This window comes from Orcinus orca, chromosome 14, assembly GCF_937001465.1.
Source record: "Orcinus orca chromosome 14, mOrcOrc1.1, whole genome shotgun sequence".
Taxonomy (NCBI): Eukaryota; Metazoa; Chordata; class Mammalia; order Artiodactyla; family Delphinidae; genus Orcinus; species Orcinus orca.
Window position 1 is genome coordinate 63852692 of NC_064572.1, and position 143323 is coordinate 63996014.

Below are 143323 nucleotides of genomic sequence, written 5' to 3' on the forward strand. Positions count from 1 at the left end.
CGGCTTTTGATTCCTTCCCTGGCATGACCCATGCAGGCAAGGCCCCACAGCTTGGACTTCAAGGTTCTGAACTAGAGTTGAGGGGCCCATTCTAAGGTTGCTGGGATCTCCTGAGACCAGGCCAACAAAGGCCAGCTCTGGGACTCTGCAAGTTACCAACAGATGCAGGACTCGGCACCCGCCCCCTCCCTGCCTCACTGCCAGCACACTCAGGTGGAGCCCAACTCTGCAGCCCGGGCTCCTTGGTGCTCCTCCAACGCAGCCACCTTCTCCTGCCTCTGAGCCCGATATTCTTTATATTGTACTTGGTATGCCCAAACCTTCCCAGTGCCCCTCTCCCCTTACCAAATGTTTCCTGTCCTGCAAGGTCCAGTCTACGAAACCATCCTGATGCCACTAGCTGGACCCTCCTAGCTGCTCTATCAAACTAAGCCCCTCAGCTTGACTTTCAGTCCTCTACCAGCCTGGCCTTCTCCCGACACCCAGCACGTAGCATCCCCTCTAAAGCAGGTTCCTTAGTTGTCCCCAAACAGAGCTGCTTACCCCTCTCAAATAGGCTATTTCCTGCCAGGCTGCCCCTCGCCTCCTCCAGGCAGCCATCCCTGACTGCCTCAGCCCTGTCAGTGGCACACAGGTCACCATTTATTTCTTCCTAATGAGCCTTGCCACCTTTGTTCATGTCCTCAGATAACCTGTTCTAGGGCAGGGTCCACAGGATATGCTGATGGGTAGACAGGCGCTCCTAATTCCCGACTCCATGAATTCTCCCTTTTAATGTCCACCCCTGCCCCCTTCTGAGTTGTTCAGGAGCTGACTCAGGCCCGGCCTATTTGGAGAACAGTTAACTGGCCTCTCTGGGTTCCCATTCACCTCCTATCTCTGTCCCCGCCCGGGAGAAGAAAGGCAGGCAGAGGCTGCAGCAGCTCACAGACACACCAGGCAGGTTGAATGTCAAGTGCACTTTACTGGTTCCAATGCTATCCTCATCGCGCCTGGGGTGCCCCTTCCCTACACTGCCAGCTGCACAGGAAGTGAGGTGGGCGGAGGGAGCACACGTGGAGTGGCTCATTCTCCTGCTCTGAAGGGTCTTGGGTGATGTTGGGCCTCAGCTGTGCGCCTCTCCCCTGCAGCCCCCATCCCGTGCTAGACTCTCCTTGGGGTAGAGAAGGGGGATGCCTGGGCCTTCAGCACAGGAAGCTGGCCTCAAACCAGGCACCAGTTCCTGCTTAAAATGGGGCAGGGGACCATGTGCAAAGCTCTCCCAGGGGCAATGGTGAGTAGAAGGGGCAGCACCCTGTTCCTGTCAGGGAGAGGGCTGGGTAGCCCTGGGAGCCAGGCTGGCCTTTTCCATCAGGCCCAGAGGAGCTGGTGGTTGAAAGAGTGAGGTTCAGCCAGCTGAGGCTGGAGGAATGGCCAGGAGGGGCAGCTGGTCCAGCTTGGCACCCCCTCCCCCAGTCGTGGGTCACCAGTCCCGCTCAGCTGGTTCTCGGTAGGGCAGGCCTAAGAGCCTGAAGACATCCTTCTCAGTGGGGGTGGGCAGTACTTGGCCAAGCCCCACCTTGAGGCCTTGGGTGTCCCGGACCACGGCTGTGCTGAGCGCATGCTCCGACAAGCTCATGCCCTTGGTCTTGGCCAGAGCCCGCATGGAGCGGTTGAAGTGGGCAGAGCCAGTGAAATAGAGCAGGGCACAGGCAAACTCGCTGTAGGGAACCACAATGATGTCCAGTCGTCGGTGCCGCCGCCCTGGTCCTGGGAGCTGGCATACACCCAAGTACTTCTGCTGCTGGCCGTTCTCCTCCTGGCTCACCAAGTCATCCGTCAGGAACCCTGGCCCAATACAGGAGGGCTGTTGGGAGGGCAGGGAGCCAGGCCCTGGGCTGCCCAGCCCTGGGCCGCCTAACCTCCCAGGTTTCTCCTGATTATCCTTGGGTCCTCTATTCCCAGCTCATCTACTTATTTGCTGGGCGACCTTGCCCTCTCCAGGTCTGTGTCCTTTTCTGTAAAACATGCATAGTAATTCTTCTCCAAGTCCCCCACAGGGGCACAGAACGATCAGAGGAGGCACTCAAACTGCAGCTATTACTGAGCACCTCTTGGGAGGTAGGGGAAGCTGATTCATCTCTTCCCTGAAGTGGCTCTGGCCACAGGAGAGAGGTGGAATTTTCATGAAGCAGCCTTCCCCTGCTTCCTGCCTAGAGATTGCCACTCTGAGGTTCTCCCTCCTGGGGGCCACTCCTCCCCTGCCCCCCGGCTCACCCAGGGGTGGGGCTTATACCTCGCTGCCGGAGGCTGTCCAGTAGGCGGCTGAAGATGCCCTGGTGAGACCGGCCGTCCGGGTGGGTGACCAGCACATCCACGTCACCGCAGGTTGCCTTCCCCCGTCGGTATGAACCACATGCCACGCACAACAGCCCAGGGTTGAAGGCCTGAGCTGCTTCCCGGACCTGAGAAGGGACAGCGAGGGAGGTGAGGCCTGTGGGCCTCAAGCCCTGCCAGGAATTCATCGCAGCAGCGCAAGGGCCTTCCTTGACTCAGGAGCCCACATGCCCCCTCATGCCCCAGGCCAATCCCTGGATGCATGATCCAGCCTGAGGGAGAGAGCCCCAAGGAACAGAGGCAGAGCTCCACCCTGGAGAGTGGCAGTTCTCCACCTCGGCTAGGACAGAAGAGAAGAAAACGTGGTCACATCACCGGGGGTGGCCTGAGGAGAGAGATGAGAAGATGAGAAGATGTGCTCGGATTCTGAGGGAAGGCACCTCTCTTCAAGAGCAGAGAGACATATCTTCTCTGGGCTTCTGTCCCAACCCATGCACCCAGGTCTGTGAAACTCCACTGAGGACAAAGGGCTGGGTGCCGAGAAGCCCTCAGCCAGGTCTCCACAGCCCCAGGTATCTTTGGATTTGGAGCTAAAGGCAGAGTGTGTGAGTTGGGGCTTGAGGCCTGACAGGTGGCTGGCAGGGTGCCCCAGGCCCAGGCCTCGGGGGAGATGGAGCCTAGAAATACAGCTGCACGTGTAACAAAGGAAAGGAGGGAAAGCAAAAGGGAAGCACTTCTGAGCCAATGCCCACATCCTTACTTGGAGGAATGGGGCTCGGTGGGGAGGGAGCTGAGACAGAGGGAACTGTCAGCTGAAGGATCATCCCTCACTGAGGGGGGATAAGGCCATTAGCCTCCACCCCAGAAACACTGAGGTCTTTCATATGCGGATCTTTCTCTCTCTCTCTCTCTCTCTCTCTCTTTCTCTCTCTCTCACACACACACACACACACACACACACACACACACACACACACGCCCACTTCCTCCCCGGGACACTGAGATTTCTGGGGCCCTGGATACCTCAATTCTCCTGACAGGCAGGGTCTGCTAATCCCCTCAATTCCCTTCTTGAGCCTCCCAAGAGGATGGAGGAGGCCTAGGATGAGTAATCCCATCAAAACCTCCTAAGGCTGGAGACCTTAAATGGGGAGAGTGGGCCAGGTGGGGAGCCACTTCTGTTCCAGTGGGTCAGGGCTGGAGGCTCGCTGGGGCATTCTCTATGCCCAGATACCGTGGCTGAGTGACAGGTCATCACTAGCACCAAGGCCTGGTGATGGGTGGACAAAGGGGCTTGGCTGTCCCTCCCACACTAGCCTCAGAGTCCTGTGGCTGGGAGTAGAGCTGGAGGCTGATTTCAACTAAGCTGGGCCAGAGTCTCCAGGGAGTCCTACTCTATCAGAATCATAGACCAAAGTAGGAGCAAATCAGCCCCTACCCCTAATGCCAACTGAACAAATGTACCCTAGTCTCCCTCTAATTTAGGTTTTATATGAACTGAATCCCTAACCCAGCTCTACACCAAACACTAATCTTGGCTGAACCTTATTTCCAGGACAATCACAAATTTTAACTAAAAGCATCCAACACTAAGAAAACCCTACTCCTAATTCAGGCCTAACCTTAACTCAGCTCTTGATCTAGCTTTCCTCTAACCCCAAACCTAGTCCTATTGGCACTGTGCTTCTACACCAACCCTAACCCAAACCCTGAACCAGCCTTGGGTGACCTGCAGAAGGTGTGTACTTCTGGAGATATAAAATTTTGTACATTTAAAAAAATTGTGGAGAGAAAGAGTCCATGGTTTTCATTAGGTTCTCAAAGAAGTTTGTGAATCAAAAAATGTTAAGAACCTCTGCCCTGATCACCCTAACATAGCCCAGTTCAAATCCCAATATCCTTGAGTAGTTCTGACCGTAATCCATCTCTAATCTAGCCCTAACATTAACCCAGTCCTAACACCATTCTAGCACCTAAACCAGTGCTAACTCTGCCCGATACTGAGAACCCTACTGCAGAGAGCTAATGTTGCAGCCCTTTCCTACCTAAGCCAATTGCTCTTTCCCCACTAGTCCCAACCTCTGGCCCCCCATAGCTTCCTCTGCTTGCTGGGCTCCCCTGCTGAGGGATCCGGAGTTCTTGGCTTTGAGCCAGGCCCTGACGTTGTAGTAGGACCTGGCTCTCCTTACTGGTCTGGGACACCTGCTTACTGTCTGCTCAATTTCTGCAGCCTCCTCCCTGGGCATGCGATCCAGGAAGTCATCGTAATGCTTCAGGCCAATGGCCTGCTGGGTAGTCAGAGAGGCCTGGTTTCGGATGTCTTCTAGGTTCCGGAAACCCTGAGAAAATAGCCAGATGGGAAGGCTATGAGGATCCAGGACCAATGAAGAGGCAGTGAATAAGCACACACACAAGGCTTCCATCACCCCCAGACTCCAAGGAAAGCCTGAGGCAGGACCAACCCCAGGAGCGGTTGGGTCTGTAATCAGTGGGACTTGGGAAAGGCAGGGGGCATGGAAGACACACCTCAGTCCAGCCCTGCCATAATCCTAAAACACTGGTTCATGACTCCATCGATCTGGGGGTGATTCTGGGCATTGCTGGGTTTGGGAACCACTGTTCTGGATACTCAGCCCAGAGGCCTGGTCTCCTCAGGAAGGCCCCTGCTGTTCTAGGGGACAGATCTTGTCTCTGCCTACACCACAGATTAAGCCTCAACGATACCAAGCAACAGGGCAGTTCTGAGAGCCAAGAGAGGGATCTGCATGGGCCCTGGTCCCTTTGAGAAGTGGTCTCTCTATAGTCTGGGTTCATTCTCATCAAAGCACAGCGTAACAGGACTGTGGGACAGGAGCTCTAAGATACAGTAAAACTGAAGTGGGGGCTGGGACAGGGTGTGACCTGATGGTACCACATCTGGGCAGTCTTGGTTCCAGCTCCCCAGATGTTAGAGAAGAGCTCTAAGACAGGCACGCTTTCACTGATGTAGTCCAGCTTCCGCAGATGCCCGCTCTCCAGGATCTCTACGATCTTTTCAGCCATCCGCTTTCCAATTCCGGAGATACTGAAGGCCTCCTAGAGGAAGGGCAGGCAGAGGCAGGAAGGAAACTGACTCCTTTAGCAGATGTCTGAGTAAAAGCCAGTATGGCCGGTGGGCAAATGATAGCTGTATAAAGCTTGGGCAGAGTTGAAGATAAGAAGTTTGGATGGAATGGGCTGGGAAACTTATCTGCTGGTTCCCAGAGGGATGGAGGTCAGCACAGGAAGCAGAGGAAAGGCAATAATGACGATACTAGTCACCACTGCCATCATAACAGTGGAGCTAATATTTATGAGGCTTTACCCTGTATCAGGTCCTGCATTACAGGGGTCATCTCATTAAGTCCTCATGGGAATACTGTGTCTGTTACTATTCTTAGTCCCTTTTTACTTTTGAGGAAACTGATGCTCAGAGGGTTTAAGTAACTTACTTTAGGCAAGTTACAGTTAGTGAATGATGGGAACCAGAATTCAAACTCTGGTCTGTTCAGAGCCTGAACTTTTAAAAAACTTTTTATTATGGAAAAAATTCCTAAGGAGAGAGAACAGTATACTGGACCCCAAGTACCCATCACCCAGCTTTTATAATTATCAAGATTTTGACAAGCCGCTTTCATTAATCTCCCCATTTTTTTTCTTTTGTGCAAGTCCCGAACATCAGAGAATCTTAATCACTCCACCTGATCCCCACTTGTGACTGGTGCTTCCACCGACCTCTGGCCAGTAAAGAAAAGACCCCCCCAGCCCCCCACATACCCTCCCCTGACCCCCAGGTACCTGGTAGGAGGTGACAGGCTTGTGGAAGCTCTTGAGGGCATTAATGGCCTTGGCATAGCCCAGGGCTCTCCACTTGTCCCCCTGAACACTGTAGGCTTTGGCCAGCACTTCCAGCTTCTCTGTGATGTGGCGGTTGTAGTTGGTCGCCTTCTGGCTCGAAGGCTGTGCACAGACCCACTTATCCAGGCCCTCAGGGGCTGGGCTAGGCTCACCATCTCCCTCAAGGGGGGTTGGGTAGCGGCCGCTGATCAGGGCTTCCAGATCAGCTGCGCCAACCTGGGTCTCTTCCCCATCACTGCTTTCACCACCAGAGCCGGGCTTGACATAGGGAAGGAGAAGAGACAATAAGTTCATGCCCCCCATGAGGAGGGCTCCTCAGAGGTGGGGGCTGAGTTTCCTAGTCAGACCCAAGAAGGACGCTAGGTCTTCTGCAGCAGATTTGGGTTCCATGTCGCTCCCCTTAGGGCCCAGCCCTGGGATCCCCAGTGATATGTGGTGGATATGGCCTGGGCAAATGCAGGAGTGATGACTGTTGAGAAGAGTTAAATGGCTTCACAGTAAAGAGAGCCCTCCTCTCTCAGGGGCCTGGGACATTCTGAACAACCATCAGGCTCTCCCTGTTTCTGTGATCTAGTTCCCAGGAGAAGAGAGCTGTGGGGCCTGGGAGGCTCCTCACCTGTGCTTGGAGGCTTGCGACTTCCTCTGCCCTCCAGGAAGGAGATACAGGTCTGGTGCGAGGAGGGGAAGGAGAGAGGGCTGTCCTGAGCTGAGCCTCACTAGCTCCAGGAGGAGTCGAAGAGTCTTGGTCTGCTTTGCTGAGCTGTGCTTGATCCAGGTACCTGCAGGATGGTGATGGGAGGTTAAGACACCAAAGTCTCACGCTATCTCTGTTCCCAATCCTTCTCTACTCTGAAATCATGGTTTTTTAATGTGTCCAATTAAGACGATGAGAGTTTAATAGCTCAAGAAAACATCTGAGGAAAGACTAGGACCAGCCTACCTCTTGGGGATGAAGATGCTGAATCCTGCTGTGTCCACGAGTCTTCTCTCCTGTAGGCACGAGCTCAGCCAGGCTGACTTCACCAGCTGAGCACCTGGGGGCAGCCAGGGCAGTCTAAGGAGGCGGAGGGCTCGCTCACAGTCCATGCCTTCATCCACCACAATGTGAGTGACCCCTGGGGCGTGGGCAGGGCATATATGGCCACCATGCTGGACAATCTGCTTCTCAAAGAGTTCTGCCCGGGCTCGCCCAATGCCAGTGGGTACAACATGCGCCCGCACGGAGCTCAGCCACTCTGTGGAGAGGACATCCAGATACCTACTGTCATACTTTCAGACATGATCCCAATGAACCCTTCACAGTCCCCTCCCCCCAATCGTTTTCCTCCACCCAGACAGCCTGCCTTCTGGGGATTCCATCACAGGCATACAGTTAATTTCCTATGGGCCATCACTTGATGTAAGGGGCAAGGATTCTGATACGTCCTGTTCCCTGATATAACCTAGAACAGTGTCTGGCACCTTGTAGTTACCCTGTAAATCACTTCATTTGATCATTTATTCTTTCAACACATATTAGTAGACACTTACTATGTATCAGGCACAAAGCACATGTTTTGCCATTATAAGCCTCACAGTCTAATAGATTCCCCTCCCCCAACCCAGCCCACCATGTAAGCTTTTGCCATCTATTTGTCAATTTGGCTGCAAAATAACTTGTAAGTCTGGGGACCTAAGAAGGATCCCCTCCCCGCAGCAGCAGGCAACCTCCTAGAGAGCAAATGATTCTGCCAGTCATTTCCTTAGGGACCAGGGAGTATTTTCTGATTTATGGAGGTCTCAGGGTGGGGTAGAAGATAAAACAGCAAGTCGCCTGTCAAAGACTGGGGACCAAGCCTAGGACAAGGCAGGTAAAAACAAACCTGCAGGCTCTGGGCGGACAGAGTCAACTGCAATATCTGATTCTGGGCATGAACGAAGTAAGAAGCCTCAGGCTCAAACACATGAGGGTTCTGAGGCTGGGTCCACTCACCTCCTGCTTCTTCTCCGTCTTCCCTCTTGGGAATCTTTGCAAGTGCTTTTGATGATGGATTGGTATGAATTTTCTTCCGCTTGGGAAATGCCTTCAAGATGCCCCTGGAGTCCATTGAGGTATGGAGCCTGGCCTTTCTGTTGGAGGGTTGATCAGGGCAGCTGTCATGTGGAAACCCAGAACTGAGGCCCCCCAACCCCTTTGACTATGAAGGTGGGGTCTCTACTGACCAGGCCTTGGGGACAGTAGCCAAGTTCCCAGGAGCCTCCCAAAACCCAACTGAACTTGGGTGGTTTAGCCTAGCTCTATACTCACCACTTTCAGAGTACTGGGGAAAATAAGGGGAAGAGTGGAACTATTGGGGGAACTTTTGATGGGTACCAAACGATATCATTCCTCAGGGAGTTGCTCTGAAGATTAAGTGTGCAGTGTCTGCTCCTGCTGCATCCCACTTCCAAAAGGCTTTATCAAAACGAGATGCCAGGCTAGGAATGGAGCTCCATCTTTAGGAAGGACTTGGGCTCCCAAAATGAGTGGGGACTCGGGGGGACCTGTATATAATCTTTCTCTACCCCCATCACACACCCGCAGATGGCAGGTGGAGATTAGGAGGCGGGGTGGGGGAACGCCCTGCACCTGCCCTGGTCTCGGACCTCTCAGCACGGGGGGAGCGCAGGCCCGCAGCTGCAGGGAAATGCACGACTGCAGCAGGTGTGGGGCGCCTTCCCGGATTGGGGGAGTCTCGGCCTCACAGTTGGGGGTGAAGACGCTGGCAGGTGTGAGGCACCCGCCGCGAACGCAGCTGGCGCGCGCCCGGGACTCCCCCAGCTGGGGGCCAGGCGAAGGATGGACTGTCTGGATCCTGCCCTGAAGGCTCCTCCCCACTCCCCAGGTTAGTTGCCGGATGGGGTCAACTTCAGGCCGGACGGGTCACCAGGTGTGGGCAGGAGTAAATTACTTACCAGAGCAGCCAATGAGAGCAGACGAAGGGCGTGAGGGGTTGCGGGGTGGGAACACGCAAATGTCCAGAACTTCTTCCGGGTCATCCGGAAGTGACCCTAGGCGGAAACGGTTGCCATGGCAGCGGCCGGGCACGCGGCTGAGCTGAGGGAAGATGGCGGTGACGGGTTGGCTGGAGAGTCTGCGGGCGGCAGAGAAGACGGCGCTGCTGCAGGACGGTAACTCGAGGCACCCCGCGAGCACCCTCGTCCTTTCCCCCAGCGTCCGGCCCTCCGCTCTGGCGCCTCCGGGAAGGGCCTCAGCCCAGGACGGCAGGGCTGGAAGGTCGCGGCCTCCCTCTAGGGCAGTTACTGCATTTGCAAATGAGGAAACTGAGGCCCAGAGAGATGAGGTGACTGGAACACACGTCTCTGGACACCCTAGTTTCCTGGACACCACCTCACTCCGCTCTGAGTTTTGTTACTAATAAATAATAATTCTTTTCACGTTCACCGTCATTTGCTCCTCACCGCTGTCCCGAGAGGTGGTTTTGACCCCATTTTACAGAAGAGGAAACTGAAATCCAGGATTTTAGATCGGCCCCAGCTCCCCGAGTCAGTCAGTGGTACAACTGAATCTTGACCTGGGATGAACCTCAGTCTGGAGGTTCTGTTGCTGAAAGCAGCCTGGTATCACAGAAAGGCAGGACACCTGGGCTCTAGTTAACGACTCTGCCTTTAATTTACCGTGGGCTTCCCAGTCGGCCTCTTTACTTGTTTGAACCTCATTTTCCTCATCTGTAAAATGAGGTGGATGGATTACCTGTGTTGTCTCTGAGGTCCTTTCCAGCTGTAATGTTATCTTTGTAAGTGAACCTCTAAATGTTCCCTGGGTCTTTAGAGGAGACAAAGCAACCCCCTACCCCCACCTCGTGCTGGTCCTGGAAGAGGTGGGCACAGAGGTATGGATGGAGTTCGGACTTTCTTCCACCCTAGGACTGGCCAGTGCTTCAGGGTCCCTTCCTGGACTCACTTGGCAGCCAGAATGAATTTGGTCTGAATTCCTGTAGCTTTCGGGAAACCAGCAGGGACTGACATCCACAGGCAGAGGCCAGTCAAGAAAGCGTGGAAATTGAAGTCAGCTGGTCATTTGCTCATTTATTCATGCAGTATTTAGGGATGCTTTTTACTGTGTGTCAGGTTGTGTGCTAGAGCAGATAGAAAGAAAAAGACACGTCCCAGGAGTTCACATAGTGGTCAGGAAAAAAATGTAAATAAACAAAAGCATGTGTGTTAAATAGAGGTTGGACTCTTTTATAAAATGCTATGAGAGCACAGAGGTGAAAATGATTATCTCTTTGAAGGAGGACCTGACAGAAGAGGTGATGTTTATGGGTCCTAAAGGATGAATAGGTGTTTGCTAAGTGGAGAAGAGGGGATAGTTATTCCAGGAAGAATGACTCACGTGTAAAGGCACAGAGATGTGAAAGTATATGGCTGATTACTAGGGGCATAACAAAACATTTAGTGAGGCCAAAGCATTCACCCAGTCATAATATCTCCCTACACTGTGTAAGGTACTAGGTGCTAGGATGCAAGAGTGAATAAAAGGACGCTTTTCTCAAGCGATGAGGGGAAATGGTGGAAAATGAAGAGAGATTGCAGATAAATTGAGGTATGTTGTGATCGATCTCCTATGCCAAACCAAAGATTCTGAACATTATCTCATAGGACAGTGGGGTTTGTTTTTATTGTAAGAAGTACTTAACATAAATTTACCATTTTAGCCTTTATTAAGTGTACAGTTTTGTGGCATTAAGTACATTCACATTGTTACGCCACCATCACCACCATCCACCTCCAAAACGTTTTCATCTTCAGCTGAAACTCTATACTCATTAAACACTAACTCCCCAGTCTCCTTATCCTCAGCCCCTGGTAATCACCATTCTACTTTCTGTCTTTATGAATTTGATTACAGCAGGAACCTCATATAAGTGGAGTATACAATATTTGTTCTTTTGTGACTGGCTTATTTCACTTAGCATAATGTCTTCGAAGTTCATCCATGTTGTCGCATGTGGAAATGAGGAAATGTCGCATGTCGCTTGAGGAAACTTTGATTTCCTCCCTTTTTAAGGTCTGAATAACATTTTTCCGTTGTATGTATATACCGTATTTTGTTTATCCACCAGTGTGTCGATGGACACTTGGGTTGCTTCCACTTTTTTTATTGTGAATAATTACTGCTGTGAACATGGGTGTACAAAATATCTATTCTAGTCTCTGCTTTTACTTCCTTTGGTCAAAGGACAGTGTTTAAACAAATATTTCATCAGTCAGGACTTCGTTAAGTTTTTTTGTGAGTAACATCACAAAACAACATTGTTAGTCCCCCCACCAAACCAAAATCAAAAGAAAGAAAACAAACAAAAAAAGCCAAAGGTGTGTATATGCCTTGTCAAACCTCTCCTGTTGATTTATCCTCCTAATGTGTATGTGAGTGGGCGTAGGATGCTACTAACTTCCCACCAAGAATCACTTCTGTTGCTAATGAGAATCCAACACACTTCTTCATAAATAATTTATGTTCATTGTGGAAATAAGAAAAATAAATAAACAAGTCACTGGTAATCCTGCCATGCAGAGATAATCACAATTGACATTTCCATACAGAAACTTCCATATTTTTTCCATGCATACAAACTCATACATATATATATACTTTTTTATCATCTTTATTGGAGTATAATTGCTTTACAATGGTGTGTTAGTTTCTGCTTTACAACAAAATGAATCAGTTATATATATACATATGTTCCCATATCTCTTCCCTCTTGCGTCTCCCTCCCTCCCACCCTCCCTATCCCACCCCTCCAGGCGATCACAAAGCATCGAGCTGATCTCCCTGTGCTATGCGGCTGCTTCTCACTAGCTATCTACCTTACGTTTGGTAGTGTATATATGTCCATGCCTCTCTCTCGCTTTGTCACAGCTTACCCTTCCCCCCTCCCCATATCCTCAAGTCCATTCTCTAGTAGGTCTGTGTCTTTATTCCTGTCTTACCCCTAGGTTCTTCATGACATTTTTTTCCCTTAAATTCCATATATATGTGTTAGCATACGGTATTTGTCTCTCTCTTTCTGACTTCACTCTGTATGACAGAATCTAGGTCTATCCACCTCATTACAAATAGCTCAGTTTCATTTCTTTTTATGGCTGAGTAATATTCCATTGTATATATGTGCCACATCTTCTTTATCCATTCATCCGATGATGGACACTTAGGTTGTTTCCATCTCCGGGCTATTGTAAATAGAGCTGCAATGAACATCTTGGTACATGACTCTTTTTCAATTATGGTTTTCTCAGGGTATATGCCCAGTAGTGGGATTGCTGGGTCATATGGTAGTTCTATTTGTAGTTTTTTAAGGAACCTCCATACTGTTCTCCACAGTGGCTTTATCAATTTACATTCCCACCAACAGTGCAAGAGGGTTCCCTTTTCTCCACACCCTCTCCAGCATTTATTGTTTCTAGATTTTTTGATGATGGCCATTCTGACTGGTGTGAGATGATATCTCATTGTAGTTTTGATTTGCATTTCTCTAATGATTAGTGATGTTGAGCACTCTTTCATGTGTTTGTTGGCAGTCTGTATATCTTCTTTGGAGAAATGTCTATTTAGGTCTTCTGCCCATTTTTGGATTGGGGTGTTTGTTTTCTTGATACTGAGCTGCATGAGCTGCATGTAAATTCTGGAGATTAATCCTTTGTCAGTTGCTTCATTTGCAAATATTTTCTCCCATTCTGAGGGTTGTCTTTTCGTCTTGTTTATGGTTTCCTTTGCTGTACAAAAGCTTTTAGGTCCCATTGTTTATTAGGTCCCATTTGTTTATTTTTGTTTCTATTTCCATTTCTCTAGGAGGTGGGTCAAAAAGGATCTTGCTGTGATTTATGTCATAGAGTGTCCTGCCTATGTTTTCCTCTAAGAGTTTGATAGTTTCTGGCCTTACATTTAGGTCTTTAATCCATTTTGAGCTTATTTTTGTGTATGGTGTTAGGTAGTGATCTAATCTCATACTTTTACATGTACCTGTCCAGTTTTCCCAGTACCACTTATTGAAGAGGCTGTCCTTTCTCCACTGTACATTCCTGCCTCCTTTATCAAAGATAAGGTGACCATATGTGCGTGGGTTTATCTCTGGGCTTTCTATCCTGTTCCATTGATCTATATTTCTGTTTTTGTGCCAGTACCATACTGTTTTGATTACTGTAGCTTTGTAGTATAGTCTGAAGTCAGGGAGCCTGATTCCTCCAGCTCCGTTTTTCATTCTCAAGATTGCTTTGGTTATTTGCGGTCTTTTGTGTTTCCATACAAATTGTGAAATTTTTTGTTCTAGTTCTGTGAAAAATGCCAGTGGTAGTTTGATAGGGATTGCATTGAATCTGTAGGTTGCTTAGGGTAGTAGAGTCATTTTCACAATATTGATTCTTCCAATCCAAGAACATGGTATATCTCTCCATCTATTTGTATCATCTTTAATTTCTTTCATCAGTGTCTTATAATTTTCTGCATACAGGGCTTTTGTCTCCTTAGGTAGGTTTATTCCTAGATATTTTATTCTTTTTGTTGCAGTGGTAAATGGGAGTGTTTTCTTGATTTCACTTTCAGATTTTTCATCATTAGTGTATAGGCATGCCAGAGATTTCTGTGCATTAATTTTGTATCCTGCTACTTTTCCAAATTCATTGATGAGCTTTAGTAGTTTTCTGGTAGCATCTTTAGGATTCTCTATGTATAGTATCATGTCATCTGCAAACAGTGACAGCTTTACTTCTTCTTTTCCGATTTGGATTCCTTTTATTTGCTTTTCTTCTCTGATTGCTGTGGCTAAAACTTCCAAAACTATGTTGAATAAGAGTGGTGAGAGTGGGCAACCTTGTCTTGTTCCTGATCTTAGTGGAAATGGTTTCAGTTTTTCACCATTGAGGACGATGTTGGCTGTGGGTTTGTCATATATGGCCTTTATTATGTTGAGGAAAGTTCCCTCTATGCCTACTTTCTGCAGGGTTTTTATCATAAATGGGTGTTGAATTTTGTCAAAAGCTTTCTCTGCATCTATTGAGATGATCATATGGTTTTTCTCCTTCAGTTTGTTAATATGGTGTATCACGTTGATTGATTTGTGTATATTGAAGAATCCTTGCATTCCTGGAATAAACCCCACTTGATCATGGTGTATGATCTGTTTAATGTGCTGTTGGATTCTGTTTGCTAGTATTTTGTTGAGGATATTTGCATCTGTGTTCATCAGTGATATTGGCCTGTAGTTTTCTTTGTTTGTGACATGTTTGTCTGGTTTTGGTATCAGGGTGATGGTGGCCTCATAGAATGAGTTTGGGAGTGTTCCTCACTCTGATATATTTTGGAAGAGTTTGAGAAGGATAGGTGTTAGCTCTTCTCTAAATGTTTGATAAAATTCGCTTGTGAAGCCATCTGGTCCTGGGCTTTTGTTTGTTGGAAGATTTTTAAACAGAGTCTCAATTTCAGTGCTTGTGATTGGTCTGTTCATATTTTCTATTTCTTCCTGATTCAGTCTTGGCAGGTTGTGCATTTCTAAGAATTTATCCATTTCTTCCAGGTTGTCCATTTTATTGGCATAGAGTTGCTTGTAGTAATCTCTCATGATCTTTTGTATTTCTGCAGTGTCATTTGTTACTTCTCCTTTTTCATTTCTAATTCTATTGATTTGAGTCTTCTTCCTTTTTTTCTTGATGAGTCTGGCTAATGGTTTATCAATTTTGTTTATCTTCTCAAAGAACCAGCTTTTAGTTTTATTGATCTTTGCTATCGTTTCCTTCATTTCTTTTTCATTTATTTCTGATCTGATCTTTATGATTTCTTTCTTTCTGCTAACTTTGGGGTCTTTTTGTTCTTCTTTCTCTAATTCCTCTAGGTGCAAGGTTAGGTTGTTTATTCGAGATGTTTCCTGTTTCTTAAGGTAGGATTGTATTGCTATAAACTTCCCTGTTAGAAATGCTTTTGCTGCATCCCATAGATTTTGGGTCGTCGTGTCTCCATTGTCATTTGTTTCTAGGTATTTTTTTATTTCCTCTTTGATTTCTTCAGTGATCACTTCGTTATTAAGTAGTGTATTGTTTAGCCTCCATGTGTTTGTATTTTTTACAGATCTTTTCCTGTAATTGATATCTAGTCTCATAGCGTTGTGGTCGGAAAAGATACTTGATACAATTTCAATTTTCTTAAATTTGCCAAGGCTTGATTTGTGACCCAAGATATCTATCCTGGAGAATGTTCCATGAGCACTAGAGAAAAATGTGTATTCTGTTGTTTTTGGATGGAATGTCCTATAAATATCAATTAAGTCCATCTTGTTTAAAGTAGAATTTAAAGGTTGTGTTTCCTTATTTATTTTCATTTTGGAGGATCTGTCCATTGGTGAAAGTGGGGTGTTAAAGTCCCCTACTATGAATGGGTTACTGTCGATTTCCCCTTTTATGGCTGTTAGTATTTGCCTTATGTATTGAGGTGTTCCTATTATATTTTTTTCTTTCACCAAAATATCATAGTAATAAACTTAAAATTTTTTATATTCACATACATATATACACATAGATTATGTACATATTCTATGTGTACATATGTACACATATGTACACATAGAATCTTGGGTACGGGAAGATATTCTAAGCACAACTTCTGGATAATAACCACAAAGGAAAAAACAATTGACTATATAAAAATTAAACACTTGTTTGGGAAAACCCACCTTAAACAAAGTTAAAAGGCAATTAAAACAGAACATTTGCAACATATATGACACGTGCTTAATATATACAAAGTTCAATCAGATTAGTAAGAAAAAGATGAATACCCAAATAAAATAGGCTAAGGCCTAAACAGGTAATTCACTAGAAACATGAACAATAAACCCTTGGAACATTGTTCATCCTTATAACCTTAAAGCCATACAGATATCCTAGTATGGTTATTACAGGATCAACTTTGGCCTCAAGTGGGTTTAAGCCTGGGCTGTCATTTCCTAGCTTTATGACCTTGGACAAGTTACATGACCTTTAATCCTCAATTTTCCTTACTTGTGAAATACAAGTACTGGAGGCACATAGGATTATTTTGAGAATAAATGCAATAAAACATGTAAAGTGCCTGGCCCATAGTAAGCACTGCATCCTGCCTGCACTTAAGACTGGACTCCAGGGGAGAAGAGAGTCAGGCCAGATACCCTCAGCTACTCACAGGGAGCACCTTATACCCCACTCCTGACAGGACAACCTCTTATAGCTCTATGAGCCAAACAAATGAGTAAGGGTGGTGTAATCTAGGCGCCTACTGAGAGGCCCTGCAAATTTGGGGGTGAGTTTCCCCAGAATACAAATTCGGAATGACTCAAGGGAACTATGTCTCAGAGGAGTGAATGGACAGTGAAAAGGCTTGGTAGATCAGATAACAGTTGCAAGTTTTGGCTAGTGACTGCTTTAGCTGGTTAAGGGCCTTGGGGCTCTATTCATCAAGCATTCGTTAGGTACCTGTATACCGGGCATTGGTACTGTTATTAGTCTCACTGAGGAGCCTACCTATATCTACTTACCTATCTGTAAAAATAGGGGAAATTATATAGCCACTTTTAAGAAAATGCTTAGTATTATATTACATAGGTGGAAGAGCTGGTCTAAGAGACGCCATTGGGTTCTTCTGTGCTTTCAATGAAAGATGAAGCAATGTTCATTAACTCTCTCAATCAGTATTTAGGTGAGCTCCTAAAATATGCCAAATACTATACTAAGTGATAGGGAAACCATAGGTGGGGGGATAAAACCCCTCTTACCTTAGTAGAAGAGACAGGCAATAATCCAAAAATCACACAAATACATGTAAAAATCATACCAAGGTAAATGCTGTAAGGAGAACACACGGGGACTAACATCGTATGGATGTGTGATAGAGATGGCCTAGAGATGTACAGAAGAAGGCAGAGCGAGGGCACGGCTGGAGGGAGGCCTTTGTCGGGAAACCCAGTTCAATATCCTGAGCACATGGGCTTGGTTTTAGGAACTGGGGAGAGAAAGATAAATATGATATCATTCTTGAAACAGATGCTTTTAAAAGTATAGTATGTGATAAATGCTCCACTGTGGATATGAATAAAGCACCAGAGAGGCATAAACAAACAAGTGATGAATTTTGCCAAGGTGGTTAGGGGTGATAGTTTAGGAAGATTTCACAGTGGAAGTGACATTTGAGCTGGATTTTGAAGGGCAAGGAGGAGTTCAGCATTTGGGAAGAAGTTTGGAGCTGTTGCTGGTAGAAGAATCAGCAGAGTAAAGACATGTTCAGAGAAAGCTTAGAAAGGAAGTGAGTCCCAGGACATGTCCTAGAGTAGTGGTGGGCAATGGTTGGCAAGGAGTTCGTGGGAGGATCTGGGAAGGTTTTTTTAACATGCCCAAGGCTGTTAGTGTTTCCCAGGTAGATCTCTTGACCTGCAAGGCCCAAGGCAAGAGGAGGCTCAGGGGTAAGGCACTCTCTGTTTTGTGCCTAGGGAGAAGGAAGGTGCACTATTTGTTCCCAGATGGGAAGGAAATGGCCGAAGAATATGATGAGAAGACAAGTGAACTACTTGGTAAGTGACGGGACCCCCAGCGGGCCCTTAGGAACACTTGGGGTGACCTAAGCACAGGTAAACACGCATAGCTGAGGCTTCAGGGAGGATCCCAGCACCACATGTGGAAGCTCAGGGAGACTGAAGCCCTTGAGGCAGGATTGTTCCTGAAAATAATCTGAGGTCAGGGCTGGACACCAGAGGTGGAGTGGGCGTCCGCTTGACCAGTAAACCTCACTCCACCCCCAGACAAATGAGAGAGTGAGTAATTCTTCTAAGGTGGGAATGGGCATGTAAAGAAACCGTTGGGAAAAAGCTTTACAGAGAAGGTGGAATTGGAAGTAAGCCTTGAAGGCTGAGTAGTGGTAAGGGCAGGATTTCACTGCAGTTTTTTTGGTCTGTTTTTTGTTTTGTTTTCTGAAGTCATATCGGGAACAAACAAGTATCAGAGGCGCAGCTTTTGACCTTGCCTCAGGAGTGACTCTATTAAATATGCCCCTCATTTTGGAGAAGGTCTGAATCAAAGGGAGTAGGAGGTAGAAACGGTGATTTTGCAGCATTGTCATTTTCATTCCTGCAGCCCTTTTCCTCTAAGAATACGCTCATGAATAGGGGCCGTAGCTCAGATTTCTGGGAATTATTCGATTTGTTCATTCTCTGTTCTCAGGTATGCACATCAGCATTAACCGACTTCCCAGAGCTAGGTGGCTGGTTCTTTGACCCAGGGCCTGAGGCTGTCAGCAGTGGGAGTTGGTCTCTTTATTAAATTTCACCTGAAATGCTAAGACCAATGATGGAATCATGGGCTGGGTTATTTTCTTGTCATTATTCTTGACTTTAATTTCTTCCTGGGCCTGATCGACAGGTAGTATTGGCGGGGGAATTTCTTTTTCCCTTTTTCTGACAGCTCATAAATGTCTAGAACCGACAACACGGATTACACTGGTTTGCATTCTCTTAGTCTCCAGTCTTAAAATATGTGTCCTGTGCATGTTCAGCCGCAGAGTGAAGTGTTGATCCCTTCTTATTATGAGCTGCTTGGGTTCCAGTCCCAATTGGTTTAGTCTGGTACTATTAAAAATCTTGATGTGTTTAGCATATGACACTGATTTGGTGGAAACCAGTACAGTAGTAATATTCTCACAAACCATTGTAATTTATAGCGCTCCCAGGGGGTGAGCTTATGAAAGCAGAGGTCACGTGGGCTGACCACCACCATCACCAGGCCGGGGACTAGCGGCAGCTCTTCTCCCCCAGCCCCCAGCGTCACCTCTCTTCTCCACACAGAGCAAATAATACAGCTGTCGGGGTTGTGGCTGTAAAAACAAACAAACAAATAAAACCCAAGGCATCTTAGTTGTGCTTGGACATGAAATTAAAATGAAAAAAAGTCCAGGTCCCTTCATTTGTAGCATCCCACATGAACTGTCATTTTCCCTCTTGGCAGGTGGAGAATAGACAGTGGCCTCCAAACTCCTTTTTCTTAAAAGTAGAAATGGAGGTTCATAGGAGAACGTTTTCTGACTAAAGTTTACCTAATGATAGCAATACCGTAACTTTTATTGGGCGCCATGCTAAGTGGTTTACACGAACCAACCACATTACAGCCCAGTGTGGTAGGTTACTGCTGTCTTCATTTAACAGTTGGGAAAAATGGAAGCTTCAAGAGGATAAGCACCTTGCTCAGAATCACACAGCTGGTTAGTTACGGAGCTAGGATTTAAGCCTAGGTCTATCTGATGAAGAACCCATGCTTTAATCCACAAGAACATTCTGTTGGGAGTTGAGGTTATTTAATCCTGTTTTCTTTTCTTACTAAATCTTGTTCTCCCCAGAATGACCCGGGTAGGGGCTGGAGGGAGCAGGACAGAGATGGGCGGCAAGGAACACCCCACTCAAACCACTGGGCCCTTTGAACAGCTGATCCTTTTCTTACCCGTCTCCAACCACCCCACCCTACCTCCGCCAGCTTGCAAAATACTGTTTGTTTTTCATTTTTAAGTATAAATAATCCCAGGACCTGAACTTTCATTTGTGCATTCTTTGAAGCAAAATATGGATGGGGTTTTTGTGGGTGTAAATGGGAATAGTTTCCGTTTTTTCAGCTAATTATACAAATTGGATAATTGGCCAAACTGGTTTTCTGTCCAAAAAACCCAGAAAGTAATTTACAGAGAGAATTACCGATAGGACATCTGTCTGGGTTGGAGCTCTTCCGGTCGGTGTTAATAAGCATAGTAGTGTCATATTTTTTTTCTGCCCTCTCAATGCTATTCATTCCCACCCCCCACAGTGAATGCTGTATGTGTATTCATAGAGGAAAAAACTGAAGGGCCCCATAACAATGATCGGAACATCAAACCAGCCCTAGAAGAACACAGCATGTCCAGGGGGGCAGAGGCTGAAGGGCAGGCCGTCCCCCAGCGATTACATTCGGATTACCGGCTTAATCTGCTTTGGTATTTGACCGCCAGCCTAACCACCCCAGGCTGCATTTGGAGGATATTGAGCACTTTCATCCCCAAGCACTTCACCGGCTTTATAAATGACCCACTCGATTCCCTTCAGCCTCCTCAGGGATGGGACGTGGCAGCTGTTTAATAGCCACATAGCAATGTTGCAGTGTTTTAGGGCAGAAAAGAAGAATCCTGCATCCAGTTTAAGCTGCAGGGAGTACTTAGGAAAGGGGAATGTAATTATCCACATTGGAAGTGGGCCAGGGCTTGGAGCTCTGGGGAAAGAGGCCTTTTAGGACCTCCACTTTCTAGCCCACCTGAAAGATGGGGCCTCCTTTCAGCAGTCTGGGACATCAGCCTGCTTCCTGCTGACTTAGGAAAAAGGCCCCAGGCGCTGCCTCCCTCATATATTCCCCATCAGACCCTTTACAGGGTCATTGAAAGTCTCCTTTCCAAGGACTGGCCCTGGCTCAGCCAGGAAGATATGACAGCGTCCCAGGGAGCTGCCTTGCACACACCAGTTTGGGTTTAACATATAATCAAATCAGAGTGACAGCAGGTGCAAACAGTCTTCTGTTGCCGCAGGAGCTGTCCTTGAGTTCAGGAACAAAGACAGGACAAGAAAGACAAGACAAAATGTATTTGCATGTGTGCATTCATGCCCACGTCCATGGGAGAAATAACAAGGACTTCACCCATTCATTTGTTGGATCTTATCTCACAAGGGAATGAATACGGAGGCTTTCTTCATATTCTAACAAAGAATTTAATTCCAAGGTGTTAAAAAAAAAAAAAAGACAAAACAGCCAAGGGTCCAAATTTCTGTGACCTGAGTGGCTTTCAAGGTCAGCAGTAAGGAAACCAGTAGCTGACTTTCCTCCTCCTTAGGGTACTCCTTGGGAAGGTTTCTGTTCCAAACCCAGTATTCCATGGATAAAAGAGTAGACAGGAAATCCTGGTATTGGAATTGCCTCTCCTGGCCACACTGGCATCGTGCCTCAGGACAAATGATTTAACAGGGTCCATGATTACAGGACGCCTCACTTATCAAGCCCCAGATAGTTAGGTTTTCATAACTTATCAATACATTTTCAAATAATTGAAGCTTTTCCTTTAAATGCTAAAATATAAAAAAGAAATAGAGCTTCATTTTTTTTTAAGTGAACCTTTTAAAATATCATGTATGCTTATTGAATGTTTATAGAATACAAGTTAGCCTTTTACTAATGATTCAAATTCTGGTCTTGAAGTTAGGAGACCTGAATTTTAGCTGTGTTTTTTGCAAGTTAGTGTATCTTTCTGAGCCTTGGTAATTCTTCATACTCTCCCCTGAAGAGTGGTGGCAAGGGTTGAAGGAGAGCAGGCAGGGAAGAAATGCTGTTTCCCATTTGAAAAATACAGGTATTGGACTAGATGCTTTCTAAAGGAACCTCCACCTTTAAACTCTGTGATGACTGTGTTCTATTATATCGTGATCCTGTCAGGGTCTAAGGATGTTTGTTTGTCCTCACACCAAATGGTCCCACATCCTTTTTAGTTCTGTCGCTGCCCTTGATGTGAGCTATCCCGTCATGCTGTTGTCAGTATGCCTGGGAAAAAATTAATTTCCTGCCTTATTCTACACATAGCATTTTATACATGTCTGAGAATCTGGGAGTGATCTTTCCTACAATAAAGAGTGAGATACATGGGTCTTGTCACAGGAAACCTCCACTTAGAGGCATTTGTTGCTTCTGAATTTGCAACTGTGAACACTGCAACCCAGAAGGCTGGCTTCCAGTTAAATAAGCAAAGTATTACATGAATAGATTTGGATATACTTCTGGTCACAGTCCATTCACTTAAGAGAGAAGAAGTATTTGTGAGAAAAAGAAAAAAGTTGCCTTTAAAGTATATTTCCAAGTTTTACTCTTCCTTATTTATTTGCATTGTAAACTTGGAAATGTGTTTCTAGGGAGAGTTTTTGGCCCTGAGACGTAATAAAATCACACTGCAGAAGGCACCAGACCTTATAAAAGCACATATTAAAGGGAAAATTCGAATTGTGCAGCATACTTTTGTGTTCAGCTTGTGTGCCTTACTTAGAGCAGTGAGGGTGTTTGGGTTTGGCACAGCTGCCCAGAAGGTCTCAAAGAAACCCATCCTGAGAATCGCATTGCAGCTCTCACCACCCCGGCCCAGAAAAAGGAGCAACTGCGACAGGACACCAGGCACTTTCTGAGTTGTTTAGCTCCTCACAGCAGCTTCAGGAAGGCTGCTGGCCTGGAGCAACGCTGGGACTGCCACCTGGAAGACCCCCATTGCTGCGGGCAGGGAAGGAACAGAGGGGTCGCACTCGCGAAAGCCCCCTGTGGCCATGGGCGTGCTGACAGCAGTCACTGTGACAGGGCTGAGCAGGGTTCCTGAGCATCCCAGCAGGGGCTTTCAGTTAGTGTTTACTGAATTAGTCTTTTCACTTAGAATTTCCATAAAGTATGTGGCTTAATTGAAAAAAAAAAATCTTATGCAAACATCTGGGTTGTAAAATAGAGATGATTATTTGCATTATAAAAGGATGATTCCACTCTACAAAAAATGTACATTAGATCTTTTATAAATAATGCATTTAAAATATGGTGTGTGCCTAAAATTTCCTGTAAATACAACTCTGGGACTTTTGTTTTAAGCCATGTGCACCTGAGATGAGTGAATTTCTATATTTGGACTTTCTGAATCATGAGACAAATCTGCCTATCAGCTTTCGCCCTCTTACTTCATTTTTCCTCTACCCATTTTTAGAGGGAAAAATGCATGTCACATTTTTGGGGATCCACATTTTCTCTGTTACTGGTAGCTACCCTTTTCCTAACATTCACGTCTTCCCTTTGCATGAAGTCACACCTGGGGTTTTCTAAACTCCACTTGGCGCCTTTCAGAGCTTTGTTCTAATTCCTTTTGTCTGGGCACCCATGATATGGGCTTTACACGTTGTCTAATATTGAAATACTCTCCTGAGATTTCAGAGGTTGTGAGGTCCCTGCTCAGATGGATAAAGCCAGTGTAAAAGCCTGTAGCTCCCACTTTTATCCTGTTCCAGTTACCTAATGTGATATTGATGATTCAGCAGAAAGAAGCAGAGTACCTTTCTTCCCCATAATCCCACTGCTTCCTTCTCTCCTCAGTGAGGAAGTGGCGTGTGAAGAGTGCCCTGGGCGCCTTGGGCCAGTGGCAGATTGAGGTGGGAGAGCCAGCACTCCCAGGAGCAGGGAGCCTGGGGCCTGAACTCATCACGGAAAGCAATTCCAATGTATGTCTGTCTGTCAGGTGTCTTGGGGAGGCTGGGGGAGTGGGCTGCTGGCCCTTGGGGGCAGGCGCCATGTCTTGTTCACCTCCTCATCTCCAGTGTACCCACCTGGACACAGTGCTCTAGAAATGTTTGCTTGAATGAGTACCCAAAGGGTTTTGGCTTAGTCATCCCAGGGCGAGGGCTCCAGGCCTAGAATGTCACAGCAATGGCAGTATCAGAGGGGAGCTGTAGGGAAGAGCTGAGGGTCTCCCATTGTGCCCCTTGATAGAGCTTTGTGGAGGGGGGAGCCATCCTTTCCCACCCCCCTCCAAGAATAGTCCTCAAGTTGGCTTTGCCTTCTGCAGCCCATCTTCATGCGCAAGGACACCAAGATGAGTTTCCAGTGGCGAATTCGAAACCTCCCGTACCCTAAGGATGTCTACAGTGTCTGTGTGGACCAGAAGGAGCGCTGTGTTGTCGTCAGAACAACCAATAAAAAGTAAGTGGCATGGTGGGCACCTGCCTGCTTGTGTATGAGCAAGGCGGGGGTGGGGTTTGACCTGAGGTTAGGGCTCAGATGGCTCCCCACCTCAGAGGGCAGAGAAGCCTGCTGTCCAGCTCTGAGGGAGGTAGGAGGGCTTCACTAAAGCCCTGTAGTAGGTGCTAAAAGCTGAAGGGCTTTCTCTCTGCAGGACCAGCTTGAATATTGTAATCAGTTCCACCGGGGCAGGGAAATTTGAACAATGAGTATCTGGCCCAGTACTTGGCACAGACTGGGGCTCAATAAATATTTGCTGGATGAATGAGAGGTTGAGGGAATCACCCGGCCATTGCCTTGTGATCTTAAGTGGTTCTGCTGTAAGGTTATTGTGCCTTGACCTCTGGCTGGATCCAGTCCATGATGAACTTGGCCTGGTAACATCACTGTTGGAGCTGGCAGGGAGCCATGGCCTGGAAGGTGCACCTGTCTGAGGTGGCAGTTATCGAACTTTAAAGTACTGGTCTGGGAGCAGCAAACCTATCCCTCCCTGAACTGAGGGACAGTGAGCTGGTGCTTTGGCCTCTTGGAAGTCTCTTGCATGAAGTCACTTGCATTATGTTTCAAAGGGATTACTAGACTTCCTTTTGCTCCTCTTCTCATGGTCTGCTAGGGGAAGGCAAAATGTGGGGTTGAGGGGACAGAAGGTGACCAAAGTGGAGATCTAATCCTGGCAGGGCTGCTTCTGGGCTGATCATCTTGGAAATGCATTGATCTCGTTTGGGTTTCTGGAGCTCTGACTGATCACAGGAGAAGAGAAGAGCCCTGTGATGACTCGGTTGTGACCTGAGTCAGGGATTGCAGAATAGGACCAACTCCCATGAAATAGATTTGGTGCATTGAGATGGGAGGTTTTATGAGTTACTGGTCCACAGACTGTGAAGCCACCCAACATGTCTCATGGGGTGCTAAGCTTAGGCCAGAGGTGTCCCCATCATCCACTGATTTACAAGCAGTAAGGAAGACCCAGCTATTTGTCCATCTTCTCAGGTGGTGTGGTGCCAGCCTCCCGTCCCATCTCCCTCAAGGTCCGTGCCTCCCAGGCTCCCCTGGTGCAGCCCTGGGTTCTGCCCTCCTCTATGACCCCCATACCCTCTCACTTTGGCAGGGTTAAGTGGTGGGGAAGGGGTAGAGATGAATGAATTAATTTCAGGATTATTGCTGTACACGCAGCCAGCAGCCCCTGAAGTGGGCCTTGTCTATAAATACAAAGTCATAATAATAAGGATTTGCGTTTATAAAGCACTTTGAAGCTCTCAGATAAAAGGCAGTTTATTCCTGTTATTGTTCTCATCATTAACAGGAGTCAGTGCCTAAAGTGGAATTTAGCAATTTCAGGCAACAGAGAAATTGCCTTTAGGAAAACAAACTCCGTGCTTCAGCAAACATTCCCTGGCGTAAGAGGCCCTGGGCCCAAATTAGGAACAAAAGTGCTTCTGATAGCACTTGAATCTGCAGCCTAGCAGTTTGTGGAGCTGGCTGCTGCCTCCCTTTTGTCCCCCAGAGGTCACTGTCGAATACAGATATCCAGCAGAAATGTGATTACCAGGGAGTGAGAAAAGAGAGGCTAGCTAGCTCACCAAAAAATTCATCTGCAGGCAGATCCTCTGGGTCCCATCTCCTGTGCGTATTCAGCCATAGGTGGCGCTCTTGACCAGGCGCTCCGTGGCCAGAGGCCCACTCCGGCGCCCAAGGCAGGGGGAGACATTTTTGAATTGATGGGTAAGGCCAGGTGGGATGCGAGTAGTGCCCCAGAGTGAGCAGGGCCGGGATTGGATTCCCAAAGAGAGGAGAGGAGTATGTGAGTGCCCACTTCAGAGCCTACAATGAGATCTCAGGTTCAGCGGCCCAGCCTGGCTCAGCACAGCCTTCCTCAGGATCCTCTGCTGGGAGGAAGGTGAGAGAGGCTGCTAAACCCCTAACAGGCTCTTCTGAGCCTAGTGGCATTTTCATCTTCTACCTGGAGTAGAAGATGTCCTATACCTTTACTACCCCGAAATATACAGAACTCAATAGCTATTCCTTTGAGCAGTGTTTAGCTTTTTCAAGATACTTTAAAAATCTGTTTTCTGATCATCACACCATCCAGTGGTGGACAGGGTATGTATTTTTATTGTTGTGCTATATATGAATGATTATCTATAAAGTCAGCATGATGAACAGACTTACTGAAGGGATAGTTAGTGATGGTTTCAGTGCCCAGGCCTCTTCAGTTTCCATCACACTGTGGCTTTTCTGATTTGACTTCCTTCACCTGGAGGTTCCATGCCTGCCCCGATTCTGATATTCTGGATTATGGTTACCAGTAAAAGCCAGAGTTCCTTTGTCTATACCTGCCTTGTCTCTGAATAACTGGGTTGGCCATTTCTCTTGAAGGAATTGATTCCAGTGTATTATGTCCTTGGCCCCAGGTAATAGCAAGGGATGAATCAGGGAAGGAAGAAAGTGCTTTCCCAGGATCCCATTGTGGCACCATCTATTCCCAGTAAGAGTGTTTGTGCAGAAAGAAGGTTCCTAGCCTCAGCCTAGAAGCTGGCAGCTATAAGTGGAATGAGCTAGGATGTGGAGTAGGAAGATGTCCGCTTGAATCTGGCCTCTGCCACGTATTACCCGTAGCATTTGGGGCAAGGGTTCCTCATATATCATAGGAGAATACTCATACGTACGTCACAGATTGCTTGGGGAATTATGAAATCGTATATGTACAAACACTCAGCCCCATGCCCGGCCTGAAGCAGGCCCTCAACAATTCTTTGAAAATTAGAACCTGAGGAGAGCTTGGCTGATTTGACATCGGTAATACTAAAACTGTGGGAGTGTTAATAGGCATCTCTAGAAAAGAGGATTCTGTGGTCAAATAACTTTAGGAAACTCACTTTGGTAGGACTTCTGAGTGCCTTTAGTATGTGAATGTGTGCTGTGACTCTCTACGAGGGGCTACTGTAGGCAGGGGTGACCAGTTTGCCTGGAGTGTTGATGTTTAAGAAAGAAGGGGAGATTTGCCGACTGATTCTCTAAGGGACGGACTGGCTAGAGGCTTCTCTCGACCACTCTGGCCAAGCCTGTGTGCAGGTGTGCAGAGCACCCACTGGAGGTGTGTGGGGCGTGGCCCATGTGACTCCACAGCCATCCTGCTTCTACTTTCAGCCTCCTCCAGAGTCTCTCTCTAACGGCCTGGCTTCTTGTGCCCTTTCTCAGTTCACTAAAAGGGAGAATGGGTTGGGAAAGGACTGGGAATTGGGAAGGGGAGACAGCAGAGAGAGAGTGATAGGGTGCAGTGGATCATTTCTGAAATAGCCAAAGTGAAGGAGCTGTCCTTTTGGCACAGTTTGAGAGAGGTACAGAGTTGGCCTGTTCCAGTCCCTTTGACAGCGACTTAAAGTTCATCTAGGGCAGCTCCTTTATTTTTAGAAAGGAATTTGGAGGAAGAAACTGAGGCCCAGAAGTTAAGTGGCCTGTCCAGAGTCACAGGACAGGGCCAGGGAGTCCTCCTAAGAGCCTTTGCTTCCACATACATCTTTTGGACACTTTTACATTCAGAAAGGAAGCCCACTCTGTGTTAGAGGGAGTGTCCAGGAGACCTGCAGGGTGGCTGGGTTCTGGGGGTGACCACCCCCCATATCTGCCCCACCCTTGGACAGACGCAGGGAACCTAGACCAGGTGGTCTGTTACTTTGAGGTGAGAATGTAGAGCGATGGCGGGGGGGGGGTGGTGAGGAGATTGGGGGGATTATCACTGTAATAAGGGTATCTCCCTTTACCAGTTTTACGACTTGGGCAAGATACCTAACTTTCCTGTGCCTCAGTTTACTCTTCTGTAAAAGAGGATAACAGAAGCAACCAACCTGAGAGGGCTGTTTTCAGGATTCAGTGTGTGTTGAACAGGGCCTGGCACAGAGTTAGCATTCATAAATGTCACCTTTCACTGTGTGGCCGAGACCAAGGACAGTGAAGGCAGGTGAGAATGGGGGTTGTTGTGCATCAGCGAAAAGTCCAGGAACCACCACACTATAAAGGCTTAGTTTCAGCAGAAACACAGGGTCTCCTCGGGCAGTGATATGGCCTGTTTCTTCTTCATCCTTAAATCCCCAGCTCATAGTTCAAGGTCTGGGACACAGTTGACGCCTAAGAAATGGTTGCTGCCTACCTAGGGCTTGCCTGAGGCTGAGCATTTGGACTTTTCCAGAAGCACAGTGGGTCCCTCTCCAGTCCAGGTGCTGGTGAGAAAGTGAAGCATGGTTCTTCTCAGGGCAAACCCCAAGGCCAGGGATGGAGATAAGGGAGTGTGGGCTGCTCCCTGAGGAGAGAAAGCAGATGCCCCGTACTCCCTTGAAGACTGCCCATCAGAAGCCCCTGAGGAAAATGGTTTAACCTCAGCCAATAAACTAAATCCATTAGAATACTCATAACAGAGCTGAGCCTCCAGACCTACTCTGCCTCCATCCCCCCACCTCGTGAGAGGTGATGGGAGTAGAACAGGGAAGCTGGGGTAAGTCATGCAACTCAAGTTCCCTTTGATCTTGTCATTGCTGTTGAGACCAAGCCCTGGGACTCTTTCTCCAGTCCTACTACCCCTGCCTGGGGAATGTGCCTTGATGGTGCCCCTCTGAGAGTACACAGGTGTGTCCCTGTCCCCCCTCCCCAGCACACAGCCAGGTAGGCAGAAAGGATGTCCCCACGTTCTGTAAGCAAGGGCTTACACAGGCCCCCTGGGTTCGGCTGAGCTGTGTGTGCCCGGCTGCTTCTCTCCCGGTTCTGCTTCTTGTGTATGTTTGCAGGGAAGATGTTAACACTTCCTAACAAGCCTTTGTGTTCATCTAATCTCTGCTGTTTAACCTTTGACTCCCTCCCTATTATCAGTGTCTGCCACCTTTGCTGGCCAGACCAGAGGCCCCAGAAAGAGCCCTCAGCCTGGGCTGGCTAGGAAGAGGATGAAGCCAACATTCCAGCCCGGTTTGTAGGCAGATGGATCACCTTTCCCTGGGGCAGAGTTTGGAAAATAAAGCAAACTTGTGGTGCCATTAGGATCCCCCAGCCCCCACTCCTTTTGAACTGTCAGCCTTTAAGTAAACATTCTTTTCCTGCCACGGGTCCCAGCACCTTGGCGGGGAGTGAGGAACCTGGAGGATAGGGGCCCTGAGAGCCTTCACTAAACTGAGGGATTTGGGCAGGGAGAGCAGGGCAGAAGTGCTTGCGTTGATGTCAACTCTCCTGAGTCCCCAGGGCATCAGGGCTTTTGAAGTGGACTGGGGGTACCTGCCACAACGACCAGGCCCCCCTGACATATTGAAAGCCCTATCCTCTCCAGGCCCCTCACTTGAGTTTGTCTGTACCTGTCTGCAGCGTTTCCCTGCCCAGCCACATACCCTTGCAGCAGCAGTGATGCCATGCCCAGGTGATAGGTCTGGTAGCCACTGGCCAGAGCCTAGGTCATACTTCCACCAAGGAAAATGCCAAACAGTCCTATTGCTAGAGGTGAGGCGGCCACTGCTTGTGCTCCAGTGTAATAAGCACCAGACCAGGATCAGGGAACTTTAATCCTGACTCTGCTGACAACTGGCTGTGAAGCCAGGCGAGATATTTCACCTCTCTGAGCCTGAGTTTCCTCTTCGGTAAAGGAGGTCAAATTACAGACATTATGGGTTGGATGTTGCTATCTGGGTTTGTTTTGGTTTTGTTTTTTTTTAGTTTTTTGGCTGTGCCGTGCGGCATGTGGGATCTTAGTCTCCTGACCAGGGATTGAACCCTTGCCCCCTGTATCAGAAGTGAGCAGTATAACCACTGGACTGCCAGGGAAGTCCCAGGGTTGTTTTGTTTTTTTACTAAAAGGGATCATTAATCTCTGGACTGTCACCTGCCATTGAGGGAGACCGAGTGTGGTATGTGAAAATGGAGGAGTGGGGTCCAGAGCCCCAGAGATCCAGCTTCCTTGATGAGTCACATGGCTTGTTCTCTTAGGGATATTTCTCCTTGTGGATGTACTCCCCTCTCTGGCCTACAAGTAGAGTCAGGCTAACAAGGCCTTCAAAGACCCCAAAGGAGGAAAAGGTAACTGAGGTCCTCAGTAAAGGGCCATGTAAGTGCCAACTGTCAGTCCCCAGCTTTCAAGGACAGCCCTAGATTTCCTTATTCTGTTTCTTGTTAGCACACATATCCCATTTTCTTCGGGTGCTGAGGAGGTAGGGCTCGCCTGAGCCAATTGTGTATTCCAGGAGGCTTCTTCCACGTGTCTTTGGGAGGACTGAGCTTGAAGTATGAGTCAGTCTGATCCCTGGTCTAATCAAGGAATTATGACTGGCCCTGTTCCATTGCTGGACTGGCCATAAGGCCTTTCTTTTTCTTCCAGGACCACTAAGCTCTAAAGTACTGGTGTTCTAACTGGCTTCCCTTCTTCCTCTTTGGCTGTGTGGGGAGAATTGTATAGAAGTTTGGCGTCAGAGGGCCTGATGCCCAGCTGTTGGGGTCACTTTGTTGGGTGTTCTCATGGCCTCTTGTCCCCACAGGTACTACAAGAAGTTCTCAATACCTGACCTAGACAGGTATCAGCTACCTCTGGATGATTCCTCGCTGAGCTTTGCTCATGCCAACTGCACCCTCATCATCTCCGTAAGAGTCATTCAGACTTCTTGGCCACTATGTCAGGGACAGGCTCCTTCTTCCCCTGCCCAGTTCCCATCCTACTGGAGTCCTCAGTTCCAGCCCCAGCTACTCCTGGGGTGTGCTTGCTAGAGAACAGGCCTGTCTGCCTCAGCATGGTGTGAGCCGGTGAGGGTCAGGAGGCTGATTTTAAAATCATAGCTGAAAGAGGATAGAGGGTGATGGGGAGGGGTAGAATCCACAGAACTGGGGTTCTAGATGGTCCAAAGGCCTACCCCTACCCAGCCATGTGACCTTCAGCAAGTCATTCAACCTTGTAGGCCTCAATTTCCTCATCTTTGAATAAAGGGGGTAGAAGGGGGAGAGAGAGAGGGAGGGGGAGAGAGGGGGAGGGCGGGAGAGGGAGGAAGGGTGAGAGGGAGAGAGGGAGGGAGAGGGTGAGGGAGGAAGGGAGAGGGAGGAAGAGAGGGAGAGGGAGAGAGGGAGGGAGGGTGAGAGGGAGAGGGGAGGGAGGAAGAGAGGGAGGGGGGAGGAAGGGAGGGAGGCAGAGAGAGGGGGAGGGAGAGAGGGGGAGGGAGGGAGAGGGGGTGAGAGGGAGAGGGGAGGAAGGGAGGGAGAGGGAGGGAGAGAAAGGGAGAGGGAGGAAGGGTGAGAGGGAGAGGGAGGGAGAGAAAGGGAGAGGGAGGAAGGGTGAGAGGGAGAGAGAGGGAGGGGGAGAGAGGAAGGGAGGGAGGCAGAGAGAGGGGGAGGGAGGGAGAGGGGGTGAGAGGGAGAGGGGAGGAAGGGAGAGGGAGGAAGGGTGAGGGAGAGAGAGGAAGGGAGGGAGGAAGAAGGAGGGAGAGGGAGGGAAGGGAGAGGGAGGCAGAGAGGGAGGGAGGCAGAGGGGGTGAGAGGGAGGAAGAGAAGGGGAGGAAGAGAGGGGGAGGAAGAGAAGGGGAGGAAGAGAGGGAGAGGAAGAGAGAGGGAGGAAGGGGGAGAGGGAGGGAGGGAGAGGGAGGAAGGGAGAGAGAGGGAGAGAGGGAGGGGAAGAGAGAGGGAGGAAGGGTGAGATGGAGGAAGCGGGAGGGAGAGAGGGAGGAAAGGTGAGAGGGAGAGAGGGAGGGGAAGAGAGGGAGGAAGGGGGAGAGGGAGAGAGGGAGGAAGGGTGAGAGAGAGAGAGAGAGGAAGGGGGAGAGGGAGGAAGGGTGAGAGGGAGAGGAAGAGGGAGGGAGAGGGAGAAGGAGGATGGAGGAAGGGGGGGAGAGGGGGAGGGGAGGGAGGGTGAGAGGGAGAGAGAGGAAGGGGGAGAAGGAGGGAGAGGGAGGGAGGAAGAGAGGGAGAGGGAGGAAAGGTGAGAGGGAGAGGAAGAGAGAGGGAGGAAGGGGGAGAGGGAGAAGGAGGATGGAGGAAGAGAGAGGGAGGAAGGGGAGAGAGAGAGGAAGGGAGAGGGAGGGAGAGAAAGGGAGAGGGGGAGGGAGGGAGAGAGGGGGAGGGAGAGGGGGGAGGAAGAGAGAGGGAGGAAGGGGGAGAGGGAGAGGAAGAGAGAGGGAGGAAGGGGGAGAGGGAGAAGGAGGAGAGAGGGAGAGGAAGAGGGAGGGAGGAAGGGTGACAGGGAGAGGGAGGAAGGGAGAGAGGGAGGGAGGGAGGGGAAGAGAGGGAGGAAGGGGGAGAGGGAGGAAGGGGGAGAGGGAGGGAGGGAGAGGGAGGAAGGGGGAGAGGGAGAGAGGAAGGGTGAGAGGGAGGGAGAGAGGAAGGGAGGGGGAGGGAGAGAGGGGAGGGAGAGAGAGTGTGTGTGTGCGCGTGTGCGTAGAGAGGGGTGATGTGACTGAATCATGTCCTCTCCTTGGCTCCATCCACAGTACCAGAAGCCAAAGGAGGTTCTAGTAGCTGAGTCAAACCTGCAGAAGGAGCTGAAGAAGGTACAGATAGCACACAGCAGTGACGGGGACTGCAAGACTCAGTAGCGGACCCCTGAGGACACCCAGCGCTGAGTGTGGGTGAGGCTCTTCCTGTAGAGGCCTCTGAGACTTCAAGGCTTGGGCACTCCTAGCCCCTGAGTCGTGGTCTTCTCTCCTGAGTAAAATAATTCTGAGTCACTGTGGGTGCACTGCCCTCTTGTCCACCTCTGATGCTTCTGCCCCCCAGGGAGGGTGCTGGTGATGACATTTCCTTCTCCTCTAGCCTAGGGACCTTCAATATAGAACCTTCCACATAAACACATAAAGGGAGGTATGGGTCTTAGATGGAGAAGAGGATCAGGGAGCCCTGACCCCAGCAGGACAGGGCATCTTCCCCAACCTGTTTGCATAAACTCAGAGGAAAACCAGGCTCGAAGGGCCCCTGTGCTACCTTACCTTGTAAACCCTAAGTGAAGGGTGAGTGAGGAAGATTTTAAACTGCAGAAAACCTGGAAACAGCCCAGGATATTAAGATGCTGTGGGTGTAAAGCCAGCCTAAGGGTTGCAGCATTGTGGAGCGCTGGAGTAGGGTGAAGGAGGTCACTGCAGGCGGACAGCAGCTTAGCAGCCAGGAGCCTTTCCACCGTCCCCCTCCATACCCCACAGACGACACCCACCCTACCACCAGGGCCAAAGTGGTGGAGGGGGTAATGAGAGGTTTTCCTGAAGAAAAGAAACGTTTGTTCTCTGAGACACTGAGCCACGAGATCGTACCCTTCCCTAGCATGCCCAGCCCCAAGTTTAAATCTGCTGTTCCTTCTCCCTGGGGTCTTGCCAGCCAGGGAGGAACCAGATCTGTGAACAGTCAAGCTTTATTTCTACAAAATGAACATTTTAGCATGTCTCCACAGCTAGCCTGAGGTTGGACTGGCTCAGAACTCATTCAAAATTTCAGGGTTCCCTTTGTCCTTTCTTGGTTTCAAAGCAAGACCAGGCCACACAGTACCCCAGGAGTGAGTCCCCAGCCCTAGAGCTTGGTCAAAGGTGGGGTCTGACTGAGGTGGAGGCTGGTGTCACAGAGTATTGGCAGCCTCCCCTCTCCTTCCAGGGAAGGGGCAGGAAGGGCCCAACTGGGAAGGCTGGAGCATCTCACCTCACTCTTGTGGTGAGCTGGCCCGGCTCTAAGAAGGGGTGGGCCTCTCTCCCCCGGCCAGATCCTTGCTCTGGCCAACAGGGAAGCGAGGCCCGGCTAAGCTCAGCTGAGCAGCAGCAGGTCCCTTCCTTCCACCTGGTTCCTGAGAGGGATTGCACCCCTGGGTAACCCCAGTGCCCAGGAGTCAGCAGCCTTTATCTTACGGTGCCTGATTACCATGGTCACAGGTCTAGGAACACAGGCGGGGCCGGGGAGGAGGTATCACTGCACCCTGCAGACAGCAGAGGTCCCTGAGTAGCTGGCTTCTCTGGCCCACAGGCTGGGGTGGCCCTGTCACGGCGTTTGAAAGTCCAGGCCATGGAGGTTGTAAGACAGCGCAGCGTAGAGATGCCTGGTGGTGAAGCGCAGGCAGTACACAGGACTGCTGAGGGGCGTCGACGTCAGAGGGAAGGCCTGCACGGGAGGGACAGGAGTGGCGAGAGCGTCCCCACCGGGAGCTGGGGGAGCCCAAACCCAGGATTCCCAGGCCTAATGCCAGGGGACAGGGGCCACTGTAGGCTTCCTCCCACCCCCTCCAGGCACACCCGCTCCCAGCACAGCCCCCAATAACAAGTCCCGGCATCCAGGAGGCCTGCAGTGGGCAGGACGCTTACGTGTAGGCAGGCCCTTTGGCGCCGGTCCCACAGTCGCACCACACCGTAGTAGGAGGAGCCAGTGGCCAGCAGGTGGTTCCCGTCTGTCTGCAGGCAGTACAGCGTGCTGTCGTGGGGCTCTTCCCACTCCATGACACACTTCCTGTCCGGGAGGAGGTGATGCAGGGGGAGGTTTGGGGGTGCCCTCCACCTCCACCCCAGCTTCCCCAGAGGCCTTAGGGAGCCACTCTGGCTGGGAGAAAGAGATGCCGAATCACCAAATTCCTTTAAAACCAGACTTAATGGGGGAAAGCCTCCTCAGTAAAGATCTCTTTCTCAGCAAGTCCCTGGCCCCAGGCAGGTTTATGCCTCGTTTGCGCATCACGTGGTTGCTGTGTGTCACCAGACTTAAGAGGCAAGAAAGGCCTCGAGAAAGCTGGACAGAATGCTGAGGGACAGCACCCTGATGGCGCCCAAGGAGGCTCTTACCAGGGCCTCGTGGCTATGGTCTCCTGGGTCACAGGACCAGGGCCGCCAAGGTGGGGAGTCTAAGCTTGATCTGACCTTGTCAGCTGCTCTCTACCAGCCCCTGATACGGAGTCTCCAGTCCCTCTCCTTTGGGCCCGCCAGGACTGGAGGGAGGGCCAGGACTGGCATGGGGTTCTCACCACCTGTCCTGCTGCCCGGCACACTCACCGGACACTGGCTCGGAGGTCCCAGTAGCGAACGTAGGTGTCGTAACCACAGGACAGGAGTGTGGAAGGGGACTCGTACATGACGTCCAGCACCCCCGCCCCTGGGGGAAAGTCACCGCCCAGGTGCGTCATCAGCTGTCCGCTGGGAAGAGAGGCAGGGCAGAGGATGAGAGCTTGTCCCACCCTGGCCCACACACATTCTTTTAACCTTCAAATGGCATCAGTTCCTGGGGAAATGCAGCTCTCCTTCCTGAGCTAGAATTAGATTCCCTTAGGAGGGAGGCCAAAGGAGGAGATGCCCTAGACTCCCACCCCTCTCCCCACTTCCCAGTCCCTGCCTCTCCCCCAGCTGAAGGCCTCAGTCAGCCACCAGCAGCCCCTCCATCACACCTGCACGCTGGCTGCCTGTCGCCCAGCCACTCCTCCTCGGGACGATGAATGGGCCGTGCTGAAGGGGTCGGCCCCCCTCACACACACACACTTGGTTACTTTATACGCCTTGATCCCGCAGGTCATGCGGTTCTGCGCTGCCTGAGTCCAATGCCTTAATTCCTGCCTGTAATCTGGGGCTCAAACCTCACTGGGGATAAAGACCACACAAAGGGAGAAGGGGAGTCCCAGGAGATGTTAAAACAAGTAAACACCTTTGTGTCTGGGGAGAGAAATCGCTGAGAAAGCAGCTTAGCAGGCTGGTCCCTGGTGTTCCTGGCCCGGCTGGCCCCCGGCCCGGGGCTAGCACGCCTCTGTGATCACAGCCACCAGCCTGCTGGGCTCCAGCTTGCTCCCCCCACCCTTGCCCCTCTCGGTGGCCGAGAGCAGATTACCGAGAAGAACAATTTCTTTGTGACTGTGTAATTCCCTCCGTGACCGCGGCAGTGGGCAGACCCCTCGCCCCAATGCCAGACCCCTAGCAACCATGTAGGGGGGCCTCCTGGCCCTAGCAACTACCCCTCAACATCAAGTGTACCCGCTAATTCCTGTGGCTAGGGGACGGGTAGAAGCGGTGAGTTTCTGCAGAATGACTGGGGGGAATGAAGAAGAAGGGGACACGCTCCAGGCCAAATTCCTCAGCTTCACCCAAGAGATGCTGGGCTCTCCCCTGTGATGTGACGGGAGAAACTGGGCTGTGGACACTTCACAGGGACACCCAGGTGAGAGGCCCCGGCACGGGTTAGGGAGGACTTTGTGGTCTCACCAGCCCAGCTTCGGCCCAGGCAGGTTTCACCAGAGAGCCTCAGGCAGACGAGGCCACCAGCCACATGTGTGAATGTGGACCTTAGCTCCAGTCCTACCTCACACCGACTCTCTGACCCTCAACCTCCCTTCTCCTCAGTGGAGCTGCCATCTTCCCTCCTTCCCCAAGGAGGAGGCTGTGGGTTCTTTTCTGCCCAACTCTGCCCACGAGTCCTGGGCAGCGTGGTGACCCCCAGCGAGAGCACTGTTGTTCTCCAGTCAGGGTGGGGGGCGGGGGGTAGGCCTTAAGTCAGCACCCGTGTCCCCAGCCTCCTTCCAAGAGAAGCGCTTCTTCCTCTGTGTGCTGAGGGATCAGACAGAAAGCCTTCTCCCCAGCATCTCCTAGAGATCACTACCTCAGCTCCCAAGAAGGCCCACCTTTCCACATGGGCCGCCAGCCATGATTCACCACCCCTGGGCAAGCCAGAGCCCTGAGAGGGCCTGGGGTCATATTCTTTCTGTCTGTCTCCGTCTGTCTCGTCCACTGGGTCAGGGCTATTTTGCTCCACAGTTCTCCCTCCTTCCAGATTTAGGGGCCCTGCCCCCTCCATTAGTGAGGCCTTCAGGAATGACTGAGGAGCTCTCCCCTTTAATCTGTAGAAGTAATTTCATGTTTGTCTGTTTGAAATAGAAGATGAAAGGCAGTGGAGATTGGGGGGCGTGAAGCCCAGCATGGCTCTACCTGCCCACCCCTGGTCCCAGGGCTCAGAAGGAAGGAGAGCTGGGCACCCATGGACTGAGGGACGGCAGCAGAAGGGCCACACCCAGACCGAGTTGCCACCCTGGGCCCCTGCCCAGGCAGGGGGGCATCTGAGCCACCGCTGGAAAGTGTCATGCCAGTGTGTGCAGTAAGAAACACAGAACTCTACCCTCTGGGTAGACCCAAAGGCCGAGCGAGCACCAGCCCCTGGAGACCAGGACAAGTCCCCAGAGCCCCCCGTCTGCCAGCCCAGCCTGGCCGGGGCCTGAGGAGTTTCTGCCATGTTAGTCCTCTGATTCTCTGAAAGGGCCACACACACTTTAAATGGGCCAATAAAAAGATACAGTTTCTTTTGCCTCTGGGCCTGGGACCCTCGAGGCTCTGTTGTGCAGTGCCTGTGAGGTTAAGTTCAGAGCATAAACTGACACACCAGGCTCTGGGAAATGGCCCGTCTCTTCAAATAGCAGCCCAGCGGTGCCATAGGAGCCCCGCTGGGGCTTTGATTGGGGAAAACAAACAGAAATGGCACCGTGGGCCCTCGTGGCCCCACCACAGGACCAATTTAACTAGAAAACTCTAGCTCAACTGCTCTGGTGGAGGAAGCAAGATGAGCTCAACAATAGCCCCAAACTTTGGGGGGAAGGGGGACAAAACAAGCTGTTTGTCTCCTCAGCCCCTCCTCCGGGTTCCTTTTCTTACAGCAAGTGTGTTCTTGTAAAAACGATTAGATTGCAATTTGTATAACGTGGTGACCCCCAAATTCAGACGTTTCACCCCTTTTCTCTGGAAAGAATGTTAAGAATGCCTCTCGGCCTCTCACGGTGGGGGGCGCAAGGGGGGCGTGCAGAGCCTTGGCTGTCGGACAACTTGTGTGGGAAAGGGGCTGCCGCTTAGAGCCTCAGGCCAAGACAGGAGCAAGGGCCAGCTCTGTCACTATAGAGGGCCAGACAAAAAGTCCATTCCCTTCCAACTCCTGCGCACAAAGCCGGGGCCTCCGGGAGCCACTGAGGGCTGAGGGGCCTCCACCCCAGCCTCCCCGCAGCCTGACTCCAGCAATTCTCTCTTGACCCAGGGAAAGATAAAGACAGATGGGGCTGCCCCTGTGAGCCTGATGAATGAGACACAGGCCGGGGAGACCTGGCTGTGTGTGGCTTCCCCCAGGAGTCCCCAGAGTACCTGGGTAGGAAAAGCAAGTGGAGTGTGGCCTCATCCCAGGGACCCTTGAGGAGGGGATCAGGTGAGAGAATCAGATCTCCCTGGCCCATCCCAACCCGCTGCCCAGGCAACTCCACTGAAGCTGGAGGGAAATGGGATGACAGGAACTTCCTGACAGTCAGGGAGGAGGAAATTTAAATAAGATACTTATACCACCCCCCATCACCATCTTTGTGGGGACAGCTAATTAGAGGTAGGCACTGGCCTTGAAGACCCAGACGCCCTGTCTGGGAGAGGCCCTAAGCACCAGGCTGGAGTTAGGCACAGAGGGGCAGTCCCTGGAAGCCCCCCTCCACCCTACCCCCAGTCTGGGTCCTGCAGGCCAGGGAAGCTGGGTGACCTGCGTCACTGCCTTCCTCCCTCTGAGTTCCCTCATCCCGGCCTCCACACGCCTCCCTTGCCTGGCCCGCCTGAGCTCCCAGCACAAGCCGTGGCCCATAGAAAGTCCTCCTGTGCTAAACTGCCCTGAGGTCAGATAACCCTGGCTCTACCTCCTCACCCACATCTAAGAATGCCCATGGCCCTCACACCATTGACAGCCACTGTTAACACACTGGGTTCCTGATGATGCTCCTTGGAGGTTCTATGGGTATTCATTCCTGCATCTGTTTGGGTGTGAGGATACCCCATCTGGCACGTGCAACTGCAAAAATGCAACGATGGCTTTTGGTGAGAGGGTGGAAGGGTGGCAAACACCCCACCTTCCTACATCGTCTCTGCCCCCAGGGGACAGATGGCCTGAAGGTATAAGCTGGACCCAACATGGTCACTAAGAAAATAGGAGGGTTCTGCTCCCTTCTTTCTTTCCACCCTCTCCTTCCCTTTCTTCCTTTCTTTGATCAATAACCATTTCCTGAGCACCTTCTGTATACGAGGCATTGTGCCTAATAGAAACTGCAGGGAGATGTGAGATGAGACTTTGAGGGAGACAGTCCCTTCTTCAAGGAGTTTTCAGTCCAGGGAGGGAGAGAAGTCTGTCATCTATCCAACTAACAATACAAGGGGAGGCTCAGTGGGTACCAGAAGAGAGATGAAAGAGTTTTATAAGGGGACAGATAAAAGAACATCTCTTCAGTGAGTGACAGGATCGTGACAGGCAGTGACAGGAGATGGGGGGCAGCTCAGGTGAAGGGCCAGCAACAACAGAGGTGCAGGGCTGGGGCACCTGGCTTGGCTGGAGGCGTGGGTATGTGTGGGGCACAAGCTGGTGGGATCTGGCTTCCTGACCACGATGGGCCTCCGGGTGCTCACTGCTCAGCTGGCATGAGAGGAGGGAGTGGTTGTCCTCGTCCAGCCCCCTGGTGGGGAGGAGGGAGTCAAGGGGGCAGACAGGTCCCACATATAACCACAGAGTCCGTGGAGACCAGGAGAAGCCCACCGAAGCTTCGCCTACCCCAGTCCCATCAGGTGCACGGGAAGGGCCCTTTCCAAGCCACAGGTGTCTCGCATGCATGCGTGTGCGCGTGCACAGCCCCAGCACCTGCCCATGCACACGTGTTCAGACACTGTGGCTCAAAGGCCAGGCAGCCGGGCAGCCCACTTTGTACTGCTAACAAGAGGACCGTAATTACAGGAAGGGGCAGCCGGGCAGATAAAAGGATACAAAATTTCAACATCTGTTGCCATAAAGGGATAAGGAGAAGTGAAACGCAAAGTATCAGTTTGGTGTCAGCAGGCAGAGAGCCAATTTCAAAGAGTTGGGGTGGGAGGACAGAGGGGACAAGAAAGAAAAAGGGAAGGGGTGGGGGGAGAAAGAAAGAAAGAGAAAGAAATTACAGGGTTCCTCAAAGAGGTAAAGAAAAAAGAAAATGAGAAAAGCTGTCAATAATACTTTCAAAGGAGAAGGCAGGTACTTTAAAGAGGGGCAATTCCCATAATCACCCCGACTGAGGGCCAGGCCCCTTGCCCCAGGTGGAGGTGGAGGGCGGGGGCAGAGACAAAGCCACACCTGGGTGGGATGGGCACTAATGGTGTCCTCAGAGCGGCTCAGCCTGCGCTCAGGACACCAGTTCTTTCTGCAGACAGTTAGAAAGGGTTGCAGCCAGGCGCCCGTTGTCATTCCAAACACCATCAGATGCCGTGACATGTGTCTCCCGTGTTCAGTCCAGGGTTCCAAGATAAGTTCCCAGCCTGAAGGGAAGCTATACCAGGCCACATGGTGGCCATCAAGGGGGCCCTATGAATGCTCTAAGGTCACCAACTCCAGCCACAGGGGTGAGAATCAGGGAGGGCTTCATGGTGGAGGTGCTATTTATGCTGAAGAATGAGCAGGGTTTCAGTAGGCAGAGAGGGGGTATCCCAAGCACAGGGGTCAGCTAGAGCAAAAGCTCAGAGGGGAAAAATATAGGGTGTCTGTCAGAATATGTGAGAAGCTTCTTTGCCCCTACCTTTGCTGAGAAAGAGATTTAAGGGCTAAGGATGGAAATGGAGGAGTCATGGGGAACTGGGGATAATGCGGGCCTGAAGGGGAAGGGGAGATGAGGTGGGATTATGCAGGGGCCATGAATATGGTCACACACATACAGAGCAGTGCAGTACCTAGCCAAGGACTCAAATCCTCAATGCCCTAGGAGTAGCCAAGTCGCCAAAACCCACCCCTACTGACTTCCTTACCCAACAGTCCCCAGGCTGGCTTAGGACCACAGCTGGACCCACTATGACATCTCCAACGCTGAGATCACAGGCCTCTCAATCCTGGTGCCTGCCTCCCCACTGCCACTGGGGTTGCCCGCTGTGCCCTGGTCTCAGGGCACCAATAGTAGATCCAGCTCAAATGTACCCTGGCAGAAAAGGTAAAATCCACAGCAAGGGCAAACCCAGGGGAAGATCACTGGCTTGATGTGTTGTCAAGCCAGTCAGAACCGCCACCCACCACCGGGGTCTTCCAGCAGCAGAGGCGTGCCCCACACAGATAACACCTTTCCTGGGGCTGAGCCAAGGGCCCCGATCAAATGCAGATGGAGAACACAAGATGGGCCTTAATTCCTCCAGACCCAAACTCAGTAACAGGACGGCTTTGGCACAGTTCCTCAGGGCCTAGCTAGGGATACTTTAGTGGTTGGCTATCTGCACAGTCTCTCAGGATAGAGCCCTTGGGGGCCAGGGACTGGGCCTGAATGCCATCTATCCTCGGAAACAGGAACACTCTAGCACGTCCAAATTGGGTGAAGGACTCTATCTTTCTTCCCATCTGATTTAGACAGGTTAGAAATCCCCTGTCCTTTGACCTGGCCGCAGCTCTAGGAGAGAGAAGGGCAGGAAAGGAGGAAGGGAGAGGGCGACAGCCAAGTTCCTTACCATCTAGGCAATGGCTTTGTGCCCACGGGTGCTCTCAGACCTGTGTGCTCCAGCTAGCACCTCCCCATCCCTAGCCCAGAGGGAGAACAGAGTCTCCAGGAATCCTGATGAACAAAGGGCTGAGGGAGCCATGGTGACCTTGAAAGAGGTCTCCAGGCACTGTGAAAAGCAGCCTGAGGACCAGTACCGGGAGAGACACAGATGAGGGTGTGCTGGTGCCCAGCAGGCTGCCTCTGAGCCGTGTCCCAGCCCCCACCATCATCCCGAGGGCAGCCCCTGGAGGGGCGATGATGCTCTGGGCAAAACTGCCCCTCCAGTACTCCTCCCCTGCAAGTTGTAGCGCACACATAAAAGAGAAAATCCCAGAACTCCTCAAGTTTCAGCGGTGACAGGTTAAAAGCAAAGAATCCACCCAGCACGGAACACCGCCCCGCAACTGAGTCCTGCCGACGATGTTGCTCCACCTTCCAGATTGGCCTGTCAGTCAGGCTTTGGCATTATTGAAAGATCAAACTCTGTCCTGCCTGTTCATTACCTTAATCCTATTTTCTACATGGCTTTATTATCTGCTTGGGCTTCTCTGGGAAAGACAGCTACAGACAGTCGTCCTGTCCATCCGTTTCCTCCCACCGAAAGCAGATGCCTCCACCAGGGCATCTTTCCCTCAGTCCCTGCACCACTGGTCGTCCAGGCTTCCCTGGGAATGGAAGAGATGTTTAAGCAAGGCCTGGCTCCTCAGTGGTGAGGAGGGGAGTCTGGGAGCTAGAGAGAAGGGAAAGCCAAGTGATGCCCAGGGCGGCCTTGCCTCAGGCTGGCGTAAGGGTGCAATGGCTATTGTCTGGCTTCAGTGAGAACTGAGGCCATAGCTGTCTTGTGCCCATTTTCATTCGGGTCCTTTCTGGGTTCTGTAAAGACCCAGTGTTTAGGGTTAGTGAGGTCTAGGGATTTCATAAGAGAATGCTGTTGAGGCAGCTGGTGCCTTAGAACGCCATCCTGACCATAAATCTGTGCCCAGAAGCATCCCTACCAAGGCAACCACGGGCAGAAGAGGCCGAAGACGACTCAACCTTCCAGATAAAGCTGGGTCACGGTGGGGTGGTGTACACCCTCCCTGCCCCAGCTTGTCCGCCATCCCAGGCCCAGATCAATATTGATGCCAAGCATAAGGTCCAGCTATGTGACTAAATAAAACTGGCTTTCAGCAGAAATGCCCCTCTGCAACCTCAACGGTGAAAAAGCAAACAATCCAGTTAGAAATGGGCAGAAAACATGAGCAGACATTTCACCAAGGAGAATATACAGAAGGCAAATAAGCACAAGGAAACTTGTTCAACATCACTAGCTATTAGGGAAATTCAAATTAAAACCACAATTAAATAACACATCCATTAAAATAGCTAAAATAAAAAATAGTGACACTACCAGATGCTGTTGAGAATGTGAAGAAACTAGATCTCTCAGACACTGGGGTCAGAATATAAAGTGGTAAAGATACTCAAAATAGTCTGACAGGTAAAAAACTAAACACACACTTACTAATGACTCAGCAATTGTACTCCCCCGCATTAATCCCAGAAAACTGCAAATATATGTCCACACAAAAGCCTATATGCAAATGTTCATAGTAGCTTGATCTGCAATAGTCAGAAAATTGAGAACAACTCAAACATCCTTCAGTGGGTGGATGCTGGTCAATGGGGAAAGAAACTTTGGTACATCCATACCAGGGAATACTACTGAGCAATAAGAAATAAAGCACGACTGACACATGAATCAACTTCTGTGGATCTCAAGGTAATTATGCTCAGTATATTAAAAAAAAAAGCAAATCTCCAAATGTTAGATATATTATTTCATTTATATTACTTTTTAAATGACAGAGATGAAGAACACCTAAGTGGTTGCCAGGGGTTAGGGCAAGAAGGAGTGGAGGAGGGGAGGAGGATGGGTGCAACTATAAAGGGGTACATGAGGGGTCTCTGTGCTGATGGAACAGTTATCTTGACTGTGGTAGCAGTTACATGACTCTACACATGGGATAAAACTGCAAAGAAATACGTACACACACACACACACATACCACACGAATAAGTACAATCAGATAAAGGTCTATGGACTGTACCAATGTCAACTTCCTAGACTTGATATTATGTAAGATGTTACACAGGTACCTTGCCTTCCTACTTTTGTAACTTCCTGTGAATCTATAATTATGTCAAAATGAAAGATTAAAAAAACCCCAACAGAATGGCAGGTAATCAGATGGGAATGTGTCAAGCCTGCCAAGGCAGAGAATTGTGAACAAAAACTGGATATATTTTAACTGTTCTGTATTGTTGTTCTTACGGATCTGTAGGCCACTTCCAAAATTTCTTTATTTTAGAAAAATCATCTCTGAGGATAGATGGGATTTTCTATAGCCACATAGTCAGGCACTCCTTAGAGAAGAAGTATCATGCATCCAGACTTTTGTTGTTGTTATCATAAATTCTACATGAAATTATTTACCCATTATAAATTACTTCAACAGTCTCCTCAAGCTAACAAATGATTCCATGTGTGAAGGTGCCACAGCGGAGGCTGTCAGTGGGTTTTGGGGCAGCATCCTCCTGGACCACTCGGCCAACTGAACCAGGGGCTGGCTCAGCCAGCTTTCCTCTGCTTCCCAACCGCTCCATCCCCGCCCACCCTGGAAGCCATGGTGGGCTCAGGAATCTCTTACCTGTTGAGGTCCCAGATTCTTAGGGGTGAGAAGTGCCCACAACAGGCTGTCCCTGTCACAAAGGAGCTGCCAAACAAAAGGAGAGCAGTTAGGTCTGGCTTGTCAGAACTTGTGGCGGAAATGGCTATACAATTGGAAGTGCTGTGCTCATTCTCCAGGGGATCATGGGGTTAAGCCAGGATGAGAGAAGCAGCCAAGAGAGCCATCAGAGAAGTTGTGGGAAAACCATATGGAAGCACAGTGAGGGCTGTAACCTCCCAGAGCTGCTTGGCCAGAGGACCCATGGATTCAATAGCTGAGTTTGCTGCTTAGACCTGGTTGGGTAGTCTCTGCCCACCATAAAAATGGATCTCTAGATGTACAACTGAGGCCAAGGGAGAGCAAGGCTGTTGGGCTTCGGTTGTATGAACACCAAGTTCACAATGCCACACCACAGAAATGGTCTCCTGGGAATAGGTTGCTGGGTGCCAGAAGGGGATGCCCTGGTCAGAGGTGAGGGAGGCTGGGGGGCTTTACCGAAGGTTTTAAGAGCTGAGGGAATATGGTAACATGGTACAAGCACCAGGCAGGTATAAAGGCACCAAACTGAGAAAAGGCGAACTATGAAAGGTGGGTAACAACGTGAAAAGGTGAGGGTGGGAAAGTAGGGAATGTGAGGGGCCAGGCAGCCAGGACTGCTGTGGAGTGGGATAGGAGTCAGACAGAGTTTAAAGGATAATGACAGACACTGCCAAGAGGCAGGAGAGAAGGAACACTCAGTATTTCCCAGAGTCTCTCTTAAACCCCTAAAAAGTTCAACATATACAATCTGCAGAGTTTCATTTTAAGTGGAGGCCCAAACCCAGTGAGAAGAAATCTGTGCAATGAGCCAGGCTGGCCATAGTGCTAGGACTAGAACTTGAACCCACACGCCAGACCACTCCTTTGTTAGAGGATTTGGAAGGGGTTGGGAGGGGGAGCCTGCAGGAACCCTGGGCTTGAAAATCTAAACTGGAACAAGAGAGCTGAAAGCAGTTATGTCACTCAGGAGCCCTGGGGCAGGGAAGGGCCATGTCCCTACACGTCTGGGCATGGGGGGAGGAACAGGACATACTAATGACATGTTAGCAATGTGGGACAGCAGTCCATTGGCCCTGGCCTTGCCCAGCACCTGTGGCTCTCTGATCCCAAGCACGTCCGTGGGGAGGTGGATTTCCGCAGTCGGGGCTCTGAGAAGCCGATGGCTTTGGCTTGGCGGGGGGTTGGCCTGCTAGTTGCTGATGGGGAGATGTTAGGGCAGGCATTGGCCAAGCCACTGATTTACAATCAAAATTGCAGGGCAGGGATCTATGTTTCAACCCCAGGCTGACAAAAAGGCCACATGAACCACCCTGGAGCATCCATGCCTCAAGTCAAGACTTCTCTAGGGACATGCTCGGTCTTCCCAGCTTCCTCTCAACCCATAGGCATGCCAGCAGCCACTAAACTAGAGTGACATGCTAAAACAGCCATTCCATCATGCCCCAAGTGACTCCCAGCCTGGGAAGCAGCCACTGGACACTGAAGCCCCAAACTACAAAGCCAGCTGTTATCCTCACTTCCCTCCCCCACCAACATTTTTCTCTTGAGGGTAATCCATTAATAACTGGTAAAGCCAATTACTTTGGGTTGGAAACATAATAGCCACTTAGAAATCATTCGAGCGGGCAATTGGGCTCTCCAGACTTTTGAGGAGTAGGGGGCCAGGTGAGGGGCGCCAGCACAGACATACAGACAACTCTTAAGGAGGCCTATGGCAGGCCTCTGACAGGCAACAGGCCTAACTTAGCGCCAAGGTAAGTCAATGGAGAGAGATGGGAGGCACCTGTAAGCTGAATCCCTGCCGCTCCCACAGCTCTGAGCCCCAGCAGGCCGGGCCGGGGATGGGAACACCTGGCCCTGGACTCCTGCCCTCTGTCCCTGCCCACCTGGCCCGGCCCCGGCCCTCTGCCTCCAGGAGGAGGGCCTTTCCTGATTGCCTGGACATGACGGCCATGAACATTTCTTTCCAAAAGCTGCCCTTTTCCCTTGCTTAACCATGTGAAGCAGGGAGGAGGAACAGGAGGGAGGGTAGAGAGTCTCCCTGGCATTTGAGGGCTTAAGGGTTTAATCAAATATAACACTCAGTAAAAAAAAAAAAAAAAACAAAACCATGTATGCAACAGTCAAGCAGATTTGGAGCCAGGTCCTGCTTGGAACGTTCACCAAGTCTCACATCCAAACCACAGGGACTGTCCGGGGACAGGGATGACAAACCTGTGCTGAACAGGCAGAGGCAGGAGCTGCTGGCTGCTTGGTGGCTTGACTGGCCTTCCTCTTAAGTCCTGCCACACCCTGATCTCACCTTCATGAGACAAATGGTATTTGGGGGGTTATCTTCCCATCTTCATTTTGAGATCATGGACTGTCTGGTGGCTCTTGTGTACTCCAGTGCCCAGCACGGTGCCTGGCCCCAAAGAGATGCCCCAAACAAACCTGTGGGCCTCAACTGAAAGGGCCTTCCAGAGCTCACAGCCAACAAGGCTGGGCAAGCTAGTCACACAAGCTGTGAGGCGGGGGGGGGTCCCTCTGCTTCTTAGAGAAGTAATTCCCAAATCACCAGACTCAGACCTGAATGACACATGACACAGTCATACATCGTTGGAACAGTGAAGTCCCTCATAAGCAGTGCAACCAGATAACAGATGAGAAGTACCAGCAATACCTAAAAATGTCAACACACGCATAGACACACATGCTCTCACACAAGTGCATGCACTCTCTCACCCTGAGGGTCTAAAAGTCATTCTGACTCCACAAACTCTACTCTTTTTGGACCAGAAAGCCCTTATCAGAAGCCAGCCTTCTACAATTTCTGGTCTGGGATCCAGTCCCAGACCCTGCCCAGATCCCCAACCTACCGTACTGGCCTCCTGGCCCCAACTCAGGCAAACCTGGCATCACAGAGATCATCATCAGGCCCAAGAAGTAGACGTAGGAGCCCTCACATCAGAGAGACCAGGAGAGTTAGGGGTTCTGGTACTCAAGTTGAGGAATAGAAAATAGCAAGATACAGAACAGAGGAGAGGAAAGTACGAAGGAAAATTAGTTGGGTGTGGGCACGGTGAATAGAAGGTTGACCCTGCTGCCTCTGCCTTAGTTTAGACCCTCTTAAGTACATTAGGAATTGACTGAGCACTTGCTGCATGCCAGGTTCTTTTTTTTTTTTTTTTTTGCGGTACGCGGGCCTCTCACTGTTGTGGCGTCTCCCGTTGCGGAGCGCAGGCTCCGGACGCGCAGGCTCAGCGCCCATGGCTCACGGGCCCAGCCGCTCTGCGGCATGTGGGTTCTTCCCAGACCGGGGCACGAACCTGTGTCCCCTGCATCAGCAGGTGGACTCTCAACCACTGCACCACCAGGTAAGCCCCTCCCTTTTTTTTTTTAATAGGCTCTCAGCCATTTTACTTAAAAAAAATTTTTTTTAACTTATTTAGTTTTGGCTGCGCTGGGTCTTCGTTGCTGCGCACGGGCTTTCTCTAATTGCGGCGAGTGGGGACTACTCTTCCTGGCGGTGAGCAGGCTTCTCACTGCGGTGGCTTCTCTTGTCGCGAAGCATGGGGTCTAGGCACGCGGGCTTCAGTAGCTGTGGCACGCGGGCTCAGTAGTTGTGGCTCGCGGGCTCTAGAGCACAGGCTCAGTAGTTGTGGCGCACGGACTTAGTTGCTCCTCGGCATGTAGGATCTTCCTGGACCAGGGCTCGAACCCATGTCCCCTGCATTGGCAGGTGGATTCTTAACCACTGAGCCACCAGGGAAGCCCTCGTGCCAGGTTCTGAGCAAGTGTTTCAAAAGCATTTCCCTGTCTAATCCTTGTAACTCTATGTAGCAGGTACCACTTTCCCTATTTGACAGACGAGGACACTGAGACACAGAAAGGTAACGTAGCTTGCTCTAGCTCACATAGCGAGCAACTAGTAGGACTAGAATTTGAACCCAGTTAGTCTTAATTCCAGAGCCCAGGTGATTTTACACCCCGTGCCCCATAAGTTCTCTCCCTAGCACCTAGTATCATGCCTGACACATATTGAAAACTCAAATGCTTACTGAATGAACAAATGGACAAGTGAACAAACGACTCCACCTGGAAGAAGAAAGGAGTGACTGTGGGGCTCTGAGGAGGGGCAGCAGAAGGGGCGTGCTCGGCAGCTGTGCCCCGTGGCTGGCCTGGAGCTGCCCAGCTGGCCCAGGCCCCAGCCGCCTCTGAGCTGGGGCTGACACACTTTGGCAAGAGAGGCCACCAGAGCTGTCACATCATTCACCAACATGCCCATCAAGGGTATTCAGTTCTCTTCAACCCGCATTGGCATTTTAATTACTGTTGGGTAAACTAATTTGTACAAATGAAGGCCGGGCTGCCTAATAGAATATGCAAGCTCTCTGACCTCTGACAGGCACTGACACGAGATACAAAGGCCGCCGAGGAAGGCTTTTTATCTGAGCCTTATTACTCTCTATTACTCCAATTAGTCAGGCTCCAGTGCTCCTAATTGGAGGAAAAATTGCAATTAAATCAATTTTTGATGGGCTGCAAGTGGGCTCCCGAACCGCCCTGCTTGTGAAACACTGATATTATAGCAGCAAAGGTCACAGGCTTCATCGGCACCTGGGGACCCCCGAATTCCCTCGGCCCCCTCCTAAAATGCCTCAAGGAAACCTCTGCCCCTCCATCGGCTCGGCCAGCAAGGGTGGGAAGGAGAGAGTCATTAGAACATGTCAGGTCTCATCGCTGTTGCCGCCATCTGCTAACCTGCGCCATTGACATCATTATAGCGGCTAAGTCCCAAAGCATGAATGCAGTGCGAAGGTCACACAAACTCACTGGGTGAGGAGAGGCCAGTAGCAGAAGTGCAAGTGACAGCACTGTGAGGGAGGGACCAGTGGAGTGGGAACAGGAGGTCAACAGAAGTCAGGAAGAGGAGAGACATAGTCCAGGGCAGGTGAAGGGTGAGGCAGCCAGTTCCTAAGATCCAGCCAACAGGGCACCCCAAGCCACCCAAGGGGAAGGAAAATAGATGTACTTGGGGAGGAAAAAAAAGAAAGACAAAGGAATCTTGTTCTTACTAGCAAACATCCCACCTCGCAGTGGGGAAATATACACCTGAATGCTGTCCACAGACCAGAAGGCTGAGAGTCACATCCGTGATGGGGGCAGGAGCACACTGTGGGGCCTACCATCTATATAGCAGTGCCTGCCTGTGACGGCTGGGGAGGGAGTGCACAGAACTAAAGCTTAAGAGCAGGGAGGGGAAGGTAAACACAACTTCGTTCATCAAACTAAAGGATAACAAGACCAAGAAGCCTATCTGAAGCTTGAATGAGTAAAGTTTAAGGCAAATGAAAAGAAGTTCCATTTCACATAGCAACTGGCATACCACTACCTCAAAGAGATGGTGCAGACAGAAAATATAAATTCAAAAGAAGGTTAGCCAACTTCATGGGTGATTGAATCAAAATGGATTAAAAGGGAAAGAATGATGTGCCTTGTCTTCAAGGGGTCAAGACCAAAAACATGTTGAATAAATGATGGTCCATCTACTTAATGGAATATTACACAAACATTTAAAATGATGTTCCCAAAGAATATAGACAAGATGTTTATGATACTATTATAAGAAAAAAAAGTAGGGTACAAACAGCATCAACAGAACTATTTTAAGAATAGCTTGTGAGGGGAAGGTAAACACAACTTTGTTCATAAAACTAAAGAATAATAAGACCAATTTTTTTTAATTACAAAGGAGGCAAGAATATAAAATGGGGGAAAGGACAGTCTCTTCAATAAATAGTGTTGAGAAAACTGGACAGCTACTTGCAAAAGAATGAAACTAGACTATCCTATACTATACACAAAAATTAACTCAAAATGGATTAAAGACTTGAATGTGAGATCTGAAACCATAAAACTCCTAGAAGAAAACATAGGCCATAAGCTCCTTGACACCAGTCTTAGCAATAAATTTTTGGATCTGACTCCAAAACAAAAGCAACAAAAGCAAAAATAAACAAGTGGGACCACATCAAACTAACAAGCTTCTACACAGCAAAGGAAATCATCAACAAAATGAGAAGGCAACCTACTGAATAGGAGAAAATATTTGCAAAGCATACAACCAATAAGGGGTTAATATCCCAAATATATAATTTTGGATATATATTTATATTATATATATTACATATATATAAAGTTGCAATTTTGGAGATATATATATATATAGAGAGAGAGAGAGAGAGAGAGTTGTAATTTTACAACTCAATTGCAAAAACCAAAGAATCTGATTAGAAAATGGGCAGAGGACCTGAACAGACATTTTTCCAAAGCAGACATAGAGATGGCCAACAGGCACATGAAAAGATGCTAAACATCGCTAATCATCAGGGAAACGCAAATCCAAACCACAATGAGATATCACTTCACACCTGTTAGGATGGCTATTATCAAAAAGACAAGAGATAACCAGTGCTGGTGAGGGTATGGAGAAAAGGGAACCCTCGTGCACTGTTTGTGGGAATGTAAATTGGTGCAGCCACTATGGAAAACAGTGTGGAGTTTTCTCAAAACAATGAAAAATAGAACTACTATATGATCAAGTAATTCCCTTCTGAGTATTTATTTTTTAAAAACACAAAAATACTAATTTGAAAAGATATATGCACCCCCATGTTCACTGAAGCCTTATTTACAATAGCCAAGACATAGAAACAACCTAAGCATGCCTTGGTGCATAAATGGATAAAGAAGATGTGGTATCCATATATACAACGGAACACTACTCAGCCATAAAAAAAATATGGAATCTTGCCATTTGTGACATGGATGGGTCTTGAGGTATTATGCTAAGTGACATAAGTCAGGCAGAGAAAGACAAATACTATATGATTTCACTTATATGTGGAATGTATAAAAAACAAGTGAACAAACAAATCAAATCAAAACAAAACAAAATGAAAAACCAAGTTCATAGATACAAGGAACAGACTGGTAGTTGCCAAAGGGGAGGAGGTAGGGGATGGGAGAAATGGGTGAAGGGGGCCAAAAGGTACAAACTTCCAGTTATAAAATAAGTCATGGGGAGGTAATGTGCAGCATGGTGACCATAGTTAATAACACTGTGTTGCACATCTGAAAGTTGCTAAGAGAGTAAACCTTAAAAGTTCTCATCAAGAAAAAAATTCTTGTAACTATGTGAGATGACGGATGGTAACTAGACTTATTGTAGTGATCATTTTGCACTGTATACTAATATCAAATCATTGTGTTGTACATGTGAAACTAATATAATGTTACACCTCAATTAAAAAAACAGCCTGGGTGTAGAAAAGGAAAGAGTGGAAGGAAACACACTAAAAAGCTTTAAGTGACTGTGTTTGGGCAACAGAGTGATTAGCAATTCTTTCTTCTTTTAAATTTTATTTTCCAAATCTTCTTTAATGAGCATGTGCTACTTTTTAAAGGGAAAAGCATATTATTTACATCTTGTGAGAGAAAACACAACATAACCAGACATTCCCGCCCGCTGACTCACGGCCAAGAACAAGTGGACCCGATAATGAGCTGCCTGCTGGAGCAGGTGTCAGCAATAGTGGTCCTGGCATACCTTGGGCTGAAGCTTTGGGATGGACCAGTAGCCTAAGGTTAGGACAGGAAGCGCCAGATCAGAAGGGAGGGATCTTTCTCCCAATTAGGTGCCGGCCAGTAGAGAGCAAGACTGACTCCTGATTCCCACAGCGGGCAGAGGCCTGGAACACCTGTCCCAGTGTCCGTCTGTCTGCCTGCCTGTTTTGTCTGTCTGTCTGACACACACACACACACACACACACACACACACACACACACACACACACACACACCCCCACACACACACACCCCCCCCCCCCCCACACACACACCCAGGCCCCTCTCAGGGGATGGCCCCTCATCAGGACAGGATGGTGCAAGTAAGCCACCTAAAACGTCAGGCTCTGGAAAGAATGTCCAGAGGCTGGGCCTCCCAAGGCTCACCCTCCTACTGCAACTCTAACAAACAAGGGCAACAAAGCAGGCTTTCTGCTGCCCCACAGAGGAGTACAGTTCAACAGCTGGGAAATTCCTCTATAGAAACACAAAATGTTCATTTTCCATTTCAACCAGTGGTAAAAGGGCAGCCTGGCCAAGCATATAAGACCCTGGCCCAGGCTAAACAGGTGGAGGCTTGATGTAGCGGCTGCTCTTCCCAAATAAACCAATTCCACTCAAGAAGCAGAAACTTAAGGACCTCCCTGCTGGTTCAGTGGTTAAGAATCTGCCTTCCAATGCAGGGGATGCAGGTTCGATCCCTGGTTGAGGAAATAAGATCCCACATGCCGCGGGGCAACTAAGCCCACATGCCACAACTAGAGAAGCCGACGCACTGCAACTAGAGAAGCTCGCATGCCACAACAAAGACCCAGCACAGCCAAAAATAAATAAATCATTAAAAAAATAGAAACTTAGAAACTTGAGCAATGGAAGGGCAGAGTTAATAAAGAGAAAAAATTAACTACATTAAAAACAAAGTCTCACAGTACAATGCAGTAACATATGTTCATTCAATCTATTGAATTTAACAAGATATGCTGGAGAAGAGTTTCTACACTCTATTTTCCATCTATATGGCCTCTAAACACAAGCTTCATCCACTCCCAAGAAGAAGAAATGGCAATATGTTCCAGTGCTAAAGGAAAAACTGACCGGGTCAGACTTCCTGAGAAATGATGAACATTGATTCACAAAACTATGTACCTAACAAGAGGCATGGAAAAAGAAGAAATACATATGGTCTTTATTTGCAGACACTATAACTGTCTACCTAGAAAATCCAAAAGACTCAACTAAAACTATTGCAACAAATTCCAGAGTAGGATGAGGTGGAGGGCATGCTGTGGATGATAGTGGAAAGGAGTGCGGCCTCAGGACTGCTGTCTCTGCCACCCAGTAACTATGTGATGTTGCATGAGCAATTTAACTGGGCTCTAAAGCCCAGTTTCTTTATCTATAAAACAGAAATAATATTAGGATCTAGGCACAGGCTTACTGTGAAACTTATATGAGATAAGATGCTTAAAGCAGTGTATGGCACACAGCAAATACCCACAGATGTGAGCTGCTATACACAGCAATCACCAACCAAAATGAAATCAGAAATCCATTCACAAAAAAGAATTACTTCAGGCTTCCCTGGTGGTGCAGTGGTTGAGAGTCCACCTGCCGATGCAGGGGACACAGGTTCGTGCCCTGGTCCGGGAAGATCCCACATGCCGCGGAGCGGCTGGGCCCGTGAGCCATGGCCGCTGAGCCTGCGCGTCCAGAGCCTGTGCTCCGCAACGGGAGAGGCCACAACAGTGAGAGGCCCGCGTACCGCAAAAAAAAAAAAAAGAATTACTTCTTTACAATTTCTTTGTAAAATAGCCAAGAATAAATCTAACGAAAAAAAACAAAAACAAACAAAAAACCAAGACAGCCCCATATGAAAATACTCTGCTATATCCTTTACTAATGGACACAGAATTGCTGCATAAGTGGAAAGATATATCATGTTCCTGGATGGGAAGCCTCAAGATTATAACTGTCAGTTCTCCCCTAATTAATCTATAAATTCAATACAGTCCCAACCAAACAAGATTTTTTACTTAATCAGTTGATTCTAAAATTCATCTGGAAGAGAAAGTGCACAGAAGAGCCAAGAAATATTTTTACAAGAACAATGAGAATCAAGTCACTTGACCATGTTATCAATACTAGAATAGACAAATAGATCACTGGATCAGAATAAAGAATCCAGAGTCATACCCATATATTTGTAGGGTATCAGCAGATCCTAAATGTGGCATTTAAAGACAGTGGATGAAGGGACTTCCCTGGTGGTCCAGTGGTTAAGACTCCATGCTCCCAATGCAGAGGGTGGGGGTTCGATCCCTGGTCAGAGAACTAGATCCCTCATGCCACGACGAAGAGCCCACACGCCGCAACTAAAGATCCCACATGCTGCAACTAAGACCCGGTGCAGCCAAATAAATAAATATCTATTAAAAAAAATAATAAAGACAGTGGATGAAAGATGAACTAATCAATAAATGGTATAGAAACCATAGGACACACATTTGGAAAAAATAAAATTAGAGCCCTACCTCAGAGCAGACATCAATTCCAGATGGATTAAGGACATAAACATTTTTTAAAACTACACAGAAAACCCATAAACGTGTTAGAAGAAAATACAGGAAAATAGTTTTACAATCTTGAAGTAGGATAGACATTCATAAGACAAAACAAAACTCTGAAGCCATAGGGCAAAGATGACAGAACTAACCTCCAAATTACAAAAACTTCTACACAACAGCAGACACTGTAAACAACAGGCTGAAAGGAATCACCAAATATATGTAGTAGTCAAAAGATTAATACCCAGAACATATAAAGATATCCTATAAATCGCAGGGGAAAAAGTAGATGAATGAGCAAAAATTTTCAGTAAGTAATTTATAGAAAAAAATATATACCTGGCCAAAAAAAACACATGAAGTAATGTTAAACCTCCTAGTAATCAAAAAACTGCAAATCAGAAAACAATGAAAAATAACTGCAAACACACAGAGCATTTACCACATACCAGGTACTGTTCTAATCACTTTATATAATTAGTTCATTTAACCCTCAAAACATTCCTACAGGGACTTCCCTGGTGGTCCCGTGGTTAAGACGCCATGCTTCCACTGCAGGGGGCATGGGTTCAATCCCTGGTCTGGTAACTAAGATCCTGCATGCCATGCAGGGTGGCAAAAAAAAAAAAAAATCCTACATATTTGATGATATTTTTCTAGGTATGATAATGGTATTATAATTCCATTTTAAAAGCATCACTATCTTTTAGAATATACACTGAAATATTTATTTATATGCCTGATATCTGCTACAACATAATATGGGAAGGGAGTGTGTGGGCAGTATTGATGAAGCAAAATTGGCCAAGAGTTGATAATTATTCTCCTTTTGCATATTTTGAATTTTTCCATAATAAAAAAAAAAATTTTTAAGTCACTATGAGGTATGTACTACCACTATCATCCCCCTTTTACAGATGAGGAAATTGAGGAATAGAGAGGTTAAGTAACTCTCTAAGGTCACACAACTAGCATGTGGGAAGACTCATGATTTGACCTCAGCCAGTTGGGCTCTAGAGTCCAGTTCTTAATCACTATTCTTTACTCACTCCCAAAGTTAGATATCATTTTTTACCCTCTAGAGAAACAAAAAAATTTATTTTTAAAAACCTGATATTATCCAGTACTGATAAGTGTAAGAGGAAATAGGTATTTATATACTTTGTTTGTGGGGTATATAATCTGATATAATCCAACTGGAGGGCAATTTGGCAGCATCTAAAAACTTTTAAATGTACCTACCCCTCAATCCAGCAAGTTTTTTCTAAGTATCTTTCCTAGAAAAATATCTGACTATATGTACAAATAGGCAAGTACACAGATGCTTCCTGAGGCACTGTTGGTAATAGCAAACCACTGAAAACAGCCTAAGTGTCCATCAACAGCAGGATGGCTAAGTAAATGATGGTGCATCTATATTATTCTGAATTAGAATGCAGCAGTAAAAAGAATGTGTTCTGACAGCAAAGGACCTCTAAGCCACATGGGTCCCATAGGAAGAATTCAAGTTGCAGAACGAATGCATATTGTGAGCCTAAAACAAAGCAAAACCATGTATTTGTGTGTGTATACAGATACACATACACACTCATGAAATTATATGATGTCTGATGTTCGCTTCAAATTAAAAGATCTGGAGTGACATATACAGACTTCCTACAAAAAAGGGGTAGGATGGGGGGAGGGGCCACAGGAAGCTGGAGAGAATTTTAATTTTATATTCTCATATATATTTATATAATTCTATATAATTTATATATTTTTAAACTGAACTTTTTACAATTGGAACATATTTATATATTACTTATCTAAAAAATAAAACAAAATAGAAAATGAGAAATTAAAAGGAGGATGGTAATAAGAATTTCATTTTTAAGTTGCCTGAAAGAAGAGTTGGGGACTTCCCTGGTGGCGCAGTGGTTAAGAATCCGCCTGCCAATGCAGGGGACATGGGTTCGAGCCCTGGTCCGGGAAGATCCCACATGCCGCAGAGCAGCTAAGCCCGTGCGCCACAACTACTGAAGCCTGCGTGCTTAGAGCCCGTGCTCCATAACGAGAGAAGCCACTGCAATGAGAAGCCCGCGCACCGCAACCAAGAGTAGCCCTCACTCAACACAACTAGAGAAAGCCCGCGCACAGCAACGAAGACCCAACGCAGCCATAAATAAATAAAATAAAATAAAAAGAAAGAAGGGTTGCATATCACTGGCACCTGAATTCAACATGATTCCGAATCTCACACAAACCACAGTCTCATGGCTCCCTCCTGAACCTGGCTGATGCCCTTTGACAGAGACCCTTCACCTGGAGGGCTTCTGAGTGATTAAGGTCTAGAAACAGTTGCCTATGAGAACTCCAGTTTCATCCCTGCTCTTGTAGTATGTACTCCCTAAACTTCTGCTTCACAATCACTCTCTCTGTAAAGAGGTTAACAACCAGCTTCTTCAAACAGGTGAGCTACTGAGCTCTGATGGGAGCCCATCAGGGGTCGAAGGCACGGCTTACCCCACAACGGTGCCCTGTACTAGGTACTCAAATGACTGCTGCTGCTCTGGCTAGCTAAGCACAAAATGTATTTCCAACTTCAAGACGAATCCACTTTTTCCTTTTAGACAGTCCATTTTGTCATCATAGTAGTGGTCACGCCCAAGGCCTGGGTCATCAGGCTGCTAATGTCTTCTCCTGGGCATGGGTGGCCCACATGGTCTGGTGTTACTGGGGAGACTGAGGCCAGACAAGCTCTGGTGTTTTTTCAGGTTTCTTGATGAACATCAGTGGCTGGCATTTGAATAGGGGCATGAGATGGAAGGAAGACAAGAACCACTAGAACCAACTGTGGCCCTATAAACAGAAAGGAAAGTAGAGCTCAACTGGACAGATGCACAGATAACCCAGATGCCAACTCAACAATTAATTTTAAAATCTGATTCTTCCTAAACATGCCCACATTAACAAACCACAGAGGGACCCTGAGATTCAGACCTGATCCAGATTTGGGCAAGGGCATTAAGTGTTTATAACACAAATAGAGAAGAGAGATGAGGACATGTCAAAGAGGACTCTGTGTGACCTACGATCCTGAGGTCCTATGTCCCTGACCCACTGTCACATTTAAGCCCAGCAATGGAGTTCCCTAGAGATTGACTGGCCTGGCTCTTATTTTTATTCTCAACATTACATAAGCACCAATGTAGGGTATTTTCATGTGGCAAGCATCAAAGTATAATCAAGACCTTCTAGAATGAGGTTCTCTCTGAGGAATCAAAGGGCAGGAGAGCCCACCCACACTACCCACTCCCTGACTGCATGGCCTTCCTCATCCACTGGCCTCATAACTCTGACAGGGTTTAAAGGGAAAGAGGCCCTGATGACTTTCCAAAAAGAAGCCCACGGTGACATCAAGCAAGCTGAAAAAAGGGAGGCAGAGGGTGTGAGTGTTGACCTATGGATTCACCACCACTATGTGCATCCCTGGATCACTTCTCTTCCATCAAAACAGGGGGAGGAGAAGGGGAGATGAAGCTCTGTACTCCTCAACCTGGTCTGCTTGCTGTGGCATTTTCCACCATTACCCTGAAGGCTATTAGTGGTAGAGGAGTGGTCAAGGAGAGGGAAGGGGGTGCCATGGAAGCTGATAGGCCAGGAGGGCCTGCTATGCATCATAAATTATACACAACAGGGCTATAAAAGTGGGATCCATGAAAAGAAGAAAGGAAAAGAGAAGAAAGGAGAGGACTATGTCTATGTACACAGTAGGAAAAACTGAGCCCTCAAGAAAGAAGGTCTCTATCGTAGAGGAGGACCACCAGCTTGGTGTGAAAATTCAACAAATAACTCTCGTGTCAACTCCTTCCCTGTCACGATAGACACCAAAGGCCCCAGAGTCCTCATGCTGGCACAGACTGAGGCTTACTGTACAAGGGGAAGTGGAAAAATCATACAGCTGAAGATAGTAGAAAAGTAAGAATACTGAGGTCCTTTCCTGCAAGACTTCCATTACAGGGCTTCTCAGGAAGGCGAAGTTCCAAGAAACTTCCTTGTTTCCAGATTAGTTGGCAGCACCAGGAATCCTGAACTTGAACTTTGTTCCTCCCCAAGATTTCCTGCCCTCTCGATAAGGGCACTGAGGAGGAGAGAGGCAGGAGTCTCTGTGTTCCATCCTGTTCTGCTGGAGTCCTGGAGCCTAATGCAGGCCACCTGCTAGTCATTTTCCTCTGGAGGAGGCCCAGCCAGGTCAGGTCTGTGCCATCCCAGGACTTGGCTCCAGTCTCTCTCTGCCCCACTGGGAGGGTCCTGGGCCACTGCTCATTTGTCCAACTTCCAGTGTCTACAGTCAGGTTCTTTCCCCTATGCATGTCACATGAGGAAAGTGGCAGGTTTTTCTAAGGACACCATCAACAGCTTACAGAGGCGGAATGTCTAACCAGCAGAGCAGTAATGAAGTGAGAAAGGAGGTAAAAGGCTGCAGTGCCACGGTTCCCTCCAGACTGACTGACTTTGAGAGCTGGCGGCCAAGGCTCTGAGCTCAGTTACCATCCACATACTAGTGCCATCCACCTAGACACTTTAGGACTGGATGTCAAGGAGTAATTTGCCCTTTATGAAAATACTAGACACTGTTGTCTGCACTATACACTCTCTCCATACAGGTGATTCCTGAGAGACTTCCCATGTTCTTACATACTCTCCCTCCCTGGCCACAGTTAACTGGTCAAGGGGTGGGCAGGTGACCCAAGCAGGGCCAGTGAGTCTCTGCCCTAGGGTTTTTGGATGCCAGTCACTCTCCATGACCTAATCTACAAGCTGCCAAACTCAGAAGCTCTTGGCAAGAGAGAAAGGAAGGAGCTGAGATCAAAGAAGAAACAGAAAAAAAAAAAAAGAAGAAACAGAGATGAGCACCCCAGAAGGGTAAGTCCTGGCAGCACTGTGGTCTCTGGGTCCAGATATTCCTGAGCCCCGCTGCATTTGTGCTCTTCCTTTGGCTTGGTTGCTCAGCTCTGCCCTTGGATTTATGAGCTAAACATTCCCAGTTTTATTCAAGTTAATGTGAATTTGGTTTCTGTCACTTCCAACCAGTTTGTCCTGACCACTACAGAACCTCTATTCAGTAGTCACTGGGCTTCTCACCCACCTGAATGCCCTCACTGACAGATGACCAAAGGGTCTTGCCAGGCACCTATGGGACACCTTGAGGCCTGGCTAAGAAAAGACACCTCGACCATGAAATCAACAGCTGGTGGGTCTGCTAGGAGAGCAGATAAACAGGGCAACACGGTCTGGCCTGGAACTTCAGATGGGGAATGAGGTGTTCTCTTATACTTAGGCCCAAGGAGAGCGCCAGGGAAAAAATCTACTCTCCCACACAGAAGTGGGTGGGGAAGACAGTCTATACAAGAGCAGATAACAAGGATGCTGCTTGAGGGATGGGATTACAGTTTCTAAGGAAGAAAGCCCTGATCTTCAGAGATCTGGCCCCTGGGATTCCTTTTTACAGACTGATGAGAGTGAAAGTTCTGCCTGAAACCACAAGGCTCACTCTGACAGGACAGAGTTTGGTCCACTCTCAGACCCTTCCATTTTCAACAACTAGGGTGCGAGGCATCGGAGAAATAGGCAGTTTAATGATACTTTCCAGGCACTTACCTGACTTGAATAAAGACACACAAAATAATTAAAATAGTGATGAAAACACAGGAGTTAACTTTACTACAAAATTAAAAGTTTAAAAATACACACACCCAAAATTAAAACTTTGTAACCCCAAGCAATTCCTTTGTTACAACTTCTTTTATCTCTTTCCTATCTTGATCCAGTACCAATGGTACCAAAACCAAGGGAAAAATAAATCTGACTCTATGAGCAATCTCAAATATTCCACTGCTGAATCCCTCTGAGTGACAAATACCAAAAAATGAAGAAGGAACCAAGCAGAAAGTTCACACATAGGATATAAAATTTTGTTTTTCTTAAAAAACAAAAAATAAAACCAAAAAACCCACATTCTGTCATACAGAGTGAAGTAAGCCAGAAAGAGAAAAACAGGGACTTCCCTGGTGGCACAGTGGTTAAGAATCCACCTACCAATGCAGAGGACAGGGGTTCGATCCCTCGTCTGGGAAGATCCCACATGCCGAGAAGCAACTAAGCCCGCGCGCCACAACTACTGAAGCCCGCACACCCTATAGCCTGTGTGCTGCAACTACTGAGCCCGCATGCTGCAACTACTGAAGCCCACACGCCTAGAGCCTGTGCTCCACAACAATAGAAGCCACCACAATGAGAGGCCTGTACATCACAACAAAGAGTAGCCCCCCACTCGCTGCAACTAGAGAAAGCCCATGTGCAGCAACGGAGACCCAATGCAGCCAAAAAACAAACAAAACAAAACAAAAACACAGACACACACACAAACACAAATGACAAGCCAGAGAAAAATTCTAAAAAAAAGAAAGAAAAACAAATACCGTGTGCTAACGCATATATATGGAATCTATAAAAACAGTACTGATGAACCTAGTGGCTGGGGCAGGAATAAAGACAAAGACATAGAGAACGGACTTGAGGACAAGGTGGGCAGGGAAAGGGAAGCTGGGACGAAGTGAGAGAGTAGTATTGACATATATACACTACCAAATGTAAAATGAATGGCTAGTGGGAAGCAGCCGCATAGCACAGGGAGATCAACTCGATGCTTTGTGACCACCTAGAGGGGTGGGATAGGGAGGGTGGGAGGGAGACACAAGAGGGAGGGGATATGGGGATATATGCATACATATAGCCAATTCACTTTGTTGTACAGCAGAAACTAACACAACATTGTAAAGCAATTGTACTCCAATAAAGATGTGAAAAAAAAACCCACATATACCTAAAGCAGTCCCCCCCAAAAACTCTCTCTCTTTTTTCTTTCTGGCCGCACAGTGTGGCATGTGGGATCTTAGTTCTCCAGCCAGGAATCGAACCTGTGTTCCCTACAGTGGAAGGACCGAGTCCTAACCAGTGGACTGCCAGGGAATTCCCCTCTCTTACTCTTTTTTTTTTTTTTTTTAACTGAAGCTGGCCCTATGTCAGAAGGACATTTGAAGTCATAAATCAGAAATTAAGTATGAGGAAAACAGGGCCCATTCATGGACAACCACATTCTGGAGCATAAAATAATAAATGCTATCAGATGTTATATAAAAACGCTATAAACATATCACTATATATTGCATGAATAGACACAGGTGTACATGTGTTTATGTGTATCTATCTATATACACCTATAAAAATTTTGAATCAAAACATGACAAGCATTTGAGCTTCAGGTTCCTCCAAAGACCCATCTCCTTACAGGTAGTTACTGTGTGGAGCCAGACACAGTGAGCAGCTCCCCGTTCCTGCTTTTCTCCGAGCTATTCCACACCCACCCAAGACCCTGAAATTCCACCCAGTCCTTGCTCTACGTAAAACTTCACCTCCATGCTCCTACTCAGAACTTTGTCAGCAGCCCTCATCTCCCCACGGGCAGCCTGAAGGCACGAAATTCTACCTCCTAACGCCCCTTACTAGGCAAATAACTTGGCATATTTGTTTTCTGGGAAAAGTCAACCCCTCAATGTTTCATTTCACCTCTTTGGAACACTGGAATAAAGGCCAAACACATCAGGAGCCACAGGGAAGCGCTGGGGCCAGGGCAGTACCTGACTCAACGTCATGCCCACCATCAGCGCCACCAGAACCTCCCTTAAAGTACCAACATGTGGGGTACGGTACCTACCTACCTATGCCACCTGTGATCTGTGGGGACACGTGTACATACACACCTATAAATTACCAAATTACAGACTTTTGACGTGTAAGTCTACTGCCCTCCCCAGATAAGATAAAATAAGATCACCTTATCTTTCCAAATTGTGCTTCTCCTTGGGAAGAAGAAATTTGAGGGCAGGGGTTTTGCCAACTGGAGAGTCCCACCATAAGCCGTATCAGCCACGCCAGATACCAAGAAAGCACATGCCAGCCCAGGCCACTGATCCCTTTCCTGCTGAGTCACCATACCTCACCCCCACCCAAGCAACGTGAAGAACACTGAGGAGATTAGCAGGTCCATCCTTCACCTCCCCCCAGACCATTCTTAGCCCAGGGCCAGTAGGTGGCTGCCAGCCACTCAGCCCTCAGGTGCTGACTATCCGAGGTGGAAAGCTATGCTGTGGCTCAACTCCCAGATGTAGGTATTTGGCTCCTGGGAGGACAGAGAACATGGGCCCAGTCACAGCCTTGGGAAGAGGTGCATATGCCCAGCTGGGTTGTCTTGGCCTTGCCCTCCTTTGCCGAGAAGGCACACACAAGTAGACACACACATACAGCCTGTGTTTGCTCCTTTCGGTAAGGGGGCACCCAAGATGCTGCACACATAATCACACAGCTGCACCCACTGCTTGGTGTTTCCACTCCTGATGAGGAGAGGAGAGCAGTCCGTGGGCACACGCATGCCCCCCACATATAAACCCCTATGTACCCACTGTGCCCTGCAGGAGGAGTCTCTCTCCTCAGTCTTCCTGGGTACTGGTGATTTTTAGTCAGCCCAGGTGTTAAGCCCCGGCCATTTTCTACCCACTTTGGCCTGTCTCTGTCCCTCCCTCTGCCCGCCCACGGTAAGTGCTTTCAGGCCACACAATGAGTGGGAGGAGGAGAAACACTTCTATTGAGGAAGGCGTTTTGTTGTTTCATCACTAAGGGGGGGCTGGGGTAGGGGAGGAGGGGGGACCCACAAAATTTCTAATAAGCAGTTTCTCTCCTCAAAGCTAAAATGATTTTCTTTAATTGCTCAGTGGGCCAGTTTATTGCGGGGGGGTCTCTGCCCCCCCCCAGCCTAATTGACTTACTGAAGTTTAACAGGGGCTTTCACCTGGAGAGACTGCAATTATTCCCCCCATCCCACATTCGTACCTGGGCTCTCCCCGCAGGGGGCCTTTGTTCCCCCTAAATACAGCAGTGACACAAATGTCCTCAGCAGCAGGGGAACGCAGGGAAGTGGTAATTTTCAGCCCAACGCAATTAGCTGAGGGCTTTTCAGCCTTCCCCTTGAATGGTGGGGAAACTTCGGCATGTGGGAACGGTGAGCTGGGGCTGCTCGGTGCAAGTCAAACAAAAGAGGCCTCTGAATTGGGCCCTGTGGTGAGCCAGACCAGGGCTGGTGGGGGCAGCTGGGACTGGGGGCTGGACAAGGGACCTACATCATCACCCACCCAATCTGTGTCTTCCAATCAGGGCCAGTGGCCCCAAACAGCTTTCTGGGAGGCAGAGGCACGCAAGACGGTTGACTTGTACCTGGCACCACAGATCTGCATTTATGAAGCAAAGAAGAAGGAAAAGGTGGTGGATTGAGCTGGGGCGGGACAAGGCGGGCCAGAGGACCACAGTGCTGTGTCTGTCCGGCTCTCTCCAGAGGTCCTGGGGCTGGAGCTCACATTACGTTTAGGCCTTCACGGACAGCCCTAAATCAGGAAGCTTTAGGGAAAGAGACGGGCTCCCCTGGGAGTGCAGAGACGGGAGACCCAGGGCTCCTCTAACACTTAGGTCTACTGTTGCCGTCCCAGCAGTCCCTACTGCCCAGCTAAGCAGAGGAAAGCGAGTCCTCTGCTTAGGGGTGGCCCTGAGGCTAGGGAGGCACAGGGTGAAAGCAACTTGTGGCTTACTTGAGGTCAGCGCCAAGGTATCCAAATATGGGCTCCAGCACTGGAAGTAACCACTGAGCCGGCAGCAAGCAGGCCTGCCAGCCTCTCACTACCAGCCCTAGGAGAGCCCTGACCCCAGACCCAGGAGAGAGAGAAGCAGTTCTCCTTGAAAGAATGAAAAAATGAAAACTAGAAACAGAAGGGCTGGGTGACAGATGAGCTGTGCATGGGTGAGGGAGAGAATGAGAAGCTGAGATCCGTGCCAGGCAAGAACACAGGCCCGGGCAGGCAGCAAGGCAGGCAGCACTGTGGGCACTGGAAAGGGCCCGGAGCTGGGACCCAGCAGGCGAGCTTTCAGTGCCAGATCGGCTGCTCACAAGCTGTTTGACCTTGGGCAAGCCTGTAACCTCCCAGGGCCTCACATTTCTTGTCTGTACAATGGGAAACAGTTGTACCAGAGCATTGTCTTTAACTTTTTATAAAAGCAACAGAAAACTTTTGTGAGTTAGCATCTCTAATAGATTTATAAAACAGGAACCAGAGGAGCTGTTCCGGTTGAGCACAGGTGAGGGGTGGGGGCCGAGCCACACCCACATGGCCTCCAACCTTCCTGCCTTTGACGCAGACCTCAGAGTCCTACCGGGAAATCCCAGAACCTGAAACCATCCAGGACTACTGTACTACTAACACTCCACTAAGAACGTTACTACCCAGCAGAACCCAGGACTGATGAAAAGGAACAAAGCTGAGCTTCCCGTAGCACAGGCCACTCTCTACGGCCCTGCCTCCCGGCTGCCCTCGAGTCACACCAACAGAAGAGGGATCATGCCCCCGTTTGCCATCAAAACCCTCACCACACACGACAGTCTGTGAGAGCCCAGATGAACTATATTCAGGGGCAATTACCTCTGGGGCACCTGGAGCAGTTCCGCATGTGGCTGATAGGCAGTGGTCAGGTCAAACTTTTAACCTCTTTATCCAAAATTGAGATCTGGCTTTAAACACTACTACAGTAGGACATGCTCCCCCAACCCTGCTCCCTCACTGGCCTGGACTAGCTCTTAGGAACGACTGTTCCTGTCCTCACCCCACCTCCAGCCCTGCCGAAAGAGGTTCAAAGTGATTCCCTGCAGAGGAGTCTACAAGGTAAAGGGTGGCTAAACCAAACACCCACAGTTCAGAGACGTGAAAGTGGACCCTCCCCTCACGCCCTGCCAGCCCTGGAACGGCCTCCTCCTTCTGGGAGCAGCCCATACTGACCACCTGCAGGGGACAAGCAGGCCTGTTGCGCAGAACAACTGGCTTGGCTGCAGTCACGTCGGGCCTGGATTCTGTCTTCCCACCTTGTGCTGCCCCTGCCTCAGCCTAGTGTCCCACCTGCACAGCCACCTCCCCCTTCAGATGGATGCTCCTGCCCTGGGACTGACCACCACTGTCATGGAACAAGGCCTTGCCTGGGCAATTCCTGAGCTGGAGGCAGGCAGAGATACGGACCTCATTCTTTCAACAAGTACCTGAAGGCTATCCAAGCCAGCCCTGTGCTAGGAGCTAGGATGTTCAAGAAAATCAAAACTCAGTTTTAAGGGCCAGCCAGAGAGTCAAGTCTTCAGTTCATTTTTTTTTTTAAATTGGAAACAATTCAAGACAATCAACAAGTTCTAATCCCAAATGAGAGCAAGATCCCTGTGGGCTGAGAAAGCAGACAGGGTAACACAATGGTTAAAAACCATGAGCTCAGGGGCTTCCCTGGTGGCGCAGTGGTTGAGAGTCCGCCTGCCGATGCAGGGGACGCGGATTCGTGCCCCGGTCTGGGAGGATCCCACATGCCGCGGAGCGGCTGGGCCCGTGAGCCATGGCCGCTGAGCCTGCGCGTCCGGAGCCTGTGCTCCGCAGCGGGAGACGCCACGGCAGTGAGAGGCCCGCGTACCGCAAAAAAAAAAAAAAAAAAAAAAAAAAATGAGCTCTGGAGTCAGATGCCAGGACTCAAACCCTGGGTGCATTAATTACCAGATGTGACTTTGAGCATGTGAATTAACCTCTCTTAGGCCTCAGTTTCCTTGCTTGTAAACTGACAATGGTGACGGTACCTATTTGGAAGGATTAAGTGAGATATAAAGGGCTCGGCATAGTGCTTGGCGTTTAGCTGGCACCCGTATGTGTCAGTCATCCTCGTCCTCATCATTATCACCATCATCGGCTAGGCATTAGAGAGGCACTGGGGACTCCTGGTCCTGAAATGGCCTAGTAAAAGGAGCCTGTATCATTCCCCTCCTGAAGCACCAGGAACTGGGTTAAGAAGAGAGACCTCGGGTTCCCTGTCCCTATTCTGCAGATTACTTCAGAAAGCTACTGTCAATGCTGATGACAGATAGGACGAATTAAACCTGGCCAGGGACGCAGGAGATCTTGAGCCAACCGGGGGCCTTAAAGGGGCAGGTTGGAATCTGTGCCCCCTCAAACTGACCACAGCCCCCTTGGCCCTCTCCCTCGCTCCTGCTCACTCTCTCCCATCAGCCTGCTGGCTGGAATGCAGGGGTCCCTGTGCCAGAAGGCCCAGGCTAGGCAGGAGGCCGGGAGGCACAGGTGGTTCTCAGAGGAGATCCCTGAGCTCCAGAAAGCATTTCCCCCACAGGCCCAACAAAGCTGGGGCTTGTTGTTGGTCAAGACGCCTTTGCTTGTCTGGGCTGCAGCCCAGACGGTGAGGCGGCTGGGGGAGGCCAGGGGACGCAGGGCTGCAGGGTGTGTGTGTGGCAGGGAGGATCGGCCAGCCCTTTTGGCACCAGCTTCCTCCTTCCCTGGGTTTCTCACTTTGTTCAGCACGGCAACCCAAAGAAGGCTGGGGAAAGCACTTTTCACTACCCAGCAAATAAAACCACAGGGAGAAGGAGAAGGATGAAAGGTTTGGGGGTTTTTAAATTTGGTTTGGGGGTATTTAGGTGGTTTTAAAAAATAATAAAAGGAAGTTGTTTCTGCAACCCAATTAATTTCAAACCCAGGATTCAGATCATAGCCAACAGTGATCTCACAGCACCTAACACATATTTTCCCTCTTCTGAGACTTGAAGTCCCAGTGGAGCAAGAGTTGGTCCCAAGAGGCCAGGAGGGATGTTTTCTACCTCCTGGATGGGAGTGGTTAGGGATGGGGCACAAGCATGGCTTCAATCAACCCTACCACAAAACTCTGGGACTTTCAGCTCCCCAGGTCCACAAACACCCATGCAGTCCTACTAGTCATGGGTATGCATGGCTTTCCAAATGGAGGTATGACACCAGAGGCTGCTGGAGCCCACTTATTCTTAAGAATCATGTCCTCCTAGCCCCAGGCCTTGGCAATGGGCAGAGGAGATTCCAATGGGGACCTTAACTTATCTGTTTCCTTCGTTATTTCCACGAAAGGAGCCCTCACTCACAGGTCATTCTGCCTCTGTTGGCTCTCTTCCACTGGGCCCCAGAGCACTGACTCCAGACCTTCCTTGGTCCTACTACCTTAGAGAGAATGAGGGGAGGGATTATTCACACTGGGTCTTTGACAAAGGAGAGCTTTTCATACAGCAGTTTAAGGAGACGTTCGGACTGGGAATTCCTTCCCTAAGCAGCTGCCTGCCATCCCATCCAATTCCTCAAGTCTAGCTCAACCCACTCACACCACATGCCCAACACTTGCTTTGGAACAGATTTTTTCCTGGTGGCATGTTTTTGTCATGCATTTTTGAAGTCACAAACTATAAAAACTATGGGGTTTTCTCTTTGGAAAAACATTAGGATACCAAAAAGCTCATTTGATTGTAAGTTTCCTTTCTTTCCCACTAAGGCACTTGGGATGGGACACAAACCTTTCAGAAGAATAAAAGAAATGACACAGATTTGCAAACACACTTGACAGTGCTGGGGGTTCCTGATTTACTGACTGGGTGACCCACCTCACTTCAGGCTTTCATTGCTACACAGTACCTGTGCCGCATACCGGGTACTGTTAGCTGCTGCTAAGTTGAGGTATTCTCAAGTCAAAGGTTTCTAGAGAACCCACTTCCCATCCGCCTCCCTGCTCCTTCTGTGGAAAAGCCAAGGAGTTTAGACCCTCATGATAAAGCTGCTCAGAACCCTCGGGTCAGCTGCCACCAGCACAGGCCTGGGCCGCTGCCACTTCAACAGCTCCTGCCTCTTCTGTGCTCAGGCCCTGCATTCTCCCAGACGACCACAACTACCCACCGTGACTTGCTTGAGAAGCACACATCTTCTTCCAGAAAACGACATTTCCTTGCACTCCACCACCAATAGGAGGAAAATTCACAGAAAAGGGGAGTCCCAGAAAGAAGATTGGGCAAAAGATAATCTGGAGAAAAATGTAAGACCTTCAGGAAACACAGTGATTGCCAGAAACTCAACAACCAGGTCCCTAGCTCCTCCTCCATGCTCTAGGGAAGAGAAAATGATGAAACCCAGTGGCTTTAAGAATCCACATATATGTACACTCACTTATGTTGAGCTGTCTTCTTGAGGTGACCCCGTCCCAGGAGAAGCAGTGACATCAACATAAAGTAATGAAGGTTAAGGCAGAGGATTCCATGTGGATCATCTCAGGTTGTTCTTGCTTGTGGGGAGGGGCACCCAGAGACCAAGGAACCTGCCTGACACCCTGACACACACTTTACAGATGCCTGGGCTCAGAGACAGGTGACAGATGCATACACACAGAGCTGCAGAGAGAAGGGCACAGAACCTGTGCCTGAAAATTAAAAACCCAGCATTGGCTATCTATTATTCAGTTAATTTTCATTAGGTGCTAACTGCTTCCTCTGATCATCTCCTCTCCTTTTCTTTGGAGAGGTAGAAAGTGCACAAAGGGATACTTCTCCCTCTTTGTGGGGAGGAATGGGGAAAAATGAGAGGGGGCAGAGAGGAAGATAGAAGTAAGCTGCCTCGTAAGTACCTGAGAAATAAGGTGCTCAGTGAGCTCGTAAATCTCACCCAATCCCCTGAAGAAAGGGATCAGGCCTCCATCAGGGATTAGGTCTAACCACCACAGGAAGACATCCTGTATACTTAAAGTCCCAGGAACCTCAAGGAGGTTGAGCTAAGTCAGAGACCTGTGGATTAAAAGCAAAGGATGGTTTGAGTGGGAAAAAGCAAAAACTCTAGTCCTTTGATGAAGTCACAAGCAGCACTGATTCTAAATGAGATTTTTTCGAACTACCATACGACCCAGCAATCCCACTACTGGTCATATACCCTGAGAAAACCATATTTCAAAAAGAGTCATGTGGGCTTCCCTGGTGGCGCAGTGGTTGAGAGTCCACCTGCCGATGCAGGGGACACGGGTTCGTGCCCTGGTCCGGGAAGATCCCACATGCCGCAGAGTGGCTGGGCCCGTGAGCCATGGCCACTGGGCCTGCGCTCCGGAGCCTGTGCTCCGCAACGGGAGAGGCCACAGCAGTGAGAGGCCCATGTACCAGAAAAAAAAAAAAAATTTTTTTTAATAAAATAAAAAAACAAATGAGTTTTTGTACCCCTGCTCTTAGGACCCAAGCCATGGGAAAAAACTCTCCCATGACAAAACAGTACCTTTTCTCAGCTTCCCTAAGAACACTGAACACCAGATAATCTGACTAAACAGAACCTAGACAAGTTGTGTCTTCGAGCAAGCCCCCTAGATCAGAGCTTTCTTGGGGACTGATTGTACTTTAGACATGAGCCCTAGGGAAGCAGCAGCAGGAAAAGGAGTCAGAACTTTAAGGCCAAGCTCATCTGACTGACTCAGATAATCATCCATGGACAGGACCAGGGAGCCCCTGCCTGGACAGAAGTTACTATGCATCCCAGAAGGCCCAGTTAAAGGCCAGCCCAGCCCAGCCCACCCCCTCCCTGGCCCCAAAGGAGAAGGGCCTATGCTTTCTAGGAAACAGCAGTTGTGTTAGACCATTGCACTGCATCTGAATTCCTCCATTTTGTAATTTTAATACAAAAGTTAAGATGGTCAAATATCAAGTCTCCCAGGATGGCAGGCTTTCTGATCAACATTTTTCTTGTCATTCCAAATTCTTCAATCTTAGTTCCAGGGGCTTCCCTGGTGGCACAGTGGTTAAGAATCCGCCTGCCTATACAGGGGACACGGGTTTGAGCCCTGGTCTGGGAAGATCCCACATGCCGCAGAGCAACTAAGCCCGTGCGCCACAACTACTGAGCCTGCGCTCTAGAACCTGCGAGCCACAACTACTGAGCCCACGTGCCACAGCTACTGAAGCCCACGCGCCTAGAGCCCATGCTCCACAACAAGAGAAGCCACTGCAATGAGAAGCCCGCGCACCGCAACGAAGAGTAGCCCCCGCTTGTTGCAACTAGAGAAAGCATGCGAGCAGCAACAAAGACCCAACACAGCCAAAAATAAATAAATAAAATAAATTTAAAATCAAATTCTTCAATCTTAGTTCCAGAATTGAGGTGCCCACCCCCACCAGGACTTTTTCGCCTTTTACCGTCAAGGAATGAGGGTGGACTCTAAGCAATCTCCACTGGTCCATCGCTCCAGCCACCTTGCTCCAAACTCTGCCTGAAATCCCTGGGCGCTCCACAAAGTTATCAAGAGCAATCCCTGCCTCTTCTTCCAACCTAAATACAATTATACTTTTAAAAGGGAAAAAAACAGCCCAGGGAATCCCCAAAGAGGCCTGCTGCACTCTTCCCCCTTGCAATGAAGCTTAATAATGAAATGCCCCGTGCTCCAATTAGTAAGAAATGCTCATTTTCTCCAGCTGAACACCCCCTATAGATACGTCTAATTTGTTCCCATGCTTCCATCTCTCTCCTCCAACGAGTTTGCACTTAAAGGTTATGATCTGTTGGTGCCTCCCAGCCAGGCCCTGGCAAGACAACCTGGGGGAAGAGACAGTGTTTTCTATAACCTTGGAGCCCCAGCCTGACTATTCCTGATACTCCTTCCCTTCATCATCACATCCATACACATAATCTGTCTCTTTCAGGCTCTTTATGAGTTATCCACAAAATGGAAGAGAACGGAAAGGAGAAACAACATTTGGAAAAGTTAAGGGAAAAGAAGAGTAAAAGAAAAAAAGAGGGGGTGGGTATTGCTGTGAGTGCCCATTTCTCAATGAAAGAAATGTCCTTTGCCACGGAGGGACCCAAAACAGGAGCTGCTCCTTCCTGGTGGGCCCCTTTGGAACTCAGGTCCCTCAAAGGTCTTGGAGCTCCAGCTTCTTTCCCCTCATCAGGCCTGGTGTGTGACTGGCCCAATTCCTGAGACAGTCTGAAGGGTGCCAACAGCAAGCACAGAGGAGCCCCTGTGCTCGGGGAACCCTGGCGGGATGTCTCTCCCAGGCCACCTCATCTCAGTGGCCAGCCTGCATCTCTGCCTTCTGATTGTATGGAAAGTGAGGACACAGTCCCTTGCTAAAAACCTGACTCCTAGGATGAAGGCCCCACCCCCAGCACCACACCAGATGCCAGGACCATGGCCTGGCTATAGATGTGGGGTGGGCAGGTCCTCCCTGACTCAAAGGTATCCCTAGGTTTCTCTCTCCCCAGAAGTAGAGCAGGCCACAACCAGGTTGATGCTCCCAGAGTCTTCCTCTCTTCAAATCATGCATATGCATCTTCTCTCCAGCCAGGCTAGGGGCCCAGAATGGGTAAAGACACCCTCTCCCCCGGCTCCCGGCACATGGCTATACTGCAGCGAGGCGAATGGTAAAGACCGAAGACATCCTGTTGGACCACCCCTAGTGGGTCTACCTGTTACGAGGCCCCAGTTCTTCTCACTGGGGAAAATGCCTCCCCTTCTGTCCCTGGTTTCTAGGGCCTCTCCCCTTAACTGCCGGAGATGAGCATTTGCGATTTGCCAATGCTCCCCCAGACACTTCGCCTCTTTTCTGCCTGGTCCTGTTCTCCCCTGACCCTTACCAATTGCTAGGTAGTCATCTGCAGCAGACTTATGCTCTCCCAGCACTCCGCCTGCTTGCCTCCATCTCCTCCGACCCCTGGAGACAAGGCCCTGCCCTGGCTCCCTGAGACTCACAATCTGTGCTCCTGCCGTACTCAGTCACAAGGGGACGTAACTCACTTCAAGCTTTACGTGATAGAACTAACCGCCCCCCTCGGGGGTGGGGAGGGGGGCAAGCAAGTGTGTGCCTGAGCATCCCAAGGTGCTCTTGTTTTCCAGGCACCCCGTCGTAGTCTCTGACAGACGCACGGATGGGGGAATCCTCTGCCAGCCAGAGTTGGCATCTCACCCTATCTCTCAAATCTGCCACTAGCCTCCAGGGCCGAAGACCCTCCAAGAAGAAGAGGCCCTGCAAGACAAAGACCTGAGGCCCCCCAGCCTGGCCTCCCAGCCCAACACAGGCCCGCATTAAAATCAACACTCCGTGAACACACAAAACTGACAAGGCAGAGGGGGAGCACACATCGGATACAAAGATCGGGCTCTCGGGAGACGCGGCCTGTTGGTCTCCCATGTTAGCTCCAAGTGACTAAGCGCAGGGTGGGAAATAACGCCATCGTGGCCGCCAAAGCTCCCGCCTGGGCTCCAGGTTGGGCAGCCTTTTCACGGGGAGGATGCCTCTGCCTGGAAAAAAATGCAAGCATTGTGTGGGAGCCATTAATGCGTGAGCCTCTGCACATTCCTTCAAGAAGCAGGAGCACACTAGTCCCTGAGCCCCCAGCCCTGTGCCCCAGCAATTGTACAGGCTTGGAACACACTGCACATGCCACCTGGTCCTTCCCCCCAGGCCCCTGGCTCTGTGAGTGGTGGGGAGGGCCCCGCCAAACACCCTGGCTTCATTGTGCCCCAGAAAGAGGGGACTAATTACTCGCCTACACTCTGGAGCGCCCAGGAAGAAAACAGAGGCCAGTGGGGTGGAGAGGGTGGGAAACGGGGGTGGCGGGGTTTGAAGAAGGGAGAGAGAAAGCCACAGGATACATTTCAAAGTTTCTCTAGCAATTTGGGGGTGGAGGAAAGAAAGCCTGGTCCTGATGTGAAATCATACAGAGGTCAGGGCTGGGTCTCCCACCCTTGTGAGAAAGTGGTGAATCGAAGACGGTTTATCAAACGATCATTTTTTTCTTTTGAAACTGGGAGGCAGCAGCTTGGACAATTCTGCAGATGTGCTTGATGAATTAGGGACAAAAATGGCCCTTCTCTGCCCCCCTCCTCCCCTCCTTCTATAAGGGCTCCCATCGGGGGTTGCTTCTCCCTCCACTGCCTCCCGGGCCCTCCCCTCCCTTCTTCAGTGGTCAGCTGAGACCCCACCCACTGCTTGCTTTTGTACTCTTGGCCTTTGGACATACTGACAAGGGCCTTTATGAGACCCCAATCAAGACCCCCATGTCACAGGTACCTAGTAGAGACACCAGACCTTTTCAAACAAGGGACAACAAGGAGAATCGGCGGGCCCATTGTCTCTCCTCTGTGCTAAGTGAGATGAAAGGGGCCCGCAGCCCCCTCCCCACAGCCCGCCTGCCAATCACCTCTAGTTATTAAGGTCACAATGTGTAAATTCTTTTGACCTGCACCTAATCAAAGATTCACCGGCCCTTTCAAACCCGAATGGGGAGGAGGGGAGAGATTCCCTCCCATAAACCCAGCAAATTCTCCCTCAATAAAATTTCTCTCTCTGATTCCTTCTCTGCTTCCCATCTCCACCCCTTCGCTTCTCTTCACTCCGCCCTCTTCACCACTAGCTTCAAACACAACTGACAAGCCCCATGGAATTACTACCCTCAAAAACCCAAGGAGGATTTGAAAGTTTCTATTTAATTCTCTTTAAATAAAAAGTTTTTGGACAGGCATAGTTGCCCAAGGAAGCCCAGAACCTGTGCAGTCCCTGGGCTCTGATGCCAAATCTCTCCAAATGGCAAAGTGGCCGACTGGCTTTTTTCTCTCTCCTAAATTAGCCTCTCTTGCTTTGCCCAGGATACCATTATACATGGAGAAAAAAACTGGGATGAATGATACTCCCTCACATTGTCACTTAGCATCTCTAGCTCAGTTGCTGACCCTCCAAAACCCAGCTTACACTGAGTGGTTTTGTGAACTGAGGTGAAAAAAATTACCAAGCCCAAAGTAGGCAACCCTCAAGAAAAAAAAGAAAATAACCATAAGGTAGAACAACACAGAACAGAATAGGAGCCAGAGGAAAGAACCTGAGAGAAAGCAAAACTTAGGATTTTTTGTGGTTTGAAAACTACAAAATGCTTAAATCAAGCAAGGAGAATAAAATGCTTGCCAATCTCCATCCATCAATATCAAGCTACGCATTTTTCTCTTACCTATCTTGCCTGTCACTTAGAATAGGGCGAAGGCATAACAAGAAAGGTAGTGATACTTTATGTAAGTTGCCCCCAAATCCTCATTTGTCTACTGTCTGCTCTTGGGGATGCCTCGCTCTCCCTTTACCTGTCTCTCTCCTTCTTTCTCTCTCTGCTCCTACTTTTCCTCCTGCCTCTGTGATGGTACCTTTTGCTTCTTGGTTTCTCCCTGCCCAGCTGTCTTTACTTCTCTCTGAGCTTCCTTTTGGTGCTAATCCCTCATGTCATTTCAACTGTCGTCTCCATGCCGAAGCCTTCCACATCTCAACCCTGGGTCTGAGCTCCAGGCCACCACTCCTGGCTGTCTCTGGCCATGGCTACCTCACTGTCCCTTCACTGCCTCAAACAGAACTCAGTCTTCTCAAAGCTAGGGTCCCCGTCTGCCATCAAGCCCATAGAGGAACTCAGGCAGGTCTCTCCCCGCTCTCCCCCACAAGCAGTCATGACCACCTACAGACTTTTTCCTGTTTCTCCTGCTGTCCTCAGGAATCCAGTCCGTTACTGCTAACAAAGTGTACTCCGGAAAAGCATCCAAACAGCCTCAGTCTCCCCCCCTCCAAAGTATCCTACACACTGTGCCACCACATTAATCATTTAACTGCTTCAATCTGGCCAAAGATCTTCCATGGTTCCCTATTATTCTCAGATTAAAGTCAAACTCTGCTCTTCAAAGCCCTCCAAAACCAGGCCCCAAAGCTCCCCTCCAGCCACATTGCCCACTACTCCTTTACACAAACTTGTCTGCTCTGAACTCCCAAACTTACCTGCTCTGAACTTCCAAACTTACATTGGGCTTCCCTATCCTTTAGTATGTCTTTGCTCATACCACTCCCCTGCCCTCAAGTTCCTGTCTGCAATTTAAATAGAACCATCTTTTAAGTCCCACTTCAAATTCCATGTCATCCAGGAAGCTCTCCTTATTTAACAAAAAGGCTACTGCTTTCCTCTGATTTCCTATCGATAACCTTGACAGTTGATGGCACTCACACTGCGTATATACAGTGTTGTCTGAGTACATGTATTATTTTACCAACTGGAATATAAGCCCCTGGATGGTAAAAACTGTCTCTTGTGCTTCATATTCCCCATGCATCCTTGCACACAGCAGTATTCTTGATACATCTATAAGGCTGGCACTCAGAGATATGCATTACATAGAAAATTAGTTCTGAGTTTGCCTTGTCTTTTTAAAAAAATTTCAGTATTTTAACTTATTTCTTTTCCCACAAAAGGTCCCAAGTATGAAACCATGTTTAATGCTGCAAAAGCAAGTGTAAGGAAGGACCTTTTCAGGGTGATGGAAATATTCTAAACTGAATCGTGGTGACGGATGCACAACACTGTAAATTTGCTAAAACTCATGGAATTGTACACTTAAAGTGGGTGAACTTTATATTATGTAAATTATACTTCAATGAAACTCTTTAAAATAATAAATAAATGTAGGTCCATGTATCCTTAATTTAAATAACTGTAAGGGGAAAAGGAAGGGTTCTCTCTACAGTTACCTGATATTGAAATAGACATTTAAATGTAATTTATGTTTTTTCTATTAATAAAAATAGGCTCATTATAAAAAAAAACTTAAATACAAAAAAGTAAAACGAAAGTAAATGTCAGCAGAAATCTACCACATAAGAAATAACTGAAAAGATAGTCAAATAACTATCATACTGCTTTGTGACCTTTTTTCATTCAACACTATGTTATGACATCTTTGGGGGTCAATAAATATGTACATCTATATCATCCTTTTAATGGCTATATAGTATTCTATTGGGTGAATGTAAAATATTTAACTAGACTCCTACTAATGGATATTTATGTGTTCTTAATATAAGTCTTTATGTATACATCTTGCATACCTGTCTGATTATTGACTTAGGATAAATTTCTAGAAGAGGAATTTATGTGTCGAAAGGTTTTTACATTTTTATTTTGATACTCACTGCCAAACTAATGTAATTTTAAAACTAACTTTTCCTCTCCTTATTCTTAGACTTACCATTACCAGCCTGCAAAGAAGGATTTTCCTGGCCACAAACCTCTAACAAGTGAAGAATCCTTTGAATAATCTTTATTTTTTGTGTTAACTTTCTGTTTTTATTCTCAACCACAGCTTACCGTGGATGCTAGTGAGACTCAAATTGGCCAGGAAAGTAGAGTGCTTCAAACACATTAACCCATGTGTCCCTCTCTCTCTGCCAGATGTTACGAACCTCACCTTCATACCCAGCTGACCCTCCTCTTGGGTCACTTACGATAGGACCCACTCCAATCACTCACTTGGTCTTTTCTCATTCAGGCCCAGGAAGAAAGAGGCCCAGCCTTGGCCAGGACAACTAATGCTACCACTGCAACAAAGCAGAAAATAACAGGAGAAAAAGAGGCATTCAGCAAGAGTAGAGCCCTCAGGAGCAAGAGACAGTGGGTCACATGCTCTGAGCTAGGCCCTCTCTGTAGCCCCTGAAGGCCACAGTGCAATGAGTTCAGGGTGAGGAGCCTGTGCTAAGTGACGGCTGAGTGAATCTGGACAGCGTCCTATATGGAAACTGTGCTCCTGAGACTCCACAGAGTTTTGATCAGGCACCACAGGAATGATCCAGGGCAAGACTCAAGCTAATCTCTCTCAAAATTCCCCAGTCAACAAAGAAAGGAGGAACGGACACTTATGGTGGCCTCAAGCAGAAAGGGGTCCACTTCACTTTACCTTGCACATCTCAGCTTTACTTCCCTCTCTGTCCAGCCAGCACATGTCACATGTGCAACAAGCCACACACAAAGGAGGAGAAGTAACCCCCACCGTTGCACGGTGGCCTTTACGACTGGCGGATATTTATACTTGGAGAAAGCTCACCCTCCACGCTGCCTTCTGGCCTCTCTTTGTGTCTTCCTGTCTAGCTCAGCTCCTAGAAAGAAGCCAGTATGAAGCTTCACACCTGACCACTTGCTATGCCAGCATAATGAAAGTGGTGCCCATCCCCTGCCTATCCTCATCTCCATCACCACTGAAGCTTCCAGAAGCAACATAGACATAAGTGTCTCCAGCCTGAAGCCAAAAGCCACACCTCTCTAGGTGGGGCAGACAAAACATGGAAAGTCAAGAACAAGGCCTGGTGACCCCACATTCTGCTTCACCAAGCCTGTCCATGGTATTAAGAGAATCAGAGAAAGCAGAAGATAAAGGGCCTTGGCCTTAATCCCTTCTCAAAGCAGGGGAGCTCCTGCCTTTGGGAGGTGTGCTCTTTAGCCCCCAGGGCCGGTGTGCACGTTGTCTAAAGTGCACCAGCTTTAGATAGGGCTGCTGTTTCCAGCCTGCTGCGAAAACCAAAATACTACACCATGACCACCATGGCCACTGTTCGAGAAGCTGGATTATGGCTTTGCTGTAGCAAGGTGCAGAGGAGGAGACAGCAGTGCACACTGAGCAGGGCTAGAGACCAGTCTGAACACAATAACATAGAAAAGGTGTGTATGGTGGAGGAGGGAATTGCAACAAAATATAAGTTATAGTTATTTTAATCTCCTAAAAGTTTCTCTCTCAATACTTGAAATCCTCTTTTGCAAATTAAGGCCCTGCTAAGATTCTGGATGTCATCACATACCAACTGGCACCCCACCTGCCTGTCCTATACTTTTCTGTGCCCCATTCATGTTTTAAATTTGCATTGCAAACTATGAAAAAGTAAAGCTTCCGCAGAAAGCAATTTCCTGGGCCAGCAGCTCTTGGACTAATACTCCCTTTGCAGTTACCAGGGATTCTGCATGCACATACTCCCTTCCCTCCTCCCGCCAGCCCTCCCCCTCCCCCCACTCCTCCCTCCCTTGCCAGCACCTTCTGCCTGAGCCAAGCCTATCTGACAGGACACTACGGACAGTGTCACAAACTACCCCCTATGAAAATGCCCTGGACAGAAAAAGGAGCAAGAACCAGCTGGGAAAGAGGGGAAGGATTTGGGGTAGTCAGCTTAACAGAGCACCCCAGAGGCACAGCGGTTTGTCTGTAGTACAAGGCTCATAACTTATACAAAACAGGAAATAAAACCCCTGCCCCCAAAAGTTCACAATCTGAAACTTCAAAAAAATTTCGCCACCAGGGAAGTCTCTCACAGAATCTTTACAGGCAGTTTTCCATACCAATGGTGTCAACATCTGTCACCGCTAGTGGTATACAGGGATGTCTATTGTCTTCCCTGATGGTGTGAGGAAAATGTTCCAGTTCTTGGATCTCAGGCTGCTAACCCCCCAAAAGGAGCTACTACAATAATGAAACTCACGACACTCATGGATGCAGGGTAACTGTCATGGACAGGAGAATTCCCGTTCTTGGGTCTTAAGGCCATGACCAAGCTGAGCCACATGTGACTGTCCTGAACTCAGAAAGGGGAAGAAATACAGCTGACTCTGTGGACTGCCACCTGGAGGCCCCAGGGACCAGGACTCTGGTAGATGGAAAGGTGGTGGGGAGGAGAAGACACCATTTCAAAAAATCTCGTTTGAAATGGAAAGGAAAACAAGAACTTAAGTCTTGACTCCAAACTGATGTACTGAAATCTGCCCCAAATGGTCTGAGAGCCACCTAATGACAGGAGGATGGGGTGATCCTTCCACCTCTGACATGACCCCCCAATATACAAAAACACATTATGCTACTAATCCAGCCACACACTGCCTTTTTCACTTGGGCCCAGTACAAAGCCCTCTCCAGCCCCCAGTCTACTTACAAGAGTGAGCTCCATTGGCTCAAAAAGCTAAAAGCACAGATATTTCATGAAGATCCCTCTTTTGACTGATCTGAGTGCTGCAGCTAACAGGTGGGGAAATCTTAAACATACGAGTGTTATCATGACAAGACCACTGGAACGGATCAGTGCCATAAGTCAGACAGGGCTAGAAGTTTCCGCCCCACCATCAGGTTCCTCTTTAGCCTTGACAGATCAAACTCAAGCCGAAGCAGGCTACAGAGATCAGTTCAGTCTCCGAGCCAAAGGTCTTCACAGTGAGGGACCAAAGCTGCCCGGACTGGGCCTCTGCCGGCCCGTGTCCCAGATTAATCACCACCAGGAGGGGCTTGGACACCAGGCTGCAATCTGAGCCCAGCAGCACCTGCACAGGGGTCACCCCGGCACCTCCCTCACTCCCTCGGGCAAGACTCCAGGGCATGAGGGTGTCCACCTGTTGACTACGCTACTTGGAACAGGCAGGCCAGACGCTTAGCCATCTTCAATCCCGCAGATAAGTCACAGGCGGTTTGAGTTAGCGCAGAAGGTGGAAAGACATGGTGACTCAAGGAGTGAAGCCAGGGCTCCATGAGAAGGAAAATTCTCAGCCTCTGAACAGGAAGAAAGAGAGAAAGCCCTCAATGCCCCTCTCACCACTGTCTAGAGAGAAAATCTAGCTCAAGACCAGCAGTGAGTGAACTAAGCCTTCAGAGGTTATGAACTAATGAGATGCTCCGTGAGTGTTTGGGACACATTCTCGTCAGCCGCAGATCCACTGGATGCTGACAGGAAGGAGGGAGACCAGAGCAGGGATTTCTTTTCAAAACACCCCCAAATGCTACCAATACGCCTGTGTGAAGGAAACTTAGACATAAATTCACTCTGTGAGGGTGCAGGAGAGCTTCCTCTGAATGCCAAGACCTTGGAGAACAGTTTCCTCAAATGATCTACATCAGTAAGCTATTTCACACACGTGTACACATAGAGCTAGTGACTATGTACGGTGCATTACACATGTCTGTCCATGCTAGAATGCACTCTTTAGGACCAATGGGCCCTATTATAAATTCTTCTCAGATGGCAATTTCTTTTATATTGTTGCTTCTCTAAGTCTACTAGAGCAGGAGAAAGTATTCTTGAGACCAAAAAAAAAAAAAAATCAAAAGGAGGAAGATAAGCATGAAGATCTGTATCTTAGAACGCTCTGTCCCAGGCACTAACCTGTGATATAAGGAGAAACCACTCGGATGGATGCACCCTTTTCCACCTGCCTCATGCCCCAGGGAAGGAAGGGTGGGAGGGGTCTGAGTCAGATTGAAGTGTGTGTCCCTTGAAAGAGCAGAGAAAAGCACAGGTCAGATAAGAGGAGAAAGAGCTCCTACACAGCGCCTTCATTTGAGGAAGAACACCCACATCCTGACTGTTACACCTTGTACCTCCAGAGCTCCATCTCCAGGAATTCCCTTTGAACTCCCGGCTGCAACCCAGAGTTAGCATAGAGCAGTGGCTACAATTACACACTTGCTTGTTGGGGGGGTGGCGGGATGCTGTATGTGACAGGCCATGAAAGGTCCCTGCCTATAAAACAGACTGGAAAACAAACCCTTAATTTAAATGTTAATGAAAGTGCTGTGGAGACATCAGAGGCTTCCCGGCTGCTCAGAGAACAGCTACACCAGCCACAGAATTTATGGCTCCCCTTCACCCTCCTGCCTCCCTCTCTGCCTCATCACCCACTGAAGTTAAAAAAAAAAAAAAAAAACAACTAATTTTAACATTAACTCCATGCTTCCACCTTGGGATGTGATTGCTAAATTATCTGTTGGCAGAACACTGATCAAAGGTGGAAAAACACAGGCACATTGCACACACAACCCGGAAAAGTCAGCTGCAGCTAAGGCAGGAAAATTACCTTCTCTCTTCCTGATGTGGGAAGGGTAGAAGAAATAGCGGTGCAGGTAGGGACTGGAGCTGGGAGGTGCAGGCAGCAGGAAGAGGAGGAAGACCCTGATCCCTCCCATGTGTCTGCTCCCCATCTGAGAACTTAGCATACCATATCTGCTAAGTTTCGTCTGTCTCTCCATCAGACTATGCTGTCTAGTTCACTGTTGTTTCCCCAAGGTGTAGCACACTGTAATGCTTAAGAAGTATCTGGAGAGAGAAAGAGAGATAGGGATGCAAGGAGAGATACAGAAACAGAGACAGAGTGGAGAAAGAAAGAATTTAAACAGAGGTTGAGGGATGGAAATGTATCCCTGTAGCAGGGGCACGGTCTTGAGGCACGGACTCTATGTCCACAGCATCCCGCCTTCCGCAGCAGCACTCTCTGCTTCTAGTTGTAGTGCTTTATTTAAGTCAGTTCTTCCCAACTAGCCAACCGTCCTGGCCAGGGAAGGAGTCGCTCCCACAGATGGGGTCTGGGCCAGCCAGAGCTGGTTGGGTTGCAGGTCTCAGGCCAGCAGCCCAGTACGTGAGCTTCCCTGTGCCCAACATGCCCTGGGTAGTGGCAGAAATCCAGGGTCTTGAGGAAGTGAAACCCACCCCTGTGGCATTTCGTCCTTGCTACTGGTGGATGTGTCGGCCGGAGAGGCTTGGCTTAGCACCAGCAATGAACTCTAGGGTGGCGGGCGCTGCCCTGAGATTCAGCAGAACCAGACTCTGATTCAGTTATATCTCTACACTGATCTCTTTCCAATCTTAGGTCATTTTAGGCTGGACCAGTGGGCCCACCTAGCATCACGCAGAGCTTCCTTCTTTCTCCAGGCATCATGCAGCCCCTTCCAGCCATGCCAGCCTCTGGTCCTTCCATGCTGTCTTTGTACCTCAGACTCTCTTATCTAGGGCCACCACACGCAGGAGACTCCCTCTAGTGTGGTCTTCAGCCTGGCAACAGGGGACACTGAGCCACTCCTCGCCTAGAGAAGGTGTCCTTTCCCTAGACAAGCCCCTGACCCTGGGAAGGGAGAAGAGACAGATCTTGACAGCTGTGGGCCAAACCATCAGGATGAGCAGCTACAATGTGAAGCATGACAAAGTCATCCATCAGAGTCTTTCCTCAGGTTATCAAGGTTAGGGATCCCCTTCAGGAACCAGCTCTTTATCACCAACTAGAAAAAGCAAAACTCAGAGGCACAACATTTACTTTTGATTTGTCTTCCCCTAAAAGCACTGAGTGAGTTAGGAAGCCCAGGGCCAAAGAGTTGCTGAACCACTGGGAACCAAAAGAATCTAAACTAAAAGTTGGCTGCCTCCTTTTTTCCAATCTTTCAAACCTGTCAGAGAAAACTCCAGATGCAATTACCTTTCACTAAAGAAGGGCGTATTTCAAAAGGCTGGTGAATGTGTCTGCCACACACACAACACACAGTAAACCCTGTAGACACTGGGAACAAACACCCACTCTCCCCAGAAATCCACCCCCTTACCAAACAGTACACAGTGATGGCTTTCCTTCCAGACTCTCCCTCACCTCCGGGAGAAATGAAGCAAGAAGGGGCAGCTCCTCCATCAAAACCCCCCAGAGGCCACAACTCACTTTACAAATTTGAATCGGTACATTACAGGCAGACTTGGACTAATCCCCCCCCAAAACAAACAGGCCACCACAGTGAGCAAAATTACACTAAATTATATTGTATATTTAATAACACAGCTAAGAAAAGTTTCCACACCTATACCACTCATATGTTTCCCTAATGACAGAAACAAGAGAGAAGGGATTAAAACCCAAGGCTCCTGGGAAGCCTTCCTGACACACACACACTCACTCAAGTGTTGCTCGGAGATGGGGAAAGGATTCTTCTGAGCACCTCCTTCTTTTTGGAGGGCAATAAATATGGTGTCTGCAGAGGAAGGAGGCGCTGTGGGCTTCTCTCTCTTCCCCTCCAAGGCAAACAGGGCAATGGGGCTCCAGACTCATTTCAACATCAAGGCACCCCCCAGCCAGCTTGGAAGGGCCCTGCAAACCGAAGATCTATGTGCACTGGCACTCCTGGGATGGTGTAAGCATTCACAGCTACATGAGTGAGCCCAGGCCTTGATTACATACTGCCTTCCTCCCCTCCCCCTCGCTATCTCAACTCTGGCCTCCAGAAAGAGAATGTTCCCAGATCCCCACAGAGGCTTTCAAGGGCCACAGCTACTGTCCAAGATTCTGGTGGATGAAGGCATTGCAGTGACGTAAAGGCCTGCCTCATGGCCCTCCCTCTGCACCACAGCACGTGGCAATAAGCTGGAGACCTGAGCCTCTTCTGCCCCGTCCCACATGTGCCCTTCTCTGAGCCTCAATTTCTCCTTCTGCCAGGAGGGGAATGACCCTCTCCCTTCCTCAACCAGAGACAGACTAGTTTCAGGCACTCAGTATCATCTGGCAACCACTACAGTTGTGCCCCCATCTTTCCCCCACCACTGAATCAGATCCTCAGGAGAGCTACCCCACAGCAAGTGTTCAGTCAATACACAGGGAGCACAGAGGAAAGGGAGTGAGAAAAAAAGAGATGGAAAATAGAAGGGATGAAATCGAGTCTTTAACAGTTCATTTCCTTACTCTGAGTATTTACTAACTTTATTCAGCTAGAAATAATCTTTTAATGGCAATACAATGTACTGCATGTTTTAAAAATTCTGCTTTTCTGTGATACTTATGGAAAAGTGCTCAGAACTCTATGTGACCTCAGGAGATCGTATCCTGAGACCAGTTAGGACCCACAATCACACCCAGACGTGTGCCCTTCCACCTCCAGCATCTCAATTCAGTTCCATCTCAACCAGTCCTTTCACTCACCAAACAGCTCCCAGTTGGGCCTCCTCTACAGGAGGAAGGCTGCATCTATAAGTCATAAATCCTAAAAGCAGAGTTATTAGTGTTGGGGCCAGAAGATGGGTTGGAGGGCACATAGGAGGTAGAGGGAAAGGTCCTTGCCTGCCACCTTCCCATGGAGCCTACTGGTTTTCCTTCCGTTTTTTGAGTACCTAAACATGGCTCTAAGCACATGACTGGTATTAAATATTATCCTCCAAGAGTGTTTACAAACCAAGAACTCAAGGTCAAGAAAGGAAGAAGAGGTGACATTTGGACACAGGACAGAATACCTGCTTTCTCCCAGTCACGAACACCTCAAGTTAAGCCTAGGGCTTGAGGTTTCATGTTTCATGCTACAAGTTTCTAAGTACACACATGTGAAAAGAAGGCAGATAAGTCCCAGCATCAAAGATAAATACGATGAATAGCTCTGACAAATTATTTTAAATAGAAGAAAGAGACTGAGATGTGCCAGGTCTCCCAACTGTCCAGGCTCCTTGGAGGACAGCTGCTGGCCACCCACTCTCGTGTTTTTCACAAGGGGTTCACGGCCACATCACATTAGTGACACTGACGACCACACTCAACAAGAAAGGTGGCAGGGAAGGGAACAGAGGCAGCCACGGAGGGCAGGAAAACCACAGGGGAAAAGGAAAGGAAAGAGATTCCTGCTGAGTCCCCACCTCAAGAAGAATGCAAAAGAGCAGTGTAACTCCATGAGGGACAGGAGAAGCCCCAGGGAAGGGTGGAGACGTGAGAGCAGCTAAAGCAGCTAAACAAATGCTTTACCAGCTGGGAGAGATTCTGGCTGACACAAGATTCTAGCCCTTTTAGCTTTGTAGAGTATTTTCATATGCATTATTTCACATCATCTTCACAATGACCTAGTAAGGACTATGAAAGAAATGGTATTCATATTTAACAGACGAGGAAACCACGGCTCCGAGGACTTACCCGAGGCCACCCTCCTGGTTGGTGGCAAAGCAGAACTCCAGTTTCCCAGAACAGACCCTACAGCTAGGAGGCAGTGTCTTCCAAGATTGGGAAAATGGTTCAGTTTACTGAAAGGTTCAAATTCATTGACACAGTGAGAAGAAATGGATCTAATAAGATGAAAAGATTCCTATCCCAATATATTTTTGGGGTAAGAGAAAAAGAAGCAGAGAGAACACCAACATATACTCTGGTCATTTAGTGTAATGACAGAATGCCAAATACAAACTACTTTTTTAAAACAGTCCAAGACACCATTTGTGGACTTGGGGAAAAGGTCATCTCAAATAACTGTGGGTCATGGAGCTAAACAGCCAGCCAACAGTGAGTGAAAGAGTCATCCCAGGGGCAAGAAAGTACACCAAGAAGACGTTTAAGGAGAATGTTAAGAAAATATGAGACCTAGGTTTTCACCAAAGATGGGGCATATCAAGGACTTAGCATAGAACATATGACTAATAAATGTTAGCTGCTGGTAACAGTAGTAGTTATAGAGCAGTGCTAGTAATATTAGGAAGCTAGGTCCTTCCTCAAAGCCAGCTTCCAAGTTGTGGCCAAAAAAGCCCCAAAGTCAGTTTATTGTGATCTAAACTGCTTCTCAGTGACAAAGGCAGACACTGTCCTCAACCTTTTATTGACATCATCTTCAACAGCTGCCACGCTCTATTCTGTTAACAGGTAGCCTAACACATTCCAGAGGAGGTGGCTAGAGTAGAGGAATATGAAGATGGGGATGCTGGGAGAGCCTGTATGTGTCTTTAGCCTAATTCCATGTGCAGGAAGCACATGGACCATCTCCAGCCTTAAGAGCATCCCTCCACCACCAACCTCACCCCAGGCCACCCCAGTCTCCTGAAGCCAGCGGGAGTCCTCAGGTAACCACCAAGATGAAGTCACCAGCCTACCTGTCACCTCCCACCCTTACACATATCCAGCCCACAGACACCCAGGCTTGGCTAACTGGCTTTAAAGGGGGCAGCATTAGGAAGAAACTGAGGAGGGGCCAGAGCTCAATGGCTCCATTTTCCACCCTCTGCTCCCACACACTTAGGCCTCTCTACTCCCTGCTGGTCTTTCCTTCCCTTTTTCCTAGGATTGCTAGAATGATTTGTTCTGAACAGCGACAGGTTTATAGGTTAGCCGACACCTCCGCTCTGTGGAATTTTAATTAACTTCTCCCATCGTCAATATGCTAAGGAACGGGGTCTCCATTCTCTGAGGTCAGCAATGTGTTTCAGGTCCTGCTATATCAGCCGTCAAATTGAAGAATTAATGACGTGGCTAATCGGCTCTAATTCTTTAGGAGGAAAAAAATTTGAAAGAAAGTTGTGGAAGGGGCAGGAGGAGGGGTGCAGGCTCCTTGGGGTGAGGAGAAAAAGGCTGAAGGGGGCTGAGCCAAGAGGGGGGATCAACTCTCTCATAAAACAAGTGACTGACTTAAACCCGATGTTGGAGGGTAGCAGCCCTACAGCTTTCCCATTGATCATCTGGTGGGGAGTGAGGGGTGAAGGAAGTGGGAGAAGACACTAAACACCCTGACAGAGCAGGTGCAGAGAGGGTGTCTATGTACTCTGCTGGTGGGGAGAGAGGCCCTGCCTCGGTTCAAGAAAGCCTAGAAAGCAGAATTCAGGATGCAAGGCTCATTCAGTCACAGGCAAAACTAGAGAAACACCAGTCAGACCAAAGGGTAGGGTAAAGCCGTCATCAAAATTGGCACTTCTGCTATAATTGTCAACAAATCTACTCCACATACCTGACTTTGCACGAGGGCCCAACTGGACATGGGCCCCAAGCCTCTCCTGATGACGCCCACCTGACCTCATAAAATAAAAGCATTATTACATGGGATAAAACCATACACCAAAACATCTCCCTTACCTGTGCAATGGGCTGATAGCAATGGACCAGACTCGGTCTTCAGTCTGGATGGTGTGTAAGCACTGCCCCAGCCGGCCTGAGGCCAAAGGCCATACCTGGAAACAGGAGAGGAGATGCTCTCGTTGGCGTTGCCTGGGATCGGGATGAGGGTTGGAAAATGCACCAGGTGGAGTCACTGTTCCTAGGGTGGGTGGGGAAATGGAGAATCCTTTCTATCCTGTACACACAGAGCTCAGGGTAGCAGCAGAGGGACCTCTCCAGCTTCTGCCTTGCCTACCGCCCAAACAGACGCTGGCTCCCAGTCCTAACCACCCTTTCACGTCCACCTGAGAGCCCTTACGCAGTAGCCAATTGTATACCAGGGAATCAGGAGTTCCACGTTCCTCAGCTGAGACCTGACTGAGACGCGTGAGCAGGTGAGGCTTGCCTCTCTTAGTAACCTCCCCGTGTTTGTGGATTTTCCTTTTCCTGTCTCTCACCAAGATTTTACTTTGGGGAGGTAGGGAGAGGGAGGAAGATCAAGGCCCAGTATGAGAGGACAGAGGTAGAATTAGATTAGAATTAGAGAGAGAGGAGTAAAAAGAAAGATCCAAGGGAAGGAAAAATGGAAGAAGAGGACTTCAAAGTGGGAAGGTGGTGTGTTGTTGTTTGTTTGTTGATAATGCCCAGAATCCAGTGCTATTCATGTCAGCAGGGAATTTAGCACCTAGTGTCACCAAAAGTAGCAGAAAAGCTTAACTCTTTTAAGCTTCCATATCTCCTACTGGTTAAAAATATTGCTTGGAGCACATTATCTGGTCCCTATCAGTCAGGAATGTACATTAGCAGCCACTCTGGGCTTAACTCTAATCAACACTCACAGAGCCCTCTCAGCGGTCAGTGCATTTAGAAATCTCCCATTAAGCACAAGGCCCCCTCACCTCACCCTACCCCAGATGACACACACAGGGGACTAAGCCTCTAACCAAACAGAGAGGAAACCTCAAATGTACAGGGCTGTCCCCAGACAGCAGCCAAGGAGGGATCCCGAGGAGGCCAGATGGATCAGTGACCTCTCAAGGTCCCTGCAGTGCTATAAGGGGAACACAAAAAAGTCAGACAGGACCTTAGATGGAAGAACTTTCAGGAAACATTCCTTGAGTTTAAGGGGTAGGTGATGGAGTGGGGGTGGTCCTGACTGCTTAGGATCACATGATATCTCTTCTCTATAAAAGGAGAAAGTGCTTCTTAGATTTTGTGTGTCTATGATAGGGGGAGAAGGGTGTGAGTTACTTTTCCCAACATCGGGAAAAGAAAATAAATTTAACAAGAAGATCCTGAATAAGGAAGGGCAGAAAACAAAGGTAAACACCACAACTTTCCTGGAATGCCAGGATTCTGGCTCATTCTTCTGGATTAGGTCACTTTGGTAGTAACTAGATGCATCTAATGTCCTCTTTCAGACAGCCTTGGCTTGGAAGAGAAGTTTGTCTTTTCCCTGATGCAAACTACCTAGGAGGCAGGTTCTTGTTTGGTGTGGGTGACTAGAGACTCTGATTACAAAATCTCTGGGGGCAGCTCTAGGCCTGAATTCACTAGTGTCCTCCACTGAACAGGCTGGTGGATCCCCAGACTGTGAAAACCACAGAACAAGGTTCCTGGTCTCCAGGGGTGGCTCTGGAAGCATGCTGCCAATTTCCCAAGCACGATCTGGGGAAAGTGGCCCTCCTGACCCGCACCAGTAGTAGCACACCATCCACCAAAACATGAGTATGCTGATCACATCTTAACCCTCAGTGATCAAATTCAAAACAGACCCAACCCTGGAGAAGATATAACTCAGTGGGAGTGGGCATTTACACAGTCCTTATAAAAAGCCGTTGGCGGGCTTCCCTGGTGGCGCAGTGGTTGAGAGTCCACCTGCTGATGCAGGGGACATGGGTTCGTGCCCCGGTCCGGGAGGATCCCACATGCCGCGGAACGGCTGGGCCCGTGAGCCATGGCCGCTGGGCCTGTGCGTCCGGAGCCTGTGCTCTGCAACTGGAGAGGCCACAGCAGTGAGAGGCCCGCGTACCACACACACACACACACACACACACACACACACAGCAGTTGGCAATATGTATCAAGATCCTTAAAATAACCAAAGCCTTCAACTCAGTAATTCTATTGCTGAGACTCTATCCTAAGAAAATAATCCTAAAACGAAGAAAAACCTAAATGATAAAAATATTCCCTGCAGCCTGCAATAGCAGAAAGAGCATACATGGGCTTTAGGATTAGACAAATCTGGGTTGGAACCCTAGTTGCTACTTATTTATCTCTGATGTTAGGGATATTTTATAACTTGTTAGCCTCAGTTTCCTCATGTATAAAATGGGAAATAATGCCTATCTTTTAGGGTTGCAGTGTGGAAAAATGAAGATAAGTGTAAAGCACCCAGCACAGAAGCACAGTATTTGGCAGACATTAGGCATCAATAATGGTGGTCCTTATTACTATAGGAAAGAAACAGATACAAACATCCACCAATAGGAAAAATAGTAACTAAATTATGGTAAGTCCATTGTGAAGCCATTAAAGATGACACAAGTAATTTGTAATAAAAATGGAAAACCTTATAAAATAAAGTAGACACAGCAGGGTATATTGGGTATATAAGATATATTATGAATGCGAATCAAAACTACAATGAGATATCACCTCACACAGGTCAGAATGACCATCATCAAAAATATCTACAAACAATAAATGCTGGAAGGGGTGTGGAGAAAAGGGAACCCTCCTACACTGTTGGTGGGAATGTAAATTGGTACAGCCACTATGCAGAACAGTATGGAGGTTCCTTAGAAAACTAAAAATGGAACTACCATATGATCCAGCAATCCCACTCCTGGGGCATATATCCAGAGAAAACCATAATTCTAAAAGATACATGTACCCCAATGTTCATTGTGGCACTATTTACAATAGCCAGGATATGGAAGCAACCTAAATATCCGTTCACGGAGGAATTGATAAAGATGTGGTACATATATACAATGGAATATTACTCAGCCATAAAAAAAGAACAAAATAATGCCACTTGCAGCAACATGGATGGACCTAGAGGTTGTCATACTGAGTGAAGTAAGTCAGACAGAGAAAGACAAATATATGATATTTCTTGTATGTGGAATCTAAAAAAATGGTACAAATGAACCTCTTTACAAAACAGAAATAGAGTCACAGATATAGAAAACAAACTTATGGTTACCAAGGGGGAAGGCAGGAGAGGGATAAATTAAGAGATTAAGATTGACATATACACACTATTATATATAAAATAAATAACTAATAAAAACCTACTGTAGAGCACAGGGAACTCTACTCAATACTCTGTAATGATCTATATGGGAACAGAATCTAAAAAAGAGTGGATGTATGTATATGTATAACTGATTCACTTTGCTGTACAGCAGGAACTAACACAACATTGTAAATCAACTATACTCCAATAAAAATTCATTTAAAAAATAGATATATTATGACCATAATTATGTGGGGAAAAATTACCCTAAAGGATAGAATGAGGAAATGAATAAATGTAAAGTGCTTATTAGCACAGTGCCTGGTTACATTCTATGTTATTATAAAACAAAAAAAGCAAACCTATGCACTGAAAAACACCTAAAAGAAAAAAAAAAAAACAGTTCAAATGTTCCCTCCTTCATAAAATCTCCCCTTCCAAGTCAAATGTGATCTCTCCATCCTCCAAACTTTCTGGCCCTTTCCCTAGAGCCTTAAACTTCATAGTCCTGACCACTTCCAACCAGCTTCATAGCTTCATAGCTTCATAGCTCATAGCTAGTGCATGCAGTCTCAACTCCCCTTAAGGAAAGGCTGTATCTTTTTCCCCTTTGAAGCCTCACATACAGTAAGCACTTATCAGAATGAAAGAAAGAATAAAGAAAATGGAAAAAAATGAAGGAATGATCAGACCTGGCCCAGGCCCAGCAAGAATGTAAGCTACCATCCTATCACATCTCAGGATGGGGCCAGCCTCACCAAAGCCCAGAGGGGCAATCCAAGCTAAGTCACAGTAAATCTGAAACTAGGATTGGGGGCAGGGGAAGGAAGCTCTCTGGGCAGTTCCTAGCTCAGAAGTTTTGCAAAGAAAGTGTTTTGTTTCCCTTCACCCCAATAAATCTCTTCCCTAAAACATAGTCCATTTTGGGGAACTCCTAAAAAACAGGCTATAGATGTTTACAGTCAAACATGACTAAGTTCTTATGTAGGTTCAGGTATTAGAAACCTGTACAAGCAGCTGGAGAATTACAGATGCCACCAAAAAGAAATGGAAAGTCAGTTATAAAAGACTAAACGTGGGTAATGTGAAAATGGTCCAGGAAGATGAAGACGGCTAAATGCAAAGACAACAATAGAAGGAGGGAACTGAAGCAGCATCCAGAAAGCCAAAAAGATGAGCTGGCCTGGAGGTCACTGGGAAATCGCAAAACAGCTGACTAGCTTCCTGGAGTTGAAGAACCAGGGGGGAGAATTCTGTCACTGACTAAAAAGAAATCCTCAAAAGGAATAGGATCTACTGCAGTGACAATTTTAGAATTAGAAAGTACCGATTTTAATGCTTCAAAACTCTAAACCAGTAAATAATTATACTTAAAACATGAAACTAACCCAATATCCTAAATAAAATTGCTGTCAATCTTCACCTGTAAGCAGTCTATAGCCCTGAATTGCTACCTGTGGTCATAAAGCTTAGCTGTACACTGCTCTGGGTGTCATACCACAGAGAAATGGATAGAAGAGATGTCACTGAAGGCTTCACGGGGAAGCTTGAAGCTGTGACAAGAAAATGCTAGAATGAGATGAGAATATGTAGGTCCCACATGCACAAAAGGTTTCTGTGCAAATTGACTTCTGAGCAGTATAGCAAGTTAAGGTTGGTCTCTTTACAAGGAATGGTACAGAGACAATGACCAATCAGAAACCTGAAGTAAGTATGGGGTGGGGGCTTCGGAAGCAAGAGATAGGAAATTCAGTTTCCATGTTGGTTCAAAAGATTTTCTGGGGTGAGATGAATTGGGAGATTGGGATTGACATATATACACTACTATGTATAAAATAGATAACTAATGAGAACCTACTATATAGCACAGGGAACTCTACTCAATGCTCTGTGGTGACCTAAATAGGTAGGAAATCTAAAAAAGAGGGGATATGTGTATACGTATAGCTGATTCACTTTGCTGTATAGCAGAAACTTAACGCAATATTGTAAAGCAACTATACTCCAGTAAAAATTAATTAAAAAGAAGAAACCTTGATTTTAGACTTCTGGCCTCCAGAACTGGGAGGTAATAAATTTCTGTTGTTTTAAATTAAAAAAAAGAAGAAGAAGGTTTTCTGAATTTTTCTCAGGCTCCCTGTGCTGATGCACACGTCTCTCTGACAAAATACAAAGTGTAAGGAAAAAATTAGCAAAGGGAGGAGAAACTTCCATAAATACAAAGGAACGTATTTAGTCCTTCTTTTTACATAAATTAGCAACATTTTCACATGAAGGTGTAATCACTAGAGGGAACATGGAGCCAGAAAAGTTAGTAAAGATTGCAACTTCTCTCTCCTGAGTCCCCTCCCCATGTGTCCTAGAGTCCCATTTGCTGACATGGTCAAGCATTTTGCTCCTATTAGCACTGTGGAGTCTCCAGATGCTGGGAAACACACAAGCAAGAACCTATCGAGCTTCCTGCACCATCAGCTGAATTATCAGCAAAGTTCCCACAGCAGTCTCAAAGGATCAGGCATGTGTGGGTCCTGGCAAGGGCTACTGGACACAGGGATGGAGAAAGTTCTTCTCTGCCTCATGGGTGAAAGCCTATTTGACCCAGACGTGGAGGAGCTGAGTCCATAAAGCAGGGGTTACACTACTTTATCAGTCTCATTCTGTTGGGCCTTGGCAGATGTCTGACTTTAGACCAGGCAACTTGGCAATGACACAACAAACAATGCCCTCCTCTAGTCGTCTTTCCACTGCTTACTGACCACATCACTCTCCAGAGAAGCAGTAAAAACACATTTTAATTATCAGCCCGATTGCTTATAAACAAGGTGGTAAAAAATTAACCTTCTCAAACAGAGAGTGAGCAAAAGGAGGGAGATTTTAAAATAAAATATTGGGGTTAGAACTCAACCCACAAACTTGAGAAAACTCAGCTCAGGGAGGAAAAGCTGGCCAGGCCCTCTGTTTTTGAGTTCACGCCACATTTCAAGTGAGTGGCAAGCTTCCCAGCCACTGTCCACTCCTTTCCCAGGCCAGCTGGCAGGGACATAGCCTGGCATGGCAAGCTGCATGCCAGAGGCACATAAGTGAGTTCTTTATTGTGTCGTTTCCCCCACTGCCCCAACTCAGTGCCCTCAGCCAATCCTGAGACTCAAGGTCCTATCCACCCTCTCCCACCCCACTCCCTATAGACAGTAGGAAATAACAGTATGTAAGGGGGAGACCACCTCACCTTGGCCGTCCTGTCTCTGGAGCCACTCACAATGATGCCCCCTTTGCAATCCACACAGTTCACCTCCTGTTCATGGGCTGAGTACTTGACAGTGAAGGTGCTATGAATCTTATGAATGCCAATCTTCCCATCTCTACAAGAGAAATAAGAAGCCAACCCCCAAGAGCCAGTTATTCTCTCTGTAGGAAAAGAACAAGTCTACAGAAACAGCTGGAGTCTCCAATGACTTCCAAATTTGCTAAGCTTTAGACAGTTCAGCCCAATAAGGTGCTGAGTTTCTAGATACCTTTACTTCTTCAGTATACTTGAGGCTGAACAGAGAGCTGAGAGATAAAACAAATTTCCCACTTGAGAGTATCAAAACCAGTTTCACTTTTCATTAAAGGCTCTTCCTGTTTTCCTTCTCCAGCTAACCCTATGAAGTACCTGCTTTAAATGGAAAAAAAATTACCCCTCCTTCTAGTCTCCCTACTCATCCCTTTGGAGTTGAGACAGAAAAGTCAGAGGCAGGCAGAAGGTCTCTGAAGAATACTGAGGAGGAGGAAGGAAGGAGAAGCCTGCAGCACTTACCCTCCTGCACTGATAATATGCGAGTTGGCCAGCACGAAGTGGCAAACGTCCTCATCATGCCCAGCAAAGACTCCCAGGGGCCTCCGGTTCAAGCTGGCACCATCTGGGCGGAACTGATAGGCCAGGATGAAATTAGCCTGGGATATGTACAGAGAATCACCCTCTAGCTGCATCCAGGGCATCTGACTGCAGAGATGGAAAACAAAATTTAAGGACCATCAAGATATAGCATGAAGGGACTTCCTTGGTGGGGCAGTGGTTAAGAATCTGCCTGCCAATGCAGGGGACACGGGTTCGAGCCCTGGTCTGGGAAGATCCCACGTGCCGCAGAGCCGCTAAGCCTGTGCGCCACAACTACTGAGCCTGCACTCTAGAGCCCACAAGCCACAACTACTGAGCCCGTGTACCGCTACTACTGAAGCCCACATGCCTAGAGCCCGTGCTCTGAAACAAGAGAAGCCACTGCAATGAGAAGCCCACGCACCACAACGAAGAGTAGCCCCCGCTCACCGCAACAAGAGAAAGCCCGCACGCAGCAAAGAAGCCAAAAATTAATTAATTAATTATTTTAAAAAAGAAGAAACCTCCTCAAAAAAAAAAAAAAAGAAGATATAGTATGAAAATTCAACTTCAAACTCCGGAGAGGCTGACCAATCCCCAATTTAGCAATAACCTGCAAGGTTAAGTCTATACCTCACTCACCTCCTTCAAAACTACCTACCCGAAAATTATAAGACACTGATGAAAGAAATTAAAGATGATACAAATAGATGGAGAGATATACCATGTTCTTGGATTGGAAGAATCAACATTGTGAAAATGACTCTACTACCCAAAGCAATCTATAGATTCAATGCAATCCCTATCAAACTACCACTGGCATTTTTCACAGAACTAGAACAAAAAATTTTGCAATTTGTATGGAAACACAAAAGACCCCGAATAGCCAAAGCAATCTTGAGAACGAAAGAAGGAACTGGAGGAATCAGGCTCCCAGACTTCAGACTATACTACAAAGCTACAGTTATCAAGACGGTATGGTACTGGCACAAAAACAGACAGATAGATCAATGGAACAGGATAGAAAGCCCAGAGATAAACCCACGCACATATGGTCACCTTATCTTTGACAAAGGAGGCAGAAATGTACAGTGGAGAAAGGACAGCCTATTCAATAAGTGGTGCTGGGAAAACTGGACAGCTACATGTAAAAGTATGAGATTAGATCACTCCCTAACACCATACACAAAAATAAGCTCAAAATGGATTAAAGACCTAAATGTAAGGCCAGAAACTATCAAACTCTTAGAGGAAAACATAGGCAGAACACTCTATGACATAAATCACAGCAAGGTCCTTTTTGACCCACCTCCTAGAGAAATGGAAATAAAAACAAAAGTAAACAAATGGGACCTAATGAAACTTAAAAGCTTTTGCGCAGCAAAGGAAACCATAAAGAAGACCAAAAGACAACCCTCAGAATGGGAGAAAATATTTGCAAATGAAGCAACTGACAAAGGATTAATCTCCAAAATTTATAAGCAGCTCATGCACCTTAATAACAAAAGAACAAACAACCCAATCCAAAAATGGGCAGAAGACCTAAATAGACATTTCTCCAAAGAAGATATACAGAGTGCCAACAAACACATGAAAGAATGCTCAACATCACTAATCATTAGAGAAATGCAAATCAAAACTACAATGAGATATCATCTCACACCAGTCAGAATGGCCATCATCAAAAAATCTAGAAACAATAAATGCTGGAGAGGGTGTGGAGAAAAGGGAACCCTCTTACACTGTTGGTGGGAATGTAAATTGATACAGCCACTGTGGAGAACAGTATGGAGGTTCCTTAAAAAGCTACAAATAGAACTACCATATGACCCAGCAATCCCACTACTGGGCATATACCCTGAGAAAACCATAATTCAAAAAGAGTCATGTACCAAAATGTTCATTGCAGCTCTATTTACAATAGCCCAGAGATGGAAACAACCTAAGTGTCCATCATCGGATGAATGGATAAAGAAGATGTGGCACATATATACAATGGAATATTACTCAGCCATAAAAAGAGACGAAATTGAGCTATTTGTAATGAGGTGGATGGACCTAGAGTCTGTCATACAGAGTGAAGTAAGTCAGAAAGAGAGAGACAAATACCGTATGCTAACACATATATATGGAATTTAAAAAAAAAAAAATGTCACGAAAAACCTAGGGGTGAAACAGGAATAAAGACACAGACTTACTAGAGAATGGACTTGAGGCTGTGGGGAGGGGGAAGGGTAAACTGTGACAAAGCGATAAAGAGGCATGGACATATATACACTACCAAACGTAGGGCAGTTAGCTAGTGGGAAGCAGCCGCATAGCACAGGGAGATCAGCTCGGTGCTTTGTGACCGCCTGGAGGGGTGGGATAGGGAGGGTGGGAGGGAGGGAGACGCAAGCGGGAAGAGATATGGGAATATATGTGTATATATAACTGATTCATTTTGTTGTGAAGCTGAAACTAACATACCATTGTAAAGCAATTATACTCCAATAAAGATGTTAAAAAAAAAAAAAGAAAAAAAAAAAAAAAAACTACCTACCCTTAGGCTACCTTTAGAAAACTAGAGTGATTGAGTTTTGTGGTGACCTAATCTTCTTTGGACTTTCTAAAAGAAAGTCAGAATAAAAGACCAATTAAATATCACTTTTAAATGGAGGATGCTTGGGACTTCCCTGGCGGTCCAGTGGTTAGGACTCAGCGCTTTCACTACCATGGCCCTGGGTTCAATCACTGGTCAGGGAACTATCCTGCAAGTTGCCCGTGGTGCGGCCTAAATAAATAAATAAATAGAGAATGCTTAAGGCTTGAATTACTGGCTACCTATACTTCTTGTGGGTAGGCAGAGCAACGAAAATGCAATGATTGAGGGGTGGGGAAGGGCAAAAAGAAACCTTCCACCCAGATGAAATAATTTTTTCATTCTGTGTCCTCACTGATCTGAAGTTTAAGTGATAAGTTTCAAGGTTCCAGGACCTCCATACACACCTCTTTCCCAATAGATCAGTTAGGGTGTGATAGAGAAAGGAAAAGAGTGAACCCAGGGAAGCCCCATTCCCTTGTCCTACTAGAGCAAAAGGGCCTTTTTTTTTTTTTGGCTGTGTTGGGTCTTCATTGCTGTGCACGGGCTTTCTCCAGTTGCAGTGAGTGGGGGCTACTCCTCGTTGCAGTGCATGGGCTTCTCATTGTCATGGCTTCTCTTGTTGCAGAGCACAGGCTCTAGGCACGCAGGCTTCAGTAGTTGTGGCACGTGGGCTCAGTAGTTGTGGCTTGCGGGCTCTAGAGCTCAGGCTCAGTAGTTGTGGTGCAGCATGTGGGATCTTCCTGGGCCAGGGCTTGAACCCATGTCCCCTGCATTGGCAGGCAGATTCCTAACCACTGCGCCACCAGCGAAGCCCAAAAGGGCCATTTTTAAGTGAAAGGAATAAAGCCATTTAGGAAAGGATGCTAATGTACTGATTAAATTCCTAGATCCTCACAGAGGATACCTACATTTCTGTATTAGAGGGTAAGTGTGGCAATGGAAAAACATAGCTCCAGAGCAGTCTACTACAGTTCAGAGACTACAGAGAAATAGTTGGCTCTCACAGGCAGCTGATAAAAGAAATACACAAATAGTTAAAGATTCCCTCTACAAACTGGCAGGAGGAAAAAAGGTTAGAAACCACAGGTCAGTCCCATGGCACAGAGTGAGCCTTAAGAAGAAAGAAGACTTTGCCAGACACCATGCTCTCTGGTGGGGACTAAGCCCCTTGCACAAGGTACATCCCAGCAGCCTGTCCTACACCACATAGGGGTCCTAGAGCTACCAGGTCCCAAGCAAAGCATAGGGACAGATGATTCATCCCCATTTATAGAGACACCATCTCCCACTGCCAAGCCTGTCTGAGCAAACTGGGTTGTGTTTCTTCCCCAGACTCCTTAATACAAGTGTCATGGGAATGTGGAAAAGTTCTGCAAAGATGGACCATTAAATGCAGCTTGGACTTTGTAGTAACTAGTTTCTGCACATGAGGTTTTTACAAGCGTGTGCAAATATTATATGGAACATGTGTAGAGTGTGTGCAGATGCCTGCACTCTCATTCATTATGCACATTCCTCTTCAACATCCCCTTGCACGAGTTTGTGGCACACTCAAGTGGGCAGCAAACAGAGGGGTTTGGAATTCATGTGTTTAGAGCCATCTGGTAAACAGCCATTTGCCCAGGACAAGAAACCAGGTTCATGTCAGGTGAACAGTGGAGAATCACGGGGCAGCCTGGTAACCACTTTGTGTATTTATTTGCCAAATTGCTTGAAACCAGCCCGAACAGACATCAGGAACAAAACCTTGTTAGAGAAATAAACTCTTCTTTCTGGTAATAAAAGGCAAAAGTGGGAAGCAGAGGGTAAAGCCCTTTGTCATACAAATCCATCTTTCTCCCCTGTAGTTGCTTTACCATCATCACCACCACATAATTTGCAGTAACCCGTGTCAGTGAAAGCAGCAGAAATTGTATACAAGCAAGAGAAAAAGGTCATCAGATGAAGAAGCCTGCCTGAACCTATCGGCACAGGTCCAGGTCCGCTGGAATGTGGAATCATGATGTTCCCTATCCATTCCAACCAATCAACAAAGAGCACTTTTTTGGTAGGGAGTCAAATAATAACTATGAAATAATTCAGCATCAATGAAGTATAAAATTTGTGGCATTAGCAGTGCCAAAGCCATTATCTAAATTTCCTGCCATTTTTTTCCAAGCTCTACCTCCTGTAACATACATATCCAAACCTTCAGATCCTATTTTGCTTTTTAATAAAAGTAGGGGAGAGGGCTACAGGAAGCCAAGAGTGAAGGTGTAACTCTCTAGAGTAGAAAATTTTAAAAAAAAATTGTAAAACAAGATGAGCTGAAATATTGGCTTCATTTATTTCTTTTGATGAGGTGCATTAACAGAGGTTACCTCTGAGTGGTAGGATTATAGGTAAGTTTTATTTCCTTCTTTAAGCTCTTCTATGTTTTCAAATTTCTACAATAAACATTTATTATTTTTATAATCATAAAAATAGGGGATCTGTTAAAATAAATTACATTTTTTATAATCTTTTTTTAAATGTGAAAAAAAGTTGTCCCTCCGATGCCCCTTTTGTGGTATTTAAAGGATCACCAGTGCCCCATCACCCAAGACAGGCACATTTATACTCCAGCTAGGACTAGATTTTTCATTTCCCAGCATTCTTTAATGTCCCAGGTAGCTCTGAAAGAGTCAAGAGGCTACTTACCTGCATTTCCACTTCAGCAGAATCCCCTCTCGGCAGCGCCCCAACCTCCAGTTCTGAGATACCTTCACCCGTTCCTTCACTGGTACGCTGGCCATCCTGCGTCCAGACAGAGCAGATAATCCAATCACTACAACTCACTGCCAACCAGAGAAAATTCCCTGGGCTTTTTTTTACAAGTCAGGACTCAGAACATCCAGAAAATATGTGAATATAAGTGAACGGGTTAGGAGACAAGTAAGAAATAACTCTTCTCCCTCCACACTAGGATAATCAAGAAAGCCAAGGAGAACAGCTGTCCTTTAGAGGGTCCATAGTGATGCCAAAGCTATCTAACAGAGAAGGGATGACAAAGAGTACTGGGACCACTGGTTAGCCATGTGGGAAAAAAAAAAATCCCTACCTCACACCATACAGAAAAATTAATTCAAAATAGATCACAGATTTAAACATAAAATCTAAAACTATAAAGCTGTTAGAAGAAAAAATATAAAAATATCTCTGTGGCTCAGGAAGTAGACAACAGTGTAAGACACAGAAAGCAATAACATAAAAGAAAAATCCAATAAATTCGATTTTATCAAAATTAAAATTTTCTGCTCATCAAAATGAATACACAAGCCCCAAAATATGAAGAAATCCTCCCTGTATGTGTGTGTGTGTCTGTGTTTGAATAAGGAACTCTCCTACATCCTTGTGAGAGATGAACATGGTACAGCCTGGGAAAAGGTCTGGCAGTTTATTATAAATCCAAACATATACCTATTCTATGACCTAGCAATTACCCAAGAGAAACGAAAGCATATGTCCACAAAAGGCTTACACAAGACTATTCATAGGAACTTTAGTCATAATAGCCAAAAGTTGTAAACAGCCCAGGCATCCATCAAAAGGAGAATGGATAAACACACTTCGGTGCATATTCATACAATGGAATACGACTCAGCAATAAAAAGGAAAGAATTATTGATACACACAATGATGTGGGCGAATCTCAAAAACATTCTGAATGAAAGAAACCTTACACAAAACAGTTCATATTGTATGATTCCATTTATGTGAAGTTTGATTAGAAGAATAACTAATGAATGGTGAAAAAATCAGAACAGTGTTGACCACCAGGGTGGAGATGGGAATTGACTGGGAAATAATATGTAGAAGCTTTCTGGGGTAACACTTTATATCTAAATCTTGAAGGAATTTGGGTCATGCAAGTGTGTATGCATTTGTCAAAACGTATCAAATGACAAACTTAAAATTTGACCATTTCATTGTATATAAATTTTTCTTAAAAAAAAAGAACCATAAACCAATATACTCTAGTCAATGATATGCATGCACGCAAAACTGTTTAGAGGTGAAGTGTACTGATATCTGCAACTCACTTTAAATGCATGATAAGGCAAACATAGTAAAATGTTCACTGTAGAATCTAGGTGGCGGGTGTATGAGTGTTCATTATACAATTCATTCAACTTTTCTATATGTTTTAAATTTTTCATTCAAAAAATGTTGAAGGGGAAGTGTCAGTAGTACTTTCTGGATGAAGAAAGTTGGAGCAGTAAGAGATGAGGGAGCTCAGCAGCAACATGAATGGCATAGTTTTTGGGGTGGGTTGGAGTGGTAGGGGGTAGGGAGAAGAGCTCAAGTCCCTTGTGAAAGTGCACATTTGGACGGAATTTTGAAACTGTGGGCAAGAATTTGAACATTCCATTTCAGGCCCCCATATCTCCCCTGTGTCTCCTTGACTTGCTCCATTGGACAATACAAGGTACACTGGTTGGGACACAGAGTAATAACTTGTCATGTCTACTGAGAAAAGGAGACAAACAAACATTTCTTCCAGTATCTACTATATCTTCACCTTTACTACCCTTTACTAAAAGACAGCAAGCAAGTCCTGCTTTCAAGATTCTAAAAGATACAAAGTAAAATCTCAAAGTAAGGAAAGAAATCACTACTTAATTAGTGCTGTTGGGTTTGTAATACGTGTTCCAGCTTTATTAGAAAGAAGGGAGGGAAGAAAAATATGCATGCCTAGAAAGAACACTAGAAGATTTCCAGACTCTAAAATGGTTAACTGTGGACAGGCAACTTTGGGTGTTTTAACTTTCTTCTTTGTGTTTTAATGTATTTCCCAATTTTTCTACAATGTAATATTTTGGTATAGATAAAAATACTCATTAAAATAATAATAATGCTTTTGATAAAACTGGATAACAACAGAGCAAAAAATTTTCATTTCATATCACAATAGGTATAATAAATTCCCCCAAAATAAAAGAGTACATTTAAAATAGTTTTTTTAACTAAAAGGCTTTAAAGTATTTAAATTTTAAATACTGCATAGAAGAAAAAAAGAGATTAAAAAAGAGATTAAAAAGGAAGCAACAGAGCAGGGGAAAATTAACAATTAATGCTACGGGTTTTATCCCTAAAGTTTTATCCCTAAAACTTTTAGGGGACTGATAAAAATCTATCAGGATAACACTCTGTCATCCATATCAAATAGCAGTTAAGAATAGTCACACAGGGGCTTCCCTGGTGGCGCAGGGGTTAAGAATCCACCTGCCAATGCAGGGGACACGGGTTTGAGCCCTGGCCCGGGAAGATTCCACATGCCGTGGAGCAACTAAGCACGTGCGCCACAACTAATGAGCCTGCGCTCTAGAGCCCGCAAGCCACAACTACTGAAGCCTGCACAGCTAGAGCCTGTGCTCCGCCACAAGAGAAGCCACCGCAATGAGAAGCCCGGGCACCACAATGAAGAGCTGCAACTAGAGAAAGCACGCGAGCAGCAACAAAGACCCAACTCAGCCAAAAATAAATAAATAAATTTATTTAAAAAAAAAAGAACAGTCACACAGAGTTCCCATGATAAACACTGGGGAAACATCCCGAAACAATAATAGTTTACAAACATGCACATTAAAACAATTAATATAAAGTATCACCTCACATCTATTAAGTGGAAGAACCACATACTAGCTTTGGTTTGATAAAAGGATTTGGGTTTGTTTATATATCGCTAGTAACACTCTGGTATAGCCTTTCGGAAAGGCATTCTGTCAAGAAAAGAAGTTAAATGATAGCTTCTGACTCAGCATTCCCAACACTATATCACAAAGAAATAATTCAAAAGAAAAATATTTTTTTACAAAGATATTTATAGTTGCAGCTGTATATTAGAGCTAAAATCTAGAAATAGCCCAAATATCTGTCTGTGGGGGAAAACGGTATACTAACACAATGGAACACATTGCTATTAGAAACGACAAATGTGAGCACTGCAAAACATTTTGGAAATTACTGTAACAAGTAGTGGTAATTTTAAAACAAAGTCAAATTTATAAAGGTAAAGGTGAGGCGATACTACATAAAATTATGTCTCCATAAATAGCTCAGAAGAGGTAAACAGATGGAGTTTAGGAAGTATTTTTTTAAACATGTATCACATAATTGCTGATACTTTGGTCTTTTCATTCACCTTTAACCTTTTAATTTACTTTCATTTAAATAACAGATTAAATGAAGTTGTGAGAAAAGCACAGAATGCAGACATAGGAAACTGGGATCTGGGCCCCAGTTCCACCTCTTACTAATGATATAACCCTGGTTACCTAGCTTCTCTAATTGTCCATATCCGCACCTATGAAATAAGGATAGTATTTCACACAATTATGGTGTTTTAAAATGACAACTAAAACAAAATACAGGATAAGTTATAAATCACTTGAAAAAGGTTAATTATTTTTACATAAATATAAATATAGTAGTAGTTTATATCGATGAATAGTGACATCACTAAAGCTAATCTAATAATCATTTCTTTTTCTTCTAACTAATTTAATTGTAACTCTTGGAAATTGTTCTTCTAATGTCAAATATTAGCCCTCTTTCAGGCTGAGTGATTAGGATTTGGGTACACACATGTTAAAGCTAAAATATATTATTGAATTATTCCACTGGGTGAACGTGGTCCCCAGTTTCACATTTCTAGAGAGTAACCTACACTACTAGATGGTTAGAAAACCTCGGATCATAAAAGGCAGTCAACAGGATGGACCAAAAGAATTGAACTCTTAGTGAAAAAGATCAGACCCACTATCAAATCTTATCTACAAGTCCCTCCCAGATATAAAAGAGGAGATTGTTCATAGTTAACCTCTCCTCTTGAGTTAGGTCTAAGTTAGTAGGTGGAGGTGAAACCAAAAATTGAATATTCTGGATCATAGCAGGAAGGAAACAAGGGAGAAAGAATCAATATATTTCCTGAATTGGGATAAGGACAATACTTCTCTCATCTCCCTGGTCACTTAACTGCCATTTGGTGACACTTTACTAAGGGTCAAAGCACTGCCCTGAGGGCCTGATCACAGAAGCAAGAAACTTTCAAAGTTGAACTTTAGATGCTGCTACCAAGCAGCAGGTGCAGGCATCCTCTCCCACAACCAACACCATAATCAAAATACTTGGCTCTGGTCTTTCAAATCAAATTTCAACTTTTTAAAAACATTCCATTTGGCTTTCACTTGAGAAACAGTTACACTTTGTTAAAAGCAGCTTAACAACTCAGCTTTTTTTTTTTTTTTTTAATCCCTTTTGTTTGTTCAGTTCTTTCTGATGGTTAGTTTCCCTAGCTGGTGGCCAAATCATATCTATATTCTTATTGGCTTCAACACTTGAAAAATCACAAGGAATAAAAAAACTCCTCTCTCTGAAGACAGGTATCCCTCCCTCCCTGTAGGGATCTATCACAACCTAGTCAAAGGGAGTCGGCAGAACAAGTCCAAAGTGCCTGAGAAGACAGGAGCAGGTGCCCCTGGGAATTCAATAAGGACTCTTGCTCCCATCCTTGAAATGCTCTCAGCTTGGCTGTTTCTTCAACAGTTACTGGTATAAAGTGGGGGTGCTCCCCCCCAAAATGATTAGTGCCCTGTAAATAAACCTCTGGCACAGCTATTAATGCATGGAGGAATCTCTAACCTGGCCTGTGGGCCTGGTGGAACTTCCATTTTCCCAGCCCTCTTTCTCTTGCCTCAGGCTCATTTTTCCACTTGGCCCCCCTCCCTCTCAGCTTTCCGGCACTTAGTCACCATTATAGTTTGACTGCATTCCTGGGTGCATGACCTATTTTAAACAAAAACAACACAACATGCACCCACAGTAAGCTATCAGGCCCCTTAAAATCTTGGCAACAGTGAGTCCAGAGGGACAGAAATTAATCTAGGAAGTTATCTAGAGTCCCCTTTCATTTCACCTCTCCTCACTCACACCCCAAACCAAAAGCAAATAAATAAACCGAATTTGAAGAAAAATGGCTGGGGGATGAAGGAGGGGAAGTGTGAGTATATTAGAGAGGTATTTACCTGCACAGTCTCTGACATCAGAAACCTCCTGGATCACAAATCAATTTCCCTCTTTGCCCCATCTTGAAGTTTGATTCCCCTTGATACCGCCAATGTTGCCTACCTGCGTGACTGACATGATTTCCATAAGCATAACTTCCTGCTGCCTATTCAGTAAAGGAGGGTGTCTGTCCACAAGTGTAGAACAAGGCCATCTCAAGGGGAAGTGGGCTAAGAATGGGAGGCAGGGCTATGCAAAATGATGCTTGGGGGCTTGGAGTTTTAACTCAACACCGTCTCGATTTCTTTGATCTTCTTGCTCACCAGAAAGATTTCCCGCCATACTGGCTGTGCCCACCAGCTCTGCTACCAATACTAAGAATTTGGCTCTAATGTATGTACAAGTATTTAAACAGCCCAAGACAAGAAGCTTCTAACTCTTCATTTATACACATGTTAGACTAAATCCTCCAATGGCCTCAGAAGCAGAGGTCTATAATTAAGGTTCAAAATAAATCAGTGAAAAATCATATATTGTGTTAAACTGCCTATCCTTCTGGCCAGGGAATAGGGAACAGCCTCAACATCGAAGGAGAAGTGAGATTACAGGGAACATGCCCATCATGAGGACAGGACCAAAGGCAAGGAGAGCATGGGGCAGACCCACATCTCCCTTGAAAGGCCTCCAAATGTCAGCTCCCTTTACTCAATTCAACCTCACCTCCCATGGCTCCACACTCTGCAACTGAACTCCAGCGAAGCCATCTCTCTTTTACATTCATTCCTATCCCCATACCTTCTCCTATATTGCCAGAACCAGCCTACTTTGTCCCTGACAAATGCATGCTTCCCCCTTTGGGCACTAGTCAAATTCACCCATTTTTCTTCAAAATCCAGTTTAAGCCTCTACTTCCCTGACTCCTCCAAACATTCTTCTCTCTCTCACGTGAACCCTTAGACTGAACCTACCATAAACTGAGGCACTGTTAGCTTTTCACAGCTGTATGTCTTGTTTGTCCAATACAGTCATAAATTCCACAGGATTGAGTCTTAAAACTCTTAGTACTTCTAAAAGTTATCTCAACCAGTATGCTGCAGAGCAGTGATATACCAGGAACCCTGAATAAGTGTGCCATAAAATTTTTAATGATTTATAGACTTTATTTTCATTCAACCAAAGATCCACATTTTTATGAAGATATCTGTCAGACAAACCACGGAGCCACAATATGGCTCATGACACAACTTGCTGAGAAAAAGAGAAAGATTGCGTGTTCAGAGGAACATATATAAACTTTACCTCAAAAGATGTAAGAGAACAAGGTCAGGGCAGTAAACAGTTCTACTCAAACAGTAACATACCAAACAGTAAACAAGTAAATGGACAGGTTTTTCAACTTTCTGAAACCTGCTTTTTTTAAAAAAAGACATTCATCTTTTAATCCTTTAATGTACTATCAAAAGTTTTAACATCGTACAAAAATATGTCTTAGACACAAAGGTAAGAACCGTGGTCCTAGCATAATAGGTATTCTGATAGATACTGCTTAGGTATCTATCAGAAATACAGTTCCCCCTTTGGCAAGTCACACTTTCAACAATACCTATAGATTTTCAGGAGCCTAGACACACTACCTTCAAGCTCCAGAGGCCCTTCCTAAAAACGTACAGTATACCACATCTTCAGAAATTCAACCAAGCCCTCCAAACTCTTATGCTAGAGAGGCTCAAGGGAAGGAATCTGAGCAGATGAAGTATCTTAACGTGTCACCCACATGTCAAAGCTGTCCAAAGCAGTTTCTGAAGCACTGGGCATAACCCTGATCCTTTATGTGAGCTTAGGATTTAGGGCCGTGTTCACATTCATTTCCTCCTGCTATTGGTCAAGTTCTATATTTGTAGGGCACTTGACCAGTGTGTGTATTCTGCAAGAGGTTAAGAGATATTAAGCAGGAGAAAAAAGAATTTTATGGTCAAAACATTTTGGACAATACTGAAACAAAATTAAACAGGTCTCTCTAGCACAGGACTTCTCTGAGCCTTTAATTTACCAATGGGCATTGTGAATCCCCAAGAGAGGGGATGTGGAACACAGCATTTCCCACACTCATTTAATCACAGAATCAGTTTTTCAAGAATCCCACAATACAGCTTTCAGAAAGGCTGATGTAGCACTTTCTGAGAATAAACAACAGCAAGAAAGATGCCACTGTTTTTTGTGAACAGGCTATCTTCTGAGTCAAGAATCAGGCACTACCACAGACTCAGAAGTGGATTTTGTTCTCATACCTTCAAAATGACTTTTCCCTGGGCTCTCCATCTGAAATGTGAGGAATAATTATACTGCTCTGCTTCTCAGGGTTGTTTTTTATTGTTTTTAACCTTGCAACTGTGTTTCATATTAATCACCAAAACAGGTTCTCAGCCCAAGTGGCCAGGCTTCAAAAATCCCTGGTGCCCTTCCAGCCTGGATGAAGAGATGGAGAGAACATGAACCAGACGCCACCCAGAAAGTTTTTACTCCAGTTTCTCCAGAAATCTCCAGTTTCTAGGCCATTATGATAAAGTCAAACCGCACGAAGATAAGGGATGAATGAGCGGTTCCCCTTTAGTAACTCACTTCTGGAGGGAGGCCCCTTTTAATCACACACACCACCTGGATCTGAATCTTGACTCACCTTTTCAGTGTGGAATTTCTAAAGGAAATTCTAAGAAACATAGGAGATCAAAGCTGGATCTACAGGGAAGAAAGAAAAAGAAGTACTGGAAGAGGACTATTTCCCTTTCTCCACAGAGAAAGAACCAATTACAAAGCTAGTGAGCAGGGGAAATATCATTCCTTTCAGTGAAACAGCTTTCCAGGAAAAGTATCTCAACATATTTACTATAAAACAATTTAATTTCCCTGTCCCATCACCTGCCACCCCATCCCCATCCCCCCCAAAAGCCCACAGGTTGTGGATTTCCTCTCATTCTTGGCAGAGTTACCAGAAGAAATATAATACCCCCTTCGGACTGCTCCCAACAGCTGCTGGAACAAGGGGAGCTGGGGGTAACCTTCCAAAGCTGCCTCGAAAAATGACCATTCCCCCTGCCAAACCATGTAGCCAGTGAACATAAGACAGCTCTTCTTCTACTTTCTTAAAGGGGAGACCCCAAAAGCAACAGTGTCCCCTAGACCAAAATACTTGCCTCCAGCCTTTCTGTTCTCCTCAACTTGACTCTAAGCTGAAACTTCTAATACCTATTTCTTCCCTAACATGCACTTTTTTTTTTAATATTTATTTATTTTATTTATTTATTTTGGCTGCACCGGACCTTAGTTGCAGCATGCGGACTTTTTTTTTTTTTTGGCTGCGTTGGGTCTTCGCTGCTGCGCGCAGGCTTTCTCTAGTTGCAGCGAGTGGGGGCTACTCTTTGTTGCGGTGCTTGGGCTTCCCATTTCAGTGGCTCCTCTTGTTGAGGAGCACTGGTTTAGGCACGAGGGCTTCAGTAGTTATGGCACGCAGGCTCAGTAGTTGTGGCTTGTGGGCTCTAGAACACAGGCTCAGTAGTTGTGGCACACGGGCTTAGCGGCATGTGCGATCTTCCCAGACCAGGGCTTGAACCCGTGTCCCCTGCATTGGCAGGCGGATTCGTAACCACTGGGCCACCAGGGAAGTCCCCCTAACATGCACTTCTTAAAACAATCATCTACTACTTCACAGAACTAGCATTTTTTATTTGTTTAACCCACCAATATCCAAGTTAGGGTTCTTATCAAACTCCTATTCAAGGTAACTTCCTTGTCTCTGTCCACCTCCCCAATGCCACATTCCTCATGTATGTGTGCGCGCATGCACACACACACACACACACACACACACACCCCTCCTTTCAGGTCAAAAGCCTTCCTAGAGAAAAGTATAGGAACAATTTGCACTGGTTACACTGTACCCCGGCCCTTTTCCCCTTCCCCAACATCATCATACACTAAATGCATCTCAGTTCTGTCTAGAAAACCCCCTTGCCAGGCAGCAGAGACACTTCCAGTTAGCCTTCAGCCTCTCAGCTGAGACCACCAACAAAGAAGTTCACGAATGTCAATTGGGGGCACAGGCAATATCTCTCTTTGCCGAGGAGAAACTGGACAGAGCCTCCAGCATCATTCCCCAAAGGTGACAGCCGGGGTCGAGTGAAGACTGTGAAAATTGTACAAGGGCTGGGGGAGAAAATATAATGTAAGGAATGATTTGGAATCAGGGGCAGGAGGAGGCAGAGGCATGAACTGGCTGACCCCAAATGTCTTTTCCATCTCTAACTCCTATGATTCTTTGACCTCCAATTTTGTGCTGCGAACAAGGAATGGAAAGTCAACAGACGTGGTGATGTTTTGAAAGAGCCTGGCAGTCTGCTCTTGTCATTTAGTGGCCTTTGCATGTATTTTTTAAGGTGTCTTCAAGCCCTGTCTTCATTTCACAGTTGTCACCTTTCTCAACAATTTGAGCTCATGTCAAACACCAAAAAAGAAGGAGAAGAAGAAAGAATGTACTGGCAATTAATTGTCGGCTAAAGAGGGGCAGGCACAAAGGCCCATTGGGTGGCCCAGACTCCCAGGGAGGGCAATGTGGACAATTTGGATATAACGAAGAACTAACTCAAAGTTGAGACAAAGGAGCCAAACCTCTAACAAGAGATAAATTCTTTCTCCAGATAGTCTCATAGTCAGTTTTAGATATAGTTCAAGCCTTTACATGATTCAAGATTCATAAACATGTTCTTAATTAGCACAACCATCTTGCTTCTACTGATTACACATGGAGTTCCATCTGAAAGCTGTTCAAATCTGGGCAAGATTGCTGAATAGAAAGGACTTTCCTCAAGGATAAACCAAATCTTTGGATTCTCAACCTCATCGGATGGTTGACACACACACCTGAGATAAATTCTGGAGTTTATCAAAAATCTGTTTCTGTAGATCAGAGTGGGGGGCATGTCAATTTTCACTGGAAATTCAAAACTCAACTTCTTCCTCATTTTTCCAAACAGTCAATCTCGTCTTAAATTTTCAAAATTTATTGGAGCCTGGCCTCAAGAAGAGTCTACCTAAAAGTCTCCCTATTCCATGGTTATGAGTAAGGACCAGAAACTAATCCAATGCCAGGGTCAATCCAGAGTTAAGGTTAAGTTGTCACACAAAGGTAATTCTTTTCTATGTAAAACACTCAAAAATAATTTTTTAAAAAATGTGTATGCTTCATCAGTAACCTCACTGCCAGTTTGATTTCAAGCAGGTCAAGCACAATCTCTACCTAAGGTGAAACGGCTAGACACAGAAAACTGAAACTAAGAAAACTGAGAGTATTGAAGTATTTTCAGAGATTTCATTCAAAATAAATTGTTTATCTTGTAGATTATGAGGACTTTGGATTTCTCCATGATTCTGCCTTGAAAGCTAGGAAATTCATCCCCTACTATTCAAGTTTTACAAGACTGGAAAGGATATAAGCTGCTTCCATATTCTCAGTCTTGGAGGAAAAGGCCTCTTGCATTCCTCCAGTTTGCATTTGGAGGTACTGACTGTACTAGACCATTTCCTGCTTCCACAGGTGTATTGTTTCATTTATTTTAAACATGTAAACTGAACTCACTTTTATTAACTCACAAAACCATTAAAAATAAGGCCTTTCCAAAAACAGTTGAAGGTAAATACATCCATATAAGAAACCTTTCAATGAACCAGAGAACAAGTAAGTGACTGCTTCCTAGGTAAGGCAGAAAGGTGAAGGAGAGAGCCAAAGCTACTTTAAGTTGCTAATTGTTTTCTGAAAATCACTGTTTAGGCCCTAAAAGTAACCAGTGAGCAATGCCTTCTCTGTTCAGAGTTAGGAAACTTTATGCTTTCTGGGTCAAAAAAATGCTCTTAGGTGCAATCATTTTAAAACAAACAAACACACTGTGCTTATCTGTGTCCATCTCACCACTCTGGACGTTAATCATCACTGAAATAGATACCCCATTCCCCTGGCCTCAAAGAGCTCCAAGCCTACTAGACCCTGGCTGAGGAATGAATGTACATGCCAGGGCAAACACCTCAGAGCCTGACTCCCTAAACACCTATTGTTAATTCTAGGCAAATCTATCACAGGCAAATGCAAGAGAGCACCCAGGTAATGCTCAAAGGATATTTAAAATAAAATTCAAGTTTGAAAACATACAGGACTTAATTTAGGAGAAGATCAAGACTGCAAAAGTATTTTTAAAAATAGATTTACATACATGGATATACTTTTTTCTTTCCATTCTTTGCTCTTGTTAATTTTACAGTATCAGAATTTACAAATAGCACCTTTGCTCTTCCACCTCTCATACTTTCTAACTTCTTGCATTTAGCCTACATTATAAACTGACGGAGTTAAATTTCACTGTTTTGTTCTTGAAGACTGAACTAGCTTAGTTTTGCCCCTACTGTTCAGGAAAAACTTAAAAGATTGCTATATGAAACATTTCCTTGATTTTTATATTAAAGATATTTCTATTCCCCCAGGCTTCATAAAACATTCAAATAAAACTGATTTTAAACCAGATGGCTGACTCAAGCTGTCTTTGTGTCCACTTAAAAAAGAAGTTCAGGATACCTACCAGTGCTCACTGTTTGGGCAGGAGGCCTAAAGGGAAGCAAATTATTTGTTTGTGGTTTTAAAGTGGCCAAAATGCCTTCAAGCACAAGTATAGACCATTAACAAATCACAAGGAACCAAAGCAGTTCATCTTACTCAACAAAGCTATGATCAGTTAGGAACAGCCAAACTGAATGGGACTTGCCCTGGGCCGGAAGGTCAGTAAATCTTACTTTGTGTTTCCGACAATTCATGAGGCTCTTCGGCAGGGAGTACAGACCCTAAAGCTCACAGGTTCTGCTGTCATGTTGCCAAAAACATTCAGGACAGGTGAGGGAAACTAAGCAGTGTGTGTGTGTGTTTTCCCCACCTCCTGTCTTTAGGCAGCATCTCCAATTCAAACCATCTTCACTTTTGCTATATAGACTGACTAGAGGAGAAGACAAGCAATTAAAACGTTCCATTTTACACCAATTTATTGAGTGCCTACTATGTGCTGAATACTGTGCTATCACTTACACATCACAACACTTAAGTCTCATTTTACTGGATATGTTATTCCCATTGTTTATAGATGATAAAACTCCGGGGCAGTGAAGTTGTGTGGCTTCTGATAAAATGCAGTTTTGTGTTGTGCTTATAAAAACTTATCCTACTGTCCAGTGTGCAGTTAATTAGCCCAAAATATGAACTACAGCCCTGCCACTATCCAAGCAGCCGCACCTTCATTGAACTTTGGGCCCAAGCTCCCTGATGCCCTAAGAGGGCTGGGGTACATGCCATCTCCCTCCAGGGATGACAACCACCTCTCTTGGTGGCTTATCACATCTCTGCAGCTGTCCAAAAACAGACCACACTGGTAAAGATTCTCTCCACCTGCTGTAACACGCATAGCTTTTCCCCTCAACTCAGAAAATACGAGCAGTGACCCTGCTCTTTACCAAGTGCTGTGGTAAAACAACTTCCCTAGAAAGTTGGAGATACCACATCCTAGGACATAGGCAAGAAATCAAAACACACATGGCTAATAAATAATAAAGCCAAATCACTTGGCAGTCTCAAAGCACTTTATACCATAAACTGATTTTCATTTTGTTATTATTGCTTACAGAATGCACACTCATTCACATTATCTCTTAGAGCATTTGAAAAGGAAAGAAAAATAAACATAAATTCTTTCATTTGTTCATTCAATCTCTATAAACAAGAAAGCCAAATTTTGCCATGGCTGACTTGGGTTTCGGGCATTTTAGACAACTTCTCTTCTAGGTCAACTGACATGTTCTTTGAAAGAGTTTTTCTTACAAAAAATGATGGTAATAAGACTTGCATGCCCCCCAAATCCCAAAGAATCATTATCATCAACAACAAAATCATACTAGAAATAATAAAAGTTAAACAAAATTATCAGGTTCAAAATTTCCAAAAGATTGTAGCAATCCTGGACATCATTAATAATACCCAGCTGAAAAACATACTGAAAAAGAGATTGCATTCACAATAAAAACAAATTGAATAGCATATTTAGGAATACTTAGGAATAAGTGTAACAACAGACATGTAGAAACTTTATAGTGAAAACCACAGAAACTTTTGAAAACGCACAGAATTTTTTTTTTTTTGGCTGGGGTGTTGAGTGAGAGTGAAGACGTCACACACATACAAATCCAACAAGGATAATCTAAACCTAACAGATATTAGACTGTCAAAAGGCAGCAATATTTAAAATAGAATGGAAATGGAAAAATACATCAGTGGAACAAAATGGAGAGTTCAGATATAGACAAATATATATACATATATAATATGTATGTATGTGTGACTGTATATACACATAGCTATATAAACTTAATATCTGACAAAGTAAGCTTTCTAAAACAAATTTTTTTTGTCTTTCTAAAGGGAAAGACAAGAATTATTTAACAAAAAGTGTAGTGGTAACTAGGTAGGTGTTTAGAAAAAAAGAAGGTTGAACTCACCCCTTATACCAAAACAAAAGTGATATTAATCAAAGTGTTAACTATTTTTAAAAATCAAATTTTAGGAAGACCAACAGAATATCAGAGAAGACTTATCAGGTCTGTGGAGAAATCATAAATTTCTCAGTTTGCAGGGGTGGGGGAGATTTAAAAATCACATAAAAACTGACAGATTCTGATATATTTAAATGTAAAACTTCTTTAGGCTAAAAACAGTGAAGTAAAAAGAACAAACTGGGAAAAATATAATATTTGCATCAAAGATGACATACTAGAGCCTAATATCTATGACCCACAAGGACTGGAATCCTTTATAACAGTAACTTCAGGACCCCAATAATAAATGTGCAAAGGCTAGGAAAAGACAATCTCACGGGTGAAACAAACACAGGGGAAAATATTTATGCTGGTCAGTGGTAAAGGAATGCAAAATAACAAAATTTTGAGATACCATTATATGTCCACTAACATAGCAAAGATTTTTTTAATTCTTACATGAAATTAGCTTAATAATTTGTTGCTATTGTCACTGTAACTTGGTACAACACCTTTTTACAAACCATAACCTTTGATCCAGTAATGCCAATATTGAGAATTTATCCTAAGGAACCAATTCAAAAAGACATATGTATTATACAGTATGTGACATATCTCAATAAAGCTGTTACCGAAAAGTGCATTAAATTATTCATTTCCTTGTTATCTATGATAGCAAAAAGCTGCATACAACCTGAAAGTCTAATATTAGAGGAATGTTTTTAATCTCATGGTACAGCCCACAAACATTTATTATGTACCTATTCTGTTAGGATCAGTAGGATAGCAACTAAGAGGAGGAAAAAGTGTGCAAATGAAAAGTAATTTTTAAAACTGAATAGTTATCTAGAGGTGGTGGTATTATAGCTTTTTATGTTTTAAACCAACTTTCTTTAATGTTGCTATACTGTATTAGAACTACCTTTTTTCTTTTTTAACCCAAATTGGATGGAGTTGGGTGCAATCTGAAAGCTTTTACTCCTCCAATTCCACATTTTTTTTTCCCCTCCCTATTAACTGCTTACATGGTTAAGTTTTTCATTCACAGGTCTCAGATCCTACCAAGTACAGGCCAAATTACAATACCATGCCTTCGTGTACAGTCTATACTGTACTCATCCAACCCCCTGCCATAAGCAGGCACCCTTTTTTGTGTCATTCTGCCTCCATCAAGTCGTAAACTATGGTTGACACTTGGACCAAGGGCCTTCTTTTGGGGTGTGAACCCTTTCCTCCGTATTCGATTTTATCCACGCCCTGAAGCCTAACAACCCTTGGAAGGGGGTGAGAGGGTGAATGTCCACAAAAACGTCCTGAAAGGCCACATAGTGGATATGGGTCCTACACCTGGACGGGTGGAGTCCTCTAAAGCCACAGACCAGCCGGGCTCCTCTGGAGCTGAGGAACCCAGGCGGTCAACGTCTGCGAAAAGACACAATTAAAAGCTGACGGGAGTGCTTAAGATGGCTAATTGTGAGGAGCCGCCCACGGGGAGGGTGCTGACTGAGGGATGCTGTTGGGAGGCCTCCTCGGATGGGGTCCTCTGAGAGGAGCAGTGTGCTCGGGGAGGGATCGGCGGAGGCCGGGTCCGGGCCTCAGAATTCGGGGTGCGACACAGCCCCAGGCCGACCAGGCCGCGGCGCCCCGCCCTTTCCCGGGACGAGGGCCGGCCCGGGGCGGGGAGCGGGTGGGCGAGCGGGCGCTTACAGGTCGGTGCCGAGACGCGTGAAGCCGGAGTTGAGCGAGGCCCGGGCTATCCGGCGCCAGAGCAGGTCGCAGTTGGTGAAGCGCCGCAGCCAGCGGCACACCTGAGCCAGGCGGCCGAGGGCCTGCATGTCCAGGTAGGAACAGATGAGCAGCAGCAGCTCCTCCGGCAGGCGCAGGAGCGCGGGCCCCGCGGCGGGGCGGCCGGCAGGCTCCCGGGCTCCCGCCTCTTCCTCAGCCGCCGCCGCCATGGCCGCCCCTGTCCCAGCGAGGCGGCCCCAAGCCTGACACCCTCGTCCCTGTGCTCTCGCCGGCCTGGCCTCCTCCCGCTGTCCAGTTCTGACCCTCCACTCCTCCTTCTTCCCATCATATCTTCCTTTGGCCTCCTTCCGCGCCCCTGCGCTCCCCTCATCTCCCCTGACGATCCTTCTCGCCCCTTCCTCTACGCTTCCGCCTCCCTCTCCTACCTTTCCCAGGCCTGCCCTCTCTCCCGCCTCGGCCCCCAGCCCCGCTGCCTCCTTCGCCTGTGGCGGCTGCGGCTTCCCTTCCGCCCCGCTTCCTCTTCCGCCTTGCCCTGCTCCTGCTTTCCCCTTCCCCTTCCCTTTCCTCCGCTTTCCCCTCGCGGCTCTCCCTTCCTGCAGTTTCCTCGTCTCCCCGCTCTCGCCCTCGCCAGGCCCGCCGTTCCCGGGGGGCCCTAAGCCGCCCTGGCTGCCCATGAGCGGCCGCGGAGCCGGCCCGACGCAGAGCCAAGCCCGAGCCGCCGCCACCGCCGCCGCCGCCCCAGGAGGAGGCGACACCATGTCGGACCGGGTCACATGGGGCGGCGCGGGCCGAGGCCTGGGCCCGCCCCTCACACCCGCGGCCGTGGAGCGGCTTCGGGGTGCGGGCCGAGACCGGGGATATGCCCCCTCCCATACCCCAGGCCGCCCGGAGCGTGTGCAGGAAGCGCAGCTTGCGTTCATCTAGCATGCAAGGCCTGCCGAGCACCTGGCTACGGCGGCAAGAGGAGCTTCCGCATTCAAGAAGCGCTTAGTTCTAGCCGCTGCCCTCAAGAAGCACACACTTGGATGGCCTTCCCCCTCCGGTAGCCCTCCTCTACTTCGGCTGATGCCTCCTTTCCACGGGCCACGTACCAGGGCCCCACGAACTGCATCCCTAGAAGTAGGCCGGGTTCTCACACGGGGTGTAAACCACAGTCCTGGCAATGAGCTGGCATTTTAGACGTTTTGGGAGGTTGCAGTCCTCTAGATCCTGAATCCATAACTCCCCAGTCATGTATAAGCAAGTGGTAAAGCTATTAGTCACCACGCAAGGGCAAGTGGATTCTCCAAGGTCATCCAGGAGCCCTTTCCCACACCACCCATTGCATTCACAAGGCCACCAATTTGAAGCTAGAGCTTAGAAGAATCCACTGAAGTCTAGACATGCTGTCCTGCACAGGCCCCTCTAGTCACACGTGGCTTTGGGGCATTGGAAACGTGACTAGTCCAAATCGAGGTGTGCTGTAAGTGTGAAAAACCCACCAGATTTTGAAGACTTATAAAAGAAAAAGAATGTGAACTATCTTATTAATAGTTTTATATTAATTACATGTTGAAGTGATAAGATTTTTGATACATTGGCCTAAATATACTTTAATGTAACTGCTAGAAAGGTTAAAATTATACATGTGACTTGAATTTGTGGCCCACATTATTTTTTCTACTGGACAGCATTGGGGGAGGCAGTAAGATTGGGAAGTGGGGGAGGAATATGCCTATCCCTGTCTGTATCCTGTACCCCAAATCCTAACAGTAAGGATTTGAGGGTTTTATTTTGTATTTACATATTAGGATCCATTTTCAGAAGCAAGAATGAATGAGAAATCGACTCTGGAAATTATTCAACACCTAGCATAGGCAAGGAGAGACTTAGGAGAGCAACGACATTGCATTATGTCACTGCAGAAGCATCATGTAACAAGGTCAGACCGGAATCTGGCTTTGCCCTAGAATTACTTTTTGATCTTAGCAAAACAACAACAAAAAACCCCACCTATCTTGGCCTTTTAGTGTTCTCAGTCTGTAGTGGAGATAATGCCTCTGCCTTACTTTCGAGGGATAAATGAGATGATCCCTGTAAAATGCTTTGAACTCCTCTAAGAAAATTCTCAATAATAGTTACAGGTCAAATCCTTTTACAAAAAATACCCTACAAAAGGAAGAAAAAAAAAAAGGTACAACAAAGGCTTTGTGTAGAAAAAGATTTCCAAACCCCAGCCAGCGGTTTACTTATTAAAAGCAATATTTGACACATTTCAGTACAACTAAAGAATTTAGACCATCTCTTAGAAATCATTATAAAGAAATCTACTGATTTCATACTGTTAGAAGGCTGTTGAGGTAGGAATGCTGAGTATTGAGGTAATATCATCAATTCAACACTTACTGATTTTGCTACAGTTGTGTACTGTGAGCCACTCTGAAAGGAAGAGAGAGATGACTATAGCATATGGTTCCTACATTTTGTGTTCATATTTGTGTTAAACATGTTTGTAATTTCTTACTGTTTGACTATTTTTTAACCATTCCTTTACACAGAGTAAAACTTAGTAGTTCATCTACACTGTACCTAGTTTTTAGTGGAAGACTTGAAAGCACAGAATATTATTTAATTAACCCAACATAAATCAAGTCAGTATTAAAATCCACAATCACACAAATGCAACTTACTCTTTACCCCATGTTGGCCTCATTGCTGGAGAAATTAAACCATCATTTAAAATTATCAGATCACCCTTTTTCACACCCAAACTAGAGATCAAGTGAACTGTTTAAGCTAGAATTTATGGTTTACTGATTTACAAAATAAGCCAAAGTACTCACCAGGCAGAAAGGCAAAGCCAAAAAGGAAAATTGGCATATATTCTATTATTTGGTGGTGATGTGTATCCCTAAATTCCTGAGCTTAAAAAAAAAAAAAACCTACAGTTTAGTCTCAGATCAGAGAAGCAGCTAGAATTTTTCATCAACCCTCCCTCCCCAACAAAACAAAAAAAATCCAATGTGGGGTTTAAACCAAACTTGGAAAAAACTACATCACAAAAAGCACTTTTAATGTTCTTTTTGGAGACAGGTTATTTAAAAAAATCAGCTGGATAGGAATTCCCTGGCGGTCTAGTGGTTAGGACTCCATGCTTTCACTGCCAAGGGCTGGGTTTGATCCCTGGTTGGGGAACTAAGATCCCACAAGCCTCATGGAATAGCCAAAAAAAAAAGGATAAAAAATCAGCTGGGGCTGAAAAGATGGTTTGTAACAAAAGTAAATGCATATCTTCATGGGGAACCTGAATAGTGTTTTATTATCAAAGAAAATAGATACGTTAATAGCCAGAAAAGAAAATAGAAAGAGTACACTGGACTTCAGAACATCTTTCAGAAAAGTCATCAACTCCCTTGAAATTCAAATCCAGGAACCAATCATAGTGAAATAATATGGGGGGTGGGGTGAAATTTACCTTGTTTTTATAAGGCATTTTATTTAAAATTTTTAAAACTTGCATACTAATAAGTAAACTGAAAACATTGGACTACTTTTAACTTAGAATGCCAAAAACATGGAATTCATAATATTTTAAAACATAAGACTCAATATGAATTTTTTTCATTGAAGTATAGTTGATTTACAATATTAGTTTTAGACGTACAGCGTAATGATTCAATATTTTTATAGATTATATTCCACTTAAAGTTATTATAGAACTTCCCTGGTGGCACAGTGGTTAAGAATCCGCCTGCCAGTGCAGGGAACACAGGTTCGAGCCCTGGTCCAGGAAGATCTCACATGCCGCAGAGCAACTAAGCCCACATGCGACAACTACTGAAGCCCATGACCCTGGAGCCCGGGCTCCCCAACAAGAGAAGCCACCACAGTGAGAAGCCTGCACACCGCAACCAAGAGTAGCCCCCGCTCACCGCAACTAGAGAAAGCTTGTGCGCAGCAAGGAGGACCCAATGCAGCCAAAAATAAATTAAATTAAATTTAAAAAAAACTTTCAAAAAAATAGTTATTATAAAATATTGCCTATATTCCCTATGTTGTATGAGACAATATGAATTTCATACTGGGAATTTAGAAATACTAATATTAGTTTACTTTTAGAGAGAATTTTTAAGTACAGATATAAAGTTCTTTGTGTATGTCCATGTAACTGACATGCATAGTAGTGATTATTGTTATAGATAATGTATAATATATGTTTAAGATTGTGAAAAGGCTAGAATTGTGTGTTCCATCCATTCTTATAAACATAGGTGACAGTCTCAGACAGGAGCCTTTTCCCACATCCAGTACTCCTGCACCCACATGCCCCTTAGGTAAGTCCTCAGGGCCACAGCCTTTAACTTTAAAGGCAGATTTAGTAGGGGAATTATTCTGAGATGAATGAGAGAGAGTGAGATTATTTTATGAATGACAATTTTCAATGTCATACGTTGGCTCAGACACTCACCATTATTCCTTTATAATAATAATAGCTTATATTTATTGAGCACTTACTATATTTCAGGAACTATCATAAGAGCCTTCCATGTATTGTCTCACTTATTCATATCAACAACCACATAAGGAAGATACTATTAACCCATTTTTTGCAGAAGATGAAACTGAGGCCTATGGTCATGTTTCCTAAATGACAGAGCAGGTATCAAATCTAGACAGTCTAACCCCAAAGCTTGTACTCTGAACTGTGCCTTCACCATACACAGCAGAAAATGGAATAGGAATAAGGCATTGAATTCAAGGTCTTCTAGGATCCCTTACAACTAATATAGACACACCTAGTAATATACTTTACTTCTGACCATCAGGCAGGTCTGATACCTAAATAAAAGCTGCTTCTAAACAATTAAAGTAGATCCTGCATGTCTCAGTTACTTTTTAAGGGTTAACCGTGTAGAACCTACAGCCTCTTAATGCTTTTCATAATCTTTTTGCAAGACTTTAAAAGGATTTTTAGGAACTAATATATCTTACAAAAGAATATATAACTAAAGTTTAGTAATTCCTTCATTTTGCTTCAGCTTCAATTTCTTAAATTTAAGCAACAGTGTGTGTATGGTATGTATTATGAGCCTTTTTTGTAAATTTGTCCCTACCTATATATATTCAAAATGAGACTTCGTAGAATGGTGTTAATAATGGTTATTTCTAGGTAATGGAATTTTGGGATTTTACTTTGTACTTTTCTGTATTGCTTGATTTTTTTTAATAAGAAGCATGTATCACCTTTACAAAATCAATAAAGTCGCTCAAAAAGAAGAATAGAGTTGTCATGCATCCAAACACACCATGCAACAAGAAAGTTGGAGATTTGAAGCCTAGATCATTGCCAGAGTTTTTAACTAGCCACCTAAGTTTCTTCAAACATTATTTATTCCATTAAAATGTGTATCATGCAATAGTAAAATAATGAACAAAGTAGAGTATTAGAAAGAAGAAATAAGAGGCCTAACAATGAATACAAAAACATTTGAGGCTCTCATAAATAGAAGGATCAAGTCTAAAGTGTTGTTTTCAGAAATTACCAGGTTGGTAGTTTATATTCTGAAATCCTGTTAGAAACACAACCAAGATCTGCTCTGTTTTTCTATGAATCCACTATCTTTGTCCTATTCAAAGATAAAATATTTTAATTTCATATGAAATAATTTAAAGTATTGTTTAAAAATAGTACTTTATGCAGAAAAGACTAGAAGGAAATATGTCCATATGCTAGAAATGGATGCTGATCAGAGGTGGAGTTACGGGAAGTTCTTTGTGCTGTTGCTTTACACTTTTCTGCATTTTCTAAATGTTCTGCAATGAGCATATATTACATAGATAATCAGTTTTTCTTTCTTTTTTTTTGAATTTATTTTTTTATACAGCAGGTTCTTATTAGTTATCTATTTTATACATATTAATGCATATATGTCAATCCCAATCTCCCAATTCATCCCACCACCACCCGCTTTCCCCCCTTGGTGTCCATACGTTTGTTCTCTACATCTGTGTCTCTATTTCTGCCTTGCAAACTGGTTCATCTGTACCATTTATAGACAATCAGGTTTTTTTTAAGTTCTTTTTTTTAAAAAATATTTATTTAGCCGCGCCGGGTCTTTGTTGCGGCACACAGGATCTTCGTTGCCGCGTGCAGGATCTTCACTACAATGTGCAGGATCTTTAATTGCAGCATGCGGGAGCTTTAGTTGCAGCATGTGGACTCTTAGTTGTGACATGTGGGATCTAGTTCCCTGACCAGGGATCGAACCCGGGCCCCCCGCATTGGGAGCCTGGAGTCTTAACCATTGGACCACTAGGGAAGTCCCCATAATCAGTTTTTTCTTTAAAGAAAAAACCTAAGAGGTGTTTACACCTAAATGTAAGAAATAATTTAATTCAATATAATTTAATTAAACTAATTAATTTTAATATTTTTTAAAGTTCATTTTACAAATCTCCCACACAGAAGAATTCCAAATAATTTGTTATACTTCACCTTCAAGGAGGTGGAGCATATAACTACCCCCCGCCTGCCCCACACACACGCACATTCCTAAGAGGACTGCATGTGGTGACTTTCTTCCAAAGAATACAATATGGAAAGAGGAGAAAAGAGTAACTTTACAGTGGAGAAGGCTGACAAACACTATTTCAGCCAGGCGATCAACACCTGTTCAACATCAACAGTGGTAAGTCACATTGATAGTAGGTACCCTTGATATACTGTGATGAAAGTGGTACTTTACCTCTGTGGTCGTCCTCCCCAAAAGCCATAATCCCAGTCTAATGAGAAAAACATCAGACAAATCCAAATTGAAGGATGGTCTACAAAAGTACCTGACCAGTCCTCCTCAAAAATGTCAAGATCATCAGAAACAAGGAAAGTCTGAGAAATTGTCACAGCCAAGAGGAACCAAAAGTGACATGACAAATAAATGTAATGTGGTATCCTAGAGCAGAAAAGAGAAAGGACACTAGGTAAAAACTAAGGAAACCTGGTTAGTCCATTAATCATTACAAACGCACAATACTGATGTAAAATGTTGATAATGGTAGTGTATAAGAACTCTCTGGGCTTCACAATTTTTCTGTAAATCTAAATATATTATACAAAATAAAGGTTTTTTAAAAAGTTTATTTTAGCCTTCTGTGACTTTTTACAGAAAATCTTTGCAAAACTTGTAATGCACATGAAGGCAGTGTGTTTACCAAGTTACAGAGATTTGCAATATTATGAAACCCTATCCTGTCATCCCAAGTGCAAAAGAAAAAAGTAAAAATAATGTCCCATAAATCATCTCCAACAAAAATTAAACTGCTACTTAAGATTTCTAGTTATCCAAATTTACAGCTATACTAGAAAGATTCATTTTCCAAAGGGTAAGATGTCATTCTAAGATACTGTCCTGACTTTACAACTGTGAGAAACAGACATTTCCAAGCACCAATTTATGTATATGTTATACACACATGTACACAAAATTTAAGGACCATATGGCAAGTAAGGTAAGGGGGTGGGCAAGACAGAAATATAAAATGTAACTGTAGGGATAAAAAAGCAGATTTCTAGATTTGCCAGTTAAGTAACGTTATCATTAGTATGAGATAACTTTCTTATGTCAATAGGTGGTGTTCAAAGAGATTTTGAACAAAATGTAGAGCACGCCATCAGCATTAGGATCTAAGATAATTCATGGGATATCAGAATTTGTGATTTTTCTGATCTCTGTCAGGACACTGAGTCATTTGGCAACAGATGACAGAAGATATAAAATTTGAAAATGAAGGGAACTACAAAATCTTGTGAAATTTTCATGATTATCTGGGGATTTCTTTAAATACATACATATATAGATAAAAATAAAGTTACCACTGAGATAAAATATATACAAATATGAGTTGTTTTTCAAGAAAAGAATGATAAGTTCTAGGAAAAAAATTCTCTTAAGCATCTTCAGTTCTTCTGGAAGAAAGTACCATGTCAAATATAAAATTCTTATTTCTGTTCTATAATTATTACTATTAAAGAATGCCTAACTTCAGGTAAATTTTTTCATTTGAGACATTCAGTACACTGACTGAAACCACAGTATATAATTTATTTATCTTGTCCTAGGTTTGGGGTCCTGTTAAAAATGTGAAAAACACAAAAGACAACTTTTCTGGAATATCATTCAGTTACATTATTTTGAACTGATGATGGGTTGTGTTCAGTTGTTAAATATAAACAAAAGTTTGGATGTGAATGGAATAAGGATAGGTCTTATTTAATTGGGCGATTTTTACTTTAGTTTTAAAAAGCATATATATATATATATATATATATATACACACACACACACACACACATACTAAGTAAAGAGAATTATGACCTTTAGACCCATATTTAACTGTTATCCTTTGAGAACCTATGTCACTGCTTCTAAAGAATTATACACTCTATATAATGTGCTTTTCCCCCTTTCTTATGGCAGCTGTTTCAAACCCAAATGGAAAGGTGAATGAGAAAAATCCCCTACATTTAAAACCTACCATGGAGAGAAAAGCAGGAAGAAGTCTAAGCTAGCCCCTGGGGATCTTCCCAGGTTCAGCAAATTGACCTGAAAAAGGAGTACAGCTTGAGCTCTTCTTCTTTAGCAGCACAACCACCGGTCAGAGAGGTTTCCAAGCACATGGAGTTTAGCGAGACCACCTGCTCCTAACACAGGAAAACGGCCACTGGACCACCAACTCTGTTGCCTCAAGTCAACACCAGCTCCCCTTCACAACAGATGACAGGCTTTCCGCTAGCAGCGTCTCCCGGTAAAAGAGTGAGCAAAGAGGAATTAAACTTCACATCTGTGATAGAAGCTCATGAATTAGGAGTGAAATGGACAGATGAAAAACCCGAAACTGAAGTCAGTCTGAAAGTAGAACCAAACAGTAATTGCACAGATACCAGGCTTGGCGAGACAGAGCGAGGAGTTCAAATCCCCACTTGGCCAGGGCATGGGCCTCCAGGTGCTATGGAGACAACAAGAAGTAGAAAGGAACTTTTGCCCAGGTGCTCATGCCTTCCTCAAGCATGACCAATCTCAGTGGGTGTGTGGTACAACCCAGGAGGCTTAATCTATAATCTCTCAATGCAAATCAAAACTATAATGAGGTACCACCTCACACCAGTCAGAATGGCCATCGTTAAAAAGTTTACAGATAGGGAATTCCCTGGCGGTCCAGTGGTTAGGACTCCACACTTTCACTGCCAAGGGCCTGGGTTCAATCCCTGGTCAGGGAACTAAAATCCCACCAGCCGTGGTACGGCCAAAAGAAAAATGTCTACAAATAATAAATGCTGGAAAGGGTGTGGAGAAAAGGGAACCCTCTACATTGTTGGTGAGAATGTAAAAAATTGGTGCAGCCATTATGGAAAACAGTATGGAGCTTCCTTAAAAAACTAAAAACAGAGTTGCCATATGATCCAGCAATCCCACTCCTGGACATCTATCTGGAGAAAACTCTTAATTCGAAAAGATACATGCACCCCAATGTTCATAGCAGCACTATTTAGACATGAAAGCAACCTAAATGTCCACTGACAGATGAAGGGATGAAGAAGATGTGGGGTGTGTGTGTGTGTGTGTATGTATATATACATACATACAGACAGACAGACAGACAGACACAGTGGAATACTACTCAGCCATCAAAAAGAATGAAAGAATGCTATTTGTAGCAACATGGATGGACTAGAGATTATCATACTAAGTGAAGTAAGTCAGACAAAGAAAAATATCATATGATATCACTTATATGTGGAATCTAAAAAAATGATACAAATGAACTTACTTACAAAACAGAAACAGACTCACAGACATAGAAGACAAACTTATGGTTACCAAAGGGGAAAGGGGAGGGAGGGATAAATTAGGAGTTTGGGATTAGCAGATACAAACTACTATATATAAAAAAGGTAAACAACAAGGTCCTGCTGAATAGCACAGGGAACTATATTCGATATCCATAATGGATATGGATTATTCAATAAACCATAATGGAGAAGAATATGAATATATATATATATATATATATACACGAATCACTTTGCTGTATACCAGAAACTAACACAACACTAAATCAACTATACTTCAATTTTTAAAAATCTATTTTTCAAGATCTCCACCACTCAGACCATGCAACAGAAGGAGAGGAATCACTATGATCGGGCCCAACAGCTTGCCCAGCTCTCCCAAGAGTTGAGGTCAACCGAAGTTCCGGTTTCCCTGATTTGAGTCCTTAGTCATGTATGAGATAGCCTGTTGAATTGGTGTTCAGTTAAAGGTGTATAAAGCAATATTTAATATTTTGTAGGTTAAGAGAATTAAAATTAATATCAGCTGTTAGAAGGAAGTTCTCAATTCAGTATCCTATGTTAACCCACATAGGGAAATCAATGAACAATGGAATTTTAAATGTTGAAGTGGATGGGATCCATGATGAGATGAAGAGGAAGTAACTAAAAGTCTTGGCATCACCCAACTTCTATAATGTCAGATTTTTGAAAACTATAAACCCATATTCCTTTGGGTAATTTTTTTAAGTTTCAAAGATTTTAGAAAATAAAAATTTTAAATTTTTTCAAGAGCCTTCCATGTTACAATTAAAATCCATGTTACTTATTCAGCAGTACCCATGATAGAGTCCTAGAAACAACCTGAGAAGAAACAAGAATAGAATAGACAGAGAATAGAAATGTTTGGAACAAATGTATTCCAAACTGTTTAAATACATCATGGGATATCCATAGAATAGAATAGTGAACAGCTGTGAAAAAGAATGAGGGAGATCAGATCAGACGCATTGTTACAGAAGGATCTCTAATATACATTAAGTGAAAAAAGCAAAACGCAGAGTGTGGATAATATATTGCCATGGACGGGGGGGTGGACAGTGGGAAACTATATTTGCCTGCTTTGACTTTTTGTGTGCCAAATCTCTCTGGAGAAATACACAAAACCTAGTACCAGTGTTTGCTTCTAAGGAGGAGAAATGGGTGGGTAAGGGACAGGGTTTTTTTTTTACTATACACTATTTTATATCTTTTGAAGTTTAAACTATTAACTATTTGTATTACCTATTGAATAATTAGATTATCTCTTAAAAAAAGGTAAAAGAGTATTTTCAAGCATATTTCGGGAATAATGAAAGAAATTGCCACTACCTTGCAGTGGCACTACAATGAAGAAGGGGGTGGGGGGAATAAGCAATATGTTAACTAGGATGTCAGAAGGTAGATCAAAATTAACATGCAGATTGTGAAAATATGACAATTACTGACGGAATAAGAATAAAGTCCTTCTCATTGCATTTAAGTAAGCAGGGATATGTTAGGAAAAAAGACTAAACAGAGATAAAATGCTGGAAATTAAAAAATTATAAAAGTCATTTGTGAAACAAAGCTTCAGAATGTTGTAATATCATAGAAAATGTATAAAGAGATTTTCAAATGAACCCCATTAGATCCAGAAATCAGTAAAACAATTTCTCTTTCTTAAAATGCTTACACAAACACATCCCTAACACACACATTAAGACACACACTGTAGGCAGCCTACGAGACCATTAAGACAATTCTAGACTTTTATAGCTATTTCTTTTTTAGGGGTCATTCTTTGCATTTTTACTGCCCTAAATTTACCTCTTCAAGTCACAGCAATGAAGAATTGAGCTTTCTTTCTTTTTTAGTTTTATTTCCAACCGAATCTTTTGTACATTTCTGGAATTTAAGCCACCTATGTTACCGCTACTTATCTATAACACCATTGCTTTGAGGGATTAAAGCAGGTTTCTTGTAATACACTTAGATCAAGAGTTATCTGAGTTGAGAAGAATATCCTGTTTGTGTTGGGGATGGGGAATCTTTATTTTTTATTTTTTATTTATTTATTTTGATCTTGAGTTGTTTTGATTTCCCCTGAGAGCAGTAATCTTCAGCAAGTGATATTTTTAAAAAGCCCACACACCACAAAACATTCCAAGTGATTTTAACTCCTGAATGAGGTTGGGCTACCTGAGTGATTCTCTCTCTTCTCTTCTTTGGCAGAAAGGATTAGAAACCTCCACAGAACTTGCTCTCTATTAAAGTGGAGTGCTGTGCATTCATTGGCAAGAGGTGAATTGTTTTCAGATTACATGCGAAAGAGTGTGTGTGTTTCTTTCCCACATCAAAGACTTGGATGGAAGCAGTTCTGAGTATTGCCAGGGATGCAAGAATTGGTGCTAAAGTGATTAACAAAATTGCTTTCCTGCAAAAGAAGCACAAAACATTACCTAGGGATTAGAGGAGGAGAGGGCAAGATTAAAGGTGATGTTGAATTTTGGGTGGAATATCTTATCCATCTTTTTCAAATCATGCTTCAAGGATTCTGTGGCCCCTCCTTAAGGAAACTTGAACAAATCAAAGTCTCGCTTTCTCAAGTTTTGTACACGGGGCGCTGACAAGGTAAAATTAAAACTACTAACATAAGCGGCACTTACTTTCGACCTCCATATCTTTATCTCACACCACAAATACGTTTTGAATGTATTTTATTCAGCACACACCAGCAACTCCATTGATCAAAGATTATTTCATTTGTAATTGGTTTGTGTGTCCACCTGTTGGACTTAAATGCTAGCGTTCTATAGAATTTCTGAAGTTGTTCGGTTTTAGTGAATCTTGACTTGATTAGTATACATTCCTTTTTAAACATAGCCTTCACAGTCGAAACCTTCACCTAACCAAAATGTAAAAAAAAAAAAGCCATAGAACCTATATTCTAAATAGTGAAGGAAAGATCATACAGCAAACCTCACAATTCCTAGTTTAGGACATTATTTTAAGGGGTCTCTCTGAAATGCCCTATGACATTCTTTGTCACTTAGCATTTTTTTCACCTCTTTCAGAAACTGAATGTAGGCCTCCCTTCTTCCAAGAAGTCCTCCTGACTTTAGAGTCCCAATCAGAGTCAGACAGAAACATATAGGTACGTGTAACTGTTCTGGTATGAATAAACTTTTTCTTCCTTTAAAACATTAAGTTCAAAAAAGGAATGAAGCAATTATCTGGGCAGGTAGAAAAAACATGAAGTTGAGTGTAATAAGCAAAATAAATTCAGAGCAGTATATACAGTATGATACCATTTATGAAAAAAATCTAACACAAAAAACAATATCATAATTCTTTAGGGACCATATACATGCATGTAAAAGTAAAAAATTGGAACAGAATTATATACCTCAAACTCATGGTAGTGGCTGCCTCTGGGAAGGAAGGTAGGAGGTTTGGGGGCCATGATGAAAGGGAATTTTAGCTACATCTGTAATGTTTATTTCTTTTACAATTTCTCTTTAAAAAATTAAGATGATTCACTTACACGCAGTTAAGGCATGTGAACTGTCACTGAAATTCTGGTCTAAAAGACATGCATTGCTTGTAGGGTTTTTTTGGTCTGATACAATGTCTCACTTTCTTTATAACAATAAAACCTGTTTCAAATTGATTAAATAATTCAGGATGGTTGTGACCTCTTCCTCTCCCACAATAACATCCTCATAAACTAATGTACTGTGGAGGTGGAATTTATCTTTGTGTGTGTTCTGTAAAGAGTAAGAACACACCGCTGAGTTCTCGGTAAAAAGAATCAATAGATGAATAAATAAATAAGCGTTGTTTGCTTGCTGCCCTGCATGCAATAGTTTGTGGACATTTTCGTTTTGAAGTTGTTTCTTGAGGTTGCCTGTGTGACTTCTTCGCTTTCAGGAACTTGTTGAGAACAATCATTTTTTATCTGTCTTTCCTTTGGGGTCCCGTAAGGTCACTGGACATAAGATAGCTGTGAAATTTGACATTGTTCCAATTTAAATGCTTTACTCCAGCAAGTGCAAGACTGTGGATGCTTCGGTGTGGATTGCCACGGCCAGGCTGTTCCTGAGACTCGCCAGCCCTCCAGGCTTCAAAGCCTGCCATCCTTGATCTCACTAAAGAATGTTTTTGAATTCTATGTCCATCTAGTGGTTGCCTGCAAAGATCTACTTGGCTTTTTCTTTCTTCCTTTTCTTTCACACTTGATCAGTGAGATTCTGTTTGTGATGGGGGTTTTGCCCCCCTTGGTCTTTAATTCTTTCACAGGTGGTTTCAAAGTGTCTATCCTTAGCCCCTGCTTTCTATAAACAAGCAGGAATTCATGAACCGCAGTTACTGATGGCTGTCCTCACGGAGCAATTCTCCTCTCACTTTGAAAACAGGCTGTTTTGTGGACAGTAAAGTACAGTTCTTTTTGGTAGATGAGATTAGAGGCTTGAGGGGAGGCTAGAGGGAGGGGAGTTTTTTCCTTTCTCTTTTATTATTTTATTTTTTAACTGGAGAGCCTTTGTGATGTAACTCGTTTTAGCAAATTCAAGAACTTTACTTATTTTACACACAGTTAGTTGCACCCTTGGTTAAAGATGACATGGCACTAGGTAGAAGATGCTGGGAATTGCTGATTTGCTCATTAATTCCAACATCTCCAGCATCCCAGGTGTAAGGTTAGGAGTTGAAGCTCAGGTGGTGACAGAGCTAATGTGGTTGCATATCCAAGGGATCATATTATATCAATTCTACCTAAGAATTTTGATGTGCCATGGGAGTTGACCTTTTCTGTCATTAAATATTCTTCAACAGTATCATTTTAATGGCTGCATAGCATTCCACTGAATAAGATGTACCACAATTTACTCAACCAATTCCCTATTGTTGGAAACAGGTGTTTCCAATGTTTTGGCATTCTAAAGAGCACTCCATATTCACATTGTTGAATTTGCTGATAAATTCCTAACAATGATACTGCTGGGTCATAGGGCATATACATTTGTTAAAGCTTTGAAGATCAGCATTCATTTTAAAATTCAGTTAAAAAGGAGAGATTGAAGGACAGAAAGAATTGCTACTGCAGCTACACACTTAAGACCCCAAGCAAACTACTACTTAATCAGTGGAGAAATTCCCTCACACAATGTAAGGAGTGGGCATTGTCTGTTAGCCCTCCAGCAATTCGTCTTTCACCATTGACCTACACTGAAACCTTCAGCTTAGGAAAAGAATGTAGAAGCCTCTTACAGGAAGGCTTGGTTCAGTGGTACTCAGGGTCCTATAATAGTCTTTGTGTGAGCACTTTCCTCACTGTAGTTCACTACTGGATCCAGGACCAAGCTGAATCTTTTTCACTTTGCTCATTACTGAAATATGATGCTATCTGTGGGGTGGAAACTGCAGTATTTAAGAGTACTCAGGAATAACACAATTGAGCAAATAAGTTCAAGAGGAGGAATCATTCAGGAATAAATGACAAGGGGGTAGCTTTCTCGGTTCTGAACTGCCTAATTATCAGTTGGTACAGCCTATGCCTCCACAGAGCCTTGAACTTGGAAATCCTGGACAATCTTTAGTTATGTTGCTCGCTTGCTCACAGACCTTTGCCACCCTAGGCTTCGTTGTCAGTACAAACCCCTTTGCCTCGCCTCAGTATTCTGGTTTACCCTGACCTCTTTCCATCCTTAGTGCCCCAGCATGAAACCTTCCGTTCCATCCAAACTGAAACTATTTGCTGTATTCCAAACAAGCAGCATATACTGTGGAAGGACTTTTGGATTTGGTCCAGATAATCTGGATTTGAGCCCTGGCTCTGCCATTGCTTTATTAGGTGACCTTGGGCAAAACAATCTTACTGAGGCTCAGTTTCATCCTCTGTAAAATAGGGATGACAAAGCCTAATTCACTGTGTTATTATGTATATGTTAAACTAGACAACAGCACGTAAAAGAAGTTGCAATGCAGAGCGTGCGGGGAGTGTTTGATAGGTGACATGAATATCTTGTTTATCCTGGCCTCTGAGCATTTGCTCCCACCTGTTCTCTTTCTGGAAAAGTTCTCTTGAATCCGAATCCCACCCACCCATCAAAGCAAATTCATGTTTCAAGCCCTCCCATGAAAACTCTTAGCACTCCTTGACTAGACTATTCATTCGGCAGGCCAATCCTTCTAAATGGACTCTCTCCTGGAACAACTTTCAGGGGGTCCTGATACCAGTTTTGCCCCAATAATAATCATAATTAATGTATAGTACTTTACTGCTTACAACAACCTATAAGGTCAACGAAATGAATATTATTGTTATTATCATCCCTATTTCTCAGAGACTCAGAGAGGTCAAGTGATTTGTCAAAGGCCACAAAGCTAGTGTATGGCAGAACTGAAAACAACTCAACTGATTGCAAAGCTTATGTGCTTCTCCTCACACAATAAAAGCTACCTCCTTATTTAACTGTTAATGGACATTTGTCCCTCTGTGAAGTAATATTATTATTGAATTTTAGGTCCTTGCCTAAGAAGAAAATGGTGGCGTTCTTGGGTATGGTAACCACCTAAAGAAACTTATTTAGTGTTTTCAGAGGCGTGAAAGACATGCACATAATATGCCAGTTCTTGGGAAAACGTTCCAGGTCAAAACTTTGCGTGAATTATTTCCCTGGGACTCAGAACGAAAGCTGGGCCTTTGGTGGGAAGACGTCCTTTCCCTTATACACCAAGTAATCACAACTCAGAGCAGCCCTCTTAGAAATGGTTCCCCCTTGGGACTTCCCTGGTGGTTCAGAGGTTAAGAATCTGCCTTTCAATGCAGGGAAGGTGGGTTCGATCCCTGGTAGAAATAAGATCCCACATGTCATGTGGCAACTAAGCCCACACCACCACTACTGAGCCCACACGCCTCAATTAGAGAGCCCTCACAACACAATGAAAGATGGTGCGAGCCACAGCAAAGATCCCATGTGCCTCAACTGAGACCCGACGCAGCCAAATTAATTAATTAATTAATTAATTTTTAAAAAAAGAAGTGGTTCCCCCACTGCACTTGCTACCTCTTAGTTGCCCTTCTGCACCACCCGTCAAGGCTCAAGGGCTTCCGCTCAAGGGAACCATAGGTGATCCTAATTAGAAGAGATTCTAAGGGTCATCCTATCACTACATGGTCCTCCAGCACACCAACATATCTCCTTAGCTACACATTTCATTCTGTGACAGCTCAGCAGACGTTCTGCAGATTTAGGGAAGGTGTGAGTTCACAGACATCAAAGCAGAGCCATGTCTTCAGCTACCTCAGTCACTGAGTGAGCTACTGCCTTCTGTCCAGAGTGTCGGTCTTACCTGTTGTCAGTAAAAATCCCTGAAAGCCACATGAATCTTGATTTAACTGTTATCCTCGATTATGTTAATAACAGTTGCTTAAACTCATCTCTACCCTGCCCCCACCTTGGACACATAGGCATTAAAGTTAAATTTGCTGAGTTGCTTCCAGATTTGTTCAATATACATGTATTGAGAACTACTTCCCAGGTACCTTGCCAGGCACTGGGGGATAAAAAGGTTGGGGATAGAATCTTCCCATTTAAAAAAAATTTTTTTATTGAAGTATAGTTGATTTACAATGTTATGTTAGTTTCCGGTGTACAGCAAAGTGATTCAGTTTTATATCTATCTATCTATCCTTTTTCATTATAAGTTATTACAAGATATTGAATATACTTCCCTGTGCTGTACAGGAGGACTTCGTTGTTTATCTATTTTATGTATAGTCATTTGTATCTGCTAATCCCAAATTCCTAATTTTTCCCTCCCTACAATCTTCTCATTTTTCTCAACCCAGTTTCCACTGAAAGCCCCACTTTGTCACAAGCAACAAGCATCAAATCAGCAACGAACCCCGAGTCACACAGAGACTGTTCATGTTTGCAATCTCGTTGTTTTCTGAAACCAACATTAGCATAAATGTTAACACAGCAATGACTTAATTATACTCTAATTACTCTGAGCCAAAAACGGGAGTTTGATCTCAATTCACATACTATTTTGGTAGATTGTTACATATAACGCCAGGCATAATATGCCTTCATTTTTACCCACGTCGTCTGGTGAAGCCCTCTCTCCCTTTTCATGTTGCTGCTACCTCTAATTTTCCCACACCCACCATTCTCTCTCAAACACTAAGACCTCAAAAATCTCTCCTCCGAAGATCTTAAACTCAAGAGTTACACGTTTTCCCTTACTTCTCAACAGTACCCACCCCTCCCTAGAAGTTCTTTGGCATAACATCAACTCGGTCAAATGAAATAAACAAATATTTACAAAGTGAGGAAGGAGGGAAAGATGGGGAGGGGGACAGCTGTGATTACTGACCCATCCTGCCCCAGCTTTCCCTCACTAAGAGTGGCTTTGGGTACAAGCTCAAAACGGCAGATAAGATAAAAGTCTAGTTTCTTATGCTTTCCTAGAGACCAGCAATGAACAATTGGGATTTGAAAAATGTTTTAAATACCATTTACAATAGCACCAAAAAATATAAATACTTAGGTATAAAATCTAACAAAACATGTACAAGATATATAGGTAGAAAACTACAGAGCACTGATGAAAGAAATAAAAGAAGATCTAAATAAATGGAGAGAGATTCCATCTTAGAAAGTCAGTATACAAAAACCAATTGCTTTCCTATATACCGCGAATGAACAATTGGGATCTGAAATTTTTAAAAAAGATACCATTTAAAAGTCTTGTCTCTTAGAGTCATTCAGTTCAGGTGACTAACACACTAGCTTGGCGGCTTAGCAATTTCAACTTGACTATGTCCTGTAGTCAGAAATCCTGGCATTACTGAGACCTTTCATGTAGTGGCCCAGATCACATCTTCAATTTTGAGTCAAAGCTGTCTTTTGAGGGCTCCTAACCATCCCTGGATTCCTCTGAGGTACTATTTGTCAAGTCTTCTTTTTTTTTTTTCCTCCAATCCTCTTTCATTTAGGCAGCCACATCTTCCCTACAGGTTCCCATTCCTCATTTTCAAACTTCCCTGCCTCTCTTGCCTCCAACTGGTTACTGAACTTTGGTCTGACACTTCCAAAGGCACCTCCAACTTCCAGCAAGTCATCCTGCCCTGTGTACTGTTTCCCAGCTAAAGTCTGGCTTCTCTATTCCTCACTCTTCTCCACCTCCATCTCCTCCCCTGCTTTTCCCCAGGGTACAGGTCAGTCCTTCAAGAGTGTACTTACCATGTTTAAATCGTTTTCTCAGAAACAAATATTTGCATATGCAAACCCCACATTTGCCATATGGTTTTTCCTACTTCCCAGCCAGAGGAACTCTCAATTTCATATATATTTTGGGAAATGAAGTTTTCCCCAGATGGTCTCTCCAAAGCACCAAAGCAAGGTCAGGGTTTATGCATTCCTTCAAAGGTTCTGGGCAGAGGTTAGAATTACTCATGTTTTCTTGGTCCCATCAGCAGTTATTTCATCAGTGCACCTGATAAAGGGATACAACCTGGCTCTTTCTGAGCTAAAAACACACCAGAGTTTAAGGGAGATGTTGAACCATAAACTGGTATCTTCAGGGAAGGGAGAAAACCTGCCCAGTTGCTCAAATAATTTTAAAACAAATCCCCTAAGAATACTTCCACAGGGAGAGAAAAAGAGTTTGAATATGAGAAAGATGATGAACCAGGTGTGCCGAAAAGGTTTCTTAGTCATTCTTAGCCCTAGAAGGGGATGGGCGGGGGTGGCCCACATCTCTACTGGGAAACATATTTCCCCCTTTTAAATCAGGAAAGAAAAAAACAACAACATAGCCCCAAATAGAGAATGTTTTCTTTTGTAACTGGAAGCAAACATCACTGATGGCTTTAACAGCTGCCTGCCAACATGGCCTGAGAAGCAGGCAAGCTCAAACATTTTTTGAGATCAACACATGTACAGACATACAGTATATTAGGTCAAGTTATAAATCCAGGAATAAAAGAACAAATAAACAATTTTCAGCTTTCTCTAGGCTTTCTGAGTCCAATACCAGCTAAATTAGACTCTGAAGCAGAGAAATCTAGCTTCCAAGAAGGCAGGTCTCCCAGGAGTTCAAGTCAAGCCTCCCTCTGGTAGGAAAAGAAGGTGCCGTTGTAGATAAACTGGCTGATGGCTGACCAGGTCCAGGCTGATGGCCCTGCCTAGCAGGGGCTTCCCTGTGTCCTAGCCTAGCAGACCCTGAGGATGTCTGCCATTGACTTGATCTTTGACCCCAGTAAATCATTTAATATGCCATGCACCTTTGTCCATATGTTCATGTTTGGTGTAATGTGGATGAGAATTCCAGCAAGTCTGGGTGTGCCACCCATTAGGGCTAAATCTTTCCCTTTGGAGCTTCTAGGAAGAGACTTCTGGACAGCTGCATTGCAGGGAACCAAGGTGTCTGGACAAACCAAATTGAAATGCCTACAGATGGTGAGACCAGCCTTGCCTTAACTGCGACTGAAAAGCAAAAGAACAAATTTGTTCTTTGGTTACCAAAACTGACACAAAACTTTTGTGATAGGTTTGCCTTAGGGCAAGAAACCCACTAGAGAGTCATAGGTGGGAAATGCTCAATTATTCTCCCAATCCCACCACTACACTAGTAAGATGACCTTGAGCAAGTCACTTAGGCCAAGGTTGTTCACACATGAATTGGTCATGAAATAAATGAAATAGATTAGAACTAAATATTTTTTAATGAAGTCAAGTTGAATAGAATAGAAAATATCAGTGCTTAGTTCACAATAAGTTAACCCCTGTCGTATGTGTGTGTGGATGCATGTTTCCTGGGGCCATGATGAACAATAAATTTCTTACTGTGGGTAACAAACAAAACAGCTTCCCACAGTGGCTTAGACTGTAGGCTTTTGATTTCCTCGTCTGTCGAGTGAAAATCATTCATTTTATACATATACGTATATATACATAGATATTCATACACACACACATATACATGTATAATGAGCACCACAGTGTGTCAGGCACAGTGGTATGTGACATATACAGGTACGACAAGGCCCTGTCCTCATGGAGCCTCAGCTAGTGGGGCAGCCAGTCATGAAGTAATTACCTAATTATTTAACTACCATTGTGTGAAGAGAGTGTGTAACACCAGGTTCCTAACCTGGGCTGCAGGATCAGGGCCAGCCTTCTTAGGAAGTGACAAAGAAGGAGGCAGAGAGTGATGAAGGCAAATAATGGGGGTGGAGGAAGCATTCCAGGCAGAAGGACCAGCAAGTGTGAGGAGACTCTGAAGAAGAAGGAACAGTGTCAGTTCTACCTCAGAGATTTCTATGAAGACCACATGAGACGACCGTGGAAACACTTTGTAAACTGTGGAGTGATGTTCAAATGTGGCAGATTATTATTAAAACAATGAATATAAACACGCCTTAAAGATGAGTTTAGTTTCAGCAGGTGGCCCCGGGGCTAGGGTCACCCTGAGCTGGGACGCTGGCACCGTGAGGCTAAGCAGACTCCTGGGCCCACACTGCCAGAAGCTGGCCAGAAACTGGATTCCCATGGCAGGTGCCACGGGGCTGGTGGGCCACCGACTGGGGCTGATTCTGGACTGGGTGCCCTACTTCAACGGCAAGTTTAAGAAGAAAAATTAATGAAAACAACCCCCCTCAGACCCCTCCTCTGGTATCTAGTGCTGCCTCCTTCCATCTGAGTCTGGAGCAGCCCAAGCTCTTGGGGTGGACCAACCTCAAGGAAGTCCACAGTGCAACTTAGACTTTCTATAGTTTTGGTGCGTGAATGCACACAGCATTAAACCTTGGTCTGAAACCTGCCCACCTGGACGAGCTCATGCTGGGGCTTGGTTACCTTGACTGAAGGCCCAGGGGCTCAGCTGACCCGGGGATCCTTTCAACTCCAAATCTAGGAGTTTTCCCAATGGCTGGCAGAAAAGGTTTGATTTTTTTTTTTTTTTTTTTTTTTTTTTTTTTTTTTTGCTGTATGCGGGCCTTTCACTGTTGTGGCCTCTCCCTTTGCGGAGCACAGGCTCCGGACGCGCAGGCTCAGCGGCCATGGCTCACGGGCCCAGCCGCTCCGCGGCATGTGGGATCTTCCTGGACCAGGGCACGAACCCGTGTCCCCTGCATTGGCAGGCGGACTTTCAACCACTGCACCACCAGGGAAGCCCAAAGGTTTGATTATTTAAGATGTTCAGTAGATAATACCTGCACAATGTTTTTTATTTTTGGTGAGGGGTCGGTACGTAGGTCTCTCACTGTTGTGGCCTCTCCCGTCGCGGAGCACAGGCTCCGGACGCACAGGCTCAGCGGCCATGGCTCACGGGCCCAGCTGCTCCGTGGCACGTGGGATCTTCCCGGACCAGGGCACGAACCCGTGTCTCCTGCATCGGCAGGCAGACTCAACCACTGCGCCACCAGGGAAGCCCGAGCACAATGTTTTTATCTATCACTGCCCTAACAAGTTACCCCATGACTTAGTGGCTTAAAACAACAAACATTCATTATGTCACAGTAAAAAAAAAAAAAAAATGAGCTTAGTTACCTTTATTAATCCGTTCAGTGACTAGTTGAATACTGCTCAGTGTCAGATATTGTTCTAGATTTGGGGGTTACAGTAGTAAATAAGACAGGACCGTGGGCTTCTCTGGTAGCACAGTGGTTAAGAATCCACCTGCCAATGCAGGGGACCTGGGTTTGAGCCCTGGTCTGGGAAGATCCCACATGCCACGGAGCAACTAAGCCTGTGCTCCACAACTACTGAGCCTGAGCTCTGGAGCCTGCAAGCCACAACTGCTGAGCCTGCGTGCCACAACTACTGAAGCCCACATGCCTAGAGCCCATGCTCCGCAACAAGAGAAGCCTCCACAGTGAGAAGTCCGCACACCGCAATGAAGAGTGGCCCCTGCTCACTGCAGCTAGAGGAAGCCTGTGCGCAGCAACGAAGACCCAATGCAGCCAAAAATAAAATAAATTTATTAAAAAAAAAAAGATAGGATGGCTGCCCTAGAAGGTTCCCTTTCAGAGAGACAGACACTAAACGCAACAGTAATTTCAGAGAGTGGTAAAGTGGTGCAGAGGAGTAGAGAACAATGGAAGTAGACAGGAAGGCAGGGCTCTCTGAGGGGGTAACGACCAACTCTGAATAAAATGAGATCTGCCACTTTCTGATGATGTGACCTTGGATACCACCTAACATTTCAGGACTCAGTTTCCTCATCTGTTAAATAAGGATACTTATACCCATCTCTTGGGACTTCCCTGAGGATTATCTTGCCTGAGACAAGGAACTCAAGGCCTCCAGTACAAAGCTGAGCTGGCATTAAGGGACACTTCATTGCTAAATAATTGAGTGTCTACTGATCTGATGCTCAAGATATTAGGAATATGTTTTAAAAGATATAGAATGACAAGGAGGAGAAAGTAGGTCTTCTATTTTCAGACCAGGCTGGACAAGTCCTTCAGATGGAGTCGTTAGTGATCTTCCACTCTGTGCCAGTTGGGTCCTCTTGGAAGCAGATGCTGAGACAGTGAGGTGTGCGAGCAGTATGGGGTGGGGGGCAATGGTGTCTGTGAAAGGGAGAAGAGGGAAGAGCGGCACTGGGCAGGAAAAGGCTCTAGAGGAAAGACTGCTGGTTAGAGGAGTCCTACACTGGGCAGAAGAGGCCAGGCCTCACACCCCTGCTATGCTCAGCTGTTAGTCAGCGCTGTGAAGAGCATGGTTTCAGCTCCAAGAGCAGCCACGTAGTAAGTTCCTCCCTGAAGGGAGATCTGGGTGGTGCACCTCCATAACTGCCACAAACTCCCAATCTCACACCAAAGACTTTTTGCTGTCAAAGTAACAGTGCTTCCTTGGGAGAGGAAAATGAGATTTATCCTGACTTGGGGAAGGCTGCACAAAGGAAAAGCACTCCAAGGGCCAGAGAACCCTAGGCCTGATTTTATGATACTCTGCGTCCATTAGGATGCCTCTGACCACAAGTTACAGAAAACTCAACTCAAAATGACTTGAACAATAAAGAACATTTATGGGACTTCCCTGGTGGTCCAGTGGTTAAGAATCCACCTTCCAGGGCTTCCCTGATGGCGCAGTGGTTGAGAGTCTGCCTGCTGATGCAGGGGACATGGGTTCGTGCCCCGGTCCGGGAGGATCCCACATGCCGCAGAGCAGCTGGGCCCATGAGCCATGGCCGCTGAGCCTGCGCGTCCGGAGCCTGTGCTCCGCAACGGGAGAAGCCACAACAGTGAGAGACCCACGTACAACAACAAAAAAAAGAATCCACCTTCCAATGCAGGGGATGCGGGTTTGATCTCTGGTCGGGGAACTAAGATCCCATATGCTGAGGTGCAACTAAGCCCGCGCACCACAACTACAAAGCCTGCGAGCCGCAACTAGGGAGAAGACTGGGCGCTGCAATGAAAGATACCACATGACCCAACTAAGACCCAACACAGCCAAAAATAAATAAATAAATATTGGATTGGTTCAAGATGGTGGAGTAGAAGATCGTGTGCTCACTCCCTCCTGTGAGAGCACCGGAATCACAACTAACTGCTGAACAGTCATTGACAGGAAGACACTGGAACTCACCAAAAAAGATACCCCACATCCAAAGACAAAGGAGAAGCTGCAATGAGATGGTAGGAGGGGCACAATCACAATAAAATCAAATCCCATGACTGCTGGCTGGGTGATTCACAAACTGGAGAACAATTATACCACAGAAGTCCACCCACTGGAGTGAAGGTTCTGAGCCCCACATCAGGCTTCCCAACCTGGGGGTCCGGCAATGGGAGGAGGAATTCCTAGAGAATCAGACTTTGAAGGCTAGAGGGATTTGATTGCAGGACTTTGACAGGACTGGGGGAAACAGAGACTCCACTCTTGGAGGGCACACACAAAGTAGTGTGCTCATCGGAACCCAAGGAAAAGAGCAGAGACCCCATAGAAGACTGAACCACAACTACCTGCTAGTGTTGGAGGGTGTGCTGCAGAGCCAGGGGGTGGCTGTGGCTTACCGAGGGGACAAGGACACTGGCAACAAAATTTCTGGGAAGTATTCCTTGGCATGAGCCCTCCCAGAGTCCGCAATTAGTCCCACAAAGAGCTGAGTAGGCTCCAGTGCTGGGTCACCTCAGGCTAAACAACCAACAGGGAGGGAACCCAGCCCCACCCATCAGCAGACAAGCGGATTAAAGTTTTACTGAGCTCTGCCCACCAGAGCAACACCCAGCTCTACCCACCACCAGTCCCTCCCATCAGGAAGATTGCACAAGCCTCTTAGATAGCCTCATCCACCAGAGGGCAGGCAGCAGAAGCAAGAAGAACAATTCTGCAGCCTGTGGAATGAAAACCACATTCACAGAAAGACAGACAAAATGAAAAGGCAGAGGACTATGTACTAGATGAAGGAACAAGATAAAACCCCAGAAAAACAACTAAGTGAAGTGAAGATAGGCAACCTTCCAGAAAAAGAATTCAGTATAATGATAGTGAAGATGATCCAGGACCTCAGAAAAAGAATGGAGGCAAAGATTGAGAAGATGCAAGAAATGTTTAACAAAGACCTAGAAGAATTAAAGAGGAAACACCCAGAAGAATTACAGAACAAACAGAGATGAACAATAAAATAACTGAAATGAAAAATACACTAGAAGGAATCAATAGCAGAATAACTGAGGCAGAAGAACGGATAAGTGACCTGGAAGACACAATGGTGGAATTCACTTCTGTGGAACAGAATAAAGAAAAAAGAATGAAAGGAAATGAAGACAGCCTAAGACACATCTGGGACAACATTAAATGCAACATCATTCGCATTATAGGGGTCCCAGAAGGAAAAGAGAGAGAGAAAGGACCCGAGAAAATATTTGAAGAGATTATAGTCGAAAACTTCTGCAACATGGGAGAGAAAATAGCCACCCAAGTCCAGGAATCCCAGAGAGTCCCAGGCAGGATAAACCCAAGGAGAAACACACTGAGACACATAGTAATCAAATTGACAAAAATTAAAGACAAAGAAAAATTACTGAAAGCAACAAGAGAAAAAGGACAAGTAACATACAAGAGAACTCCCGTAAGGTTAAAAGTTGATTTCTCACAGAAACTCTACAAGCCAGAAGGGAGTGGCACAATATATTTATCATGAAATGGAAGAACCTACAACCAAGATTACTCTACCCGGCAAGGATCTCATTCAGATTCAATGGAGAAATCAAAAACTTTACAGACAAGCAAAAGCTAAGAGAATTCAGCACCACCAAACCAGCTCTACCACAAATGCTAAAGGAACTTCTCTAAGTGGGAAACACAAGAGAAGAAAAGGACCTACCAAAACAAACCCAAAACAATTAACATTAAAATGGTAATAGGAATATATATATCGATAATTAACTTAAACGTGAATGGATTAAATGCTCCAACCAAAACACAGGGGCTCACCGAACAGATACAAAAACAAGACCCATATATAGGCTGTCTACAAGAGACCCACTTCAGACCTAGGGACACACACAGACTGAAAGTGAGGGGATGGAAAAAGATATTCCATGCAAATGGAAATCAAAAGAAAGCTGGAGTAGCAATACTCATATCAGATAAAATAGACTTTAAAATAAAGAACGTTACAAGAGATAAGGAAAGGACTTCCCTGGTGGCGCAGTGGTTGAGAGTCCACCTGCGCATGCAGGGGACACGGGTTCGTGCCCCAGTCGGGGAAGATCCCACATGCAGCGGAGCAGCTGGGCCCGTGAGCCATGGCCACTTAGCCTGCATGTCCGGAGCCTGTGCTCCGCAACGGGAGAAGACACAACAGTGAGAGGCCCACGTACCACACACACGCAAAAGAGACAAGGAAGGACACTACATAATGATCAAGGGATCAATCCAATAAGAAGATATAACAATTATAAATATATGTGCACCCAACATAAGAGCACCTCAATACATAAGGCAACTGCTAACAGCTATAAAAGAGGAAATCAACAGTAACACAATAATAGTGGGGGTCTTTAACACCTCATTTACACCAATGGACAGATCATCCAGAGAGAAAATTAATAAGGAAACATAAGCTTTAAATGACACAAGAGACCAGATAGATTTAATTGATATTTATAGGAGATTCCATAAAAAAACAGCAGATTACACTTTCTTCTCAAGTGCACATGGAACATTCTCCAGGATAGATCACATCTTGGGTCACAAATCAAGCCTTGGTAAATTTAAGAATATTGAAATCATATCAAGCATCTTTTCTGACCACAATGCTATGAGATTAGAAATCAATTACAGGGAAAAAAAGCATAAAAAACACAAACACATGGAGGCTAAACAATATGTTACTAAATAACCAAAACATCACTGAAAAAATCAAAGAGAAAATAAAAAAATACCTAGAGACAAATGACAACAAAAACATGATGATCCAAAACCTATGGGATACAGCAAAAGCAGTTCTAAGAGGGAAATTTATAGCAATACAATTCTACCTCAAGAAACAAGAAAAATCTCAAACAATCTAACTTTACACCTAAAGGAACTAGAGAAAGAAGAACAAACAAAACCCAAAGTTAGTAGAAGGAAAGAAATCATAAAGATCAGAGCAGAAATAAATGAAATAGAAACAAAGAAAATGATAGCAAAGATCAATAAAACTAAAAGCTGGTTCTTTGAGAAGATAAACAAAATTGATAAACCATTAGCCAGACTCATCAAGAAAAAAAGAGAGAGGACTCAAATCAATAAAATTAGAAATGAAAAAGGAGAAGTTTCAATGCACACCGCAAAAATACAAAGCATCATAAGAGACTACTACAAGCAACTCTATGCCAATAATATGGACAACCTGGAAAAAATGGACAAATTCTAATAAAGGTATAACCTTCCAAGACTGAACCAGGAAGAAATAGAAAATATGAACAGACCAATCACAAGTAATGAAATTGAAACTGTGATTTAAAATCTTCCAACAAACAAAAGTCCAGGACCAGATGGCTTCACAGGTGAATTCTATCAAACATTTAGAGAAGAGCTAACACCCATCCTTCTCAAACTCTTCCAAAACATTGCAGAAGAAGGAACACTCCCAAACTCATTTTACAAGGCCACCATCACTCTGATACCAAAACCAGACAGAGATACTACAGAAAAAGAAAATTACAGACCAATATCACTGATGAATATAGATGCAAAAATCCTCAACAAAATACTAGCAAAGAGAATCCAGCAACACATTAAAAGGATCATACACCATGATCAAGTGGGATTTATCCCAGGGATGCAAGGATTCTTCAATATACACAAATCAATCAATGTGATACACCATATTAACTAATTGAAGAATAAAAACTATATGATCTTCTCAATAGATGCAGAAGAAGCTTTTGACAAAATTCAACAACCACTTATGACAAAAACTCTCCAGAAAGTAGGTATAGAGGGAACCTAACTCAACATAATAAAGGTCATATACGACAAACCACAGCAGACATCATTCTCAATGGTGAAAAACTGAAAGCATTTCTTCTAAGAGCAGGAAGAAGACAAGGATGTCTACTCTTGTCACTATTATTCAACATAGTTTTGGAAGTCCTAGCTATGGCAATCAGAGAAGAAAAAGAAATAAAGGAATACAGATTGGAAAAGAAGAAGTAAAACTGTCAT

At 45.7% G+C, this 143323-nt stretch overlaps 3 protein-coding genes and 1 long non-coding RNA gene across 13 annotated transcripts; 1 reads left to right on the forward strand and 3 right to left on the reverse strand.

Moving 5' to 3' along the window:
- Positions 1-939: 939 nt before the first annotated feature.
- Positions 940-9238, reverse strand: POLL (DNA polymerase lambda). Of its 3 annotated transcripts, none has more exons than XM_049696939.1 (9): positions 9123-9237; positions 8165-8301; positions 7133-7427; positions 6809-6971; positions 6133-6450; positions 5218-5391; positions 4527-4655; positions 2276-2444; positions 940-1827 (listed from the first exon to the last, which is right to left on the reverse strand). In XM_049696939.1, the coding sequence occupies exons 2-9, from the start codon at positions 8277-8279 to the stop codon at positions 1463-1465; spliced, it is 1728 nt and encodes a 575-aa protein (XP_049552896.1). In that variant the 5' UTR covers positions 8280-8301; positions 9123-9237; the 3' UTR covers positions 940-1462. The 3 variants fall into 3 exon arrangements, with proteins under 3 accessions (XP_049552896.1, XP_049552897.1, XP_049552899.1); XM_049696942.1 differs by lacking the exon at positions 940-1827 and adding an exon at positions 1846-1997 and having other exon boundaries at positions 9123-9238; XM_049696940.1 differs by lacking the exon at positions 5218-5391.
- On the forward strand, positions 9194-32675 carry DPCD (deleted in primary ciliary dyskinesia homolog (mouse)). Of its 3 annotated transcripts, XM_004268479.4 has the most exons (6): positions 9194-9342; positions 17685-17765; positions 23362-23486; positions 23831-23964; positions 30507-30609; positions 32439-32675. In XM_004268479.4, exons 1-6 carry the CDS (start codon positions 9279-9281, stop codon positions 32541-32543), a joined length of 612 nt encoding a protein of 203 aa, XP_004268527.1. In that variant the 5' UTR covers positions 9194-9278; the 3' UTR covers positions 32544-32675. The 3 variants fall into 3 exon arrangements, with proteins under 3 accessions (XP_004268527.1, XP_049552915.1, XP_049552917.1); XM_049696958.1 differs by lacking the exon at positions 32439-32675 and having other exon boundaries at positions 30507-31020; XM_049696960.1 differs by lacking the exons at positions 17685-17765; positions 32439-32675 and having other exon boundaries at positions 9210-9342; positions 30507-31023.
- On the reverse strand, positions 32521-115726 carry FBXW4 (F-box and WD repeat domain containing 4). Of its 6 annotated transcripts, XR_004482646.2 has the most exons (11): positions 114779-115719; positions 99113-99208; positions 93790-93975; positions 93220-93352; positions 86726-86820; positions 44125-44190; positions 34959-35099; positions 34284-34425; positions 33847-34083; positions 32934-33200; positions 32521-32652 (listed from the first exon to the last, which is right to left on the reverse strand). XR_004482646.2 is itself a non-coding variant. In XM_004268480.3 (9 exons), exons 1-9 carry the CDS (start codon positions 115573-115575, stop codon positions 33964-33966), a joined length of 1776 nt encoding a protein of 591 aa, XP_004268528.1. In that variant the 5' UTR covers positions 115576-115719; the 3' UTR covers positions 33332-33963. The 6 variants fall into 6 exon arrangements, 3 of the variants coding, with proteins under 3 accessions (XP_004268528.1, XP_033281717.1, XP_049552891.1); XR_004482647.2 differs by lacking the exon at positions 32934-33200; XM_004268480.3 differs by lacking the exons at positions 32521-32652; positions 32934-33200 and having other exon boundaries at positions 33332-34083.
- A 1475-nt stretch (positions 115727-117201) lies between these two features.
- Positions 117202-121566, reverse strand: LOC125960998 (uncharacterized). The gene is made up of 3 exons (XR_007471268.1): positions 121543-121566; positions 117640-117720; positions 117202-117235 (listed from the first exon to the last, which is right to left on the reverse strand). It is a non-coding gene; the product is annotated as an uncharacterized LOC125960998 (long non-coding RNA).
- Positions 121567-143323: the final 21757 nt, after the last annotated feature.

Coding starts and splice junctions, on each gene's coding strand:
- POLL (XM_049696939.1), bottom strand. CDS start 8,279: ATGGACTCCAGGGGCATCTTGAAGGCATTTCCCAAGCGGAAGAAAATT. Junction 7,428..8,164: donor AGACGGAGAAGAAGCAGGAG/GTGAGTGGACCC, acceptor TCCTCTCCACAG/AGTGGCTGAGCTCCGTGCGG. Junction 5,392..6,132: donor AGCCTGTCACCTCCTACCAG/GTACCTGGGGGT, acceptor CCCTTCCTCTAG/GAGGCCTTCAGTATCTCCGG.
- DPCD (XM_049696958.1), top strand. CDS start 9,279: ATGGCGGTGACGGGTTGGCTGGAGAGTCTGCGGGCGGCAGAGAAGACG. Junction 9,343..17,684: donor GACGGCGCTGCTGCAGGACG/GTAACTCGAGGC, acceptor TTTTGTGCCTAG/GGAGAAGGAAGGTGCACTAT. Junction 17,766..23,361: donor GAAGACAAGTGAACTACTTG/GTAAGTGACGGG, acceptor TTCTCTCCTCAG/TGAGGAAGTGGCGTGTGAAG.
- FBXW4 (XM_004268480.3), bottom strand. CDS start 115,575: ATGGTGTCGCCTCCTCCTGGGGCGGCGGCGGCGGTGGCGGCGGCTCGG. Junction 93,976..99,112: donor CTGCTGAAGTGGAAATGCAG/GTAAGTAGCCTC, acceptor CCATCTCTGCAG/TCAGATGCCCTGGATGCAGC. Junction 44,191..86,725: donor GCTATCAGCCCATTGCACAG/GTAAGGGAGATG, acceptor TTTGTTTGGCAG/CTCCTTTGTGACAGGGACAG.